Source organism: Neolamprologus multifasciatus, chromosome 2, assembly GCF_963576455.1.
Source record: "Neolamprologus multifasciatus chromosome 2, fNeoMul1.2, whole genome shotgun sequence".
NCBI classification, from domain to species: Eukaryota; Metazoa; Chordata; class Actinopteri; order Cichliformes; family Cichlidae; genus Neolamprologus; species Neolamprologus multifasciatus.
The window spans coordinates 28,978,356-29,115,848 of NC_140440.1; the positions used below are offsets into that span (position 1 = coordinate 28,978,356).

Here is a 137,493-nt window from a genome sequence, read left to right on the forward strand (position 1 = left end):
TCGAGACCAGCTTGTTGCCCTGCTGGGGCCCCTAGCTAACTCTCTCTCTGATTCTATGCGTAACCTGGGTGTCTATTTGGTTAGCTCCTCTCGATAAGCAAGTATCATCTGTAGTTAAATCTGTTTTTTTTTCAACTGCGCCAGCTTTCTAAAGCTAAGCATTATATACCACAAAGGGACCTGGAAAAACTTATCCACGCTTTTGTGAACTCCAGGTTAGATTATTGTAATTCTCTCTACTGTGGTCTCCAAGCCTTCTCTCTTCGAAGGCTGCAACTCGTTCAGAATGCTGCGGCTCGCCTTCTTACTGGCACTAGAAAATTTGACCCTATTACTCCGGCTCTTGTTGATCTACACTGGTTACCAATCAAATATCGCATTGAGTTTAAAATCTTGCTACTCACTTTTAAAATCCTGAATAACATTGCGCCCAGCTACCTCACTGACCTCCTCAATTTGTACACTCCTTGTCGTGCATTAAGATCATCAGGTCAATTACTCCTGGCCCAACCTAAGTTTAGACTGAAGACCAGAGGTGATCGTGCCTTCTGCTGCACCCAACCTTTGGAATAGCCTCCCAGCTTCTATTCCAGCCTCGGACTCTATCCAGTCCTTTAAATCAAGATTAAAAGCATATCTATTTGACTTGGCTTTCCCGACCAGTTAATACCCTTTTAAATCTTTTAATTTTTAAACTTTTAAATCTTTTATTAGATTTTATTAAATTTATTATTTTTTTATTAATTTTACTGCTGTTTTTGTCTTCTTAGCATATTTTGTATTTATCTAACTCTCCTGGTCTGTTAGTGCCTCTATCCTGTCTGTGCTTGTGCCCGATTTGTACCCTGTTATTGACTTATGTTGACTCTCCATATTACTGTGAAGCACTTTGGTGTGCCTTCGGGTTTTTAAATGTGCTATATAAATAAAATTGTATTGTATTGTATTGTATTGTATTAAATGCAGCTGCCCTGACTGCACCTTTAACAATTAATCTTAATGTTTTCATTAAAATGTCACTACAGTCAACTAAGAAAGGAAGACTTGCGCTCCCTCCTGACTTCACTTACTCATAATCTGTCAGGATTTTGAAGGGTTTAGTTGTGTTGTTTCAGAGTACGTTAAACAGATCCCAGGGGTTAAAGAAATTAAAAAGCGGAGCTACAACAGGTCTGAAGGCTGTCGTGTTTTGTTTTTCTCTGCTGTAGGAGAACAGAGGAAATCTGCTCACCACCCTAGGTGCATGTTGTTTTGTTTTCTTCCTCTGGGCCAGTACAGTTCTTCAGAACCTGGATGCTGTACACGCACTGCCCCAGCTGAATGGATGATCTGGGGCTGTTCATTCATTATCCATGCTCTCTCTAGCTCAGAGAACAAATTCTTTGGGGAACACCTGGATTGGTGTCTTGGAATATCAATACGGACTACAAATTACTCAACGTTAACTTTGAAAAGTGCCTTCCAGCAAAGTTTGCATCTCTTAGATCCCCTGCTGCTTATAGTACATTAAAGATGGATGTTGCCAACATGATATCATTGCATTGATTTATGCAATACAGTGAATCTTTGATGATACAAGACAACCTCTCCATTTTCCACATGTAAACACAGAAACCGAGTCTCTGCAAACATCTACCCAGGAGGATGTTCTCAATGACCTTGTCATGTATTCTGAATTACAACCCAAAATGCAGACTCTAAAAAAAACTGGCAGCCACCAGTGTTATCCCCCAGCCTCCTAGTTGTTACACCTATGGTGTGAATTTTAAAATCCTAGGTCGCCTTGTTCTCTAGTTGTTACATACACAAAATTTTAAGAAAACTTGACCCCTGACCTTGGTGTCAAGGTCAACAGAATTTGAACTCACCTCAGATTTTTAGTACATGCACTTATGGTATAACTTTAAAAAATTCTAGCTGCCTTCCTTCTTGAGTTGTCGTATTCGCAAGATTTTCAGAAATGCAAAAGTAGTAGGAAAACATGAGGAACACAAGATAAAAGATACACAAATAGTCTGACAAAGGGCGGTGGCAGGCCTATATATACACAACGATACAATGATGGCTAGACTTTTGACCAATCAACGGTCTCCTTCACTGTAGACTTGTAGGCTAATCACATCTAATAAAAACTGCAAAAAACAAGACACTAGAAATAAATGACAATCAAAATAAAACTTGACAAGAAAGAGGATGACAAAGGGAAGGCAAGACTAATAAATCAAAATATGAAGAATCCAATAACAATAACTGTAAATATACTGACTAAAACTAGAATCTAAAATATCAAGAAACTGATAATACTAGAATAAATACTGGTATACACAGAACATCAAGTAAACTAGATGTAAATCAGAAAACTACAAACAGTAACCTAACTGAGGAAGCGGTACAAGGAAACAATCCTGAAACCAAAAACCTTCCTATATTTGCATAAACCATGACCAACTTAAAATCCTGTTTACATATCTACAAAAAACCAAAATGCATGGAAAAGGCTGCATTTGACAAAATACTCTTGCAGGTGTGGACAGGGTCTAAAACAGCCTTGCATAAGACGCTATAATCATGTTTATTTCCAATCTGAAATATGACCATTTTAGCACGAGAGTCTATGGGTACTGACTTTTGCAGCCTGCCCCAAGTGGTCATTCAAAGAATTACAGTTGTTGGCACTCAAGCATTGGCTTCATTTGTTTTACAGTCAAATCTCTCTTAAATTAAAAAGCTGTTCATTCATGAAGCTAAAGCCAAGATGAACTCTTTTTACCATAAAGAGTAGAAGCGGCTCTAACATTTATAAAACTTGGTATTTAGCCGGCACCTAAAGTATTCCTTAGGTAGATCTCTTCGTGAAAACCGGTGATGCAAAAAACCCAAAGCAAATTCCAAACTGGAAATACACTTAAACATTTATTTTTATATTTTAAAGAAAGGTATAAAAAATTGTGACCAAATCATGCAGAAAGTAACTCCCAACAGAATTCATACAGAAACACAAACTCAACATTGGGGTACACACAGCTTTGATGTTGTACAATGAGTTTCACAGTTTGTTGACTCTATTTGAGTTTATTAGACTTTCCTATTTGTTGTATCACTGCCAAAGCCTCGTGGCAACAAGTTCCAGTTTAAAGTCCTTTGGGAGGACACAGTAACCTTTGTGCTTTATAGAATTATTATTTTCTCATTAACTTCAGTGTCAACAATGCTGAAAGCTGTATAATGAGAAGCTTTTAATCAAGTGTGTCGGAGGGATGGTTTGTGTTTGCTCATTCTTGTAGAAGCAAAATTGATTGAAAAGCTGTAAGATGGCATTTAGCTTCACTGGGAATCACCTAAATTGCCAGGAAAAAGGTCACACAACAAAAATAGCCTTTACTGATAGGTAAAATCAATTATATTAAGGCAACATTGAGACAGACAAGTAGACTGTGTGAGTCAGTGTATAATTGTGGATTTAGCTACAGGTCTTTGGTTTAAAAAAAAAAAAGCATAGTACAAATAAGTAAAGAAGACAAGAAATGAAAATAATACATTTCAAAAATGGCTGTTTCTTTCTTTGGGTGCATCACTGGGCTTCACTTCCTCTGCTCTGGAGCTCTGCCGAAACAAACACACATAATGTAAATACAGGGATTTTTCTTAATGGTAAAAATGACCTGAAATGTGCTCAAATAAAACATATCAGCGGGTTTTGAGCTCCTGCTTGGAATAATTCAAGAGACTCATGCTGGAGATAAATTTTCAGTGCTACTTCTGTTAAAGAAAAGATCTGAGATCTTCTGAAAAATATATTTGTGAATTCCTACTAAGAGGTAGTATACAGCTGACATTACTCATGCCTGGACATTAAACATGAAGCCAAACAGCAGCCAGTGAACCTACCTTGACATTAAAATTGGAAATAGTTTAAACCATATAAAGAATTAAGTGTTTTCCTAACCTCGGGACAAACCTTGGCAACAGCTTGACACAGATAAGTAAATAGGTGTATTTCTGTTCTTTTTAACTGATGCACTTATTCTTGAATCTAAACCCAGTTAACTTAAACAGGTTGGGCTATTACTCTACCTTGGACTTGAATAACAGGTTGATGACACCCTTTGAGCGTCTGTCTGCTGTTCGGTCAGAGGTTGCACACACCGACATGCTCTTACTGTCCCTCTTGGCTCTGGAGGACTCCACCTCCTCAGCCCCTCCTGCCACTGACAAGGACAGGCCTAGAGAGAAAGAGGGAGAGGGAAAAAAACAAATGTAGTGTTTGTGTCCTTGTGATTACAATTTTACAGCAGATCTTGCACTGTAGCCAGGTGATTCTTTGTGACTAATTGGGCTCCCGCAGCTGTTCTGCCGATGACCTGTGTGCCCTAGCAACACTGGGGGCCTGTGAGTGCTGTATCTTCAGTGAGGCAGTGCAGCTTGTAGTTGTGTATTAACACCGCAGTGAGTGCTGTCTCAGCTGATTCAGTGAAGGCAGGAGGCCAGCGAAGCATCAGTAAATTGTGGCCTGATTCACCATAGTGCAAGGATGTGTAAATACAACAATCAGATATAAACCAGATGCAACTATTACATACTTCTGAGAAAACATTCAAACTGATTTGCTGCCTTATATCAGAGTGTGTCTTAGGGCAAGTTGTTACTGTGCATTCCCCAGCATTCACTTTTTCTATTGCACACCACAGCATGCCAAGGTATTTCTCCTATCATGACCTTGCTTGTGCTCTTTTTTTTCTTTGAGTCAGCTTTCCAGAGCAGGAAAAATGCAGCACTTCCTCTTAGGTCATGATTTTTTGACTTTGTGGGCTTTATGCCCCTCAGTCACAGTAATTCCATAACACCAGGTGGGTTTGTGTGTCACCTGTGATGGCAGGCAGCGATCTCGAGTTGGCATTGGTCAGCGCCACATTTACTTCATTTGGCTCAGACAAGTTGGTGTCACTGCGGAACTCCTGTTTCTTGGACAGCTAGAGGGAGACAAAGATCACAGAAAACTCAGACTACACTTCACAGAAACAGAGCATTTTATTACTTAATCATGTCTTTACATGCAACCTTCCCCTCTTTTCTGTCTTTGTACCTTTTTCTCACATTTTCCCCACATTGCTATCCATCATCACTAATTCTCACCCGTTTGCATTCCAGTGTACTGGTCCGTTCTCTTTCCTCTGTGATGAAGATCATGCTGCTCCGTTTCTTTTTCTTCTTACTCTTCCTCATTTTGACCTCTGCATCACCCACTGTCATCACACTCCCCTCCTCACCTATACTAACACTGCCACTTGAGCGTGGCAGGGTGGCAGAGCTCCAGGAGATTGGAGACTCAGGAGGATTGTCCCTGGGAGGAGGCAGGAAGATTTACATTAGACATTCAAAGGAAATCCAAGCTTGTTATCATATTTGTGTGACGCTTTTTCCGTAAGAGTTCATGTATACAGTTTAAAATGAGTGTTATCGTGGGGTTCTCGTGACACAGTAGGGGTTCGAAAATGTGCATGTTACCTGTCTGCATGTGTCTTGGTTGGCGTCCCACACTCGGATCCCTGCAGTGACGAAATCGAGATGACGGACTGACGAAATGATCGCAGCATGGAGCGTGGACGAGTAGACTTTCTCTCATCCAAGTCCGGCTGGAAAGAGAGAAAGACAAATGTGAACAATATGTAGATTAGCTGAAAAACATATCGTAGAAAAAGTGACATCTCTAAAAACAAAAAGAACAAGAAAAAAGTCAAACTGAGTCTAATCACTTTTAAAATGGTGTATAATCACTCTACTCCAGCTTTGTTTAATTTCTCCTGAAAGGCAGTGCCAATTACAAGTTAATGACCACGTTTGCCCCCGTTAAAACCATCCAAACCCTGTTCTGGTTGCAGAGAAATTTAAAAGGTACAAATCCCACATCAACACTCTTCTCACAGCGTTTTCTGAGTACTTTGATCTTTAAATTCGCTTGGGTCAGCTAATTTGCAGCTTAATTAGCTCTACACTGCTCTACCACAGCAGCTCCATGTCCAGCTTTGCAGAAAAAAAGATATTCTGGATTACGGAAGCATCATATTTTAGTAGAAAAGTTAAGATTTTCCTACATTTTTCTTTCAGCTTACCAACTCTCTCACTCCGTACTCCTTCTCCACTTTCTTTTTCAGCTGTTTGAAACACTCCTCCATGCGCTCATGGAAAGGACGCAAGTCCTCTGTCACTCTCTTCCCATGGAGGGAGATTCCTCCACCTAATAATGGGATCTGGAAATAAAAATGTCATGGTGTCAGCAGAAAAACACACACATATAAAAATAATGACTATATATGTTGTGTACATGTATTTGAGAATATGTATTAAGTACCTGCCATGCGATGAGGTCCTTGAGGCGAACCAGCTTCTCTCTGTCCTCCTGGTGCTGCTGGGTGTACTCTTCAGTAAAGAAGGCCTGATACAGAGGAAATATTATATAACACTCATTTAAAAAGTGATAAAAATCGATTACTATTTCACCAGCTAGCAAAAATGGTAATTTACTACCATCCTATGTGGAATATTATAATACTGAATGGTGTGTGTGGAGGCACTTAAATGATAGTCAGATAAGTACATTTCATTTAATGTCATTTGGACTGCAGAAACTGACTTTGATTATATTCAGTGAGCCTCAGGAGGTGATAAAGAGTTTCTTCTTAATGGATTTAAGTTCATCATGAGAGACGAGTCTTGCATGAGAGCACTCTCTTAAGCTCTGACATCTGTTAAAGGACTTACTTTGTTACGGTGAATCTCCGTCCTTTTTCGCAACCCCTATTTGGCTGTACATGGTATGTGTTACAATAGATGGCAATAGAAATATATATATATATATATATATATATATATAGCAATATAACAGCTTTATGCAGTGGTTCTCAAACTTTTTCTCTCTCAATCTGATTTAATGAAAAACAATGTGTATCTAAAAGCACATAATTGCTACATTTCAAATATTTAAAGACATCACAAAATTCACAGAAAACCAATTTTCTTTCAACATCCTAAGCTAAGCATTGAAGTTGCATTACAGCGAGGTTTTCTAAAAGAACTAAAAGCAATAAAAAACCTTTACTTAATATTTAATAAGAAACATCTGTAGAGATCAAACTCTTTTCCAGGCGAAGTCTTTAAAGACTGCTTTGTGTCAGAGTCATAAAAGAAAAAGAAGACTCAAACAAACATGTGGTTCGCTTTTGCCACACTTTGAACACATATCCATTTCCTTTTGTCTGCCACAAAATATCAAAATCTGGCTTTATCTTCACAGTAAATGTGACTGTGCTTATTACTTTCAGTTGGCTTTTGATGATAGCTAATTGTGACTTCAAAATATTGAACACAAAAGTATTTACTGAACTTAAATTTTGTATTAAAATAATAATAATAATTATGCAGGAATGATTCTCTCTTTTTTTTTTAAAACAAACACATGCACCTCATCCAGTTTTCCAAGGTTTCCTGCAGGTTCTAGTTTCTCATTTTAGAAATCCCGGTTTAAGCTAAAGTACTTTGTTTCCCCAAAAGGTTACCACAGCAGATGGATCTGTATGTTTGGCACATGTTTTTATGCTGGATGTCCTTCCTGATGAAACCTTCCAATGTAGCCAGGGTTGGGATCAGGTCTAAGACCACACTAGCTTGTGACCTCCTGAGGCTGGGATCTTCTGTGTGTAAGGTGAAGGTGTTAACCACTACACACAATTTGTAGATGCAACTCTTTTTTGCCAGCTGGTGAGCCTCTGCCCCTCCTACTTCTGAGAAACTCACTAATAAACTCTTTTTAAGCTCAGTCATGTTACTGGCTTGTTGAAAATTAACCTAATTAGTTACAAGATAATCCTCCATCTGTTTCAGGGTCTGTTTCTGTTTACTCTTCCAGCCTTTTGTTCCCACCGCTCCAAAGTTTTGAGATGTGTTATTACTATTAAGTTCAAAATGAGTTAATTTTTAAAAATTAAATGACAAAAGGTCTTAATAGAGTTTTCAGAATCACGGCTTTCTGTTGTTGTTGTTGTTTTTTATGTTATACAGCGTCCCAACCTTTTTGGAACTGGGTTTGTAATATTAGTGATGATTTTTGAGAATTTACCTTTTCATATTTTGCAAAGCCACCCATGACAGCTGGGTCAACAATGCCGTTGAGCAGCATGGAGAGAGGGTTGATAGGAAGGCTCCAGTCAGACTGGTATTGGTTAATCATCGTTAAAATCTTCTCATTTGTTGACTCCATGGTCTCTATGGCATTCTCCAAAGGAGACAAGGTAGTCTGGAAAGGGAGGCAGAGACACAGAAAGAGTAGAAGAAAAAGGAATGAAGGTGGATGGATGGATGGATGGATGGATGGATGGAGAGTTTTCAGATTGGATGTGGGAGACGTATAATAAAACTTTTAAAAATTAAACACAAAAAAACCCCTGTAATCAGTGGTGTTGAAGTGTGAAACGCATTGCACTGGAGATAATAACTTACAGCAAACACACAAGTCAAACATGGAGAACAAACATGGCCCTGTAGACTTACATGCTTCATGTCAGTTGCCTCAAACCAGCGCAGGATCCCAGGCAGCTTATAGACAGTGGTAAAGGTTGTGCGCTCAATCCACATGGACTAAAAAAAAACCCCAAAAAAAGTATAAAAACAGAGAAGCTGTCAGATAAGTCTGTACCACTTGTGAATGCTCTGATATCATATCTTGCATTGAAGCCTGAAATCTTAACAGACGCTTGCTGCACAATCTCATTTATTCTAATCTAATCATACACCACAGTAATACCGGAATCTGATGCTGCATCTCAAGAGCTCATCTGAAACCTTTAAACACAAGCCTCAGCATATGAAAAATCCTGCCTTTGAATAAAATCCTATTATTTTATATATTAGAAACTCACAGTTTCAGACTGATAACAGTTCTAGTACAAAAGTCCTTGAAACGCTTTCATGGTCCCTGTGGTCACACATTTCATTTTAAAGACATAACTCACAGCAAACTCATTGTTTGGGTCCACGGGTCCTTTCCTCACAGGTCTGGAATAGTGAAAGCGCTGCACATAGTTGGACTTATAGAAGCTGAAGAGGAAAGAAATGAGTCAAACAACAACAGACAAAATCATGCAAAATGAGGCACAATATACATTAGGTGTACATATTTAAAACCTCCAGTTCATTTTTAAGCACTAGCTTGAATGGCACTAACTTGATGATCTGGTCAGGAACGGGTTTGTTCTTCAGGCGAGGAGGGATTTCGAGGACTGGCTGCACTGTGAAACACTGGATATCTGTTTCAGAAGCTCAGAAATACACATAAGAGATAGATTCTCAGTATCTCTATGAGTGTACAAACTCATAGTGGAGGGATGTGTTCATACAGAAGTGCATCAAAAGGAACAGGACAAGTAAACTAAAATGAAATTTTAGTTTGATACACAGAGATCTGATGGTTGGTTAAGATGTACTGTGGTTCTGGGTTAAAAGGTCCCTGGATATTTAGTACTTTCAAATGTGTTCAGTGACCCAAATACTTAATAATCCCGAAGGTGCTGCATGTGAATATTTTATGACTTCTATGCTAGTGTGCTGGTGAACACTGAAGACCATGCAGAATATTAAAATTTTCTTCGTTCAATATGCATCTACATATGACTGTAAATGAATAAGTGTGTAATGCTGCTTGAAGGATACACTGAAGTGGAGAGTTCTTGATATCGTCCCCTGGCATGGTGGTTGTGTTGAGACGCACAGCGCTGGGGAACTGGCTCATCAGCTGGTTCTGGAAGTCCTCTCTGCGCTCATACTCCTTACCACGGTGGATAAACACCTTGTTCTGAAGCCAGGGGAAATAAACCAGTGTTAATACTGATAATAAAGATTAAGACCCAGCTTATCTTCACAGGAAAGTTCTTTGCCTATTTAAACGTCCTTAAGTAGGGCAGAGTCCACCTAGGAATGGCAGACACTGAAATTCTCTCAAAGACTCAAAAGTTGTACCTGATCACCTTTGACTGCCCTCTTATAAGCTGAGTACTGACTTTGTCTTACTCGTTACCACAGCAGATTGACACACATAATCATAGCAGAAGCAATAATCATTGCAAAATTATATTTCTGCAGCTTGTTGCAATCAACACATCCAAAATGTTTCCGGAGGGTATCGTATGTCCCACTCTGCTAGATACCTGCTGGTGCGTTTAAAAACAAACAAACTGTAAACAGCTAAGCTTAACTGCCAATAACGTTTTTTAATGGAAGACAGTTAGGATTTTGTAAATGGTGTGAATTCCTTAATATCTACTTTATGAGTGTTTCTGGTAACAATTTGAAGTATTCTCTAACTGAACTGTGACACAGCAAAATACAAACCCTGAGGAATGGAGGGTAGCCCTGTCCATAGTAGCCCACTGCAAAGTAGTCTGGTTTAGGCCTCAAGATCTTCATAATATTTTCATAGAACTTGGCTTGTTTTTCCTGTAGAGAGACAGAAGGAAACAGAGGATGTGTCCAAGGGAGACTTTCAGATGTGCACTTTGGGCAGTTTAATCAGCTCATGCCAATGACAAAGCTACGCTCAGCAGAATGCCGGGCCTGCGAGGGTGATAGATGTAGTGAAAAAAAAGCACACCCCACCCAAGGGCAATGTCTGTCATTTATATAACCACATAAATTCAGCATTAGCTGAGAGAGCTTCTGCTGCAGTCATATAAAGAGAGGGAGAGATTTTTCCATTGTTGGGAAATGTGTGATTCTCTTCGAGGAGTGGAAGGAGTTATTTGAGCGAAGGGGAGATAGAGGAGAAGGTGGTGCTAAACCAAAAGTTAGTATATGGGAGAATCACTTCTTCTGTCGTGCAGAGGCAAGAGATGAAAGAAGCGGAAGTGTGATTGAGACGACAAAGTGAGGGCCAGGAGGACTTTGAAGTAGCTGAAGACTGCTGATGAAGAATCATAATTTTGGGGTCATATATTTATGACATGCCATAAGCTCAAAAAAAAGCTTGATTTAAAGGAGTATTTGACATGCTGAGTAAGCTTTAAAAATAGCTGTTAATGTTTGAGGGTGCAGATGATGTAATAATATATTCAGAGGCAGTGTTGGGGAGTAACGGAATACATGTAGCGCCGTTAAGTATTTAAAACACAAATTATGAGTAACTGTATTCCGTTACAGTTACCGTTTAAAAAGGTGGTATTTAGAATACAGCTACTTTGCTGAAATAAAGGGATTACACTGCGGTATTTTCCTGTTTCATATGTTCGGCTATGCCCTCTCTATTTTTGGTTACTGGATGACAGTACATATTTATGATATTATAGGATGGCACTCCCTTAATCAAAGACGTGATAAATAGCCTGAATTCTCTTTCTTTTTTTCAAACACCACCTTAAACCCCCCAAACATCTAATACATCTATAAAAAGGAAAGGGGAAAAAACATGCAATCATGAATGCTACACAGAAGACACGAACCCCTGTGATTGTAATGTATTACCAGTCTCTTGCTGAGCAGCTCGTAGTCAAAGATCTCATTTTCGTACTGCTCTGCAAGTTCCTTACACAGAGTGATGGCCTCTTCCCACATCTAAGCACACAAAGGAAAGAAACAGAAGTGTCCTTCATTACACCATCTGCTAATAAATCGGGCACAGCTGTCGTGGTGGGAATTCATATCATGAAAATGTCTGTGTCCAAGTCTCTGCGGAGTGGAAGGAAGTCTCTATCTCAGCTTCAGAGAACATGAGACACTCGGGGAGAATACAAAATGAATGTGACACTAACATACAGCACAGTGATCATGTGTGGTTGAAGGATATCTGTTTTGATATCTCTGATATCCTCGAGTGAAGCAAATGAGAAAAAGAAGACAAAAACGAACAACAACACACGGATTTTCATTAATGCAACTGAGCGCTAATTAGCGCTCAATTAATCACTCAATATCGGCACAGCTAAGCAAATTTTGACATCGTCTGAAACAATACCGACCTTGCCCTTGTCAAAGTAGTCAATGATTGTGTCGTAGAGAGTTTCTTTGAGCTGTCGCTGCGTTTGGGAGCCGTGAAACTCAAACTGACTGCACATGTCATCTGACCACTGCAACAGAGACAGAGAGGAAGTAAAGAGATATGGAAGAAAAGACAAAGATAAAAACAAAATGAGATATTTCCGAAGGGAGGCCCAACTTGATATTGCTGAAACAAAAGAAAAACTTTGCCTTCAGGACTACTCTAATTTCTGCTGTGCCATTTATCACAGAGGAACAAAGGGAGAAGAAGTACTTAAAGCTTACAGTTTCATTGTTGTAATAAATCAATATTAGTCCTAAGCGGAGCATGTGCAAAAACAGCAGCAGAGTGCCCATTTATTATATAAATGAGACAACTGTTTATCTTCTATTACATAAATTACACAGAATTAAATTTAGAAAAAAAACACAAAACAGTACATCATGATTTTTAAAACTGTCTAATCTGCTTAGGATAGCAAAGATTATAGCATGCTGTGTGTTCCAGCCTGTTGTTTCCAGTAGTGTGACCGGAATGACAGGACTGACGCTGCAGATAAATGGAGATTATAAAAATTGTTAAATAGAGTTCAACTGCTTTGATGTAATGAGAGACACAGAGGAGATGACGAGCAGGAGATGCTCAAATTCATGTGTCTTATAAAAGAGTTGAAGCGACATAAGAGGTCAAACAGACTCAGACTCATACATGCACATCCTCACACACACACACACACACACACACACACACACTGGGCAAGTGCACGGCATCAATCACCATAGCGATGTAGCTGCAGTAGACGACGCAATGCCATAAACTAAACTCGCCGCTTCATCATTTGGAGGCCGGCGACGTAGCAACTGTTTATCAGCTACTGCAAAACTGTCTCAGTTGTGGCAAGTGATTAAGAAGAACAAGACACCGGGGCCAGCATTAAGCAACGATATGTGTCTTTATATGCGTGCATGTGACTGTTTGCCCCACCTTGAGCAGACGAGAGTGGAGCAGCAGTGTGTACGCCGCCTCTGTGTAGTTTTCACACTCCAGGTGAAGGTCCCTCAACTTGTAAAGGTACCTGAGCACACACAAGTACAAGAAAAAGGAAAAAAAAAAGGCGGCACACTCTTCAAACAAGAGAATTAAACCTTATTCCACTAGATGCCACTGTTGGGCAACCTGAAGACCTGCAAAGGAAGCATTAGCCCCTCTTTCTCTCTCTTTTCTCTCACTCTCTCACCCACAAACACACTGGTAGATACCCTGAAATATGTACTAAGCTTAGCAAAAGGTCATTTAACACTCGCACGCACACACACACACACACACACAAAAGAGCACAATTTACCATATGTCTTATAATGGTCTGACAGATGCTTGTAGGCCTATAACGTGTTATAGGCCTGACAAGGAGAAAAATGGGATTACTTCTTGTCACCTGGAGGACTGGCTTTTACTGCTACTGCTTTTAGTTTTGATCTGTTTTGTTGTATCTATATCTTGCATCTGTCAAGACAAACCTTCTCCACATGGCCAGAGGCTGGACTTTGCTGCTAAAGCACTGATGACAAAGCAGGAAAAGAAATGTTTTCTGGATGCTTTTAAATGAACAGTCCCATATCTGCTTGCAAAGTAAGGTGTTGGCTCACAGGACAACTGCTTATTTTGTCTGCCTAAATGTTGACAGTCTCACTTTCCTTGTTTTTTTTATTCTTTTTTTATGTCACACCTGCTATTTCCTTCCTCACACTTTCAGATATAACAATTTTCTGGTTGGAAATGTATCTGGCTGTAAGTTGTTTATGACAGTCCAGTCATTGGATGTGAAATCAAACAGAAAAGGGAACAAAAAAACAGAAAAGGTTCAGTCCCAACTCATTTGCAACTTACATTAATTACTCAATCTGTTTGACTATTATTTTAGAGTCGTGTGTTCATCTCATTTGTTCTCTGGCATCCTGTTTTTCACTTTCTCTAGCTTCACTTTACCTGCACGTTTCAAAACTGAAAGGGTTTTGATGAGCCAAATTTAGCAGGAGGCATCTTGTTTATTCTTCTATACTCGTAAGTAAGTTTCATCTTGTTGTTTGCACCTGGAATAGAACAATATAAGAGGTGTCCTATTTCCATAATACAGGTTATGGAAGGTTATGAGTGTATAACAGTATCTTCATGCTGTGGTAGAATTGTCTAGCTGTCTCACATTCTTATGAGACAGCTACACAAAGAAAAAGAAATTATAGAAAGCTACAAGCTTCAGTGACTAGTATGTAGCACATATGGCGAATAGCACTACGTGTATGTATAGCAGAATGAAACCTGGCGAAGGAAGCAGATTCAGTTTTCAACGTACTGCATTTAGAGAAAAAGACATTATCATATGCACCAGGGATGCAAACCAAAACAGCGAGGTGAGTCCAGTGCAGTTTATTTTCATATTTTCTTTCATAGGATTCTGAAATGATGACAGAGTTTAAATCTGACGCTTGATCATGTGCTTCATCATTGTGGCTGATTTGGGTTGTACGCAGCAGCACAAAGGGAATTTTAATTAGTTTTGGGTTTCATTATCCATTGTTATGTAAGCGCACCATTACATTGTGACTAATTATATAACAATATATAAAATGTCTATTTGCATTAAAATATATTTGTTGGCTGACACCAATAAACCAGCCAGCTAAATGTTACTGTATTATCCACAGAGCTGACAAGGCAGTTGATCAACCACTGACTTTCACTCACATTCACACATACAGATAACTAATTTGTCTAAAAGCCATACTCAGAAGTGCACTGCGGGACCTGACTACTTCCTCTCCTCCTCTCTTTCCTGTCTGTCCCGCTCATTCTCTCGCTCTCTTACAAATGGTTCTCTCTCTCCCTGTCTCTCCACCTCTCCCTCCCTCACACTCATCATGTCTCTCTCTCCCTCCAGTCAGGCCGAGCTGATCCTGTGGATTTTGACATTAATTCAGTGGAACTCATATAATCCCTTGTCAGATTATAGAGCCCCCCCCCACACACACACACAAACGCATGCACAGACATGCACAGCATGCGTACAACACAGACATGCACCATTTAAGTCAAATCCAGCAAGTAAATACCTGATATACATCGCTTCACGATTGATGTCCTTGTAAAAGTTCTGCAAAGACAGAAGGAGGGGTTGGTTAGTGTCGTTTCTGTGTGTATGTATGCCTATGTTCGCATGCATATGCATATATAACTGATAGAGGTTTTGAAACTCTATGCTATTAATTCTACGTTTATATTATACTATATTATACACCCTAACATGCTGTATCACACTATACTATCCAATAATATGTATACTATACTGTACACTACACTACAACACAACACTATACCACATCATACCACATTACACTCCTATTTTATACTATACTACAGTACTATACTATAATACTGATTGCTTGTGCTTTAATGTGGGAGCGTGTGTGTTTTCAAGTGTGCTAGATAAACTGCACAAACTCCCAGTTTAATTAAGTTTAATGATATCTACAGCGAACAGAGGAGTGGAACGAACTGATGTAACCTCACCTCCCATCACTAGCACAGGCCAATACACACAACAGCACAGACAGACACATAATCACAAATGTGACAAATTATAGTCAATTTTTCCACAGTATACCATCAAACCATTTTATATTGTCATGGGTAAGATTTATTATTTATTGGACAATGAATTTTAAATTTAGGGAGCTAACATGTTTATATAGGGTGCCCATCAAGAAGACAAGTAAAGATTTGCAGCAGTCCACCTGTCTTTTAAATCTATAGCAACACAACTTTCAGTAGAACTACAGCATCACTTTCCATCTTTTATAGAGAACAATACAGCAACTGAGAGTTGTTTAAAAAAATCTACACATATGTATGCCTAGTATATTGTAGATATAGTGCACAGTATGTGTACTGAGTTAATATCTGTAACAACGAAAAAGAAAAATGAAACCAAAATGATATAGTGCAAACCTTTTGAGAGTACTTCTTATTATGTTTAAATAAGTTTGTTTTGTTTTGATAGTTCATCTACATGAAGGAGCAGAATAAATATGCGTGTGACTGTGCCTGTGTGTATAATTCCTTAGTAAAGTTAGCCTGGGGGGTACGGATAGGGGAGTGCACTAGTGCCTGCTTGTGGGCAGAGGGGATTTTTTTCAGTTGGCCAAATGAATGAAACAGAATAGCTAATGGGCAACTGCCACAGGCTACAAACTAAACACTCCTGCCATGTACCAGCAGCCTCCACCTTGGGGATGGGGGATAAAGCGTTATTATACATTATTATTCAAACACAGACGCATCCATCTGTCGAATTATGATTTTTTAAATGTTTGCATCTTGGAAATGAAAGGAAAAGAAAGAGTTTTGCTGAGGTATCATACGATTTAATCTGGCGTGGAGAAGATCATATGGTGGGTAGATGGCATCCATTACTAAACCTAAGAATACCGTGGGGGAGAATCTGATTAGGAGATCACATAAGAGAAAGGACGTGGAACAGACAGGAGCTGATGCAACCCAATGCAAAATGTAGGAGACCAGACAAGGAGATGAATCTTCGCCTTTAGATCAATCAGCACCCAAATTAAATGGGGGAAAAAGAAATAGAAAGGCCTTGGCACATAAGACAAGAAATAAAATCTGTGTTTCATAATAAACTCTTCATGAGATTGGCTGCTTTGGATTCTATATAAAACAAAGTTTCACAATATATTAGTCTTTCAATTACTAACGGATTTATTGGTGTTGATGTGCGTACATCTAAGATCAGCAACTCTTTGCTATAAGACACTACACCAACAAGGCACTGTATATTACAAGAATCACAAGGTAAGTAGCAATAAATGCTAATCCATGATGACACAAACATATCGTACTTAGACACTAGAAAGCTAATGATGATGACGCTAACAAGACTTTCAAGCGCTGATTTCAAAGGTGGTTCTTACCAGAAGATTGACTGTGCAGCTCATGCGGTTGTTGCGGCTGTCATCGCTCATCACGGTGCGGTAGTCAAGGAGACGAATGAGGAGCCCCTTCACCAAGGAGACAAAGTGCTGCACCTGTGGCCTCAGCGTGGGTTTCTCAGCAGCACAGTCCAGCAATCTGGCAGACATGCTTCCACAAGTTAATCATCAGAGACCTCTGAGAGGGTTTTACCTTGTTATTCAGGGTTATTCAGTTTGTCTATTAATGCACTGGCAGAAGAACAGAGCCAAGTGTGAAATGCTGCTCATGAGAGTTAGCAGGAAATCGATTGTGTATAGTAAAAAAAACGTACAATACTTACATGCTCTCCAGTAGCTGCATGTAGCGTTCATCTCCTCCACCACCCTCCACCTCATGGTCCAACTTCAGAATGATCTCATTCTCAAACTGCCGAAGATTTTATTATTATTTTTTAAAGTAACTATTATAGACAGACAGATAACAAATTACAAAGCTCTGGAGCGTCATCGTATGCTCATGTCACATCTTTTGTTCTTTTTATCAATTGTTTTTCAGGCTTTCTCTTTCAGAGTAAACATCAAACAACTTTGCATCACTATCTACTGAGTCATCAGATTCCCTCTCCCTGCCTACCTAATGAGTGATCTTTGTTTGTCCTTTTGTATTTAAAACAAAGAATAAGTGTTTGCTTGGGTAACACCTCACAATAGTGCTATGTGCATACAGTCCAAGTAACAGGGCAAAATATTTTCGGTATCAGAACAAAAGGACATTTATCACTCAGAGCTTGATTAATAGCATAAAGAACAGCACTGAAAATGGGGAAAGCAAAGCGTGGGACAAAAGGTAGATGAAGAAGCAAAAGACGGGAGCAACAGAAGTGGAAATCAATTATGCATGCAAGCATAATTAAGGTGTCTCTTTTACTTTTATCTGCTGCATTACAGGAAATCAATGCGGGAGCACAATGTGTATGTGCCACAGTTATAGATTTTCTATTTGATTTGTTTTCCTTGTCTCTTCTTTTAATTTTAGCATGTATTCACAGATACAAATGCATCAAAGTCTGCAATATATAAGATTTATTTAAGTATTTTTTGTATCACGATTACTTTTTAAATGGCTCGACTGTCTTAAGTTTAGTATGTATACCAATTGCTTGTGTTCCTATATGTGTGTACCTTGCTGAAGTTTCCAAAACGTGCATGTTCACAGGTGATCATGTCAAAGAAGATGGGAATAGTGGCCCTTCTCAGCTCTTCCTCAGGGATCAAAGTCATCTCCAGGATGGGACCCACCATGCCGGGGATGAAACAGATTTTATGACTGCCTGAAAAAACACACACATAGAAATAAACACACGTATATGCAGACACAGCATTTTTCACTCACCCCTGGGTAACACTACAGGTCTCTGTCTGGCAAATACAAGAAGTATTTTTCTTCTACAGTAAGAGCTTTAGCTCTGTGCAGGATATAACCCTACTCTTCTGTACACACCACAGAAAACTGTGATATTTTTAGTGCACTGATATATTCAGATTGGTGTCTGTCAGTGTGAAACACTGCTGACTCATGAACCTTTCTATCCACAGTTTATGAAGAAGAAAAACTACACATTACAGTACAGTTCTTACCTAGTTTATACCAGATGTCACGGATTGCAAAGCCAATAAGCCTTCTCATATCTCCATATCTGGAATTCAGAGTGTGGGACAATAAGGAAGGAAAAATACACAGAAAGAGAAAAAAGAAGACATTAGAATGTTAGTTTGGAAGCAGTGTCCTAATCAATACTGTTATTACTGAGTGGAAAAGATAATGCTCACCTACTCTTACTCAACTTGATCTAAATTAAATGCCTATCTACAGGTAACACACACTTTTAATAGGTATTGAAGTATATACAGCAAACGAAGAATCCTAAATAGACCACAAATCAGTGGGGAGAGTAGGTGTGGTAAATTGGGAAATTAAATAGCTCTTCTCTCACTTGGCCAGAATCTTGTTCCTCTTGGTTGGTGAGAAATGCTGAAGCTGCAGGGACTCCTGGGTAATAAACGCAACTGCCAAGTGGAAGTAGTTATTCCACAACTAGTCAGTGAGGAAGAGTGAGGAAGGGAGGGGATGCAGAGAAAGATAGTGTTAAAGGGGATTCAGACACAATAAGAAGGATGGCATCAATATGAGACAAAGCTCGGAAATATTGCACATAAAAATACAGTTACCTGGACTTCAAAGTCATCGTTATTAAGGAACTTTTCTTTCATAGTGTCAGCATATGTATTGATGGCTCTTAGAAACACCCTAATGAACAGATATAAATAAAAAAAAATAAAAAAGACATGTCAATGAAGTAAACTTTGCTGTGGCTGTGTTTGATCAAGCTGAATGTTAAAAAAGGAGAATACGAGTAAAAGAAGAATAAAAAGATGGGATTCTTTAAAAAACCACAATGCAGCTTTTTTCTTGTTTATCAAAGAATTCAGCTCTAGAGCTTAAAGCCACAGCTTTAAACTGTTATTCCAGACAAAAAAAATGCAATATCGCATTCAATTCAAATCTTCTGTCACAGTGATAGATCATGATCGCAAGTTAACAAAGTGTGCAGGTGTATTGGCGCGATATGGCCTTATGGCTTTCTAAAGTTAAGTAGCAAAACTACTCTCAGGCTCCCTCTGCTTCAACACTGTCTATCTATCACCATTATACAGAGCCAAATGCCATTCCTTCTCATTCCCCCTCCTTCTTTCATTTTCTTTTAAGTAGGCTTTTCTTTCTATATCTGCACATCTTCATTCTAACCCCAGTCTGCAGACTCCTTATCAAACTGCCTTTTCCTGTACCTCATTTTCAATTTTTCCTATTTGCCTTTTCGTCTGACACAGCTTTAGCCTCCCTTTAGCTTACATCACAAAAAACACTGATAGCTTTCACTCCATCGGCTCACACACAGTCATATTTGCCACATCAGCCGTTTTCATCATCGCAGCCTTGATCCCAGCTTTCCTATCGCTAACTTATCCCTGTGTGGGTTCACGTGGATGAACCAGTTGACTGTTGATGTCGACTTTTTAAATGCATAAGCCATAGCTCATGGGCAAACACATGTAGAACCATGCAAGAGAAGACTTTCAAACTGGTTCTGTGCATGTGTGTGTACATATCTGCAATATGTTACCTGTTCTGTACCATGATCATGGCCATCCAGTCAGACGGATACACATGTTTCCCAATCAAGTCCTTGAAAAGGAGGAAGGACTCCATTAGGAAGTCCTGCAGTAGAAGAAGACAAGAAGAACAAGAGACAAATGAGAATATAGAACTGTTCTACACAGCAATATGCAAAGTCTTGAGCCACCCTTCATTTATACTTTGATAGGAAAAGGAGACATTTTGCTGCACAAAAATGACAGATATAGCAAAAATGATACAAATTAAAAGTTATATGTCCAAACAGGTACTTAATTTCTTTTTTTATTACTTGTCAGAAGGTTCAATAAACACTCCAGTTTTAAAAAAATCCAGTTTTCTGCCATCTGCGGATATGTGTGTGAGGCACTTACCACTAGATCAGTAGTTCCACTGAAGGTTTCGATGTATGTAGAATAGTGTCGATCATCCATCTGACTTAGAATAGCTGTCATGCAGGCAACAACCCTCGACTACAGAGGTAAAGTGTGTAAAAAGAAAAAGAAAGAAAGAGATAACCCATTACTCTTAGCCTGAGAGCTATACATCTTAAGCTGAAAACTGAATCATCCATCCATACATCCATCTATTTTCTAAACCACTTATCCATTTCAGCTTTTGCTTGGGGGCTGGAGACTATTCCAGTTTCATAAGGTGAGGGGTGTGTTATTGTACACCCAGAACAGGTCAGCAATCTATTGCAGGGTGCTTCTGAGTCACTTAAGGTTATCCATACTGCACCAAGACTGAGGCATAGCTAAACAGAAATTAAACTGTGTGCATCAACAGCTCGTTATTACCATGCAATTTTCAGATTATCATAATCACTATAACCAAACCCAATCGTTGCCAGGAAGGCTGGCAGTGTCTGTAGTTTTTAAATTACATTCTATAGTTTACGCCGTGGCACCCTGCCACAAGGTGAGATTAAAAAGAAATACCTTCCGAATGACTCGATCACTGCAAATAACAAATACAGAACTAAACCGCTCAGACTTTGTGATAACAACAAATGATAAAAGGTGCAATGAACTTCAGTAAAAATTCATTTTAACATAGTTCAACTGATTTACTTGTTGAAAAGATAAAGAGACAAAAACCTTTCAAACATCAACAAACGCAAGAAGAAGAAAAAAGCAGTTCAGACAAAAGTTCAGTGATGTGGTCAACCTTAATATCACCAGGTGCTTTATAGTGTGATAACATGTGATGTTGTCTAAAAATCGTTAAGCAAAAACGAAATAGAGTTTGAATGTTTCATGTTTGTGAGGGTTTTTTTTTTAAAATAAACTCATCAGTTCATGCACTTAACTTGAAATATGGCCCAAGCTGAGTACACATAGACACACGCTGAGTTTAGTATTAGCAAGCATCAGCGAGAGAAGATAGAAAGAGTCCTGAGACAGAGCAGGTGGAAGAAGGAGCTGCGACTTCTGTGAGAAAGACAGACATGAAAGATGAGGCAAGGCATGAAAAAGAAAAAAAAGTTTTACCCAAGTTAGCTTTAAATCTGTGTGAAAAGTACTGAGGAAAAACTCTCTCGAGCTGGATTAGAGCAGAAAATTCATGGAAAATTTAGAGCAGATCTTTCCACATCCAGAGGCTGAGAGGGGGAAGGCACTGAGAATGGTAATGGTCAATGAAGGTGAAGAAAACAGAGAAAAAAAATACAGAAACTGATCTGCATCAACTTGAAGAAAACATGAATAATTACTGGCATGAAAGAAAATGTGAATTTATTTTAAGGTCTGTGCATATTATATATGTTCCTAAAAAGTGTTGAAATCTTTGCTGATTAAGTCAAATTTTGTCAATCTACACTCTTCCTCCTTCATGTTCTCCACCAGCTGGACTACTGTTGCATTTTCAATCATTTTTCTTCTAGATTCATCGACTCTTTTTGCCAGGTTCAATTTTACTTCTTCAAGTTGTCTGTAAATAAATCCTCACTCCACATAATCATCACACCACTGAGCCTCAAAAGGGCCAGAACATTTTTAAACACTGGTAAACACTAATATGTTTTACCTTATATGCCCTTGGTTTGTTACACTACATATAGTTTTTGTTATGATCCTCTATTCTTCTGCTGCTACACTGAGTTCAGTAAACATTCAGAACAGGTATTTCTGCCACCGGGATTTGTGAGAAATTATCCTTCGGAGTTGGTGGCAGAAAAGGAGACACGAGACAGAGATTAAGGATGATGGATGAGTAATTGAAGATGAAAGATGAATGCCATCTAATGCGATGACAGCTTTAATTTGATCAAAAGTGGCAGGGTTTGTGTTTGTGCTTGCCTGCATTCTAATAAGCAACGATACTTTTTTAGTCATGTATGCAAACAAAACTTAAAACTTCATTAAAACTTCATTAAAACATAGCTGCGAGCAGCAACGAAGGGGGCAAGCGGTTCAGCAGGGCACAGTCACCATGGCAACTTAATGTGATCGTGTTAGAAACGTGACTTTAAGCACTCATAGGAAACAGACAGTCTTCACAATGGGGTCCCGAGTCTGTGCATTATGTTTGGATGTAATAGCTCTGAGCATTGCTGAGATATGACCTCACTACCACATTTGTAAGCTTGCTGCCGATTTCAGTTGACTGTGACCGATTATAATAATCAAAAAAATATGTCAACTTTGTCTCCAAAAGTTGATTCTGTTTATCTGGACGTAGCGTTTTCACAACCACTGACCAAAACCCACTGATCAATTGATTTTGGTCAGTGGTTGTTGATCAATGGTCATGAGAATTTGCATAATTATGATTAAGGAACTGACCTCACAGCCCATTGTTCCTTCAGTGGGCTGGTTTCAGTCATTATGCAAATGTACTGTTTATAAGATTGGGGAAACCTGCAGTCAGCTGAGACTGAAGAAGTCACTTGGATGAGTGACGAAACGTTTCTCCCAGAAAACGCTACGTCCAGATGAACAGAATCAACTTTTGGAGATTTATTTTCCTGGATGATTGAGAATGCATCAAGACATATGTCAACTTTGGTTATCATGGGTTTAGGGCTTATCAGTGACAACTTTGTGGAAAACGTCAAAAACATTTTCATAAAAATCAAAACATCTCAACACAAGCCACAAAGTTCAGCATTACTTCATTTGTTAAAAAGTCATCCACATGTTTTAAACTTTGCAACTTTAAACCAGTGGCGGTGCAGGCGTGGTCAAGCCTCAAACACAACGTGAGGGATGTTTTTTTATTAAGCTGGTTGTTTTTCAGCTCCTGATAGCAGCAATGCTGGTGACAGATGTGTAAGAAATGCAAGGACAAAAACGCCGAAGCTGCCAAATGATCAAACCATTCTTCCATTGTGTTAGTCTGTTATGTGCTGCAAAACTGGATCACCTGTCAAACCGACTACATGATAATCTTATGCTATTTCAGATGATGCAGTACTCCTTTTTATTTACTTGCAACATTGTTCCTTAAACAGTAAAATACAACACAGCTGTGCTAGAACACGTACATTTCAATTTCAAAGTAGAGAAACCAAAAATAAATGAATAAAAATCTGCAGTTTTGTGTGACACTTTGCAAGTGAATTATTCTTGAATATATAGGATTGCTTTTTATACACAACTTAATTACAGTAAATCAATATCATCTTTTATATTATCTGTTAATGCTTATACATGACGACACAAAGTTGTGTAAAAAAGCAGTACACATAGTTTGTGGTCCCATAAGGAGGTGCAGCATTTATTCATCACAGCACTTGATAAAAGGCTTCTGTGGGTTACACATGTGTTTCCTCACTCTCAGCCCTTTTAAAAGCTCTCTCTCTCCTCAAGATGCAATTAAGGACTTGAAAGATCGTTCATTGTGACAAAGGAGAAACAATTCAGGGTCTTGGGAGGGGAGAGGACTTGAGGATGCATAAGTTAGCATAATTAAAAGCACCCTCGGAATCCAGGGACTGTCCCTGAACGCTGTGCCACATTTCTAAACTTTTAACATGCAGTCCTTGGGGTTGCCAACTACTCTAAAGGCAGGAGGAGAAGAAGAAGAAAGGAATGAATGATGAAATAAAAAGCATACATATAACGGGTGCCTACAGAGCTTAGTCGCTAATAAATATCTTACTGAGAATGTATGTTCTTGAATGTGTGTGTGTGTGTGCGTGTGTGTGGTTTTGTGTGTTAGTGCTCAGGGTATAACTACCCCCATCCTCCACCCAACCGTCTGCACTATAGTGACACCAGAGACCCCATCACCATACTTCCTTCTTTAATCTCGCTTCCCTTCTTTCACATTTCTCTTTCCTCTTATGTCTCCCTCTTAAAAGTGCTGGGAGATCAGTTTAGTGTGACACCTAAGTACAGAGTAAGTGCTGGAAGAAACACTTAAATGAGGGAACAATGATTAGTTTGTGCTTAAATAACAACTTATCTGTCACTAAAATTAACTCCTGTCATTGAAAGTAAACCTCAGTATGAGAAAACACTGTTATTGACAGCAGTGGCAAGTCTTTAAATTATGCATATATACTAATATATGTAATTTAGCAGGAAACTCTCCCCAATGGTGGTAAAAACCAACAGACAGGATCAAGAAGCACAATTAACTCTATTTTTTTTCACCCCTCGCTCTTCCTTTTTTGCCTCCTTAGAGTGCACTGCCTGATCAGTAATAGGATTAGGAACACACACACACACACACACACACACACACACACACACACACACACACACACACACACACACACACACACACACACACACACACACACACACACACACACACACTTACTCAGGAAAAGTACTCAACAGCTCATACATTTTTGGTTTAGTGTTCACTGTGCTGGTGTATATGTGGATGTTACTGTTTTGAAGTGTAGGTCACGTGTCATATTGCCCTACTTCACTCTAATTGGTGTTCTCTGAGGGGCAGTGCTCTCAATCTCCTTTAACGCCATCTAAACACGACACAAATGCTCAAAGGGCCAAATATCTAGCCATCAAATGCTCCTGCGTCCTCACGCATGAATGTGTTTCATCAACACATTGTTGCATGCAAAGACGCACGGAAGGTATATTTTTGTTGTGTATAATAATAAAACTGCAGACAATCACACTGTGTATGACAGAGAGAGAGCTCAGGGCTTGTTGAGGCAAAGGCCTTACACAACAGCTAAAAGATTACTGGCAAAACAGGGCACAGACTTTGCCAAGGTCTGAGATTTCACTCCCTTCCTCCTCCATCCTTTGCTTTCCTATAATATGTCTATCCATTCTCTCATTCTGGCCACTGCTGTTGGTAACAAATTCACAGCTGTAATTTCCGAGTTGCTTCCAAATGACAGTTACCTGACAAAGCAGTTTGTATTCTGATAACTTTCACTGCATATCATCTGCTGGCTGATAATGTGTTGCTGTCATTACTGTGGTGACAGCGTCAAACGAAATGTTTTTACTGATAGTGATAGCAGCGATAGATCTCAGTCAGCATTCATCCACTCAACAACAGCTGATATTAGGCCGTCTAAAACAAGAAGATAAGATTTACACTCTCAAATTACTAGTTTGAAATAGTAATTGAACCCAGATGTTACACCTGCTTACAGCTTATAGTTACTAAAATTCAAACTGAAATTCTATTGTTTCTTGAGCCATAATTAGCAGAAAAAAGTGTGAATCATGAAATTTTCGTGTGGAATTCCAGCCACCAAATGACAGAATTCCTGGTTGGTCCATTGTAAAGCCAAAATATAAACAGAATACAAGCAGGATTTAATGGATATATGTTTTATGTTATTATTATTTGTAACTAATTTATGCTTGCAGAGATGTATGGAGATGTCTGTTTCGCGTCCATGATTGCTAACCAAACTAGTCTAATACACCAAAAAAGAGGGAACTTTTTTTCTGAGACAATTTTTTTCTTAAACATAGCAAAAAATTTTGAATATCAGGATTTCTCCACAACATTCACATTTACAAATGTAATCCAGGCTTGTATCTTAGGTCTATTTGTACAAGTCTCTTCTCTGAGCCTAAATTCCTGCTACTTTCATTTTACAGATCAGCAAGATCCATATGAGTGCCCCCAAAGCAGGAGAGATATGTGCATTTATGGACATCCCATAACTTTATCACTACAAATGACAAATTACTTCTGACATGGAGACAGAACTGTTACACTGGAAGGAAAATTACACAGTATACTTTTCTACCCTTCAGCTGGTAGACTGGCACTTGTGTTGGAAATTTGCCATATAGAGAAGCTAGCATCTCAGATTATAGTGTCAACCCTGTGATTAAGGCAAGAATACCGAGTAAGACACAGCTGCCAAGGTGTTATCATTTGGTGCTGTTGCTAATTTGACGTTATTGCCTACAAAACACCATAATTGCGAAATCTCAAAATGCATTAGCATGACATTTGAATGTCCTTAAAGTTATATTTTATGTGGTAGATGGCAGATGACAAAATCATAAACTAGTAATCTAAGGCCAGCTGTCCTCTCTCAGAAGACAGCTGGCAAAAAGAAAGACAGATTGTTCAATAGACTGAGGCAATGCATTTAGCAGCAAACTTTATTTTGAAAAAAAAAAAAAGTTAAAATATTCTTCCAGTTTCTGTTGGACTGCTTTACCTTACCTAAAGCCTTAGAATCAAACAGAATAATGAAAATAGGAACACAGGAAACAATAACTAAAAAAGTATGGAAATAACCATGAAATTGTAAACTGACTCAATTAAGCCTTCATCACAGCAACCCTAGTGAGCACACTGTTGTATCTATATCTTTAGATCAGCACTATCTAGTAACAATATTATTATATTAGTAACCCCTGCCATCTGCCCCTTTCAATATTCTCAATGATAGTGGTAGCTGTAAGTTGGCAATCCCAAATTAATTGCTCATATTTTTTTGAGCCTGGGCTTTTCTGTCTTATAAATGTTACATAGACTCTATGACAGTGAGTTTGAATTTTGTTTAAAGTTCATTATGCCCACGAGATGCCCAGCGGGATAAACAGTGGAACGACGATGGATGCAATTAAATATAATTAACATATCATTAATTTTAAATTAAGACAGAGAATTAAAGCATTAACTGTGACAGTCCCAATTTAAATGCTTAAGGTTTTAGGGTTTAATCTTTACACGAGTAGCTGTTTCTGACATTGACAGAACTGCCAATCAATAGTGTGGAACAGGGAATCAAGTAGTGCACTAAGTACACACTGATCTACCTCCATGTTTTCACCTTTAACAGTGCAAATAACCAAAATATATACATATAGACACTAGCCTAGACTAGTGGATGACTATCCACTGGAAGTCATCTGAAGTTTCAATTTAAAACACAGGACACACAATAAGAACAATCCATTCAAATGACTCCACATCAGGTCCAACGATGCCTTGCACAGCAGTCTATATCCCGTTTGTGCTCTCCTCACCAGTCTCCCTCTTTACCCTTCTCTGTGGTTCCTTTTGTGACATCCCCCTAAATGGGAAGTCATTATGTTGCTCTCAAGTGTGATTTTTCATCATCCTTTTTTTAAAAAATAGAACATCTAAAAAAACACATTCTCACTGGACGATTGCAGCACTCCTTACTGTACTCCCTCACAGCGACATGCTCAACACTGACCTCCTTGTTACACACAAATACATGCAGACACGCTTTTTCCAACACCTGTGGGCTGAGGTGAAATGTAGAGAGGTGGTGGGTGGGGAGACTGTTAGAGGTGGTTGGGGAAGAGGGGGGGGGGTGGTGACAAAAGAGATGGATTGTGTGCAGCAGTAATTAGAGCTGTTGTGTTTAAGGATGGATTGGTTGCATGTTTGTCTGACTCAGAGCAACAGAGAGAGGTAGCATGGGTGTCTATCTGTGTGCATTACACAGCGTATGCAAACCTGCACGCCTGTTGACTGTTCAGAAAACAGATCAATGTGTCCTCAGCCCATTTCCTACTCATGTAAAAAGAGACAGAATCAGTTAACGCAAGTAGGGAAGAGTGAGAGGAGGGGAGGTCAAGGGAAAATGAATGAAGAGCAGAAAAAAAATGCAGTGAAATAAAACATTTACAGGCTTAAAAAGAGGACAGGTTTTTGTTTTCTCAAGCTCACACACCATACACTCTCATACCCCTTCTCATCTTCCTCTCCCAAATTAAATTACCACGACCTCTAAGCTCTGGCACAACTACCTCATGATTTATGGCCCTCGCGTGTTTCCGTGCACACATGTAATATTTTTTAAAAGCCTTCATATGTTGAACTGCGGTGACTGCTGCTTATGCAATGTGCATAATTACATTTATATTTGTCACACTCACACTCACATACACACACCATTTACCTCATCACACCAGAGGTCAATTGAAACACAACACAAGGTGAGTCAACCACTTTGCAGTGGTGCATACATCGCCAGTTATTTTCAGACGGGGGAGGGTCAGGAGGGACATTTATATGGACACTGCATCAAACAGACGCTCAGGGAACACACAAACTCGCAGCGTTTTAAAGAAATATTCAAAACATTTCACTGACAATCACTGCTTAGAATGGAGAATCAAGCTCGACATTGCATTGTGTTATTGTACAAGCATTACATTTGTAAATTCCCTGCAGCTTTATTTCTTAACTGCTAACAGCCTAACAAATGTTTATCCTAATGAAACCGTACAAGATCAATCCCTAAACCTGAATTCTAAATCTGAAAGCTGCCAGTAAAAGATGTGAAAAATGGTAAAACATTCTTGTCTTCCTTGATGCACGACAAAAGAAGAAATTAATTTATACACACACACATGCACACACACGCACACACACAATTCCTGGAAGGCTCAAAAGACAAAGCATTCATCATTAAGCATAATTTAAACCCGATGTCATATGGTGTTTAATCTCACTTTCTTTTCATTTTATCTAATTGCCTTATTTGCCACAAGAAAGAAAGCAGTGTCATTCTCAGCTCATATGAATGGGAGCAGGGGAAGAAAGACAATAAGCTTAAAGGAGGATGAGTGGTGGGACAGCCAAATACAGAGCATGAGGGGAGTATGAAAAATGAGGATGAAAGAACACTAAAGAATGGCATGAAGAGGAGAAAGTGGGGCAAAGAAGAGAGAGGACAGTGACCAAACACTGTAGCTTAAATAGAAGAGTGAGGTTAAACTACAAGGAGAAAACGAAAGATAATCAAAACAGAGAGAAAGAGAAAGCGAGTTAGCAAGGCAATGCTAGACTTTATTCTCACAGAAAAGCAAAGATATAAATAAAGTGAGTGGTAGAAGCACGAGTGTGTGCGTCTGTGTGTTCACGCATGTGTGTTTGTTTGTGTCCTGGCTCGACTCCTGGGAGCACACTGCCAAAGTTTCACTGGGTCTACTACTGTGCCAGGGTCAATGTAGGCACATAGACAAACATAGACACAAAATTCAGGGCATGGCATCAGATTTGTCACCAATATATATAAAAAAAGCGAGTCATGACACTGGATGACTTAACAGATGAGTGAGAATATTTGAGAAGCACATGAGAGCTAAAGAGAAGCAGGTAGAAATATTGATCAGGGAAAGAGGGAGAGAGAGGAGTGTATGTGTGTGTGTGTGTGTGTGTGTGAAAAAGAGAGGGAGAGAGAGCGAGAGAGAGAGAGAGGGAGGGAGGATCACTGGGCTCCGCGAGCATACGAGGATCAGCAGCAACAGAATGAGACGGAGAGAGAGATAGAGTGGTAAAGAATCGGAGGAGAGCTCTACTGAGCACTAAAGGACTACCACACACGAGTGATACACACACACAACAAGGGCAGGACAGAAGCATGCGGACCAAAGGGGATGATAAGAAAAGGTAAGTGACTAAGAAAGCAAGAGCAAAGACATTTGTTAAAAAATAACACTGAGTGTATATGTAGTTAAGTGTGTGTGTGTGTGTGTGCGTGTGTATAGGGGAGTGATAGCATAAAAGCCTAACATGTTTTCTTCTCGCGCTGTTATGGCCATCTGAGGAATGTTTCTGGTCTGATAGCCCAAGGCAAATACTTTATTTTTCAAAGATGCTCATTCAAGATTTAAGACTTGAAGGTTTTGAATGAAGGTAACTGGTTTTATGGAAGGAGGCACCAGAGAGCTAACTGGAGTGCAGGAAAAAAAATCCATAGGTTAAATCTCTGGGCTACATAGATAAACATACAAACAAACAATCCAAAAACACACAAATTTTGGCTTGGTGGATGTCTCATTCCTTACAGAGTAAGTCCTCTGCTAAAAGTGTATTTATATATCAGACGGTCTATCTGTTTTATGGAAACCTTATAAGTGTATTTTTGCAAAAAAGGAAGAAAAAAGTAGTATGATCACTGCATTAGTATCGAAAGCAGATACGCTGTGTGTGTGTGTGTGTGTGGCAGGTGAGTAATCCCATCCATCTGTCACAGTAGGATTTGATTCACATGAATACGTCTGTGTGTGCTTAAGTGAGTGTGTTTCATAATGCAATATTAATTACAAGTTTTCCTTTAACAACGATTCCGAACATTCCTGTGTGTTTATGGGAATACGTGTGTCTTCGCTGCCCGACTAATATTAAAAGCCTCTGAACCAATCATCGGGACAGCTAGTGTAGCTTTAATGTGGGATTATAAAGCAATAACCCTTCTCTTTATACACTAATGCTGACCTCATGCATCTGTGTTTGTGTGTATGTGCGCGTTTGTATTAAAACGATCAAATGTGTATACAGACATTTCAAACTGAGACAGTGGGGATTTATGTGACCTGTGTGCAAAATTTATATAACCTCATAAGTTAGAACATAAATCAGGATCACAATCTGTGCTTATCTGTGTGTCTGTGCGTGTGTGTATGTGTTACACTATCACACAGTCCAGTCTTTCACTTGCACAAACACATCAACAAGTTGAAAAATGAAAAGAAAAATAATGTTGTTTCTAGTCCTACAGCGACATGTCTACAGGGCTACAGCAAAATAACCGCACTTGTTGAATAAATTTATTACATTTATATTACTCGCTTTTACTGCTGTGTGGGATGTTTAGCCAAAAACAGTTAATTGTACTCTGTTGTGAGTCATTATTGTTGCTGTAGAAGGGAATCTGTTTTCAGTTTGACTTTCTTGACTGCTTGCGCAATATTTGAACTCCTCCTCCCTCTATGTATGCTGTGTTTCCTCTGCCATAAGCTACTGTACGACCCTGAACAAGAGTCATTCCAGCTAACAAGGTGTTCTGTTCATCAAATGGTGCTCCTTTCTTTCTTTCTTTCCTTCGATAACTGCAGCCAAACAGCTCAATTTGAACTTCATCTGTCTTTGGTACTTCCTTCCAAATTGAGACTGACTTATTCAGATGTTATTTTGCACACTTACGATGCTGAATTTGTGGTGAGATTGAAGGACGTTTTCCCTGTTTTGCCTTCTCTACATGGATATTGTTTGTGCATCATTACTGCACATTGAAACAGTGCATTTCTACTGCGGCACCTTCCTGTAGGCCTTTTGTTGCTATGTGTTGGTTTTGCTTTTCCTTTTTGTCCAGCATGTACAGATTTATAAAATAAAAAAGTTTTCTTGATTTTTACAAATTTTGCATTTTCATTACCGCTATTGCAGAAAGTGGAATTTTCAAGCTGGTAGTTTGTTTTTGTTTTTTTTAGAAAAGAGTTTTTGTCAATATTCAGACAAGTGTTACTATTCTAACATCATTACTCACTGACATTGGAAAGCACTTGTTTAACCTAAGTTAAACACCTTAAGTAAAACTTATCTTTAAAAAAAGGCCCTATTCACCTAAATGAAATAATAAATAGGTCAAAGACAAGCTGGGACTCTTTTGGGTCTTTTATGAAGGGCCAAAAGCCACCGCTTAAAGGAAAGGGGTGCATTGGGTTTCTAAACAGCATTCAAACTCATGAGTAAAAGTAAAATGTAATTTTTCAGATCACCAGTCAGTTCCTTAAACAAGCCCACTGTTACCATGAAATTAGAAATAGAGGATCAATGAATCAAGAATGAATCAAGCTCTGAACTCCCAATGATGATTCTTTCTATTGAGTCAATTAAAGTCTAATGAACCGCTGATGCTATGAAACCTTAAAAGCACAAAGATGACCAAGCACACATGACAGAGCAGCATCTTATCAGTTCGTTTAAAGTTAATAAGCAGATAAAACCCCCTGAAAACCACATCCCTATTTGAAGAAAACCCAATTTTTATCTCTGTTTTCTGCAGTGGTTGCACTCAGTTCTTCTCACTTTAACATAATATGCAATATTTTCAGGAGTGTCCAAATTTTAGCATGCCACTTTACAAAGAGCCTGTCGTGGTTATTAGGAATGCACCAGAATGTTGCTAAGGCTTTTCTCTGCTCTTGTTCTGGGAAAAATAATAATGAATAGCGGATGTGTGAAGGCAGGAATTTGATTCAGGACTAATGAAATCTTTCTCAAAGATTCTTGAATATTTTCAACAATGTGCTTTATGAATTCATATTCTTTATTTACATATAAACATGTTTTCTTTGCATATGTCTAGGCCTGATTTGTTTGTAACACTCCTGAGTTGGACTTCATTTATTTGGTAATAACTTCTAACTTGTGTAGACTTATACAGAAAGTAATTTATGTGTCTAGTAGTAAATGCACAAATACAGGTTCACATATTGGAAACAACTTTAGTACAGGAATTACATCTAAAATTATACACTGGGAAAACTTAATCAGTAGGTAGCTTTAAACTACATTGACTTTTATCACATTCAGTGTCTGCAGGCTCACAAATAATGGAGAGAAAGAAATGAGAAATAAAAAAAGGAAGAAGAAATAAAAAGAAAGAAATAAAGAAATAAAGGTTCAGTCAGTCGACAGGAAGAGGAATCCAAAGAAGTATGTACTGGCATGCACACATGAAGTTATATGTGTGTGTGTCTGTGCATCTGTCAGTGCATCCACACGTGCATGTCAGTGACACTTTAGCCGCTCTGCTAACCAGACACGCTGTGAACAAGTGATGAGAAACAGATGAGATGCGGTGAAAGACAAAAGGACACAAAAGTCAGAATGGTGGGAAGATGGATGTGTGAAAGGGAGCGAGGGCAGCAGGGGCAACAAGATGAAGAGATGAGAGGAGGAGGAATAGATTAGGGGTTAATGATGGAGATATTGGATGGGATGTGCAGGCAGGATGAGTGATATCGAAGAGAAGAGAACAATGAGATGATAAAAAGAGTACAAAGACAAAAGGTGGTAATCAGGATGACGACAGGTGACCAAGGGGAAAAGAAAGGTGACTGGAGAAAAATATGCTAAGAGAGGGAAGAGAGTACACAGTAAAAGCAAAAATGTAAACCTCTGACGATATCACACCCTATTAGCTACACTGATAAGATTTTTATGTAGTAGTGCATCTGTGGCATCTCCTCTAACTCAAACACTTTGTTTTCCCCTCTTAGCTGACTCGGTCTAGTTTTCCACTCTATCGTGTTTATCTCCTATTATTAAGTATTTGGTGCTAAATATCTCATAAATATGCCGTTTTCCTTTGGTTTCTCTGCCCCGCTGCTCAACCAGCAAACATTACTCCAGCAAACAACAAAACAAATGAATTAAATCGCCAGATGGATTTGTCAATAATGTGCTCTTGGCCTGTAATGTATTGCAGCCCTTTTCTTATTATAGGTTCCTAACAGGTTATAAATACGCTTACAGCATTAAAACCGAATTGACTTTTTTTTCCTCTGGGGTCTTTCTGACTGGAGAAGAACATTGCTTTGAATTATTTCCTATTTGTTGCCACATACACGAGGAGTAGGGGCTGAAAGGGCTACAAGTTTTTAATAAAATCCATTGTTATGAGATCAGTTTTGTTTTTCCCACTTTGTGTCGTCGTGCCGTGCCTTTTGATTGAGGTTGCACCACGACCGAAGGTAGACATGTTTAAACATCGATACGAACCCTTTCTTTCCTCTACTGGAGGGAGTCCCTGAGAAGGAAAAAAAAAAGACTGTACTGACTTACAGTGTCTGTTTACAGTGTTCATGCACTGAACAGACTAAAACCCTTCAGATTTACTTTCAATTAGTGACATTGTTTGCCTTATCTGAGTTTCTTCTTAGACAGACGTATGGAGAAGTCTGCCTCTCAGTTCTCTGTTTAATTTATTTTCTGCTTCTGCTTAATTTATGCATCTCTGATTCCAAACATGCAGAAACAAAAACACACACACACACAAACGCAAAGTGCATATACACAGAGTTTGTCCGACGTAAATTTTTCATGAACATTCAGTACACAGGGCGCCGCAGAGCGTTTTCCATTTTCCTGTTGTTTGTGAAATGGTTGGGATTTGAGTGTGTCTATAAAAACCCCAATTAAGTCCTCTGTTGCATCTTTTTTGTGTTGCTTGGAGAGCAACAGTGACCACAGTTTGCACTGCATACCTTTAAGAGGAACCTGAGTATCTCAGTTACTCTCTCATTAATATTACGCACAATCTTCCCAAAACAATTCTTCACTTAGACCCTTACTTGCTGGCTTAGTGAAATGTTTGGCTTTTTGTGTATGAACATTAGCCTTTTGTGACTTCCCTCTTTCCAGTTGAGATGCTAATTTATGGGCACTGTTCCTAAAAAATACAGCTGCTCTCAATAAAAATGCAGAATGACAACGGCTGCAGAACCAGCTGTGTATATGTCCTTTTTTATTTTGATGATTAATACCGGATTAATTTTTCTACGAGTTACCGGAAGAAGTGTTATACTGGGACACTTAACAAAGGTGAAATCACTAATTAAAAATGCAAACGAACACAAAGAGACACAGTATGTATATTAGCATATTGAATTTGAGGCTGACTTCACATTTTGAAAACTACAGACAAACAACATAGAATTACACGCATATATAAACAGAAAATATATAGGGTACATATAGGGTACTGTGCATCAAACGGTATTGTCACAAAGTCCTGCAACAGACACCCCCCACAGAGCACTGATCTCAGCATCATCGAGTCAGCCTGGGATTAAACGAGGAGACAGAACACAGTAAGACAGCCCAAATCCACAGATGAACTGTGGCAAATTCTCTAGGATGCTTGGAACACGCTAACTGCTTTGAAAAATGTGAACCAATGAGAACTGGTGTGGTTTCAGAGACAAGGGGGCTCATACTAAATATTGATTGTTTTTTTCCCCATCTCCTGCATTTTGAAGAAAGTTAACTGAAAAAAAAGAATATTGTGGCAAAGTAATAAAAGCCATGCAAGATACTGACCAAACTTATATTTTTATATTACAATTCTTTGAGGGGAGCTTAGTATCTTGTCCGCTTATTGTAGCAAAGAGTCAGAGAGATGGTCTTACAAGGTGCTCAAATATTTAAATGGCAGGTGTGGCAATCTCCCGCAGTTATCCCATACAAAATGCCTCCGCACAGTGTTTTATTTAATTTATACATGTCTAAAAAGTATCTTCCTATCCAATATAACAGTTGTAAGAAATAGACAGAAAATATTTCTCATAAAGGTCTCTGATAGAATAAAACTTGCAGGAGGCAGAAAAAGAAGAAGAAAGAAGATGCAGCTCTCACCTCACTGTTCTAAGTCCCTCCCACCAGACATAGGGCGTCCACACTAAATAGCAGGTGTTTCACATGGAATAGAAATAGGATAATGCTGACTTTTAAGCTTCATGTGACATTTAGAACCCACTCTTCCAGCTGAAAGTTTTGCGCTTAACCCACTGCGGAGCTACATCTTACAATGTTGCTCTTTGTTCGACTTTATACTACGCCGGTTCTTGTCTGAACAGATCTGTGATCAACCAACGTCTCTCTCTGAGGAGTAGACTTGTTAAAATCCTGAAAACATAGCTAACAGAAAGTGAAGGAGTCTGTTTCCTCTCAGACACTTTGAATTACAATATGCTGAAAGGTTATTATAGATTTTTCTTCCAGTGGCACCAAAAACACATTTCCTACCATTTAAGTTTCAAAGACATGTTAAATCAGAGGTGTAAGATTAGAAAGGTTTGGCAATATATAACAGAGAAATGTTTTTGTTGCCTTGAACCCAAACAACGGTGGCTGGAGGGAAAAAAGCCTAATGAACTGCACAAAATGCACTGTGTGCCCCGTCTCAAAGGGCCAATAAAGTGCTGCGTTTGTTCTGTTCTGGTGGTGAGTGGGTGAGAGATAGTAACTGAAAGGGGTGGTGTGATTACAGAGCAGTAAAGCAACTCTCAGTCTCCCTAAAAATGCTTGCACACACACACACACACACACACACACACACACACACACACACACACACACACACACGGGGCCCGTCAATCGGCAGTTGAAAAATGAGACTCACCTTGAAACGACAGGGGACTCGATTCGCTGGAGCATTCAGCGCTCTGTTACCACTGCAAAGGCGTGGGTGCGCACTCATTCCCAGACACATGTAAAAAACATGCAGGGCATCGCTGAGTCTGCCTGTGTCGTAGACAATTCTTTAAAAGCTCAAACCCACCGACTGGCAAATTAAACTCATTGCATGTATAAACAGATTTCATAAAAGGCTGCACCCTGTCAAGAAACTCCCTGTGGTGTTGAAAGGCTTGTATGGTCTGTGTGTGTGATGACAGATGCTCAAGCACACTTGCGGTGTTCATTGATTACTGGCAAGCAATGTGTGTGGCATCCCAGATCTTTTTTCTTCCTTTCCTTTAATGTTTGTCTCTTCACACATCCTCCTCCTTCTCCCCCAGTCTTCTGTTTTTACTTTTATCTTTTAAAAAAGTCATTCAGATTATGAAAGGAGAAACTGATTGGAGATTTAAAGCGACTATAGAAAATTAGGCCTTCACATCTCTTCCGCTGACCCACACATACAAATGCTCACGCGAGTCCTTCATCTTGTCCACAGTTCTGCTAATACATCTGTTCTCTCGCTGTCATCCCCTGGCCACCTGTCAGCCCTGCCTGTGCCGGCTTCTACCCTGTTATCCTCTTCAGTTGCCTCCCCTTTATCCTGCAGCTGACAATGTTTCCTCCCTTTCTCCTCCCCGTTTATTTTGCACAGCCAGAGGTGAAATGTTGGTGAGAGACTACGTTTATATATAAAGAACAAGGAGGAGGTGAGAGAAGCACAGAGAAAATCAAAGGTTGCATGACAGAGATGGAAGGGAGGGTGCTGAGTGGGAAAGTGTGACAACAAACACAGCAAGTGATGAAAGAGGGATGCGAGGTTAGTGCTATCCTTTAAGATTTAAAAGAGGGGGAAGTGATTGAGAAAAAGAGAAGGGAAGAGAGTCTGAGATAGACAGACAGAGTGTGAGCTGGATTTCTGAGGATATGGTGTCACTTTCTGCCTGACATCATGCAGGTCAGGGGTGAAGAGTCAGACTTCAAAAAGGAACACACACAAAATGATGAAAGTAAGAAAGAAAGAAAAAACTTGCAGCAGGTGCTCTGCTGTCTGATGAGGCTGCTGATAGAAAAGGCAAGTCAGCTGCAGTGGAATTACCTTTAGTTCACTCCCAACACAAGCTGCTTGACAGCTCTTATACACAGTCAAACACAAATGGGGACATATGCACGCACATATGCATCCTTTCTCTCTTTTTTTGCACACACAAACACCAGCTAGCTCTCTCCTTCTTGCTTTCCCTCTCCATCTGTTTCTCACCACAGAAATGCCATCGTCATCTGCAATTTGTTTGTGCAAACAACGAATCTCAGTCCTTTTCTCATTCACCCAGTCGCTGGGCCCTGCATTGTGTATAAAAAGGGACGCATGAAATATAAGTTAAAGCTTCAGTCGTCCAATCCAGGACAGTGATTACCACAGTTAGCACAGTAAACAATAATAAGCAGTCTGGGCTGTCAATAATGCGAGACCCCTCCCTGGCAATGTCACACTCCACAAGCGAAACACACTGTCAAGATATTTATATAAGTAGGAGCAATATGTCACTGAAACAGAAATCCTTTGATCTTTAATGCCTTATGCAGAAACCTTACATTTCAAAGCACCACTGTCACTGAAGCTCTCAAGCAATGCAGTGCACTGTGTGACACTTATTGTTTTCTATGTCTAGAAAGTTTCAGACGCAGGATGCAGGCTGAACAGTCTAAATTTAAACTGTTCCTTGTTCAGCACTTCAGCTCATGGGCAAGCCCACCAGCATCAGTATAAATATTTAATTTTTTTTTTAAATGAAAACTGGAAAGAGTCTGACAACCTTAATTACACTTGCTGTCAGGGAAAAAGGGGGGAAAAGGCTAAGATGTCAATTTTTATTCTCCTTGTGCAGTCAAAACAGCATGGGGTATTAGGCTTAGGTCATGACAGGGCATTGCTATGAGTGAATGGGTACAAGCCTCTCATTCTGAATACATATGAAATATTAGAGTAGCAGTCAGGCTCACCGCAGTTAGGATGTGTTACCTATCCACTGGTGAGCACATAATTTTATTTGCTACAGTGCCAGAGCCGACAAGCTGTTTTAAAACTTCTCAAAACCCTGAGAAAGAACAATAATGAAACAATAGAAGATTTTTTTGTTTGTAATCTCATGGGTTCTTACACTATTAGGTGAACATGGCTATAGCTGATTTATTTCTCTCTCCCTCTTTCTCTCTCTCTATATATATCTTTTAGTTTTTCCACACTTGACCGTATACAGCAAGCATCTGTGTGACATGTTGCACCAGCTGGTGTAAACTAAGCCATTCATCTTCCCTGTGTGTGTTTGATTATGTGTGTGTGTCTGTGTGTATGTATGCAGCCAGCTTTTGCACCCCACACTGGCTGAATAGAGTGACAACGTTGTTTGTGAAGATAGAAGATAGAAGAAAAAATGAAGACACAAAGATTTCAGCCTAGATACACACACAAGCCTAATTTCATGGACAAATTACCTCGCACCAGCTGCAGACCAGCTTTGTGTGCGGCAGTGAGGGATCAAAGGTGGACGGTGACTGACTTTTTAAACACAGGCGGACAAAAAGAAATTTTCTACAATATATGAGCTGGATCTGCAACAAGTTTAAAATGTATTGTTGCTTGAGTTCTGTGCAGACAGCAAATGCACTGCACTGCCAGTTATCCTCAAGAGCCAAACTGTGTGTAATTACATTAGCTCAAATTAGCATAGCTCCATTAGCTAAAATGAAATATACCAGACAAATGTGACTGCATCCACTTTTCCATGCTCTCAAATATAGTACTAGTTGGGTAAGTTATCTAAATAGCGCTCTTTTTTCCTTCCTTATCTGTCTTTTTCTTTTTGATGTACCCTGCCCATATTTCCTGCAATAGCCCAAAATCCCGATATGGAAAAAAACAGTAAATATAATAGAATTCTGGCCCAGTTTCATCAGCTAATCACAGTGACACAGTGCACCACTGAATTACACTGAGTCAGTGATCTGAAATGATTAAGGCTAAATGGCCAATTTTGCTTCTCACCCAATCAATGCAAAAATTTTAGACTAAGCAAAATAACACAAAACAAAGATAAGACCTTAACATAATTTAGTCATGGATTAACATTAAATTTCCTGCCTTTAAAAAAATCAAGTAAAAAAAAACATTTAAAATAGACCGAAGGGCACAATGCCTGTATAGATTACTAGACACAAAAGAAACATTAAACATGGAACAATGCTATAGAGTTGATCACAAAATTATTAAATTATCTTAACTCATTTGAAACATTTCCAAACTGCTTTTACAACAAATGATATCAAATGATTAGTTATAAGTCTACAAACTATTATGGAATGTAAAGAAAGAAAAATTAATTTTAAAAGTGATCCAAGCTCCTTAGATCATTTAATAAAAGAATTAAGCAGCATTTTTAAATTGACAGGATCTATAGCTCCTGTGATTTGTATGCAACTCCCAACTCTATAGAGAAACATGCAATTGCCCATAACCTACCCTGAACATATTCTATAGTCTTTTCATTCTCCTTGATGGGATTTAACATTTTGCCACTGTTACTCTCACCCACCTGCTAGGGTAATAAGAACTTGATAGACCTATATTGATCTGGTCAGTGTGTGCTCTCAGTCGAGGTCGAAGCTTTTACACGGTGCTTTACGTGCCTAATGTCTATGTCTTCTTGCCAGTGTGACTATTTCTTGCCAGTTTCTCTTGTTTCTACCTTTGTTTCTATCATTCATTGCCTTTATTTCTTTTCTCTCTCCAGAACAAACCAGCAATGCCCAGAAAAGCAATCCAACTCATCATCTGCGGGCCTCTGGTTGGAAACTGAGAAAAGCTTTGACAGTTTCATCCAATCGGAAGTAGCTCAAGTAATAAGATCATTAATGGAAGAAAGTTAAGAGTCTACAGCTTTATTGGATATTGAATTCCTGTCTCCAGCTCCCTAAAAACTCTTTCACATAAATTAATTTGGGCAAACAAGAGCTGGAAACATCTTGGATTGCGCTTAGATCTAATCTTGCTGGCGGCTGATGTGGCTGCTTGCCTCCATCCCTTTCAGCTCCTCAGGGGGCTGAGCAAGCCTCCAGAGGAGTATGGGCAGGAGGGTGGCTGACCCAACAAATCCAGTCCCTGCACTGGGAGTTCCCCTGGCGGGGGGGCGATGGGGCCCACTTTGCAGTGTCGGGGTGCAGACATCTCCCAGACTTCGGACTCTCCCCTCCATCAAACGCCACAGCAGCCAACCAACCAACACGCCTCGGCTCCTCACCATGGCAACAGACAAAACAACAACAACAGCAGAGGCAGGGGGAGTTATCAGAAGTGACAGCAACAGTCTGCCGGTGTCAAAAGAGACATCTCAAAACGAGATCAACAGCCTGACACAGGACGACATGGGGTCACAGGGATCAGGCAGTGGAGTTTACTGCCAGATCAAAAACATACGGACAAACCCAAAGGACACAAGAGGTAAAAGGACAGCTCGGTACACAAATGGCAGTGTGGTAGCCTCTGATGTGGTGGGAGGGGTTTGCAGTGAAGCCACAGAAGGTAAGGAGCCTGCCCAAGAGAGGAGAAGGGTGCAGTCTCTACGAGGGGAGGGTCATCGCACGGTGTTAAAAACAGTAAGCGTTTGTACAACTGTGCACGCCACCCCACCTCGGCCCTGCAGAGTAATGACGACTTCTCCGCCTCGCCTTTGTGGGACATGTGGGAGGAGACGATCTCAGATTTCGCCGTGCACCGGTGCATGTCGCAGGAGGGCAGTTAATCAAATAACAGCTAGCCAGACTTTACCTAATCCGCCACGGAAACCGCCTGTGGCTCCCAATCAGTCAAGAAAAGACTCTGCTGCTATGAACTCCCAGTCTTGCACCAAAAAAACAGACACAGCCAACACGCAGCAACACACATCAGTAAAGACTACTCAACTATTACAGCTGTCGCACACTATACCAAAAGCGCACAGTTCACACTCAAACCACGCAACACACACTCAGAACAAAGCCAAAGATTCACAGCAGCACATGAGGCCACACTCTGCAGAATTTACCTCTTACAAGGACTCCTCCACGCAGACAACAGATACACAAAGTAACACAGATAGGACCACAGCTGACATGCATACACAACAAACACACACGCCAACTTTAGAGGTGATAAAGTCACACTCAAATGACGAACGCAGTCAAGTTGTGGCTCAAGGCCAACGCACTGATGAAGAGTCACATCCGAACACAGTAGCCCGTATTGCTTTGAAGTCTCCAGCTCCTTCCTGTCACAGTAACTCAAAATCTAGCACCACCCCACCTCTTCCACCAAAAAATTGTCCTCTATCCACTCAGTCCAAACCAGCCACATCTGTAGCGCAAAACGAAACCCAGGAGACCACAAATGTACCGAAACGATCCTTAGAACGGATCAAACTCAAGGACTACACAAATCAGAAGAGCAAATCATTCGATGACCACACTCTGCCTTGTAAGACTCATATGAAAGCACAATGCAATGGGGCACCGGGAGGACTTCTGGACGGACATGCAGTACAAGCACCACGTGGATTGGAGAAGCAGCTGCAGAGTGTGGAGGAGAACCTGCTGTCCAATCAGGAGAAGATAAAGGTGCTTCTCAACGTGATTCAAGACTTGGAGAAGAGCAAAGCCTTCACTGAAGGGTGAGAGAAGGGACTTAGGAAGGAAAATAACTTGAAGAGAGAAGGGGAAATAGGGGAATGGAAGAAGGTAAGAAGGAAAGGAAGAGGATAATCTGAGAATAAAGTGTGAAATGAAGAAACATAGATGTCAAGACGGAATGAAAAAGGGAGTGATAAAAAGAGACAACACATGTAAAAGGAGTGGTAGAGGTATTCACTGCGTGAGCAAATGTTTAAGCAAGAGGGAGGTGATAAAGATGAGAAAGAGGGGTAGAAGAGAGGGTGTACTATGAGTGACAGAGATTAATAACAGAGTATTTTTACGTTTTTACAGCTGGCAGGCTTTCAAGACAGTATATTAGATTTTTAAATGCCACCGGTGTGGAGATCCAATGTGTGTACACATGTTTGGAGAGAGTTGATACCTACCAGCAGGAGGTCAGCGTTGGCTTTCTTGCATTTCCTTTGAGTTTGAGAGCATGTAGCCCCAAACAGACACTACTTCTAAGCAAACAGAACTAATCAGTTACTCTTTCTCTCCCCTGCTAAATCTTTGATTCTTAATTTCCTCCTCCCTGGCCACATGTTCTTCCTCTTCCCTCCACACATAACAGCTGGTCTTTCAAAAATCCCCCTCTTCTCCGCTGCTTCTTAACCCGCTTTTAGTAATTTATCCCTCTCTTCACCCTCAGCCTCACACCTTTCTTTTTGTGCATTTTTAATTAATACCTTCCCACTCCGTATCTTTCGCTACAGACTTCATCGTAAAGTATGAATCATATCTTCAACTAACAACTGTGAATCACTCCTGTGCCTTCTCATCTTCCCCCCTTCTCCTCTCCCAACAACCTGTCCATCACTCTTCCCTGCTGTCAGATCTTTGCTGTCACACTGTTTTGTTTTGCTTCCTATTCTTCACCTCTTCACCACCCGCTTCCATTTCACCATTAAGTTAAAGTCTGCACCTTTTTTCCCCACCCATAACCATTACCTCTCAACTATCCTAAAACTGATGATTCTCCATCATCATCTAAACTCCCTGTGTACATGGTTTATTCTCTCCCATCCCTCCTTATTTTTGTCCAGCGTTAACAGAGGTCTCTGGCTGCAGTCTAATCCCTATCAGATTACCTAGCAATTAATCTTTAAGCTGCACAATAAGACACATAAAATCAGTATTCCAGCTGTCTTACCCCATCTTTGTTGCTGTATAATATGCATTCATGCTTCTGTTGTGTGTAAAGGCTTTTTTGGGAGGATGCCCATGTATCATGCTAAGAGTGAGAGAAAAACAGACTGAAAGTCAGACAGAAGAGAGGGTGAAAGATAGCTATTGAAAGATAGGAAGACATTAAAAGAATGAACATTAAGAGAAGCAGCAAGTAATAGAGGGACTGCATGAATCTGGTGCTGTGCCAGAAATGAAAGAACTCTAAGTGGGCTGCTGTGATAAAAGTGTCGGCTGAGCTAAAAGGTTGTCGCTGTGCTCAGCTCCTTGTCTCGTTTCTCTCCTGAAGCAAAAACTTGTCTTCTCATGCTGTTGTTGTCGTCTTTGATAAAGACCGGTGGGGGAGAAAATTGATGCCAGTTACACAGTCTCACTCCATGTAATTAAAATGTCAATTTTATTGACATAAATCAGTTACTCTTTTCTCTAAATGGTTCAACTGAAGGCCAGCGAAAAATACCTTGGCAAAATAAAGTATTTTAATTAGGAGGCAGGCAGTACAAGCCTAACAGATATTTTTAAATTCCAGCGTATTTTCTAACATGTAAGCAGTGTCCTTGGCTCTGTAGTCTCTTTAGTCTTGTTCAGTCTTGATGCAGTTGGCATGTGTGCTCTGCTGTTCTAACTAGCCGTCTAAAATTAAAGACAATAAGCTCACTTTCACTATGCCTCTAATTTAAGGTAATAATATCTGTGCCATGTGACGTGTGGCTCAAAACCTGATGTACCAAGACAGTTGCTGCAATTTTTTTCTTCCTGCATAGAATAGTAAACAGGCAGGTACTCAACCATTGGGGCAATCCTGGTAATGTCCTGAATAGTGTTACTGGGGCACATTGTATGCACTAAACATCACAACTATTTTGTGCCCTTAGACAACACGTTGACAGCATGTCTGTTGTTGCTGCACTGGGTACGTGTCCATGGAGAGGGAAATAACAATTCTGACACCAGCGTGACACCGCCACGAAAAGCCCAGCTTGCTGTTTGTGCAAAATATTCTTTCACTATTACAAAAATGAATATTGTTGAAGCTTGGCAGGATTTCTTTCCTTTTTTTGTTGAAGTAGCTTATCTAAAAATCATATATGCTAATGATTAAAGCAATCGTAAATATATCAGAGTGGTTTTCTTAAGCGGATTATAACAAACAACGCATGCACTGTATGCCTACATAGAATTTTGTTTAGATCATTACCTATCAAAACACTACAGCAAAAATTAAAAACCAGACGTGTAACTGCCATCAGCATTCACGGCTCTGTTCAGTCAAACTGCTTTCATGTGTGTAAATGTTTTACATTTGTTGTTTCTGCAGTCGCAGCTCATACAGAACTGGTCAGGACATAAACAACTGCCCCACCTGCCAAAAGACAGCCTGCATCATCTACAGGTAACCTAATAAAGATAATGAGCTTACTGTATTATATAACACACCAATGACAACTAATTCTTACCTGGAGCTTTAGAAATAGCCATGAAACTTCTGTAAAACTGCATGCCTCTCATAGGATGCAATTTCCCATTGTTATTTCTTCAGCCTTTCCAGGTTTTTATCACTTATTCAGCTTTTTTTGTTTCATTACCCTTTCTTCCTGACACCCTGCTGTCGCTGCCCTTTTCTTCCACTCTGATTATTGTACCACTCATACAATACACTATTATAAGGAAAAAGAGACTAAGAGTGATTGCTCTTATAAATATTAAAATTAATACTTGTTGTACTTTGCAGATTAGTAAAAGATGCTCTACCAAGGGAGGATATTTACACATAAAAGAGTGTTCTGTGCAAACAAGGATATTAATTCAACATCTAAATGATCAGTCCAGTTATCTCATGCTTGACTGACCTAAATAACTAACTGCATTCTTAGATCCTCAGCAACTTACAGAACTGCACTGCCTCTTATTACATACTGTAGTTTAATCCTCCTGTTAGCTCCGCATATTCCTTCTCTCTTCACAAATGTTCACATAAACATTTCCATTACATGCCACTAAAATCTCTGTCATTTCTTCTTTTTTTTAAACAAACTCCTGTCTACATCTGTGCCTCATTCTGTCTGTCAATCGCCAAAGCTCTAATCACCTCAGTGTGCCCCACTTTCACCCTCTACTCTTTCTCTGCACTGCTCACATAAGCTGGAAATGTAGGTTGCATGTAGCTTCATGGATAAAACTAAAAGAAAAGAAGTATTTACAGACCAAAGCTAGGCTTGAAGTTAATTCTGCTTGTTTACAATCACATACAAATCTCCCTCGCAGGCCTCGAGGGGATAAAGACAAGTTTTGCGGGGTCTTTACCTCTTCAGTTCTCTTTAACTCTCAAAGCTACTTGCCTCAAAGCAGCCCCACCTCTGCATCTCGCTCCTGTTTTAACTTTCCATTTCTCTGTCAGTTAATCTCTTCTTTGCATCCAGTTTTCTGTTTCCCCTCATCTCATTTTTTGTTCCCTTGATCCTAATTAACACAGCAAAATCCTTATCCCAGTAAGTAGCAATGAGCACCAAGGGAGAAAGCTGCCACATGGCAACATGCTCATCCATATCCACACATATATACACATAGATTTCCACCACTACTTTACATAGTGAGACAAATACACTTATAGGCAAGCTCCTTTGTTCACACAGTAAAGAATCATCTTCCACGTTGTGGAATATCTTAAATGGGGACTGCTTTTAAGAGAAAACAAGGCATTTGACTTTAGCCTTGCAAAACACTGACAGTAATTATACAACAGCCTGGTTAACTACTGCAAACGCTTTAATGACAAGACAACCTGCATTATGCAACAATTCACTTAAGCAGAAAAACATAAACACTTCCAAAAATGATTTTGAACTGTTTGACTAAATAAGCACTTACAGAAGCATTTCCACGCAGACTGTGAAAACTTGATGGAAGACAAGCAGAACAACTGAACGTGCTAAACCTAGATATTAGCGGTTTATGAAATTAGCAGAAAATTAGTGTTTACAGAACAAAACATACTATTATCTTCTTGTACTACAAATAAACCCCCTCAGTAGTCTAGTAGCATACATTGCACAAAGAAACGTGTCATTACATAGTCATACAATGTCTAACATTAGCCGGACATGGAAGTCTTCAAAATGTGAGGCTTATTATAATATTTTGGGGAGATACTTTACATGACCTGGAACAATCCTGGTCTCTGGTGTATGCACTTCTCACATCATTATACTCCACCTTTCTCTCTTCTCAGCTTCTAAGATTTTCTCTCCTGCTCTACTTTCTTATTGTCTTAATTGCACACATGCAAATACAAACAGGATAATTAATCCAGCACAAAGGGAAATCAGCTTTTATTTGATTCATGTGCGTACACATTTCAAAAAAAAAAAGAAAAAAGAATATGTTTCATGCGCTTTGAAATATGTTAATGACTTGGACTGAAAGGCAGATTCTCCAGCCTAGTCATATTTCTTCTTGTGTCAGTATGAGTTTGTTTCAAAAACAGGGGTGGGAAAAAAGAAAATCAGCATCTTTATTGTGACATACACACAGAGAAGTCACAACTACACGAGCTCTGTTTGTTTGATTGGACAATAATGGCCTTATCAAAACCCCAGAGGACTCTGGATAAAGAGGAGTGGAGATGGCATAAGAGACACCCAGGCAGGGGATGAATTACGTGTGGGACTAAAACATTCATCCTAATGATCTGTGGTGAAAAAAAGAGCTTTTGACGTGGGCTGACTGCCTGAAGATGTTTTGCCATCGTCTGTTTTAATTAATCTTTACAATGAGAGACAAGAGGAAGAGGAACTTCTGACAGCTCCTCTGTTTTTCCTCCCAAAGCTTAAACAGCTGAAACAAGCAGAGCAAAACACATATGCGCACCTAGAAACTAAAAGTATTCTAATATACACACAAGTCTCAAATTTAAACTGATGTATTAAGCAAAAAAAACCCCAAACTTTAGCTCTGATCTCCACATGTTACACCTCATTTTAAAAACATAATAAAGGTTTTGGGTTTAGCTGTGCCTCCAGGGATGAAAGACGCCGTAGCACACAGTCATACATGCACGTAAAAAGATGCTGAAGGTGACAGCTTACACAACGAATTAAGAATAGCAGCTTTCCCAGCTGTGCAGTAATCCCACAAAAAATAGTGAGGGAGTGAAGTAGGTATGGGTAGAGAGAGGTAGAGAGCTATACTGAGGTTTTGAGACAAGGGGACGTATAGAGAGACCTGACATGGAAAAAGCTTTAGTTTCTAAAACAAGACAGACTGTACAGTAAGTGGATGTGGGGCAGGTGCCATCCTTGATTTTTCTTTATATGTATGCTGTGTGGCTTTGTTTGTGTATATGTGTCTCGGTAGATCTTCTTTATCAATTATTCATGCAGCCATCTCCATTCCTCTGTGCCCACCCAAGCTTTTACTTTCTCCTATATTCACTCATTCCATCTCTCCCTCCATCACTGCGCACTTTCTCGGATAGCCGAGACCTTGCTGCCCTCCCCTCTTCATATCTCTAGTGGCACTCATCTTGTCCTTCTTTACTTCCCTGTCTTTTTTTGTTTCCTTTTTTTAACTATGCAGTGACCTCTCTGCCCTGTTTTATTAAAGGTTGCCTTTTTTTCATTTAGCCATCCTTCGATCTCCCCGAAGATTCTGTCTCTTTCCTTTCTTCTTTCATAAGTCTCTGCATGTTTCTCTTTTACTCTCACTCAGCCGTGGGCTTTTGAGGAAGATATATGGAGATGGCAGGGGAGCACGTCTGTGTTTGTATATTATATGTTTTTGAGAGTGTGTGTGTGTGTGTGTGTGTGTGTGTGTGTGTGTGTGTGTGTGTGTGTGTGTGTGTGTGCGCGCGCGCATGTGTGTGTGTGTCTGTTTGCTGGCATACAAAAAGAGGGAAGGACTGGTAGTTGTCTCCGATCTGCCTGCCTCATCATGTGCCTCATTAACTCCAGATGCCAGACCCTATGTAGCTCCACCCATATAATCCAGCTCAGCACACACACACAGTTACCAAATGGAGGGAGAAACTCAGAGTCTGCTACACGATGACCTGCAGCGATGGGCACTTCAGAGAGATGGTGAGGGAAAAAGAGCACAAGCGAGATGAGGGGTGGAGGGGGAATGGGAGCATAGAAAAAGTAAGCCACGAGGGTCTGCTTTGAACATAGAAGAGTAAAAAAGTTCCTCCATTGCTCCTTCTTTTAGCTCCTCCATTGTGCAAATGCTCTTCTTCTTTCCTACTCTCTTTTTCGTTCTCCTCCCACTCGTCTCATCTCACCAGCCTGTGATCTACTGGTGCATGAGTGCAAAAGAATACTATAGATGTGAAAAGAGTACTGAGCTGAGACCTGTGTGAAAGAGTGTGTGGGCTGACGGTGCGTACCCCAAAATTAAGAGCATATGAGTTTAAACCTCCATAAAAACTGCATTATGGACAGTATTTAAGGTGTTGTCAGCATTTCTTGATGTCACTAGGTCACCTTAGCTTAGCTGTCTCTAAACCCCTCTCTTTCTAATCTCTCTTTCTGCCCAGTAGACTTCCTCTTGTTTTACACAGCTGTTCACCATCTCCCTTTAACCCCTACATTTACGGTATTCTCTTTTTGTGAGAAAGGAACTGAATTAAAAAAAAACAAACATCTGGCTTGGTTCACATTAGCTCAGTCTCTAAATCATGCTTATAATATTTCTCTCTCATCTTTGTCTCCTTCCTCTTCAACTGCCTTCTCTATTTCTCTCTCTCCTCCAGTGTGGAGCATGATTTTAGACAGCAGGAGGGACGTTTCCAGGGGGTTATAGAGGCCCTAGAGGGGGAATATGATGTGCCTGCACCAACTCTGACCAAGTCGACGCCAGCCCCGACATCCTCCAGTCGCCCCAGTACCAAGGCACGGGTCAAGAAACTACGCAAGAAGTGTTTCTGGTGGCTCTAAGCTCTAAGAGTTGGAAAAGCCACAACTGGCCTTCTGGGCAGCAGGTGCAGGAGCGGATTATATTTCAGGGGATCCAAGATGTTGCGGAGTAAAGCATGTGGGTGTGCACTGAGCTTAAGTTTAAATTCCGAAGGTGATCTTTTCTGAGCAGAAAACATGGCCTGTGAATGGCAAATTTTCCACAGTAACCAATCATGAGCCCTGTACACCGGTGACAAGGTAGAAAAAAAAAGGAAATGTGATAAAGAGGGAGAAGAGGACAAAAGAGGCTGTTAAACTTTCTTGACTGCTTGGGAGGAAGAAGGTGAAATCTGCAGAAACCAGTATTTGCTGGCTAATTTGAGATTACGTTTTGCCTGACAGTGAGGACAGTGTTTTTCAATAACAAATCTGCTGCAGACAGATGAAGCATTGTCACTCTGGATAACAGACAGCATACAGTTTGTCACTTGGCTGAGTGGCTATTTCAACAGATGGACAGATGTACGAGCTGGGAATGAATCGTTATAACAGTTTTGGATAAATTACAGCAATAAGCAGGGGAATGTAAATGAATGTGAAAAACAAAGGAATATAAAAATTAATTTGAATGCTATGTTTTTGGATGGCTGGACAGACATAATTTGAATGTAGCAACAACTGAAGCACTTGAAGGATATCATGGGAAAACAAGCTGATGAACTGTCTGGACACACAGCTTGCTCACTGAGTCATCAGGATTTCGCAGAGAAAGTACAGATTGTATTAAGAATACATTAAGAGACAATGTGATACACAGCTGATTGAAGACTGACAGCCTTTGTCAGATAATTAAAATTTCTGTCAACCCTGAGTGACAGAGTAACCAATTCTCTCCTTTATTATCATCCAAAATGGAAGTGTTTTGCTGCAGTCTCAATTGTGTTTCAAGGATCTTTACACATGTGTGCATTCGAATGCATGCACTTAGTGGCATTGACAAGCGGGCATCAGTTTACACATACAGCATACTCACAGAACTACAAACAACTGATTCCTCTCTCACACAGTAAACACTTAATACATTTGTGAACCAGTGCAAACTAAGAACAGACCTGTCAATCCATTTTAATGACTGGCCTTTTTAAATGTTGAGTATCAATATACAATGTATACAGTAGGCACCAATGAATTATTGTTTTTCAAAATTTACCATTGCACAAATTGTGCAGGTGAGTGCTGTGTTGGTACAACACAATGCGAAGCTTTAGAGTGAGAACAGGAAGATAACCAGAAAAATTAATAAAAAAAACTGAAAAGGCTCAATCTCTTTCTTAATACCAACAGCACACTTCAACTTAGTCATGTAAAATATATCAGACAATCATTTAAATATCTATATAGGTGTTCTGTAGCATTCAGGCCACACTTGCCCTCCTAATCAACAAATATTAGTGCTAAAAACTTTAATTTTAGGTTAACAAAATATACAAAATGAGTCACTAAGGGTGAAGAGTTTTTGAAGATTTTTTTCTCAAAGGGAAACAATATATTTGTAAAAGCATAGCACAACTGGTAGATAAACAGAAACTTTTGCAAACAGCATTCATCTGGACATTAATTTTGTACACACAGACACACAGAGAGCATTCACACACTGCTTTGTTCACAGCAGTTTAGAGCTTAACAACTGATCTCACAAGGGCGTCCTTCAACTGCTTATGGCTGTACAGTTGCCACCAAATACAATCCTGGATCATATTACACTTAGTAATTAGCCAGTTTATGCGCAAAATGCCGTGTCCCTGCATTTTCTTAAGCTTTCCCATGACAGTGTGTGAGCCCTCACGATCCCTCTTGTATGTGCAATAAAATTGTGTATTTTAAACAAAATACTCTGCTGTCAACATATTTTGTGTTTCAAAAACAAACTGAATACCATAGCGGAGTAAATTAAGGTGCTTTCTTGCAAATCCTTTTTGATAAACATGGTATCAGCAGGGAAAATATGAGAAGGACACAAGACAGAAGGAGTCCCCCATATGTTCTACTTGTAAAGTACTTACAATCAGAGCGTGCTCTCGACCCATGGTGATGACTGTCTGGTTGATGACCCGTAGCAGAGATACCACAATGTCTTGGATATGTTGGAAGGTGTCCCCCTGATAGAAAGTCAGAGTATAGGTGTATGGTGGAGGGGAAAGAGAAGCACAGAGAGAGGGATATGGAGAAAAACACAGAGATACACAGGAGATTGTTAGATTTTCTCAGATCAAAACAAAAAAAAAAAAGAAAAAAAAAGAGATACACAGACAGATGCCGAGCAGCTCCTGCCCTTTTCAAACATTATTCACTCAGGCATAACTTTAGTACTACTTGTGGGGATACCCCAGAACTTCTTCTCTACAAAACTTAAGATTACTTGAGCATTTTATCTGTGTAGGTGTTCTGCCCTTGAATTAACTATGCTCAGCGTGAAAACAGCTAGAATTGCAGAGTACAAATCATGGCTATGGTTCTGAATGCACGGCGGACCAAACACTTAAAGAAAGAGAAAAAAAGATTTCTGAATATAAAAGTTTAAAGTCTTTTAACTTTTCTGAAATGCCTCACCAGGACATTTACTTAATCATCCTCAGTGAAGATGAATGAACTGCAAAAGGATTTTTGACACGTGAATGTAGACTTTTTCAGTGCAGACCTACTTTCCTATTCCTATATTTCCATTCCCTTTGAAGCCACTCCCCTGCCATGTTTCTTTTTCTTTTATCCTTCCAGAATTAAACAAAGGGGATAAAATGTTTTTAAGAGTCAATCTCTGTGCCCAGACCTGTTCAGGTCAGATGACTGTTTAAACCTTAGAGAAAGTCTGCAGGTTTAAATAACGAAAAGCTCAAAGCCTAAATAATAAACTGACTCGATTGAAAGTGTCACAGTAATGTCAGCTCTCCTTTAATTGGTCTTGTTCCTACTTTATTCGGTGGACTAACTGCAGCTGGACTTGCAGGGTCATTTCTGAGCTTGAAAAATAATATTACTTAACTTAAACACAGCCTTACAGTGAAAATTTTCCATCTATACATATTATCATAAAAGCACTTCAGATAGCACAAATTATTCAACTCTCAGTGTACATTTTACTTTATATACACTTCATGAAATATATACATTCTGGAGGGTGATTTTTAATGATGAGTGCAACCGCTACAGCTAAAAAAAAAAATGAAGTAGCAAAAACTGCAGTGCAACTCGAGGCTTTCTCCAAAAGGGAGTCAATCCCCATAGACTCTCAGTCAAACTTTGCAGCATTAAAAAGAATATTTACAGCGTGAAAAAAACATTTAAAAAAATCAGTTTGGGCCTCTGTGGATATTTCCTCCTTCACACCAACTCCGAGTGGGGTCATTTTTTAAAAACTCATCCACCTGGATAATTGAGTTAGGGGCGCGGTTGTGTTGATTGACAGACGTTCCTGACACATGCAGCTGGAGTCGAATGGCATTTGCTAACTCTCATTCACTAGTTCACGTGTGTGTGTGTGTGTGTGTGTATGCGTGTATAGCTTGCTGTGCTTTCCAGATTCTCCCATAAGCTTGCTTTAATGAGTGAAACGATGCCCATCTATTACTGTGTACAGAAAAAACCTTCAGACTGCAAGTTAAGAGAAATGCAATCCAAACAGGAAAAAGGCATCTCTTGAAAGCATATATTTATATGTAAAATATCTAATCTCATTATGGATCCAGTGCATGTGCACAGGGAAAAAAGAAAAACAGGGACACAAACAAGCACACTCTGCCACAGTAAAGGCGGTCAATGGACGCTGACTCAGACTTGCCTGGGGGTAGTAACTCACCAATGAAGCATCGGCTACATTCAGACACACCTTAGTACTAATACTGCAGGGTGCATCTGTGTGTGTGTGTTTTTAAGCCCTTGTTAGTCCCAGTGTGTGTGTGTGCGTCAGTTTGTTTGTGTATGTGTGTGTTTATTTTGTGTGTATATTCCTGTATGAGGCGTTCAGCAAAGCATGAAAAGAAGAGGGAGGGTACAAAAATAACAGAGGAAGGTAAAAAAATTAAATAAGTCAGGTTCAAAGTTTTATCAGTGCAGCTGTGTGCATGTGCAATGGTCTGATGGCAGCAGGGTCTGATGAGAATCAGGTAGATATGATTGTATCACATGAAATGCGTTGACTCACAGCCAGAGGACATAGACAAAATAAACAACTGTCTAAATGTGTGCATGTCATCTTGCATACTATTTCCATCTACCTCACACATACTCATATAGTAAAGCTGAGGCGCAGCTGTGGATCCTAAATAAGCTTAAATCTTTTTAGCTCACTGTAGGTATTTTGGTCCCCTGGAAAGGGTTTCTCAGAACAGGAAGCTGATAGATGAGAGTCACAAATGCTCCTTTCTTCTTCTAAAGTTTCATTTCTGTTTATCTCCAACTGTAGCCAGTTGGTTTATCTTCTCCCCGAGCAACTAGATATAAACTGAAAACACTGATTTGCCGTTATAGAACAGAAAAAAAGCAACATTATTATATACAAAAGTTACTTGTGAATACATTCAATGCAAACTCTTCTAGAGATATGAGCATATGTCTATCGTGACATCTTCTCTTCTAGCTCCACTCCTCAACCTGTATTTCTCCCCCTCTCTTTGGTTCGAAGACATCTGTTGTGTGACAATTTAATCAGGTACCACCCAGAGCGAGGAAGACAGAAGGGTGAAAAACAAAGGAGACAAGGAGCAGAAAAGTAGAGAGAAGGAGGCAAAACCCATCTCCTATCACCTCTTCCTCCTCTACTTCTGTTGTTTTTCTTAGATCTTGCACCTGTTTTCTGTCTCCTATGACTATTTTTTCATTGTAAAACACGGTTGCCACATTATCTATGAAATCACTGTGTGTTTAGTTGTTAATCCTCTGTTTTCATATTGTTTGTTCAGCCTCTCAGCATGCCCATAAACAGTGCTCAGCCTCAAACAATTACGTCATTCTATAGCAAACTTTTTTGTCCTTGTGTAGTTTGATGGAAAAAACGCTATGAGGCTGTGCGTCACTGGCTTTGTGATCCAGACAAGACCGCATTTCAACTTGTCATGTCCTTTCAACACTCTGTCACCACCTGCATTTGTTTTCATATCTCAACCACCGCAAATTCATCTCATCAAATTCACTCCACTCCACTTCATTCATTAACTCGCTCTCTTCTCTCACTATCTGTCTTCCACTGGCACATGCTTCATTAGCGCATCCAAATAAATAGAGCCAAAAAAGGCATACCTTCACTTCAAAGACTCAGCATGCTGTCAGCAACTTGCAGAAGCAATTAAAAGGCCTTGAGCTAGATGCTGGTGATCTATTTGTTTTACATTTATGTATGTGTGTGTGCGTCTGCGTGTTTATACAGTATTAGGTGTTGAACTAAAGAGCTAACTGCATTTTGTTTCAACATACAAACATGCAGCAACATGTGCGAACCAAAATCAAATAAATTCTAATTAGTCAAGGCTATAGCAGGGCGATATGACCAAAAATATTTATCACGATATACATTTGAAAATTTGCGATAACGATATAACTGACGATATAATTGACACTAGACAAAATACTTTACAACCCCATCAATGTATTTTCACTTAAACAAGCAGCTTTTTTATGTGCATTAAAGCTATATAAAAACGTAACAGTTTAACCAAAAGGCATTTCCAGTGGAAATTGGCCGACATATCCTCAGCATAACCATGTATAATATCCACAAAACTTAAAAAGAGGTTATACACACACAATACGGTAATATTATGTTGAAGCGCAGTACGTATCACTCCGCGAGGCGCCTGCCTACAATAGCCGTAATGCTCCGACAATCCATCAAGCGCTGCGGCTTCGTAGCTTAGCAAAGTCGTACTAAAACATTTGACAGATTTTCGAGCACCGTGTACCACATAAAATCGTTTCGAGGTCAGTAAACACAACCAGAATTCATACATAAGGCACACGGGATTATAAGGGGCACTGTCGATTTTTAGAAAAATCAAAGGATAGATTTTAAGTGTGCCGTATTTTCCAAACAAAACGGTAATAACGACGGCCCGCTAGCATGCTCTACCAAAAATAGTGCTTTGTTGTGTATCTGACGGACGAAAGCCAAACCAGTTCCACACCACTCAAGTTGCAGCATTTTTACAAACCAATTCTGGTTCATCTGTTTCATTTAACGATACGCTTTCGCTCTTCTCATTCTGCATATTCTATCGCGATATGTCATTTTCCTATCGTTGCCCAAAATTACACCGGTATTACCGTGAATGGTATGATATAGCCCAGCCCTAGTCAAGGCTAGCTTCATTGCATGAGAGGATGACTGGAGACAAAACAGCTTACGGTTTTTCTGTAGATTCAACTGGGATGAAACAGAGCTCCGGCCTAGTTTCAATTCATCCAATTAGATCCAGTAAAAAGAGACAAAGGAAATTTTGTCTAATTTGTGGACTGGATCATTTTTACACTCACATTTCTGCAAAGATGATGGAGGTAAGATAGACGAATTTTCCGACAAAATGATACCCCGTAGGTTCAGTGTCTCATCAGATTCTGCTGAACGGTCTGCTTGGCCTAAAACAATCTTTACTATAAATGAAGATTGCACATTTCTACTTGACCTTTCACCTTTTGATATATGTTTATTGTCTCTACATAAACTCTGGAGTTATTGATGGTTCCAAAGATTAGGTCAAGTCACTTGAGTGAAATGAGGATCTGATTTTTGTTTCCCACTGACATTTGATTGTATCTGTGGGAAACTGGGACTGCTGTTATGAAGGGTAATTATTGCTACAGCATATTCGCTACAATTACACAGAAATCATCAAAATGAAAGAAACAAGAAAACAGGGAAGCGAGTGGCAACCTAGAGAGATTGGACAGAAAAAGCTCTGTAATGGCTTGTGGCTGTGGGACTTGGCTGTATACGAAGTCACACAGAACAACAAGTGTGGGAAAAGACCAGCTGCATAAAGATTAAATGAACTGTACCCTTAATCCTCTCTACAAGTGAGAGATGAGATCAGCGTTTTATATAAATGGTTGCGTTGTGTCTCACCACATTGTTCCTGCTGAGGACCTCGAGGATGTTGTTGAGGAGCTCCAAACTGTTTTTCCTCTCGTCGTGTGGGCCGTCAGCCATTGTGACCAGTGCCCCACTCAGCTCCCGCAACATCAGGGGTAACAACACATCACGGCATTCTGTAGGAACAAAAGGCAAAGAGGATACGTTTCATAAGTAAGAGCACAACACTAAACACAGTGGCCAAAGACAGATAGTTTAAAGCAACAGAAAACATTAAGGAAAATCAGCATAATGCAGGATATGGCAGGAAGACTGTTTAAAATTTAGTCCTTTGGGGTTTTAAACTGTTTACATTTATATATATCAAAAGACAGACCATAAAAATTTACTTCAGTGTTATTCCTTTCTGAAAAACCAATCAAACACCTGTGGAGACTGCTGCAGCCACACACCAATGAGTAATGATGCCACTGGACCGTGGAGAAGAAATTCAAACCTCACACCAGACTGAACAGTGGAGTGATATCAATCAAGTGTCGATTTACAGTTCAATGCACTGCTTTGTTGGATACACAGTCAACACATCAATCACCGAACTATTATTTTCTCTTTCCCATTTTTCTGACGAATCCAAATCTTTGATTCCAAATACAATGGAATGAATTAAACACATTAAATTTACCAACATTTGAGCAGCAAGAGCGTTAAAACAGTCACTAGTCTTATAACAGTATGCACTCACATCTGTGCCTAATCATACATCTCTCGCAGCTCTTCTCTGGCAGTTGTCCAAAGTCATTTTGGGATTTATAGGGAACTACGAAAGTAGCAATGCATTGCAGTGGAAAGTGAAGTAAAAAGAAATGTGAATAAATAAAACAAGCTTTTACTACACTTAACAAAGCAGTAAACAACACATTTTCCTGAAATCTATTAGTCTAAGATTATTCAAGGATACAATTTTTCAGTAAACTTGGTGGGTTTTTGTCCTGCTAGAAAATACAAGTTTTCTGCCTTTTGATGTTTTAATGGTGAGGCCAATGGCAGGACCAAGAATGCTGTAACAGATAAATACAAGTACTGACTATTAAAGGATCAAACCAGTTATTTCCCATGAGCAACCAGCCACATTTTTCTATCAGGATTACACAGAAACTAAAAGACCAACATTCTTGAAACCTGACAGAAAGAAAGAAGAAAGGCCAAAGTGAGAAGACATGAAATTCTAGTGTGGATTTGGACCATGTTCTTTACAGACTGCTGCACAGCCTCTTTTAGACTAATAGAAGACAGACTTTAAAATGTAATTCCTGCTTTTCAATAAATTTGCAAAGATTTTACTGAATTAAATAGTAAGGTGATTCACCTTAAATTTCATTGCTATGCCTTGGAAATCTTGCTTTTACTACACACAGGTATGCAGATAAGAACCTTGTATGGAAATATATGGTCTACATTCAACTTCTTTTAAGCTCTCAGAGCTGCTATTGTGGAGTGCCTAGAGACCAACGGTAGCATTAAGCCTTTGTATTGTCAAGGGGGAAGCAACAGGAAAATGAACTTAATTTGGGATTTTCTCACTGTGAGACATGTTGCTGACCCTTGGCATTTAGTACCTAAATGAAGAAGTTCTGTAGCCTGAGCTTTACTTCACCATATGAATGACAGACCTAAAATTATTTAGAGGTCATGAGGCAAGTTTACCTGAAATAATTTGAAAAAGCAAAAAAAAAACAACAACCCAACTTTTATTATGCAAAAGCTATGAGGAGGAAGTAATGAGTCTCAAGTTCCTAAGTTGAATATGATAGTGTACCAAAGTGAACTGAAACCAATGATCCCTTCACAGGTATGAAAAAAGAACCATTTCCATTAATAATGAAATCCATCCATTTTATTACCTGCTTATTCTGCATAGGGTCACGAGGGGGGCTGATCTTATCTCAGCTGACAAAGGGCAAAAAGCAAGAGTTAAGGTGATAATGAAATGCCTGTCCATAATAGAAGCTGGACCCACACAGGTCATCAGCAGAAATGACTGGAAAGGTTCCTCTAAGGAGGGCATCCTTCAGGAATTCACCTCTAATACTTTTTGAAGCCAGTAAAAGTTAGGCAAACCACCTTGTAGTCAGAGTTAAATAAATGTTTAACCATTAATTGCCGGTATTTAAGAAAACTGCCACCCTACAGGAATCTAACATTAACTGATCCTATCTATTTTTCTGCTTAAATACTTTGACCTCACCCTTTCTTGTCTTTTCTGCATCCATCTTTTTGCCCCCCACCACCTCCACTCCATCCCTCTCTTTGTAGCTGCAGGTAGACAGAGCCCATTAAAAGCTCATTTGGGCTGATGCTCGTTAGTTCCATTAATAACTGAGCTAAGCCTTATAGGCCTGCTGAGTGGATCCTCATCCCAACACTCACTTTATCACACAAACATGAAGAGAGGAAGGGGAATCAAAAAGGGAAAATGCATGCATCACCGAATGCCCTCAATGACTCAAAGATGGAGGGAGGAGACTCCAGCCAAGAGTATTGTTGCTGTGCATCACTATATTCAAATGTGCCAAAACATTTAATATTTAAATCAGTGAATATGTAAAAATATCTGAACAAATAGATTTAATTTTTGAATCTGAAAGGAGATCTGCAGCTGTGTAAAGCATTTAATGAATAAATGAATAACATTTGCACAAATAATTTCCAGTGTGTGAGTGCATTAAGACAATCTGCATATAGGTTTGGAGATGCAGAGCAGAGTTTTGCAGTTACAAATCAGTCTGTTTGTGGCTAAAAGAGTTCAGAAAAAGCTTGTGTCACAAAAAATGAAACAGGATGGCCTAACGGCTTGTGTTGGCTTTTAGAAAGGTGGAGGATGGTGGTTTAGATTCTGTGAGCATTGCGTTTTAGCAACCCTGCTAAATCTGTTTAATCCATCAAAGCAGAAACTCATCATCTTTGTCCTTTCAGACAGCGAAAACAATGAGTTGTGTTTTATAGCAGAAAGGTTGTGTGATCTGGCTTGGGAATTAATCCATCTGCCTTCTGGCTTGGATCTAACATTAAACCAGTGGACCTGTGCACTTTACTCCCTGGTGAAATAACCCCAAAGCCACCTGCTGCTTTATTGATCTAACAAATGAACCAAGTTGATATTTTGGGTGAAACATGTTCTCAGGAGAGAACGTGAAATGGCGAGAAGATGAGGTGGGAGGCGTTCATAGAGTAACCTGTGTTGCATTACATCATATGCTTTTTGTTTTACTTTGACATGTCCCATTATGGAAACACAACCAACACAGCAAGTTTTGAGGCGTAAGCCAACCCTGACCCAGTGCTGTGAAGGACAAAGGAAGTGACTAACTCGATTTAGTGCACACTGAGTAGTTTTGTATAGTATGCTGGCTTTTTATTTGTACATTATATATTTTTCTATTTTTATTTTTCTAATATATCTGTAATTTATTCTGTTCTAAATAATTAATTAACCTTGCCCTTGTGCTGCAGTAATTTACCCAGAATTTGAGCAGTGCGTAACTAATAAAGTCTATCTCTGTTTAAATAACATACTTGTAGCCAAAAAAAAGATGGTGCAGTGATTAATACTGTCACACAGGAAAAAGGTTCTGGGTTCAAATCTTGGAGTTTGCATGCTCTCCCTGTGGTTTGTCTGGGTGGTCTGGTTTCCTCTCAGAGTCCAAAGACATGCAATGCAAGCTCGGTTAACTGTTGATTCCAAGTTAACAGTCTTGGATGTGATGTGATGTAGATAAAGTGGTAAGTGTTGTTTTTAGTGTAGAGTGCTTGGATTGTATCTATTATTATAGGATATACTGTACAATATAAAGTGCCTAGAGACGACTGTTGTTGTGTTTTGGCGCTATATAAATAAAATTGAATTGTATTGAATTGAACTGAGTGGCCAATAAGAACATAAAAGCACTGCACAGTCAATTTTCAGTGTAGTTTAAAGCAAATACAAAAGCTGGAAAAAAGGAGTAAAAGACAGAGTCAGGCTGAAAAGCTTCACAAATTTGAAAAAGTTAGACTGAAAATCACTATTCTTAAGTTCAGTTCAGTCTATAACTACTACTACTACTAAGCACTTGTGAACATCTTAAGTTCTGTATATAACACTTTATATTCAGCCAAGTATTTTAAAATTTACTCCAAGCTGAAAAGAAATATAGCCTTTTGAAATAAGATGGTTCTTTTTGATACACCCTGAACAAAATCTGCAAAACCTATGCTGAGCTTGTGTATGTAGAGCCATTTCAGTCAGCAGCTATGTCCCATCTTAAAATTCATAAAACTGATAAATAAGAGTACCATAATAGCTTGCTCTTCTGTGGCATCCTTTGATAGATCTGTGAGTGACAATTGTCTGTTTTTATTTTACTTTCTTTTCAAATCACGTATAGAACTTTTTAATGCAAGCATATAAATGAAGTACACGCTGCCTTAGTTATGGTCCTTCAGACTGTGTGCCTGATGGTCTTCAATCAGCGATGCAGAGCAGTGCCTTTAACTTTGCAGGTATTTCTTTTTTACCTTGCTTGGCCTGGAATAACATCAGGAATGTTAATATCTGCTGCCTCTGTCTGAACGGCAGCTCTCTCAGAGACTTCTTTGAACTACATTTTGGTCCTTGGGGCCTCCAGTCTTGTAAGAACATCAGTGACCATGGGGTGCAGCTCCAGGTCTAGGCCATCCTTTAACAGGGCATTTAAAATAATGGCTATTTACTGTTAAAAAAAGACACTTTGTCTAGGTTTCTGACCTTACACTCTGACCCTGAAGGAAAACGTTTGTCTTGATACCTACAAAACCTTCCTTTTATGCAAATGAGGCTCAGATTGGTGGTACAATCAAACATCATGGACCATTCCTGTCTTCCTTCTAAGTTTTATTTAAGCTACTTGATATTTTTAATGGATAAAGTTTCCAAAACCCCAAAGGCCTCAAGAGTCTATGACTATGACTTTTCCTTTTTTGTCATTTGTCTTCTATTATCATTGGTCTTAGAGTACTTTTCTACCATAATACAGTTTCTAATGCAAAGTGTCTTAATTCAGTTTATTCCACTTCAAACTGTAGCTCTGTCACTACTGTTTGTAATCAATTAATTATAAACCAATCATCCAGTCTGTCTTGTTGCCAGCTCTGTATTTCATTTAATCAATAGAAATACAGTACTGTGCAATTCTGAGCCTTTAGGGACTGTAAGTACATTGTTACATCTTTGTAGCTATCACAATGCGTTTAACTGCTCCCAAATCCATTTTGCTGTATGACAACAACTCTAAACATATTGTCGAAGCTGATGGGAACTGTCGTCAAACACACAAGAAGGACAATGGGTTCCGTAACAGATGCTATGCCTCATCTCAGCAACATGTAGTCAGTCTTGGATTACGCAATACAAAAGCATATAAGACAACTCAAACCCACAGAACAACAGCGGTGGGTTTTCTTGAAACAAACTACTTGCTACCTAAAAAACTGTGTCCAACTTGGGAAAACTGGTGGAAGTAAATAAAAAAAATATGTTAGGAATGAGGAAGAAAAGGCAAAAGAGAAAGAGAGAGAAAAAAACGTTGATTTCGTACTGAATCAGCGAGACTACAATGACTAAAACTAACATTGGTAAATGCAACAATGCTTGCACTTTAAAAACACACCTGTTATTTTACATTCAAGTGTCCTGTATGATTTAGTCGCATGTTGTAGCCTACAGTCCAACAACGCAATAAATCAATTCAGCCATGCTGTGAAAGAGAACTTTGCCAACAGGCACTGACAAACAAATGGAAATCAGGGTATTGCGGCAAACACAGAGATGAATTTTAACCTTTTTCTAGCTTATTCATTCCTGTTTCCTGTATGATTTCCTGCATGTTGTAAGTTGTAGCCTACAGTGCAACAATGCAATAAATCAGTTCCACCATGCTGTGGACGAGAGTCTCGCCAGCAGACACTGACAAACAAATGGAAATCAGGGTCTTGCAGCAAACATTGACATGAATTTTAACCTTTTTTTAGCCATCACACAAACCCATACACACAGGTGCTGCAGCACGACACGCAACATATTCCAAGCACACACCAGCACAGCTTCAAGTACTCATCTATATTCAATTCAATATTTCTATTTATTCTAGCTGTAATCTCAGGCTTTGATTATTTAATACCAATGGATGCCTGTGTGCCCAAGTGTGAATTGTCCTTTGTATGTATGGTTTGGTCCTTCACCACTATTGATGTGTAAGCGCTTGAATGTCTTTGTGCCTGTGTGAAAGGGTGGTTATGTGTTCGCATTACCAAGTTCGTGAGAGCATACAAGCACCAGTGCTGGCATGCCACCACACGGAAAGCAGCTTTGATGGCTCAGCAGCCAGCTCATCCTTTCTCTTTTCCATTTTTCTCATTTGACAGTCAAACACAATAAACTATCGCACATGATAATGAGATGCCGTATAAGTTTCCAAGAGGCATGTAAATCAGAATTTCCCTTCTCCTACTCTCGATCCTCTTTTTCTTTCCTCCTCTGGTTGTTGTACTGTGCTTGCAGGAAGATAGAGCGATAGAAAAGACGATAATGAGGTTTGGGGGCCCAACGACAAGTAAATCTTGCGAGCTGATAGGGGGCTGGGACGCGGCCAACTGTGTTCTCGCTTGGTGATGACTAAATGTCTCTCTCGTGTCACTATGGGTGTTTCCTCTCATCCACTCTCCCTCCATCCTTCATTTGTATTCCACCCCCCTTCATCACTTTTCTTCTACTCCGTCTTTAAACCCCATTTTGAATTTACAGCTGTACATTTTCGTTGAGCGTATTTACGCTGTGCCTGCCTGTCCACACTTCCCTGTTTTTAATTACTGCCTCAATACACTGCGTTAGTAAAATATATTTGACGTGCATGATTTAAAAAAGCTTTAAAAAAAATCTATCTCAAAATGGTTTAGTAGGACAGAATTTAAAAAAAAGAGGTGCTTAAGATTGCCTTGACTGTGTGAATGACTGCTCTCCCAAAATTACAGGCCAATAAGTTACAGATGATGAAGCACACTAGTGAGTGATGGTGATACACAGTGGTGAAGATGCCTGCAACTACAATTTTTTACTGTGATTTGTGCTATAAGGTTGATATAAATTGCCCCAGAAAAAATGCTGTCAGAAAAACCAAAGTGCACAATCTCTCAGTAAAAGGGGTTTTCTGGAATATAATGACTATTCTTCAGGGTTTTCTCCAATTATACAGAACATATACACATAAAGATATCCCACTATAGCAAAAAAGCCTTATTACACCAAGTATATGTTGGTATTTGCTGATTTGTCCAAAAAGAAATGGGCATTTTTGTCATGTTTACCTGAAAAACAAAAACTGGCACCAAGTACAAGGGTGCCATATACTAGATATTATCAGTTAATGCTTTGCGTGCTGTTTTGGGTTGCTGCTTTTATTTATTTATCCCTCTATTTCACACAGTCTGTTATTTTTCTTGTTCTTTCCACCTGTCTTAGTCACCCTCTATGAGTCACAGACTAATTGCCACCACTCAACTCTGCCTTCCTCCTCTGTTCCATGTTCGATGTGACTACAAAATTGACTGACCAATTACTCTCTTGGTAGCATTAGTTGCCACACCATTTTGATCAATTTAACCAAAACAGATCAATGTAGATGAATGCCTTGTGGTCAACCACCTCACTGCTTTGACTGATGGGCAGATTTATTCCCAGTGCCCTCTAATCAGAGAGTAATACATCACAAAGCTGCTGGCTCGAGCTAAGCCTATATCTGATCTTGGTTTTTAAATCCTGCTTTGTATTTGTTCAGATTATATTATAGTTTATCCAATTTACTCTAACGTTGCAATTCTTTGTCATAGTATCTTCAATGGCATCCACTTCTGCAGTTATCACTGATGCTATACAATAGCCCACAACTTCAATAGGGATCATTCAGCCTTAAATACTCCCAGAAACCTTCGAAATTTGGAAGGTTAGCAGTAAAGTGGAAACCCAATGATTTACAATACAATACTGCTCTGTCAGGTTCTCATCTGTAGTTAACAGTAACGCATGCTCACACAATGAATTATTAGTGTTCACAGAGTGTGTCCCTCTCCTGCCCTTGTATGCATTCAGTTTCCACTGAGATTATCCCACAGACATAAGCATCAGAATATAAATGAGGCAGAGGGAGCCCTTGAGACAGAGGCATTTCCCAAAATGATTGAACTCCTTTCATTTTGCTCCATTAAATGTCATCCATCCCTTTTTTCCATGAGTCTCATTCACAAATTACCAACCGACAGCAGCTACCTCTTTCCCTGTCATTAACCTTTTGAACCATCGACCCAAGGCTCTACAATGACCACAGCTATTCTGGGTCAGCGTGTATAACAACAGTCAAAAATGGCTTGGCAGATGGCTCCTGCTCTCAAAAAGCCCAACACACATATTTATCCACACGCAGGCCACTCCTTCAGTTTACAAATCCAGTTTACATTGCTAATTCTCTACAGGCTTGACCGTCAGTCTTCACTGCTTGGTTGCGGGCATTATCGCATTGCATTTAAAGTAAGCCGTGACACGAGACTTAATGTGATGTAGCAAAAGCTAATTTAATGTAACGCAGCATAAAATAATGCGTTAGAGCATGATACAGGAGAAGAGAAGAGAAGAGAAGAGAAGAGAAGAGAAGAGAAGAGAAATGCTGCAAACAAACACTTCATCTCATAAGAAGCAGAACTGAGAACAGTGCTTAGAGACAGCCTGAGGGGACGGCAATATGACTATTATGTTTACTAATATATCTATGTAACTACAGATAAAGCATATGGAATCATTGGGGATTACTGGACCACCAAGCAAACGGTTTAAAAAAAAAAAAAATCAGTGCACTCACACACCTTAAGCTGCTGTAAGCCTGTGAAATTTAAACATTTAAGCTCAAACAGCTGTTTTGATAATGAAAGAAACACAGCTTTTTCTGGTGCATTCAAACACCGGCTCACTTGCAGGTTAATCCTGTTACGTATATCTTATATAATCTTTTCACTACTGCTTTTAAATAAGACAGAGTTGTAGCCAGATCCTTCTTGGTCCCCTGACAACTTTGTCACTCAAACCGCTCTTAGAAACCAGAAGTATGAAACCACATTCAGTTATAACTGAGGCCTAATGTGACCTGTCCTTAATGCTGATTGACAGAGAGTGTAGGAACAACTGAGATCACTCAGCACTGATTAAACCCTGACGATAATAACTGTACAGTACATCAGTCTTCCATATTCATCAAGCTCTGACATGCATCCGTTAAGTAATCACAGCGGGAGAAATATAGACACGGGTGTGAACATTGCCAACAATACTGTATAATGCATGGCAGTATAATACAAGCAATTTATGTAATGAGATCCCTGCCATTTGTAGAGATTGATACATTAAAATTAAAGAATGTATCATTTTAGGCACCATAGCACAGACAGCTTTCTGATTTTTTGCACTATGGGTTATTTTTACACCCAGCTGTAACTGTTCTTCGCAGATGGCCATTACATTCAAATATATGGGCTTAATTTAATCTGTTTAATATATACTACAATATGAATGACATAACTTGTTTCAAGCTGTGCAGACAGAAGATGGAGAAAGCTGGAGAAATGAAGGTTTGGCTGACAAAAAACATGAAGGTTAGTGGATGGAATAAAGGACTTTGACCAGCTTTGGGAAATGAGTGGGCAAACAAAATGACAGACTCATCCCCCTGTCCCTCTGCTCTTTGCTCTCCCTGATCTCTCATTGTTTTTTTTTCCTTTATCAGTGCTGATGCTCTCAATCTGTCACAGCGATTGCCTCATGGCATAATAATTTGACTAAATTGAGCCATAATGCGCCTTGTAAATTTAATTTTGTCTCAAAACCAGATTAACCCATATGACAGGATGCACATGTCTATCTATGCGCGTCTGCCAGCACGGATATGTGCGCATTGTGCATGTTTGTGTGTGGATACACTATGTGCTTGCCAAGACCCTTAATCCCAGGAGCGTATGCTGAATAAATCAGAGGAGTATTTCTGAGTGGGAGAAAAAAAAAATCCCGATCCCTTCAAACACTGCCCATAGATTCAAAGAGTTAAGCACACATGGACAGACAACATCAGCAAGTTGAACACAATCGCACAACTAGATCTACACTAGGGCTGGGTATCGTCACTGATTTCTAGAATCGATTCAATTCCGATTCACAAGATCCAGAATCGATTCGATCCACGATTCGATTTAATTCGATTCGATTCGATTCACTTCGATTTGAATATGGGAAATTTTGACAGTCAGAAATATTATAATTCAGATCAGTACATTTACATATTTTTGTATCATAAAAAGGAAGCTGACACACGCAAGACTTTATCAAAGGTGTGAGCATCACAGCAGATGCCTTTGTGTCAAAGTAGCTGAAGATAAAACACAGAAACACATGAAGGTGATTTTTCCTGGCCTGGGATTTTATAAAAATATTCTGCAGTACATCAAAAACGAAAGAAAACCATTAATCAACATATGAACATTACCTCTGAAGTTACAGCGGTTTTATTAGAGACACGGCTAAGCATTTTGCATTTTGCATAATTTTAAAAAGTTTACATTTGTTCAGCATTGAACGGCAGAAATTAGGTTTTCTTTTCGGAAGTATATAAAACGGAAAGAAAAAAAAAGTCGGCCGATAGCGCTGTAAACAAAGGTAGACTTGTGCATAACAAGCAAGCGAATAATGCAGAAAACCATACAGAGAGAGAGAGAGCTGTGCATCATGGTAGAAGCAAAACAGTAAAAGTAAGAGTGAATACATGACGATGTTTATGTGAAGTGTAGTTTGGATCTTCTTTTGCTGCTGGTTCGGTCAATATTGTTTGGAGAGACATCAAACTAACAGCTTTACAATCAGCGCATAAAGGGCGTGAACACAAAGCGCGGACCCGCCGACAGATCAGAATCAGCAGGCTGTCGGCTTTCAGCCCCGACTGTGAGAAATTCGACATCTGATTCTGATCTGCGGGCTGCGCTGTGTGTTTAAGTCTTTGTGCAGAATCCGTGTTCCTGCTCTCATTTACTATTTTAGCTGTTTGGTGGTTGTTGAAGTTTTGTGAGATTTCACCTGAGATTCTGGCATTTCGGGCAAAATAAATTTATATTAAAAAATCGATTCAGGATTTTAATGAATCGATTTTACGTAATCCAAGCCAGAATCGATTTTAATCGATAAATCGATTATAAAAACCCACCCCTAATCTACACACAAGTATGCGTGTTCATTTACAACCAGGACTGGAGAAAAATTAATACATGTGACCATCTGACTGGTCTTCATCATAAATAATGCACTCTGCTGGATGCTTTATTTCTGCATTTAGCATAATAAGTGCAGAATACAAATAGTGCAGATCAATTGTTTCTCTGTTATAACAATGAATCTTCATAATAAATCTTCTACTTGTGTAAAGCTTGTGTTTTTTCCATGAAGTGCTCCCACGTTTGTAAGAAGAATCCATTTGTGGGTTGAACAGCAGAGTAGAGTATGTGGGTTGTGCCCATGATAAACTTGCCAAATCTTCCTTGCCAATGCCAAACAGCTTATTCTGTGACCAGCACAAGCGCATTGGCTGACTTGCGACAGATGAAGAATGGGATACCATCCCACTGCAGTGTGCACTGGTGACCAGCATGATGGAGAGGTGCCAGGCTGTTGTTGCCATCTATGCTTCTTCCAAGGGCTATTGGGGTCCCCCGTTTGTTAAATTAATAAACTGTTATATTTTCAATATTGTTTCTTCAGACTTCAATCATCCGACTGAATAAACAACACCAAACCAGAGTCCTGTCTGGTGGGTCTGCTGCTCAACCCACAAAATGCATTTTTTTTTACCAGTGTGGGACCATTTAAGGGAAAATAAACAACAGTATAAGGCTTATTACCAAGAAACATTTTACAGCAAATAAATCATTGACCAAACACAAATTTCCTTTCTTTTTGTGCTAAATTTAAAGAATACTTGCATTCCAGATTTTATGTTTTATAGTCAAATAAGGACTAACAATACAATATATAGTAAAAAATAATAATAATAATAAAAAAATAAATAAACCTCATCAGACTGGTCATTTCCACTAAGTGTCAAACATGAACAAGAACTGATCTCCTGTCACATTCATACACTCACACACCCACCATCCTTTCCCATCATCTGACCACTCTTACACTGAAGTGGTGTCAGCAGTGTGACATTTTTCCCTGGAGAGTGAGGTAGGTAGGTTTGCTCAGACAGTTGGGATTATTAAATATGTATTGCAGCACAGTGATAGGACACCACAGGCCATTAGGTATTATAAATATATAATTCAGCTCAGCTACATATTTCAGCGTCCTGGATAAATGGCACACTAGCATACAAGCCTCCTTATTAGCATCTCAATGCTAAAATGCATCTCAATTAGACTGAGTGTCAGGTCTCATTTGGTGAGGCAGGGATCGAGATGGAAAGGGCCAGTGTATAAATGACATAATAAATGAAAGCGTTGTGCCAAAATATGGAGGAAAAGAAAGCAGCAGAGGAAAAAGTGACCAACAGTTTGCAGATTTGCTGATAGATTGATTGCGAGCTGGGCTTAAACTTTAATCATTTCTGGACTGTTTAATAGCAACGCAAGTGAAGTTACTGGTCTCACTAACTCTTTTTTCATTTTTATACTCTCCTAAACCCATTTTTTTCTCCTCTTGACACTACCATTCAACGGTGCGCTTAACTCTTTTTTTTCAACAAGCCATATCTCCTCCCTATTCCTCTGTCATCCATCTTTACCATTCTTTAGCTATCCTTCTCTGCCTGACCATCCTTTAGCAATAATCATGTCACCCTCTATCCTTTCTTTCTAGTCAGCTTGTTAAATGCTCCTCTTTCAGCCCTGCTCCTTGAAAAATCTCTTCCTCGACCTTTCCTTTTAACTAGCCTCTCCACTACCTCTGCCTAAGTGCATCTCAACGTCGTCCAGCTAAACAGACATTTGCAGTTTAGAAAACATGGCAGTAATTAGAGAACTTTGTATGGCACAATTGATAGTATTTTGTCCCTCAAAAACTTAGCTCTTTTTCTCTGTATCACATTTTCTGTTTTCCTCCCCATCATGCCCCTACACTGCCTTTGCTTTCACTTTGATCGCTTGTGTGACTCTGAGCATGTTGACAGCAAGCCAGAGGGCCAAACCTGTCACATCATCCCCTGTGGAATCAATCATCTAACCCAGGATCAATACCAAAGAACCATATCCTCAACTGAATACCGACTCAGCTGACAGCAACGGACTATTCAAAAACAACATTCAAAGCAGTCCACACAACCACTTAGCATACACCACTGCACAAACACAGATTCGCAAACACACTCACACTCAGACACAGTCTCAGCTACTCTGAAACCAATGCATACAAATATATTTGCAGGTTGTGTATGAGAATGCTTCAGAGATGCTTCACAGGGAGCAATGTTCGTGATTCAAATACGTCTTTCCCAGCATGTCATCTAGCTTTTCTCAGTGTCACTAAGACTGATATCAGTTTCAAACTCACTCACTCACTGTCTGCCTCCAATTAATCAGTTTTTACTGCAGAGGTTTGATTATGGACCCATTTATTGAGTCTATATTATACAGCAGCACAACATAGGATCACTCTATCCATCATCGAGCAGACCTCTGTAGGGGAATTTACCACTTATCAGCCCACTACAAGCGAATTAGACAGACATAATAGGGCTGAGCAGAGGCAGGGGGTTGAATGAGGCTGGTGCACAGTATGCGATCATCGATGTGTGGTGCACTTTAAAGGAACAATACTGATAAAATGATGTGTCCCCGGTAGGCATTTAAAATCTGGTGAAAATCATTTACGAATAGAGAAGGACTTGGGTAAAAAGTGACACATTAATGACAGTGACACTGCAGAGTTCTGCAAGGGCTTCCAGTTTTATCAGCTACAAACATACAATATCACTTTTCCTTTAGCAGACAGCTGACATCGTCCGTGACATTAATATGTCTAGGACTCATCTTTCTCTCTATTCAGCACCAACACCTAGTGAGCTGTGAACAGTCAACTCATTTCAGTTTGCACTATAGCTTTTGGACATGGGATGTTCATTGGAATGTCAAAACCCAAATCTCCTCACATCGCACACCAGCCTCAAGACATTTTAATCTCTGTGAGACTTACTTGAAGTGACCTTTGCCATCAGTGTATAAATACAAAAATCGGTGCCACTTGTGCTGATTGTAATAAGATGGTATCTGACTCGTGTCCATTGCGCTGATTGCAATGTTAGTGTAGGTGAGCTTAGCAGGACTAAAATCATATGTTATAATATCAGCATCAAACAGCTACGTCGTTTCTTTGATCTCAACAGAAAATAGGCCCCACAGAGAAGACTACCTGACAAGCTAAACACAAAAATAAATCCTGACTAAGGCAACTGACAATTTTAAGTTAGGCTTATTCTTTCATTTTGAAATCTATTGACAAAGAAATTCACAAGAGAATCGGGCAACTATGAAAAATTCATTAAACTGTCAGTTTGATGTAACTAAAAGATGGCTTCATCAGAACATGTGTCTTTATTGCAGTAAACCGAATAAATGCTCACAAACCCATTATGTCCTTTACCGTTTGGCTAATGCTTTTAATCTAAGTGCTTTACTGGATTGTCCCAGAGGAGATGGAACATTACCCTTTCTGTATTACTGTGCTCAAACCTTTAGTGCAAAGAGCACCCTCACTGGCCATAAAGTACAGTAGAAGCAGTCCGGTACAGTTGCTGAGCTAGATTTACTTACTGTATAATAGACCTTTTAACTTGATCACTACTGTTAAGTAAGAAGCAACGAATGCTTTATAGGATTTTGAAGGATTTCACTCAGAATGTATATGTGTATTTGGGATTCGCTCTTTACACAGCATGAAGTCTGCTGTTTGTTTGTAACTCAGTGCTGAAAACTGTTAATGGAAAAAATGATGCACCTTGTCTCTGGAAGAGCTGGCTGCTGACAATTTCAGTCATAGAGGCCACCTTCTGTTTCTGGAGTTTCTCAGGAGGAATGCAGGAGTAAAAGTCATGCAGCAACTGACTGCGGGGAGAAAATGACACAGAGGAAAATGAATAATCATAAAAGATTATCACATGGGGAACAGCAACTGGACACACGAAATATTCAGAAATGATATTTTTCCACATTTTATACATCTCACCAAGCATTACTAATTCACACAATGTAACTGCTTCAAAGATCAAAAGCGAAACCATCCCTGGTTTAGACACATCACCTTTAACATATAAAATATGCAACCACTAGAAGCAGCAGTTGTATCACAGGGAAGAGCAGTGTATGCCGCATGGAAAACAAATGAGCTAAAGTCTGCACACATCTTAATGAAGACATGGGTTTGACTTATCCTCTGCCCCAAATTCAATTTTGGAATAATTAAATGGGCTGGTTGCAAGCCCTGACGCCACTTAGAAAGATTGAACGCTCAGAACATGGCAAACCCTCGGTCTCAATTTTTTGTCTGTATCTCACTTTGTCTCTGTCTCCTTGAATTATGCCACACAGGCTGCTGCAGCACTTTCAATAATGGCATAAAAGAAGAAAATGCAAACCTTCTGCTCCCAAACTAAACATAACACAAACGTCCGTGTGACTTTTGATGTCCCCCACGCTGGCACAGGAGCAGGCTCGAGTATAGAGGATCATTGAAGTCCACTAATCATCTGGGCTGAATCTAATTAAAATCCAAAATGTCACTACATACTCTGTGGACATGCTGCAGATACCCTGAGTGACCAAACACATCCTTAGCAGACAATGTCTTCACTAGTACCACTGCACAGATCACACTACAGGTGAGTTTACAAGGTGTAGAAATGTAACTATACAGGACACGATACAAAGCTTTGATGTCCACCTCGAGCAGCGTAATTGTAATTCACATGGCCTGCTTGTGGAAACTCTGCTCGAGGCGATCCTGATCAAGAATGCAAAGGGGACTTTACTTTCAAGTTCAGATGGCTGCGATATATTTGTGGATATGTGTGTAAAGAAGTGCACAAGACAGAATATAAAGGGTGAGTGAAGAGGTTTGGGATTGGGAGATAAAAAAAGGAAATGAATGACAAAAGACAGAATATGATAATATATGCCCTGACTTTTAACTCTGCCTCAACACTCATCTTTGTGTGTGAGGCAGGTGTTTAAGGTAGCACCTCTGTGACACTGTGTTGACATCGAGCCACTAGAGGGACTGAACTGGCAAATGCAGACAGTCCACGAGCTCAGACACAGACACACAAAACCCCACAGGTCACAGAAAGGTGAAAAGACAATATATGAGGATGGGAAGGTTTAAAAACGGAATGTGGCAAGACAAGAAAACATACTAACTGGTGAAGTATGCACACTGAATGTATGTTTCAGTTGGGTCAAGGAAAGGTTATGCCAGTCTTTCTAAGTCATTTTGTTCTTCAGGACTGAGAATAAAAGAGAAGGGGTTCAAATGGCTTTTGTTTGATGGTTCTGGTAAAATTGTCATTTCACTCAGGGGCACATAGAGGAGAAGCAGAGTGTGTTGGAGTGTTTGTCCTTGTGTCCACGTCAGTGTGATGGGATTTTTATCACCTGATAAAGGAGGTAAGGTTTAACCACGATGGAATATGGGAGGAAATAGAAGAATAAGGGTCACTGAATAAAGCCAAGTGGAAAACTTGAGGTGAAAACGCTCATATATTCTCTCTGTAGGTGTGAACGAATAAGACCAAAGATAAACTGCTAGTGTGTGCATGTCTCTCTGTTTGTGAGTTTAAGGATAAGCTTACCTGAGAAGCTTGGCATCAAATACTTTCTCCACATCTTGCAGGACTGTTGGCAGGTACTTCAGAGCAGCAACCTAACAACACACACATGCACACACACAACACGCAACAAGTAAATAGTGTTAAATTACTGTCTTGAAACCCTGTGCAAGGTGACTTTGCCATCAAACAGGCATTCTCCACATGTATTTAAAGGGGGTGTTTCATTTTTCACTGGGCTCTTGTCTTTCTACCTAACTTTTACTGATGTTTTCTGTTTGTATGTCTGTGTACGTGTAGGCACAGAGAATAAGAGGAAAACACTAAGCAGCAGAATACTGATGCAGTCAAAAACAGACTTTGAGAAGTGGGAGCGTGAGGCGAAGGTGAGACATAGTGAGACAGGACATCTAGCAAAACAGAAGAAGCGGAAAAAGGGTTTGGGTAAAGATGAAAAGTATATAAAAACAATGTAATGAGGTGCACTAGGTTGTGAAGCGTGGCTGCAGGGTGAGTGTATGTGATTACCCTGAGCAACAGTGTGGTGGTGTAGTCTGTTCTCATCAGATTGTTGATTGACTCAAAAAGCCTCCTCAGCGACTCCTCAAACTCTTCCTGCTCCTTCCCCTCGTACAACCTAGAAGCGCAGAAAAACGTGAAAAGAGAAGACGGGAGACAGTGTCAGTAATTACAGAGGAATATTAATAGTGAACAGGCTATAAAAGAAAAGTTACGGATTAAAACAGCAGAAAATAAACAAGTGTAGTAAGTAATCAATGAGAGTGAGAAAGGGCAAAAAGGGCAAAAAAAGACACAATGAGTCTCATTTATAATTGATACATATGCATACTGATACATATATCAGTTTGTACTATAAATGATTAATTCGACAAACAGAGACTGATGGATAATTATTTCAAGGTTTTATTCACAATATTTTATGTTATTCTATTTTCTTTCTCTTTGCAAACCAATAGATCCTCTTGCATAAGCAGCTGAGACACGCACTTCTAGAAGTAATATGATCACAAGAGGTCAGGTCATGTGTAGCTCATTCATAGGTCATTCATAAGGATGCGTGCCATAGTCAGACACTTCAAAGAGGAATGTTGTCCTCTACTAAATAATGCCTGCTGTACTTGAATGATTTTTCTGTAAATGGACTGGAGTACTTTTCTACTCTGAATGAGCACTCAAAGCCTCATTCACCCAGTCACACACACATACACTATCTAAACCTAATCACCTTATCCAACATTCACACACACTGTTTACACACACTCTTCAGTAAATGCATAAGGGAAAGTCAGGGGTCAGTATGATGGCCAGAAGCAAAATGGAAGAACTGGGAATCAGACCTTCAACCTTCTAAACAGCAGACAACCCGCTTTACCTCCTGAGCCAAAGCCAAACTAATTTAGTGGGTTAAAAAAAGTCCACATCTCCTCAAATCCTAAATCTACTGTTATTGCAGCTCCACAACAACCTTAGTCCTTAAGTAGCCAATTTTATACCGCTGATAAGTTTTACTGGCTTTCCTAAAAACAACCAGTGTTTCTCTTCACAGTTTAAACTGATTCCAGACTTGTAATGAAATGTTTGTTAAGTTATCTTCATCTTTTCCGTGCTGCCATTCTTTATATGAAATCAAAGTCACTTAGCACAGAGTGACACTGCATCTGAATTTTTGTGATTTTCCAGAAATGGGGTATCAACTAAACTGGCTACAGTTCCTCGTATCTTCTTTCTGTAACAGGAGTGCACTTAAAACCCTAAGTCAATGTTTTCTTTAGCATACGAAGCTGTAAAACCCACGGAAAACTGCCTAGGTAATTACACAGCAAAGCAATATCTTTGATTTAATGTCCTATATTCAATTATAGTAATGGAGAAAAAACAATGCAGCATTACACTAACAAAATGAAGCCAGTTTTTGCAACTGAACACTGATAAGCACTGACTGTTGTAACTACAGCATCTTGTAACAAGAAAAGGCTGGCTGACTGTGTTGCTTCTAACATCCCCTCAGGTCTACGGGCTTGCGCATTAGCAAACTTTATTGCCATCCATCTCTCCACCCATTTCCTTCCTCCTTCTCCTCACTGTGTTTGAGCGATTCAATTGCACTGTGCAGTTTTTAATTACAATGGAAGTTATGAGTGCTGGGGGGAAGGATTAGCATGTGGCACACAGCAAATTTAGCATGTGGAGGGATGGATTAGGCAGTAACACACAGAGGTATTATCACTGGGCTCTTTGCAGAGTACAGTTATGATTACACACGCATTGTCCTGCTAATCCACCAGCCCTGTCTGTGCGTGAGTGTTTCTGTGTGTGTCTGTGCACACCTGCGTGGGTGTTATCTACAGTTGATGTATTAGTGCTGCTATGCCAAGACTGGATTGTGCACTCAAACCACAAATATGCACTTCTCCTGCATTTTACACAATAGATGATCACTTTACTCTTAACGTAAATTTTATTTGCTCACGAAGCATACACTAACACAAAATTATGTAAACTTAAAAAAGGAGTGACCGGCAGAGATTAAAGTCTGATTAAAAGAGGGGCTGAAGAGCAACTCAGCTGCAGATACTGTAGTTGTAAAAATAATGTCTTCAAGGCACCAGTAAACATGACATATGAATTTCTAGTCATAAATATCTCCCTGTTCTGATTCATAATTTTAATGGGCTTCCCTGGAGTCGAAGTGCTCAATGCTGCAATATTTTGACTGAAATGAGAATAAGCAAAACCTCTAAGATGCATCATCAATGAGCGTAACTGTGAAAAATCCTCTGATTATTGTTTGGTCTGTAACGCTTGAAATTCTGATCGATGGAACAGAGTCCCAAGGTACGCATCAATGTGACCCTGAATTTTAGTTGGGAACTATTTTTCCTGTAATTAGTCTTTTACTGTCAAAGTACTATCCCTTTTCGCCTGCTTTTATATTAAATAATAAGATGTGTTAACAATAAGATAACAAAATTCAAAAGCTCAGACACAGACTTGTTTCACAGCAACCATTTTCAGGTGAACTGCTAAGTAAACACAGGTGTTACTAATGACATTAAAGTTCTATTTAAATTAGATGCAGAGGATTAATGTGATTAGTAACACCTGTGTTTACCTTCTTTGTAATATAAAAATGGCTGCTGTGAAACAATTCTATTGTCATAACTAGAAAACACTGAGCTCATAATAAAATGATTATCTAATAATTTTTTATCACATTAATAAGAATAAGTCTTCATATTAGAAAACATTTTTCATGTGATATAATTACATGCAGTTTACTTGAGGTGAACAAAATAAAGGGGACTGTGAGAGCGATTAACTAGACACCAGAGAAATTAAAAGCTTGAAGCTTGAAGGACAAAAAGAAGCAAAATTTAGAATTGCTTGCCTTACATATTTCTGAAGTACACATTACACATTCATAATAGATTTTGAACACGAAGCTGGTTTGACAATCTAATAAATCTTGCCCCTGCCACCTATTTAACTATTAATGACTGCTAGTCTTCATGGTGACGGTGATGAAGCCCTACAGATGCATCTACAGCACAGTGGCTCCCCTGAATATGTGATTTTCTCTCTGCGTGACAAGGCCTTAGAGTAGAGGAGAAATCTGATGTGAAAACTTTAGATGCAGAGGAAGCTGAAACTGTCAGCAGCAGGTAGTTGGGAGACAAAGAGACAGAAAAGGAGAAAGAGAAGCCGAGAAGAAGAGTGAGACTTATCGCTTTAGAAACACCCAGGGGATGCTGGTGACTGAAGCTCAGTCAGTCTAGGACCAGTGATGAGATAATGTCATGCACACACAAAAGCATCTACTTAGAAGAATGCTTAAATGTCTGCTTAAAATGTCTGTGTGAACACACATGCACATACATAAACACAAAGAAAAGCACAAAAAGACAAACCTGCAGAAAAATCTGAACTCACTGACAGAGAAATCTGCCATTTTCTAATTCTATCATTCTGAGACAGTGGATCTTGCCATTTGTTATAATAGCATTTTGTAACACCTTGCTAAATAGGCATATGTATCTCCATTTTTATTTGTAGACTGTATATTAAAATGGGCATAGTTTCAGTGACCGCCAGTGCTGACCCTCAGCTTCCTAGTACACACACCAATGGTATCCAAAATCCTATGTCGTCTCGTTTTCAAGTTATCACGTTCACAAGATTTTCAGAAAACCTGACCTCTGACCTTGACTTTGAGGTCAATGTCATTGTTGTGACATTATTGTGACTCTCAGTGACCTCTGACCTTGAAGTCGTGGTTACTAAGATTCAAACTTATCCAAGATTTACTAGTTCCACTTAATATCAAGGTCTCATTGTTGCCTCATTCTCAAGCTCTCACATTCACAAACTTAGATTTCCATCTTCTAAAAACATGGGCATCCAGATCAGAATGGGCAGGGTATACCAATAATACCAATATAATTTCATGAGAATGCTGGAACAAACAAAATCTGACCTTAAAAGTTTGATGGAGTTGCCCTTGTCCCCAACTGGCAGAGTAAACTCAGTATAATAAATTTATTACCCAAATTTATATATCTCTTCCCATTTCCAGTTTCTCATCAAATAACAATCAAAAGCCCCTGATGCCCTTTAGAAGATTAAAAAGACAGACTGTCACTGACCAGGTGGCACACACACACACACGCACACACACACACACACACACGCACACACACATCCCCTCAAAACTAATTTCTATAAACATTCATACAGAATTCTACAGGGTTGTGTCCTATGTACCTACATCCAATGGCATCAACACATCATCAACAGTCATTCAAGTCACCCACAGGCAGGGAACATCATGTTTCTGGATCATCTGTCTGATCTCTCAGCAACAACTTTTTCACTAGTTATAAATGGTGTTTACACTCGTCATATGGTGCAGCCCTGGGCTCAGCACAGTGGGTGTCTCTCTTGCTGGAACCTTTCTGGCCATGTTGGCTGCCCATTCAGCAGTCCTGCCCTGACATTAGCTAGATCATTTGGTTGCTACACTTCATCATCAATGCTTATTAGCGCCTTTAGTGCTGTAATCAGCAGGCGTTTCTCACAGAGCTGTCAAAAACAATTACTTTGGCAATGCAGAGTCACTGGGTTCTGTGTGTGTTCAAGAATCTCTATTTGCATTGTCGAGGATCCAAAAACAAAACAGAAAAATTAAAGTACTCACTGCGAGTAGAGCATGCGTGAACGAACAATAAACTTGAAGATATACTCGAGGGCTTTGAGGGTTCGGAGTATGGGCTCACACTGTTCTCCTCGACTGGACACATCTAGATACCTCTTCAACACCGACATCAGCTTTCTGGGGAAGAAAGATACGGGGAGGAATCAGGAAGGAGGTGCAGGATAGGGAGAAAGGAGACAATCAAAATCATTCAGACAAAATTGTCATTCCTTTTCTGATGTTGCACAGGTTGGAAAGTTAATCACCAACTCCATTTTTCACTTCCATAGAGCAGAAAGACGGAGTGCAATAGAGTGAGAGCAAAAGAACCAGAGAGAAAAACTGTCAGAGAGGTGGCTGTGGAAAAATAGCAAAATAGTATTTCACACCTGAACAGATGTACCTTTCACACAGCTCACAGACATTTTTATTTGCCCTCAGATGCATGGTGAAGAAATCCTTCTCCAACACATGCACACCCTGCAGGCGTCTTTAGACACACACATAAATATTCTGCTGTGCCAACGCAGTTGGAGAGAGGTTTGGGTAGCACAAAGTTCAGTCTAAGTTTACAACCTACCAGAATCTTCCTCTTTAACCTTCCTGTGTCGCAATATTATACAACACTAGAACATTTGTACAGTAGCTATATAGCCTTTTGGTTTTGTGATAGCTCAATTTCCATGAAGTGGCAACAGCGGATCGCTCGCTAAGAATGATCACTTTAAAACTACACAATCCTCTTAAACAATAAAAGTCATTTTAAAACTTGACTCCAATCTGGCCTCACTGCCATTAGAGTGGACTTGAAAATATTTCCAATGTAATTACTAGTCAGTGATCCCTAGTATTGTTTTGGTGCAGTAGCTTAAAGGCAAGTACAGGAGGATTTATTCCATCTGAGAGCAGTTTAAAATATGGTGAGAGCAAGTTAGACAGTTTTACATAATAGCCTCTGGGCTGACAGGCGATAAGCTGCAGTGACCCTCTTAGAGGGTGAATACCAACATACTAACGGGAGAGGGGTGGAGTTATGATAGAGCACATATGAAACGATGAAATTAGAGGTGAGGGAAATAACCATCTTGTCCACCAAGGTGAACCCAGTGTACAGGCACCAGGGAAATACAAGTATAGCCATCCCTGTCTACTGCCTCAGAAATCCAGAGTGGAAATCAGCCTTCCATCCCTTATCAAGGGGAAACTGATTTCAGAGCCTCAGCTAGGGGACCCTGTTTCTCAACCTCACAGACTAATATGGGCTCCTTCCCCTCCATACAGGTGATGTTCCATGACCCTATAGCCAGATTTGTCAAGCAGGGATTGGACGATCAGAGGGATCTCCAGGGCCTCTGCCCAGAAACACTAAGGACGTTTTCTTTGTCTGAAGTGGAAATGCTGATAATTAGTCTATTTTCATCTATTATGAGTGTACAGTTTTTGTGTTTGTGTACTGCAAAATAAACTCAATGAATACACCATGTAAAAGACCACTTCATTATAACGTGATATTTTGCCGGCCATGTGGGACATGCTGCAATGTGATATTCTCATCAGTCCTACGTGTCGCTGCCTCATTTACAGCATCTTTTCAATAAGAGTGGCATTTCCTATTTTATTCTTAAATGCGTGACATTTTACAGTGATTATGTGAAATATAAACTCATTTATCTCAGATTAATGTGATTACATAAGGGGTTTTCATCACCACATTTATTTCTATTGTCATTATACAAGTAAACAAAAACCCACACCATCGGCCTCTGGCTGCATCCTGTCACTCAGCACCGTTCAGACAAAAGCTCACATTTCCTGGAGAAGCCTGTCTCTATTTACTGAGCTCTTGTTGTCATGTGTCACTGTGTGCTGTTGAGACCAGGGATCTGACTAACCAAGAGTGAAGTTATTAATCACTGCACCATGCGGTTTAGAATCAATTCACAGAATCATTCAGCAACTTCCTTTGCTGCTCCAGTAAATGGGATGTGCTGTTAAAAGGTGTATCTTACTCTTTCTGGAGTGACATGACAGTAAGAGGAAATAATGGAAAGATAATGGAAATAACCTACTTGTAAGCCAGCGTAGCACTGAAATGTTGCTTGATATAGGCCTCCAGCACTGTGTTGAAGTGCTGGAATTTTCTGTCAGCGATGAGCCCGATGATGTGTATCTGCCAGACATAGTAAGAGAAGAGAGACTATGAGAGTTTGTTAAACGCTTACAAAGCAGTAAAACATTTAAAAGGCAGATGAGAATTTTTGTATGATCATCTGACAGTCGTGTTTATTTGGGAAAAGATGGACGGGTAGATACAAAGATGTCAAGACCCGTTGAATGCAGAGATAGCCTGTCAAGATATCTGCTACATGTGTTGACAACGCAAGCATGCAAAGTCAGACTCACAAAAACCACACACTCACCAAGGCATCAAACACAAGAATGTCATAGTCATCAGTCTGAGAGTGTTCCATCATAATGTTGAACAAGGCATCCAGAGTGTCCTGCAGAAACTACATACACATGTACAGGAAAAAAGAGAGAGAAGCAGTCAAAGTACACACACGCTAGTCTACACACTTATTAAATGGCACACTTGTATTCACACCACTGACCTTGACCACCTCCTCTCCATCAATGATTTTTAGCTTCTCCAAGTTTTCTTTGAGGAGCTCAGGTCGAGTCCTCCACTTGAGCAGACCCAAAAGCCCCACTACAGAGACGAGAAAACAAAGGATTTTTGATGTTCAGGTGGAAGTTGAGGTTACTCAACTATAATGTAAATGCCATCTCAATGAACAGCATAATTAAAAAAGAGAGAGATTCTCCTTGGTATTGCGCAGAATTCAGTTCTAATTTCATGTGAAATATAGTAAGCTGACTTTTTCTGCGCTGCATTAAAATTAGAGTTGAAACAATAAATGATTTAATTAGTTACACTAATTAACTGACAGCATTGAAGTTCTGCAATTTGCTGTTTTCCCTGTTTTAAACCACCGTAAATGTAATCAACCGGGTTTTAAATATACAATAATAAATATAAAGTTTATGCTTCCTGGGCAATATACGTTTAATTCTAGAGTCTCAAGTTCATCTCCATCTGCCAATAAAGTGGAGATTTGTCAAGTAATGATTGTTATATGGACAGTGTCCACCCCTCTGGGACTTTCAAATCCACAGTCTGTGTCATTAATTCTGCTTCAGTTTGACATGGGGCAGATTTCCATGTCTCTGTAGTGCTGCCCACGTAAGGCTCACTGCTTTCCCTGTCCGGTAATTTCTGACTCACCGGGCCAAGCCGCACATCTGGTGGGTGGCCCTGAACAACATTGTGTGCATGCAAGCTTAAAAGCCTTTGTGTGTGTAAGTGTGTGCATGTGTGTGTCTGTGTGCACGTGGTACAGGTGATTAATACAGCAGGATAATGTTCATTATAGTGATGGACTGGCTTCCTCAGTAACAGCTGTTGAACTCCACCTGTCTCTGATGCACCTTACTGTCTGGGGTGTACGTGCTTTTTGCATTAGATGTAGATGTGCATTTCACTGCGTGTGTGTGTGTGTGTGTGTGTCTGGCCTGTGGTGCTGCCTGAGTGTGTAGGACAAAATGATGACATTCCCTGCAAATAAAATCCATGTATATACACAGCCTGCCCTCCATCCCTTGCTTATTATTCCATGACCACAAAACATATAGTCTAATTAAGATTCTGTTGACTCACCATTAATTGGTTAGAGGTTGTCTTTCCTCTAATTTGACCTCACCTCAACTTTTAACCCTAAACCTAAAAATAACACAGTCTTAGCACGTTAGTAAAATGTTGATTGCATTTCACCACAAGTTTGTTGTTTTCTAGGGAAACATTTGAATCCAGCTCAATACATGAGGCCACATCCGACCAGTATTTCTTACAGACTTGTAAGGAGTGGATTTGTCCTCTACTAATTTCACAGCCAACCGATGATTCATTGTCTTTGCCTGGCCTTATTAGTCTGTTGAAAGAAGTTGTTAATTAATGGGGGTTTTTTCGGGGGATGTGTCAGGCTTGATTTCAAGCACCCTCCTCCACATAAAGGTCTGCTTTTGACCTTTTGTCATCTATTGTGTTTTCATGACTGTTTCTGTGTAAAAATCGTTTGCCCTGCCAAGCCTCTAGCGTGCTAACGTCGCCACAATATCAGGCTTGCACGTACCGTTTTGGGTGAGTTTAGTGGAGCAGACCAGGGTGGAGATGGTGAAGCTGTCTCTAGAGCTCACAGACAGGCCTCCTCCTCCCCCAGACACGCTGCTTGAGCTGCGGCTCAGTGTGGACATCTTGTGGGGGTCACTGTGATGGTTGCGGGTTGAGGGCAAAGACAAGTAGGAGTTCACGTCTTCCATGCGCTTGCTGTCACCCTAAAAGCACAAAGTCATTTTTAACAAAATGCTGTGGATACCATTAGTGCGACAAAATTGTTAAAGATGGCATAGATGTATAGAAATTGTCTCAGCTTACAAGACGTCGTGATGTAAATGAAAAACTGATTGATTTGATACATTTGTAAGATTTGTAAAGAGTAATCCTATGTTATGCCTAAGCCTTATTTACTTCTGCCTTAATTTTTGTGAACTCATAGTTTTGGATACAGCTGTGTCAGACAAGTTAGAAAGATAGAAGCTTTGACAAAAACAGAACACCGTTAATTTGTCACATCAATATCAACGGTTCTTCTAGGTCGATTGCTTCAGGGTGGCAGGTAGTGGGTAGTGGTAGCAGTGGGACAGCTCTGGTACGGCAGAGGTGAGGGCATCAGTGAATGTCATATTTTCAACTCAGCACCCTCAACTCTGTCCTCATTAATGCCACATCAGTAAATAATGAGTGAGTGGCTGGAAAAATTGGAAAGTAAGAGAGTGAAGCCATGAGCGGCGCAGAGATCGAGAGGAATGCAGGGATAACGAGAGATAATCGAGAAAGAGGGCACAGAGGGACCATCCATTTGGCCTTTGAGTGAATCACGAGTAATTAATCTTCATTGGGTTTGGCATTTAATCAATATGGGGATTCAATCTTAGCTTGGGCTCATTTGGCAGGAAATCTATTTGGCTTCACTCAACCTGTCTGGGTGGCCATAACCTCTTATCTATACTCGCTACATGTTTAGGTCAGTTTTGATGATTGTTGCATTTAAACATACATTGTTAGACGTTTCCCCGGTGCAATCATCTTTCAAACTTATTTGTAGATTATCTACCATACAGTATTTTCGACAAGTAGCTGTGCACATTTTCACCACTTTCGTTCGACCTTCATATTGTAAACATAAATTAATCATGAAAGGATCATTCTTTGTTTGTTATTATGTGTTCGTAGGTCTATATGCGCTATTCTCTAAACTGGAAAACGAGGATGATGGTATTTCCTTTTGAGAGGATACTGAGTCCATTCATTAGTTCGTCTTTCTTTATCCAAAAGTTCTGCCGCTGGTTCTGACCTTGAAGACCACAAGTTCATGCAGTCCATCCTGCAGAACAGTCCCATCATCCTTCATTAGACGCACAAAAGCCATAGCGAAGTTCTTCTCACTCTTATCCTTGGCTGCAAATGAAGGAGAACGATAAGTAAACAAAACTAGAAATGGCCAGGGGAAAAACACATCAGGGAAATAGAGAAGGGGCGGAAGGAGTTCACACGCCACACAAATGCACACGCAGAAGAAAGAAAAAGTGCTCATTTGTTTAATCAAGTATGTGTAATGATGCCTTGGCTCATTTTCCAAATAGGTTAGACTCATTCTGTCCTTTCAGTGTCACATTATACTCAGGGGATCAGAGAGGAGGAGTTAAGAGTGATGATCTAATGAAGAATGCAGACAAGTAGAGAGAGACAGAGGGTGATACTTACACTCCTGGGAAGAGCGATGTCTGAACATAAAGCGTAAATGAATTCTGTGCATTTCTTCCAGGGGGACTGCCACCTGGAGGATATCTCACATTATTGTAGAATATAATAAAACTGATATCCCAAAGACATACTGACAGTATCATGTGATTTCTTGCCTTGAACATTAGAAATCACGAATGCAAATGCATTATATCAAGACAACGGAACGAAGAGACTAGTAGATAAGGAAATAAAACACACACACACACACCTTAAACGTCTCCATCCAGCGGGGCTGTTTGACTTGGTAGTAGATGACAGATCTGTACTCACTGACTGCCTTATCCCCTGCTCCCAGACAGATGGAGTTCTAGGAAAAAGAGAGGTAAAGAAAAATACGCCTCACAGTGACTGTGAAGAATTTATGTTTGTGTGTGCATCCATGTATGCCTAAGATGGATTTGCCTTCTGGGATAAATCCGTATCCATTTGCCCTGACTATGAGAGGGTGAGTAAGTGTTTCATCAGTGCTGTGCTTGCTCAATGACCTACACCACCTCAATCACTTAATACACAACATATACTTTTGCACCCGCACACTTTATCTATACCCTAGACACACACAAACCAATCACAGTTCATAGAAATCCCTCTCCTCTTTGAATCCATTGATATGCTCTGTCCCTGTTATTTCACATTTCCTCACCTGTATGACTTTGCCCTCCTCATCACAGACCCACATGATGACCTCCACGTTTTTCTGGGTTGTCTTGTTGTACTTGTCGAAGTCTCCGCCCTGTAAGGTGAGGTAGATGTCATTGCGAACATCTCCAGGCATAATGATCTCTGGGAAGCCAAGCTTCCGGGCTACCACGGTGCTGCGGTCCACAAGGTGAGGGTATTCCTTCCGAATCTGCACAATGTCCCCCACCAGAGCCTTCATGGTGACCCACAGCCCTATGGATAAGAGAATGAAGAAGACTGTGTATTAGAGATGGAGGAAGAGAATGTACTACTGAAAGGAAAAAAAAAAAAGATGCGATACTGACTTTATATACGTTTTTTCCTTATACATATTATTCATAGGGCACCACATAAAGCGTGATGCAGAGTTGTGGCTGTGTTGGTTAAAAGAAGCTAGGAAGAGGCTTTTCAAGCTTATATCTGGTCACATTTCTAGTTAAAGCCATGAGATTTATATTTTGTGTAGAGCTGCCATGGGTATGCTTTGTTGGGAACCCTGAAGCACATATGAAATCTTCCTATTCTGGCTTTGGAAATCTTAACGCCGGTAAATCTGAGCAGGTCTCAGGTGACCAGCTCCGTCCTCAGTTGCCTCACTTCTTTCGCTGGCTCCATTCTCTACTGCAAGACCGGGCCCAGGCTCAAACCCAAACCCAGCTCCAAGCCCAGCTTTGTGGCAGCTGTGGCTAGAAGATCAGTGGATTCGCCAGCTTCTCCAGTCTGCATGCTGAAGTATGTTTGATCAAGACACTGAACCCAGAGTTGCCTCTGATGCATCAGAGTGTGAAAGTGGTATAGGTAAAAAGTTCTATGAATGTATGTGAATGAGCACTGTAGCAAAAAGTGGTTTGAGCACACAGTTAGAGTAAGGGTACGCACTATATACCAGTCAGTTTATGGTATCATAAAACTTTTTATGCTTATTCTTCAAGCATGCATGCGTTTCTGTAAAATGCAACAGACCAGAAAGAGAAAGATGCACAGATAAGATTTGACCTGCAGGACCCTCTATCATATAAAACAACCTGTGTAAAAACAGTGTATTTTAATGGGCACGAGCATAAACTGAATATTTTAAAGAACTTTGCAAGACCAAACCTTAGCAAATTTAAGAGTGTTTACATGTAAATACAGGCACCACTCAAGTCTTCTTTAAACGAGGGATGGCAAAACGAGTGTTCATTTATTTCTCTGTGGGAATGTAAATTCAAATGGAAGCCAAATAAATGAAAATAACTTCAAGGACCTGTAGTATTAAAACTGAATTTAAAAAAAACTTTAAGATGTTTTCAGGACCAACAGAAACCCTGAAACATGAGGCCTGAGGGCTGAACTTAATGGATGCTTTATTTTATGTAAAAGGTTACTGTTTATTTATGGGAAACATAATATTAAAATGAACTGAGGATGTGCTGGCATTGTAGACAAGACTGCAATAAATGCTGGAAAATTGCTGTGTCCCATTTAGGAAATGGGAGCAAAGGAGGAAAAGAAAAGATGGAGGTATTATTATTATCGACAGAATTTACTTCTCTCAGAGGGTTTCAGAGAAATTAGGTGAAAAAGCAAAGAAAAGGAATTGGGAATCAAAAGGGAAAAAAAGAGGTGAGCTATTTTAGGGAAATACATAGGTGGTTAGACTAGACTGTGTTACAAACCTACATTTTCAAGGCTAACCACAGACCTACAGGGAAAACACTCAATGTGTTTTGTGTGTGTGTGTGTGCCTGGACAGTAGCAAAAGCAGCTAAAAGTGAGAGGAAGGAGAGATTAGGGGTGAGTAATGTTAAGAGCAGGCATCTGGTGGCCTCAAGTGTTCCTTCCATATCTGCTTGTTCAAGTGCTTCTTTCATTTTCCAGGTTATGCCCAGGGCCTTCAGGAGCGAGAGGAGGATAAAAGCTGAGCGATATGATAGTGCAGTCGGATATGCGGGGTTACTCTATGTGGAACAAGACAGTGTCACCCATAGGGGTTGTCAAAGTCAGCCATAAACATGAGGTAGTGAGCAGCAAGACTGGAGTCTGGTCAGGGAGAAATGGAGGTTAAGTAATATGAAAACACCAGCTCAAGGGTGGGTGCCATACATCAGGATAATGTCCTTCATTCTCCACCCTAGTGCAGAGAAAAGAGGCGAGGATGCAATGAAGAACTGCCATTTTATCTAACCACAAATGACTGGAGCATATACAGTCCAGTGGGAACCTTCAGTGCGTGCAGGACTTTTGCAAGAGCTGCCACATAACTAGGAACAAAGAACAAAGCCTGGGATTGCAAAACTGTACCTTGGCCACCACTGTCTCCTCGTGATGTTGTCACTTTGTTCAGTAAGGTGTGGAGAAAGTCATTTTCTGCAACTACCCTGGAGTCAAACATACAAACACAAAGAAAACATTCATATGCAGAAAATTACAGTACTGTTTTCTTAATTTTATAGGTAATAGATTTTCAGGTTTTTAATTGCTAAGAAAAGGTCAGAGAGAGGTGGAGTGGGAAAAAAAAAGAAACAAGAAACAGGACATACGGGAAAAAGGGGATGAAATACTGCTTCTCTTCATCGCATTCAATCTTCCCTTTGATGATATCACTGATGTCCATCACTGCCAAGAAGAGAAAACAAATGTGTCTGTGATCACAGAATCAAACAAGTACTAGGTTGTAATCCGTACTGAGGTTTCACATTAGCAAAACACCACATTAGAAAGACTGGCCTCCTCATTGCTCGTTGTGAAGTTACATGAGGATATAAGAAGTGAGATTCCAAGAAGCCAAAAGTGTAAAAAAAAAAAAAAGGGCTTTACAGTCACCATCAACATTTTAGCTTTGTACAAAGGATAGCTCCCAGGTGTAAATATGTTCAATAATACCTGCAACAGCACAAGCAGAAGCTGAGCGGTAAAGCAAAACAATGTTGACCTTTAGAGCAGCGGTCCCCAACCCCCGGGCCTCAGACCGGTACCGGTCCGTGAGTCGTTTGGTACCGGGCCGCGAGAGTTGAGCTCAGGTCTGAAATGTATGGTTTTCAGGGTTTTTATTGGTTTTCAGCGTTATTTTGTTATTGTTTTTATCGTTAACTCGGTTTTCCTGGGTCTTTTCACGCGTGTTATGAATAAATCTTCTTTTTTTCGGTACCGGTACTAGTTTTATTTTGTTGTATTTATCCGCGACACCTTCAAGGCCAGTCCGTGAAAATATTGTCGGGCATAAACCGGTCCGTGGCGCAAAAAAGGTTGGGGACATCTGCTTTAGATGATTGAAGCACCTAACAAAAGTCATTATTGATGGTAAAACTGGTGGAATTTGGTACTGAAATGAGATGGGTTAGCCTTTTCTCCTGTGAATCGGATGAAAGCTTCTGTTGACCCTCAACATTAATCAAAAAGACACGCTCTGTTACCTCGAGGGCACCAGTATGCTCACAAAGCATTTACAAAGCTACTTTAAAAAAAGGGTTTTAACCCTGCACTTTTTAAATTCACAGATTTGCAGTCTTCTTCACTGCCTTCAAATTATGCAATAGTGTGTTTCCTGTTCACTATATCCGATGATTAGTGTTCAATATATCTGTTCATTAGTGCAAATGTGTGTCATAATTTGAAGTCACGTATATGTAACAAAACTGTAAAATAAACATTGCTTATCGCTGAACTAGCAAACACTGACAATGAAGATTGCCAATGTACTTTTTCCACTCCTTGATCACGAGGGCTAGAAATTTAGTAGCACGTTGGAAAAAAAACACCTCTGCATTGTCTCTTCATGACTTACCTGCAACCCCAAAAGGCCTCCTCAGGCCCTGAGTAAACTTCTTGTTGTTTGCTTCTTTCAGGTCCATCCTGCCTACTCTTACAATCTGACAGATCAAATAAATCTTCTCTCTGCTCAGGTCTTTGTTTCCCAAGTCCTGTTGAACAAAGACAAAAACAATTGTGTATGAAATAAATTCAGAATCAGGAATAAAGAAACAAACAAAAAAAAAATGCTATGTAATCTTCTGAAAAGAAATAGGTCACCTATTTCATCGCTCCACAGTTAAGAACAGTGTGACATTGCCCTCGTGTGGTCACTTACTGTAAAGACAACCTTCAGGTTGTTGAGCATGTCAATCTCTTTAGGAAAACCTTTGCTGCCCCAGCGTACTAAGTAGTTCTCACTGTACAAAGAAGGGTAAAGAGTTACAAATAAATACACAAATAAATAAACATTTTTAAATTAATTTTACATTTTAGCAAGCAAGCAACCACATAAAGATTATCTCATCATTCATAATGAAACTGTGCACTGCAGCCTGACGGATGCACATGATTCACAATGAAAACAGTTTCAGTGAAACTTAAGCTCAAATCTTTGATCCCCTTGCAAACAGCTGTAACTACTAAATCTACCCTGTGTAGCTACATAAACATGTAAGAGACACTTTAAGGTAGGAGAATAGAAAAGCGGACCCCAAGAAAACCTGTGGGTGCAGTAATGTTAAAAAAAAAATTAGAAAAACCTCATATCTTTCTAAAATATTGAACCCTACTGTTCTTCACTTTTTTCAGGGAGATGTGGCTAAACATACCTCCACGAAAAAAAAATGGTTATCAAAGAAAATAGTAAATTATTTAAGCACATAAGCACAGATGAGACAGAAGTGAATCAGAGATCACAGCCAATGCAAGAAAATACAAAAGAGTAGCTGTGGATATATATATGTATATATATGTTATAAGAGTAAGATGACAGACTTGGGTCTATCTTAATACTTTCAGCTTCTGTGGCTGAGACATAGATATAGCCAGTATGACAGTGAGTGACAGGGCTTAACGTCAGCACTGTCAGGCACCACACAGTGCTGCCACTCAGTATGTGCGGCCCTATAATTTGTACTTTCTGTATATTTATTTTTGGCATGCTGTTGTTCACATTTAACAGGGCTTAGCAATAGAAGAGAAACAATGGAGAGGTATACAGACACAAGAAGAAATAGAAAAAAGGTTTTGCATATATGTTTTATACAGCAGAGCAATTGAGGTAAGGTTAAAAGACAACAACAACAACAACAACAACAACAACGACATCTAAACAAACAAGGGATGTAATTTTTTAGCTGGAACTATGATGTTAATTTCCAAAGAAGAATCAATTACATAAGAAAAAAAAATCACCTTATCTTTCAGTCTGTATGTTTGTGATTTAACACAAAATAAAAAGTCACTTCCTTTCAGTGACACTGAAAAATATATAAGACCCCCAATAACTTTACTTCACAATGTGAAGCCAAAACTTCCTGAGCATCTAATCCACCTGACAGGAACAGATGTCTGAAACACCTTTAGCGAATAGGGTAAGGAAAGAGAAGTGACACCTGATGATGGTTTGCTTATTGGGATCATAGAGGGACATGAAGAGCTCTGAGTCCTCTCCAATGCGACAGACAAAGTTCCTCACAAAGACGTAGAGGCTGTGGGTGGGGGAGGACTGGATCCGTGCTGAGATCCCGCTGTGGTCTGTCTGGATGTTGGACTGCGTGAGAGGAAATTAATTTTAGGAAATAACTACTGATGATGATTTAACAGAATAAAATTCCAATCAAAAGTGTTCATTTTGGCAAGGGTCTGATAAATGTGTTTGGCTGTTCTAATGTTTTATAATTAGTGGTTACTTATTTTAAAATGCACCAGCTGCAGATTGTGGGTTTGTGCGGGAAATGGAAATCACTGAGTAAGAAAATCATCAGAAATCCATTCTGTCAATGAACTGAGTCAAGGCTGAAATGAAAAATTGGCTGGATGGAGTTGAAGTGAAGTTAAGCCAATTTGTAAGGAAGTGAATTCTTAATTAGTCCAAGCTAGCACACATGACTGGGAAGTAAAATGTATTCTTTAAGGACTTTTTCATAAGGGTTAAGTTTTATTTTACTAATTTATTATTATTTTTAAGTAATAAAGTTGTTTTTCTACTCGTGTTTAGTTCAGGGTAACTTTTACGTGTACTTGTATTACCCCAATAATGGGGTAGAAGTTACTCCAGAATAAAAACTCCCTGGTTGTTGCTTCCAAGCTAAAAAAAACAACACTGTTGTGACTGTGACATCACATTCACCCTTGGAAAACATTTTCTATATGGCCCTCTCCTTCCTACAGTTTGTTATATACCTGCTCCTCTTTGATGCGTTCATTGATCTTGGCTGTGGCCTCCTCATGGGCCCGAAATAGACTGATGACATTGGCTCGCTCCGGGTCCAAGATGTTCCCGTCGTCATCTCGAACAACCTGGTCCAATTCAAGGATCCTGGTGTGGAGAGTAATAGAGGGAAGATTGATACAAGGGGAACAAGGATGAGGGAAGAGCAACACAGGAACACAGCAAGGGGTATGGACTGGGAGGCAAAGGAATAGTGATCGTAAGACAAAGTTATCAGGAAAAGAACAGAAAGATGTTCAAAGGAGATCAAACTAACATGAATTATACAGTCAGTCTGACAAAAATCTGGTTGGTTGATTAAGCTTTAAACAATGAGAAAGTATAAACATGTTTAAATATTAATGCAGGCATACTTGTTGCCATAGTCAATCTTGGAAGTAACTTTCTGCTTTAGCTCCTTGAATTCATCACTAGGCAGGGTGCCAGACAGGAGCTGAGAACGCCACTCCATCAGTTCCCACATCAGCCTCTGGACCTGTTTGACACGTGCCTCTTTATTGGCCTGGAGAGGTAAATAAATGATGTTAGATTCAGGCGCACAAACACACACACACACACACACACACACACACACGAATACAAAAAGTGGCTCACTGTTTAATTCATACCACAAATAGCTGCTTCCATATGCTTCCCCACTCCCTCAACGTAGTGGTCACCTCCTTCACCAAGGGCATCTCTGCAGACAACACCACTTCCTCATCTCTGTCATAGCACAAGTAATGGAAAACAGAACAAATTAAAAAAAAAACTTTTACAGACAGTTAAAGATGCCTTATTTTTGGTACTGTTATTATTATTTTTTTTACATACCCTCGTTTTTCAATTATGACTTCCTTAACTTGAACAAAACTGACTGGAAACATTCCCTGGAATACATGTAGAGGAGATGAATGAGGAAACGATAAGTGGTGATAGCTTGGAATATTCTTTTCCACAAGAAAGAATAAGAAAAGTAAAACTCTCACATGAATAAATCTGGCTGACCGCTTAAATGTGCTTTAAAGTTTTCTGTTAATGTAAATTTTCACTGATATTATGCTTGTGTAGGCTCTTACCTGTTGCGCTTTGTTCCTAGACAAGAAGCCTCTGTACCAACCTGAAAGACAAAGTGGCATCTTACTATCAAGACAGGAAATCAGGATAGCGTAGACTCTCTAATTGGAACAACATCACCACCTTAAGGGAGTCCAGCTCCATAATTTTGTGGAGATGGAGCTGGACTCCCGTAAAATAGTATCAGAGAGGACCCACTCCATGACGTGCTGGCCAGTCACAAGAGGATGTTCTGTGAGAGACTGAGATTTCCCACATGCACCACGGAACGACACAGGAAATCATTCCTACCCGTGGCCATCTCCCTGTACAAGTCCTCCATCTAATGCACAGTACACAGTGCAATAATTACACCGTTTTGTACATGCTCTACAGTGAAAATAACAAATAACAAGTTTTGCAGTTTAGAGTAAAATATATATATATATATATATATATATATTTATATATTTCACCTCTGCAATATTCTGGATATTTATAATTGAGCTATTTGTACATATTGGAGCTATTTCTTATATTTTGTCAAATTTGTGATATATTGTATTATTTAATTTAGTTCTTAATTTAGTCTGTTACTGTTATTGTCTTGGATGAACTGTAACCACATAATTTCCCTAAGGATTAATAGAGTACTCGGATTCTGGAAGTTACAGCAATGTAATAGTTATACTCACTGGTCACTTTGTTAAGTACACCAGTACAATTGCTTGTTACCGCAAATATTTAATCAGCCAATCACATATCAGCAACTCAATGCCTTTACATGTTCAAGACAACCTTAAGAAGTTCAAACAGAGTTTCAGACTGGGGGAGGAAAGGCGACTGAAGGGACTCTGAATGAGGCACTGTTGTTACAGCCAGGCTCGCTGGTCTGCCAGCTAAGAACTAAGGCAATAATGTGGTTGAGCACGCCAAAATTGGATGGTAGAAAACTGGAAAAAACATTGCCCAGTCTGATTAGTCTTGATTTCTGATGCAATATTCAAATAGTAGGGTCTGACTTTGGTGTAAACAACATGTAAGCATGGAACCATCCGGCCTTGTATAAACAGTTCAGACAGGTGGTGGTGTAATGGTGTTGGCGGTATCGTGTTGGCACAGTTTGGACTCCTAAGTACCAGTTTAGCATTTTTTATCTGAATATTGCTCCCGACCATGCTCATCCTTTTATAGCCAGAGTGTACCCATCTTCTGATGGCCTCTAATGGCTGTTTCTGTGTGACAAAGCCCAAATCATCTGGCTAATTCCATAGACACCAAATCTCCATCCAGCCTTTGAGATTTGCATCAAGAAGATTCACTCTGCACCAACTGTGTTATGCTATCATGTGAACATGGACTAAACTTTCTGACGAATGTTTCCAGCACCTTGTTGCATTTCTGCCAGGAAGAATTAAGGCAATGCTGAAGGCTAAACGGGGCTTAAACCCAGTACAAAGGTGTACCTAAAAAGTATCAGTTGAGCGTACATATAATTGTATTTTAAATGTATTTATCATGTTTATACTCCATAAAACATGAGATACAGATAAACGTCCAACTCTCAAAAATGTAACATTTACAAAAACACGAACAAAATATGCTTACTAACATGCAGTTTTTCAATAACAAATAATTTCAAAGGTTTAAACATCTTTGTATAAAGTATCTGAACCACACTGACAAACCGGATAACCGACTTATTTAACAACATTTTACCTTCGCAAACCTCTTGGATGTGGACAGTTTCGCCCACCTCCAGGGAAAGGTGCTTCTCATTTTGGCCAACAAAGTTCCACTTTACTAAAAAAGAAGAAAAAAATAAGTGAATAAAATAAATATATACATAAATATATTGAATATATAAATAAGGTTATTGTTACAATGGAAAAATAAACTTGAAAACAAACGCTAGGTATGCAATGGCAAGCCTCGGTTAGAAGATTAGGAAGATTTTAGTACACACGGTAAGCTAGCTTGATTCGTGACGTCACACGTTATAAGGTTTAAAAAAAAAAAGGCTAACCAGTAAAAAAAAAAACAAGTAGCAGTAAAACACAATAGTAAGTAGTAAGTAGCTTAAGGTAAATATACATAGGTAGTCCAAATAAGTTGGTGTATCCAAATGCTGGCCAGCTGCAAACGGTGGCACACACGAGTAGGCAGGCAACGGAACAGGTTAAGGAGCAACGCCTTTCTTCAGTGGGCCTCAGGTTGGGTTTATGCGATAGTAAACAGCATTTCTTTAGGTTTTGGGCTGTTGATAATCCGGAGATCTGGAGCAATTTAAAGACGTTAGTAGGCTCTTTTTTTCTGCTTTCTGTCTTTTCTTTAATGACTGTATCAGTCAAAATGATCGGATTTAGGAAACAGTGAAAGCAGTTGTGAGTAGCGACATGGGTTGCAGCCAAAGACCAGTTGCACGGCAGAGGAAAAGTGTGCAGAGCACCGACAGCTACAGAGTCTATCATTCCTCTTTGTGCAACAGTTCAGAGGTTTGCTCTCCTCCATTTGAGCTTAAAGATGGTTTGCCCTCAAGAAGAACTGCTGCTACAAAATGCCTGCTAATGAAATTCTGACTGTGCAAAAAAAACAAGCAAAAAAAGTCAGACTATTTCTAGACCGATACTTAAACTGATAGAAAAGGAAAAGGAAGCTTATTTGTGCGCACTTCGTGAGACTAAATTGTCAACATTTTTTTTTGCATCAGACTTTTCTACTGTATTCAAACTTGAGACTTCCTTCTTCCCCCACTTCCTGTGTTGTAGTCTTACACAGACCAGGAAGATATTTATACTAGATACAATAAACAATATTTTCTTTGAGTAAGTATATTAGAAAGTGCTTTAAAATGACTTTTTAACCCACACCCACCATCAGCATCAGTCTCGTGCTATAAGTAGATGAACTACTCAGGTGAAAGAACCCTACATGGTCTATCTTTTTGCAAGTAGGTTAAATGATAAATCAATGCAGTGGCTGCAACAGACCAGTGAACCTCAGTTAATAAAGTCTGTATTAGGAGGCAGAAATCTGTGTCTTTTCCAAGTGTGTGACTGCACTGCATATCTAATGGCAACACACACTGATTAGCTCCGCCATATTAAACCCACATACATAACAGATAAACTGCACACTGCACTTGCCCAATCTAGGATTTGCTCCTAGCCAAAACCAGGCTTTCACTTTCATAAATGAAAATTTTTAAGGACTGTTTATCTTTTAGCTTCCGTATTTATGTGCTGCATGCTATGCAATTTGTAGAGATTGCCTACTTGCAGCTGCTTATTTCTCCATTTTTGCTTATGATTTTATCCCTCACAAACCACTGCAGAACCACTTCAGTGCAAATAAACTATAATTAGCGTAGTTGCACTGAAGTTAAATGATGAATAAGATTTCAGGATCTCAGTTCTTTGGAGGGATTAAAGCTGATGTCTACCTCCTAAAGCTCTTTGAGGCCTTTGGCACCTGCCTACATCCGCCAAGCAGGAAGTGATGGGAATCTATTTTTCTCATTTCTATTCATTCACTGTATAGGCTAGCATCATACCATAACAGAAAGGCACTATAAAAACTGGATGTGCCTGCACATACTCACACAAAGATACATACAAACAAGCACATGTTGACTTACCTACACCATACCGCTCTCTTGTGGTTTTCATCCAAGGAGCCATGATTGTGTGTAATCCTTTACCTACTTTATACTTTTGTCTTTAGAAATCTCCTAGTTTGTCCGTCCACCTTAACTTCTCATTTCTGCATTTTGTTAACGTTAAATGAAAGCAATAAGCCCATCCCCCTTTGCCTCTCTTCCCCTTCTGTCTCTTCTCTCTTCCTGCCTTCAGGCGGTTAAGAGGAAGTGGGTGAGTACAACAAGGTGGAGTCCTACAGCACCCGCAGGCTTTTGCAGCATGCGATGTCTCTTATTTTCCTCATTTAGACTCGGCGTGCCGTCATTATTCAAAGTAAAGCGTCAGTTACACATGATGACAGTTACAGAAGTGTTAGAGTCGAGAGGTCGAGTCTGAGTGTCCAACCGGGCCTATATGTGCACATTTTTTTTGGCTTTTTTTTAAAAGATCTTTTCATGTTTTCATATCTGAAAAATGCAGGTTGTCTGCTTTCTCACAGTAGCATCTAGCTGTTGAACCGTTGATGACTTAAACCATTATTCAGCCATCTTGCACATAACATACTCTGACTTTTCCCTTTGTGGATCACCATTTGAGCTTGTGAAATCAAATGTTGTAGAAGGCAAAGCATCAGAGAATATGATGCTTCAGAGAATATCTGTGTTCTATTACAGATAATTTGAGCTCCCCCCCTCCTCCTCGATCTACAACCAGAAAGGTAAAAGTGGAGAAAATGCTATAACAATCCGAATGGCTAGGCAAGCACTACAATACTAATGCTAATCTTTAACAATTTTATGTTGCATAGGGACGATGTGTTAAAAGCTTCCTGGGTTTTTTCTTGCATGAGACATCAAACCACACTCTGTTATTTTATATGAATTTTGCTGCTCATTAATATTGATCTGAAAAGACTAAAAAATTTCTGTAATAACCCAGAGGCCACGTCATCAAGCCCTGCCTGGCTAGCTCTCCATACCTCATTAATGGTTAATTTAATATGCATGTGAATACAGTGAAAAGGAGCTAATGATCACATTCCAGCAGCATGAAGCAAAAATTATACTGACTTTGGCAGTCACTAAAAAACTTTGTAATGTTTGCAGTGTTAGCTGAAAGACACATAAAAGACTGCATGTACATCAACCGCAGCGATTTTGTCTCTTTAATCGGGAACATTCCTGCAGCTCTATATACTTTCTAAACTGAAACTGCACTATTACCTCAGCGAGAGATGTGAAGTGACGCAGATGTTAACTGGGTCCTGAATTGCTTGTTTTAAGAATCTTATATAAAATTAATATTCCAGTTGTGGACTGAAAAAAACACTCCTTAAATAAACTGTATTTACCCTGTACCTCCCACAGATTATGTTGCCTTGGTAACCATTAGCTTTCCATTCCTGACAGCATCCTTTACACAGCAAATGGCAACAAGCATCCATAATTGATGAGACCTTTTTTAATATTATCGATCGCCCTCTTGACATTAATTATAACCTACACTCTTAGAATAGTAAATAGTAACTTTTCAGAAACCAGTGGGAAGTAATTAATATCCAAATGATCCATTTATAAACCAATAATCATCCTCCAGTCTTTATGAACTTCATCACCAGTATGACACTCCCAAAGCAATCAACCCCCCCCCCCTTTTTTTTTTTTTAAAGTACCCTGTAAACTCAAAACTTCAAACCATTTTCAACTGGTTGATGTTATCCTTACAGCTTTTCTTCTGTTATAGTCCCTATTAGGGGAAATATGGATGACTCAGGGATTAGTTTCATCTGGACATCTTCACAAGACAAAGGACCAATCAAAATACTCTATGTGAGTATTACTTTTCGGACAGCCAATGTAGAGCTCACAATATAAAAGGCAGATTGGCAGGTTGCGTCTCAACCAATAAGGCTATGGCTGTCAGGTTTTGACAGCCTCAACCAAAGATGCTGTCAAAACCTTACAGACACATCAAAAACTGATCTATCATCAGCATATCACTGTTATTGTGGGTGATGTGTTTTACTTTTGTTATGATGGTGATTTTAGAGGCTTACTCATGCCACACATTGAAAATTAACCATGTCTGAAATGATCCTTGAAAATGAAATAGTATTCTTTACTAAAGTGAGGACATAAAGGGATTTTGGGTACTTCACAAGTGATAGCAAATGTGTATAATCCATACTGTAAATGAAAGGTAGCGTTACTCTTGCTTTGTCCATTGGGGCGTTGTGTTGAGAAGCTTCAAGTGTAACGTTTTTGCCCTTACCAACTTGGTAATTTGAAACTTAATGAAACTGAATGTGGCAAGAATTGAACTAACCAAGAAATCACCCGGTACTCATAGGCTGCTTGTCAATATATCATCCTGTTTGACTCTAGTGGGGACCAGGATTTACCAAATTAATGTTTTTTGCAGTGTGACTTTAACATACTTATCACATGTCCCTTTATAGGCCACCCATTTTTTTAAGTTTTTGATTTTTACATTTCAAATTATGGTCATTTAAGTCACCGTATACCTCTGTAAAAGTGTTCACAGAGGTTTATAGACCACGTCACCTAACCTTAAGTCATAAGAGTCACCTGCCGGTAACCTTAGAAAACAATGCGGGTTTGAGGCACTTCTGCATTTGCTTCACTTCTCAGGACCTGAAGTATACATTTTATATAGTCTGTGTTATAATGTAGGTGAGATCATTTGTACCACTCCTTGTGACTCTCAAGTAACATCATTTGAAGTTGCAAATCAGGACATCATTACAAAACACAATCACAAGTAAATCTAAATTCCTGGTAGCGGTTCATCATAATAACATGACAGAGTTTCACAGCAAGGCGTTCATGCATATTTACCACAGCTCCTCAGCTGTTAAACATATAGATAAATTGGGTGCATTGGAGTAGCCAGCTAAGTTAACATTTGCAGTATATCAAAAACTGTTATTTATAAGAATAAAAGTGATAGAAAGAAATCACATGAAAAAAAACTGTATTGATGGGTCAAAAAGAAAATCCAGAAGAGGGGGCTAGAGCTCCTAAATGGTTTGTTTGTTTGGTTTTTTCAAATATTTCTTTATATCTTATCAGTAAGAAGTATTTGCTTCCTCTTGCTCCTTTTTGAACGGGAAATGGTCAGCTTTTTGGTTTTTGGTTTTCCTTGTGAGTAGAAAGGCTTCCAGCTATTTTGTGTTTATTTGTTTTTGTATGTATTAACACTTGTTACTTACATGTTCGAAATAAAGATTTGGCTGATTGATTGGCTGATCAGTATATATTGTTTTCTGAACATAGTGTTGACATAGACTAGACACTACACACGCTGGTCACTTTATTAGTTATACCTTGCTAGTAGTTTTGGCTTTGTCATGGCTCTATAGATTCAACAATGTGCTGGAAATTTTGATCCATATTGACACGATAGCATCACGCAGTTACTGCAGACCTTTTTCCATGAGGAAAATCTGCATGATGCAAATCTCAAAGCTGCCCTATTGGACTGATCTAATGACTATGGAGGCCATTTGAGTACAGTGAACTCTTTGTTAATATTACTCTTAGTTAATATATGATGGCATGCAGATACTTGCTCAGTAGTAGGAAAATAAAGACATCCCACAGGTTGTTATTCACTTTCAAAACATGCCTATTTTCTTCTCATCCTTGTGATGCGTTCAAGGTGCACATGTGATGATGTTTCATCACTAAAGAAGACAATGAGCATAAAAAGTAATTGTTTTTAAAGTAGGAGGTTTCAAATGTGATTTCAAATTCTTTCCAAGTAGCTCAACAAATCCAAATCAAATGCACACAAACGTTTCTTTGTAGTTTGACATAAAGTGTGTCAGCTAGCTAAAGGTATTTCCTTGGGTGAGCAAACAAACAATGTGCAAGCCTGAGAGATGGAGAAAGAATGAGTACAGAAGAGGAAGATGAGAGACTATTTTCAAAGGTAAGCAGTGCTCAGCAAGTGCCATTTACAGCACATGACCCTTAGTCTAATTTGTTGGGTCATGTGACTCATGGGTGGAAAATATGAATTCTTGCCAGCTGGCTGTCATCAGGGGCTGTTTGTGACTCAGTGTATATGAAGAGCCAACCTTGTTTCTTTCTCTGTCCTCACATGGTAAGGAGGCTCTCTGACTTACGCACTTCAGCTCCTATAGTCACCCAGCGAAGCATATATTGCAGCACTAATTTACTCCTCTTTTTGTTTCCATCTCCTGTAAATAAAATAGGTAATGCATATCCTACTTGTATAGAATCTCTCTTTTGTCGCACGCTAGAGTCCCTTATAACAAAGTGGGTGCAAATACCAACTACTAAGGTAAAGTTGCAGGCAGGTTTGGAGGGAGATCACCACCTGTTGGTGGTTGCTTTTGGAGGTGTTTCTATTTGGCCTGGGTCTGTTAGTGGAGTAATGGTAAATTTGGCGTGTTCTGTAGAATGCCCTTGTGTGAGGCAGTTGTTGGTTGGACTGCATGGTTGACTTGCTGTCTGGTTATTTTGGGATGGTATCGATAGTAGAGGAGTTTCTCTAGATTAACTTTCCCTGCAGGGATAAGCAACTCGGTCTACTTGTGGGCTAGTTGGCTTGCTGTTTTATGTTATTTTGTGCAGAGCCTGATTAAGACCTTAATCAGGTTAAGACCTCACTTTCCTGTCTATGTGAACAACAGCATAGTTGGAACTTAAATGACGCAAGTGGGTTTTGTGTTTTAAGTATATGTCATGGGATGAAGACTAGGGTTGAGAGGCAGTTAGCTGGGTGGGGGGATGTTTCAGCTTGCCATTATTGAGTGGTGTGTCCTGTTTTGTACTGTGGTAGCAAACAGCTAGTAGCAAAGTCAGTGCTAGTAGCTTTTTTTCAGGTTGAAATGATGGCTACAGTAGCAGAGTCTGTGGATTATCTAAGTGAGGCGATTTTGAATAAATGTAAAAGAGATCAGTGTTGAAGATTGTTGTACGTTTTAATCTTTATAGACAGGCTTTTAAGGATGCTTTACTGACTGCTTTAACAGCTGAGTTGGTGTAACAAAACTATTAGTTGAAACAGTCTAGTGTTTCAAAGCATGATGATATGGTTACTGAAGAAGGTGTAATGGGGTCGCCAGTGCAAGCTTGAGTAAGTTCTACTTTAAGTTTTGGTGACTTGACTTTTGAACAGAGAAGTAGCTCAGTCTAGCACTGGCTTTAGTCCAAATGACTTGGGTTTTGGTCACAATGTTTGAGGAGTACCAGTCTTGGTAGCCGGGGATCAGTCCGCCAGGGCCTCCGCTCCTGGCTGCCGCCCGGCACACGATGCACCCATCCTCTTCGGCGCCTCCTGCGGGTGGTGGGCCTGGGGGAGGATGGGCCCATGTCCCCTTTTCGGGCTGTGCCCGGCCGGGCCCCATGGACTAAGACCTGGCCACCAGACGCTCGTCCTCGGGCACCCTCCCCGGGCCTGGCTCCAGGGATGGGCCCACTCCGGGTCGGGGATGAGTTCCTGCCCCAAGTGGAGGAGTTCAAGTATCTCGGGGTCTTGTTCGCGAGTGATGGGAGAAGGGAGCCGGAGATCGACAGACAGATTGGTGCTGCGGCCGCAGTGATGCGGACGCTGCACCTGTCCGTCGTGGTGAAGAGAGAGCTGAGTGTAAAAGCGAAGCTCTCAATATACCGGTCGATCTACGTCCCTACCCTCACCTATGGCCACGAGCTGTGGGTAGTGACCGAAAGAACGAGATCACGGATACAAGCGGCGGAAATGAGCTTCCTCCGAAGGGTGGCTGGCTTCTCCCTTAGAGATAGGGTGAGAAGTTCAGCCATCCGGGAGGGGCTCAGTGTAGAGCCGCTGCTCCTCCACATCGAAAGGAGCCAGCTGAGGTGGTTTGGGCATCTGACAAGGATGCCTCCTGGGCGCCTCCTGGGGTTGGTGTTCCGGGCATGCCCCACCGGGAGGAGGCCCCAGGGCAAACCCAGGACACGCTGGAGAGATTATATCTCTCGGCTGGCCTGGCAATGCCTTGGTGTTCCTCCGGATAAGCTAGAGGAGGTGGCTGGGGAGAGGGAGGTCTGGGCTTCTCTGCTTAGGCTGCTGCCCCTGCGACCCGGCCCCGGATAAAGCGGAAGAAGATGGATGGATGGATGTTTGAGGAGTGTTACAGCAGGGCAGGGGTCTTCTGGTCCTACTGGATTTAAAAACTAGTCTACATATCTGCCCAGATAGCAAGATGACATTGAATTGATGTTGATTTTTCATCCGATCCGTCGTTATGGTCAGGGTTGAAATGCCACTGTTGTAACAACATTGAAATACTGTGGTAAACCGACGGTCTTACTATAGGGACGTTGAAATGATGTTGATTTACCGTTGGTTTTTTGTCATTGATATTTGATCTATTTGTAGTCGACCAGGTCACAACAACAACGTTGAGAAAACGTCTATTTATAATTGACCATCATTCGGCGCCGGTCACCATCAAAAAGCCATCGATTTGTAGTTGAGCATTAAATTGCATTGCAACTGAGCGGGTATAAAGTACTGGAGAAAGTAGATTTATTGTTTTTTTGTTATCAATGACCTTGGTCTAGTTCATCAGCTCTAAAAAAAATCGTGTCGACGTGCAATTTATGTATAGTTGACCGGGAAATTAAAGCAGCGATCACTTGGACTATTCCGCAGCACCCTTCTCACAGTGGTACATCCCTCCAGGTAACCATTGTCTTGTACAGTAGAGCGGGACATTAGATTTACTCTCAGCAGAATTGACCGGAGAAGGCATCAGTTCATGCACTGCACTGGCCTGCACCACGATTAGTATAAGGTAAGAATGAATGAATTTTCTTCTATTCGTTATTTCCACTGTTGCATTTGAATAACAGTAAAAAAACTCGTTAATGTACAGTTTTGGACAAAATGGGAGCCCAAAATTGTGTCTACTTTCATCTTACAATCCGGCAACAAATAAATTGCACTGCGAACAAAGTCTATCAACAAAGAAAACATTTTTGTTTCATACTTTTCCGTTATATTCCCTTACAAAGCTAGCTTTAACGCTTCGAGGGTTCCTTTGTTCTTGCCGTCGCCTCGGCGCTTGACCCAGACTTTCGCTCTGTACTTGCTTTTTAGCATAGTACTACAAACAATTGTAAATCTGTGATATATGATTGATAAATGTAAAGGTAACTGTATAAATGTGTTCAATGACTGTGTTACTTTTAATGATTGGAGCGCACCCGCTTCAATTCGCACTCAATTCAAACTTTACGTTGCACGCTCACCTACCTTGCGTTTGCACCTTTTGTCCAAACGTAAACTGCGTTTTCGTTAACTGAAAACAGAGATTTTTAAAGACGCCTGCTAGGGTGGATATTTTCGAAAACTCAGTTTTAGCATTTACGTGTGGATGAGGAAAACAGAGTTGCCTATATACATTTTAAGCTATTATTTATTATTTAGTTCAGTCAATAGATCAAGTTTTGTAGTGACTATGAAATATATTGTAATTATCTGTTTCCTGTTTATCCTAGACAGGGCAAAAAAAGACTCCAAATTAAAAAAAAAGATAAAAATGAAAGAGGTGCATTGTGCAGTTCAGCACTGGTGGTACAGAAATAGTCCCTAGTTCATGGATAAATGGGGAGAAATTGTCATGGCCTCCATATCCTCCGCGAGACACATTCAGGATCAATGCCGCAGTAAAGAGGAGAGTTCATCCTGGTGCAACATGGCTCACCTATGCCCCAGTCCGGCTTCTCATAAGCCATGGTGGGTATCATCTGGATTGGTGTTGTATAAATGTAACAATAACAAGTTTTTCGTGTCCTAATTTCTGTCTGGCCATACATTGTGTTTGTACTTCCAGACACATTTCATGAAGCAGAACGCAGTCTCCAGAGATATCTACGTGAACACTGTGACGTCTGATACGTCTGACCTTCATTCTGAAGCAGAAACACAGACCAGTCATAAAAGAATGGTAAAAGGAGCCGTCCTCAAAAAAGAAAAATTCCACCTGCTAATGTGGAGGAGTTGTCACTGCTATTGGATACTTTGCTGGAACACAGTAAAGCTGTGGGTTGCGGGATGACCCATAATGTTTTATCTAGGGGTCTAGATTTAGGCCTGTAGTGCACTGCTATGTAAATAATTTGCATTTACTGAATATGTACTGACTGAGTACCACTGTTCAAAAGTTGAATAAAGAAACAAACAAATTTTTGCCTCTTTTTTTTTTTTTAAATTAAAACCACTTTATAGAACATCACATCAGTTACAATGTAGAATCCATGACATTTATAGTTTACAAATGACAAAATGTTTACACAAAATCATGACAGTGTTTACATGATATCACCCACTTCTAACATTACTTTATTTACTGTATCTTTTGAAAAAATACCGCTATTTATACAGCACAAGACTTAAGAATATTTAACAGGAGCAAGTTTCATTTTCCCTGGTTTTACTACCACACTGTTCACCAAACACAGCAAACCTTCACCATCTTATCCAGAAGGGTCACCTCGTCACCCTCACATGGAAGAAGTAATGTGATTGGCATGGTGGTATGTTTGAAGCAGGTCCCTTGTGTAGCGCTGGGACCCAGTCACGATGTGTTTCATCCATTTTATTGGCTGGTTTGCGTGCAATAATGCCAAATAATTAGCAACTCTATAAATAGAAGGTAGTTCTGCAAAATCACTCAGTAGGATGTTTGTTCTAATTTGTTATGACCTCAGAGTGCATCGAAAATAAAACTAATAGGCTATAAAGAGTGATATGAACATATTTAGAACTTACCGGAATGAAAATGTCTGGAGCACCAACAGATATTTGGAGATAAGATAAGATAACTCTTTATTGTCATTGCACAGTCATACATAGTACAGTAGTACAATGAAATTGGAAAACTGTCCTACGTCGGCACTACATATAACACAACACGACACGATATGACACATCACAACGCAACACAAACAACACAACACAGTATAATAACTTAGTATGGATGGAAGAGAACTGGATATCAGCTCATCTCGCAGCTGCTATCCAGGCTAGACGCCTTCGTTTGGTAACATCCGATACACGAGCTGCCTCATGTTGCTTCCAGGTTGGGAAAGAATGAAAAGATAAACCATTTTTCTCTTTTGGCTCTCGGAGGAGGCGGACGCACTTTTTCTCCTCTCCTCTCCCTTATCTTCCCTGCTTATGTCCTTGTCTAGTCTCGTGTTTTTTGTATTACTTTCCCTGGAACACTCTCTCACAGTCTGTTTCTAAAACCTAAAGAGAATTATGGATTTGATCAACTGGTCTCTGAATGCTATTGACACCCTTTTCTCAACGAGAAGTCTGGGCTCGGGAGAGCGCGAGTGCCCTGGAGGGACTTTCCCTGCCGGATACACGATGGACGGGTAGCAAGAATGGAGGGTCGTGTGCCTGGCGGGACTGTCGATCGAGGACGCTGAAGATATCTACCTATTTGGAACCATGATAACAGGGTTCTTGCTGATCGGAGCTGGCTTGGCCCTGACTTATCGGAGAATTAAGAGAGCAGAACCAGCTGTTCAAACCCCCCCAAGGCTGCCCGCTGGGATTGAAACGATGGGACGAGGTGCGACTTCTCAGAATGGGCTCATTGAAAGCAGCATGGTTAAGAACTTGGAGACGCTTACAGCTGCCGTGGATACTCAGAATAACACCTCTGAACGTATATTGGGTTACATCAAGGAGAGGCCTGCTCAAAATAACACCTTTGAGCGAAAGTTGGATTACATTGTAGAACAGCTCACTGCAGTTGTGAGTTCTCAGAATCGGCTCTCTGAGCAAAAGACTGACAACACCACGGAACGGAGGTTTGATACCATCATGGGGAAGCTCGCGGTTCTCCAACGGGAGATTGAGAGACCAGTGTCGGAGTGTTAAAGAACAGCTTTGAAATTCTCATGAGTTGTTGCAAAAGAAAAATTACCATCATAATCTGGCTAGCCCTTCGGTGCCACCTGTGGGCTCAAGGCTGGAGCCGAACAAAAACTCCCTGATAACGACTGTGTTGAGTCTGTTCCTTCCCAATACATGCAAGGCCACTTGGGTTGGCTGAAAGACTGTTTACTTAGGGCGAAAACGAAGGACACTGTCTCAGCTGAACTATGGACACGCACACACATACATATACTGATACTGATAAGCACTCACTGATGCATCACCCTCTCTACCCCGGATCCAACGCCACCTCCAACGCTTACCTCCCCTCTGATGTGGACATCGGGTCAGCTGGAGGCGCAGTCGAATATTGCAGCGGTCCCAGATCAGATGTACACACTGGAACACTTTCCCATGTTGCTTGTCTGTGTTTATTGTGCTATGGTGTGTTGATATCTGTGCATTCCTGTATTATCCTTTTGTGTTACACATTTCAATGTTTTTTTTCCTCCCTACCTAGCCTGACCTGTCTCCCCAATGTGATGTTTGTGTATTGTATGTACGGTCGGCAAGGTCTGTCATCTCAGTTGTGGGCAAAAGACCTGCAACTGACAAATAAAGGCTATCTCATCATCTCATCTCATCATCTCATTTTCAAGCTTATTCTCTCACCGGTCGTGCAATCGAACATTGCAGCCGACCACACAGCAAATACGAACTGTGGCTGTTGTGTGGGCCTTCGCTCCCTTTTCGCTTGCGCTTTGTTTTGACCCCGAAAATGGCGGATCAGGCCAAAATCCTTTCTACGCCCACCCCCGTGACATCACGCTCCAAAGCCCTATAGGGAGCGCCTATTGGAGCACGTTTCACACACGGTTGCTGTACGTATACAGCCGGTGTTAAAGCTCACAGCCCGACACACACCAACACAACAGCATTGATAGCACAGACATCAAGGCGGCGAGGCGTGATTGCGGGTGCCGCTCAGGTGTGTCCGCCTCCCCTGCAGCGGCGGTACAGGCCCCACCACACACATTAACCAGGTAAAATATTTTGTAAATATCTATTTTTCATCTTTTAGCAGCATAGTGCTTTTTTCCAATTATTTTTTAAAAGTCAGGTCAAGGCTCCAAAAGCACAAACGCAATATAAGGGTGGCGGCTCACAACAGTTTTTGTTTGCTATATGGATCATTTTAGTTCAGCTGGGTGTCTTTCCTTTTGTTATATTTCTTTAAGAGTTCAAAATGTGTTAATTACATAAATAAAATGTAATTTTCTCTGTAGCACTTCATGGTTTTAAGCAACACACCTTAGTTGTTCACACAAAGCATAAAAGTAAAAAACAATATATACAGTGTTATCTTCATTTTAGATGTCAAAAAGTATTTGCGGCTCCCAGTGTTTTCTTTTGCGTGGAAACCGGGTCCAAATGGCTCTTTGGGTGCTAAAGGTTGCTGACCCCTGGCCTAGGGGATCAAGTGTTGACCCTTTGCCTCTTGTTAATTCGCCTTTACAAGGAAATGTGTGCTCCTACTATTTTCACCAGTTTGTAGAACTGAACTACATCATTTCTACTCCAGGGAACTGCTTAGATCCAGTTGGGAGTAGTTGGAGAGGTCTTAGAGAATTCTAAAGGTTTCGAACAGGGTTGTCTTAAGTGTCTTTGAATAATCTTGATTTTAATGTTAGGACATATAGAATAGCATAGCCCATCCTTTCTAGAATAATCTAGAAAGGATGGGCTATGCTCAATTATTACACTGCGTTGTTGTTCGATGTCCCCACCCACTTTGACACCACATGCTAGAGAAATTGCATCCTTTATCACACCAGCTGAATTATTTTCAGTTACAGTTATGCCATTTGGGTTGAGAAATGCTCCTGCCACATTACAGTGCCAGACGAACTGCATCGTTTCTGGTTTGGAAGGGTGTGCTGTATTGATATGATGTAGTTTTATATAGCAACACCTGTCAAGATCATCTTAGGTGCATCCAGGCTTTATTCGATCATCTAGTTAAGGCAAATGTTAGAATGAGTCTTGCCAAATGTGAGTTTTCTAAGGCCACCTATTTGGTTAAGGTGGTTGAACAAGAGAATGCACATCCCTTCAGAGCCAAAGTGGAGGCTCTTGAGTTCCTTCCTACCACTACTAAGAGACAATGTCAGTGATTTCTTGGAATGGAGTTTTACCATGAGTTTTTAAAAAATTCTCTTCTGTGGTTCCTCTAACTAATGTAACTCCCAAAGTTAAGTTCTAGTGGTCAGATCACTGTCAAAAAGCCTTTGAGGACATCAAGGCTCTTCTTGCTTCTGCTTCAGTACTTGCAGGGTCATCTTATCACAGTTTCATGAAACTGTAACTTATTAAGTAATTATGTTCTCCCCGTTCCACTGCTACACCAAATCAGCTTGAGTAGTCCGGCCATTCTTGTCCGATGTCAACATGGCATTTAAATCCAGAAAACTGCAGCTCACTGGATATTTTCTCTATTTTGGGTCATTATCTGTAAACCCTATAAACCATAGTGTTGGTTGTGTGGTAAATTCCTAGTACATCTGCAGATCTGTTGTTTCACCTCATCTGGATAGTCTGATATTTCAGAAACCAGCAGCCATCCGAAGTTCAGTGTCACTTTAATCACCTTTCTTTCTCATTCTCGTGCTCTGAACTTCAGTAGGTCATCCTGACCATGTCTAAATCCCTAAAATTGCTGCTACATGATTAGATATTTGCAACAGCGAGGAATTGCACAGGTGCACCAAATAAAGTAACCAATGAGAGTATGGGGTTTCATTGCCAACTACCTTTCGCATACTTTCTACAAACTTAAATAGTTTATTTTCTTATTTTATTTCTCTAACTTGCTGTAAAAGCACTGGAGCTAAAAGGCCCAATAAGCGGCATCCATCCACAGTCTTATTTTTAATATGCATCACAAACAGAACCATTGGCAGTCCTAACTCAGAACTGACTCCAAGTTAGGAATGCCAGTCAGGCACTGACATAGAAGGTCCTCTAGAAATCTTGTTGTTATGGAAACATGGTTTGAGACTGAGACATGCTATCGATATAACACTGAAACAAAGGTGAAATATTAGGAATTGGGACCTAGAAATGACTGACAACATTTGTGTACACAAAAAAGGGCAATGAGAGAAAAATAGATATACAAAGTGAGAAGCAGAGAGAGAAAATGGATGACAAAAGATGTCTTATCTCATAGTTTTGTAGTGGAAATAAACTGGAACTCAAGGAGGAGGAAAATAAGGTAGGCCTTAAAGGTGCACAGCATGGAATAAAAAAAAAGACCCAACAGAAATTAGCTGATGTACAGCCGAAGGAATAAAAAGAAGCAGCTGGCAGAGGGTGCCTCTCTAACAAGAAGAGAAAGCACAAAAGAGTAATTTGCTTTTGAAATTATTTTATGGACACTGCCATTCTCTTGTCACATCTTATAAATTGTATGTGCCATATGCCAGAACAAAGAAGATGCTCCTCAACACTTTGATACAGACTGGCCGATATTACCTGAATAAATTAGGCAACCTGTTGTATTCAGCCTTAATGGAATTAGTATGAGCCGACAACAATAGGAGACGCACAGAGAGCAAGGGGAAAAGAGAGAGAGAGAGGAATGGAGCTGTGCGAGGACTTGCTACTCCCTTCCTCTTTCTCTCTTCTCTTTCCCACACACACTTACACACTCGTTACACACAGAAAGGCACACACTTCATGAGCAAGACTGTGGTTCGCTCTGGGAGCAGAGCAGTGTAACGAGGGCAGTCATCACAGACGAAGAGAAGAAGCGCTGAGGTGAGTGATAGTTTCCTAATTTATACTTGCTGTTTAATATGTCTTCAAATTTAAACGAGCTAGGTGTGAAAACACGGCGAATGCTGTAGCCAGGCAGCATAATCAAGCTTGAGTTAATATTTGATCTGCACTGTGTTATTTGAGTGCTTTTCAGCAGCCAAGCAAGAATGCTGATTAATAAAAATAAAAAAGTTAAATTCATTTAAGATTGGTCAAATAGGTGATGAAACCGTATTTAATTGACAGCACAGTCAGTACAAATTCCATTTAAGTCTCTTTTTATGTTCTGATATCAGATTTTCTTTATAGTTTATTGCATTTAAATGCAAAGATGAGGAGAAAAAAATGTATAGAAGCAGTACGTATGTGGGCAGTGACGTGGTGTATGAATAGAATAGACAATTTCTATAGAATGAATAGAAATTGTCAGATGTCAGAGGTTTGCTGCTGTGTAGAATTCAGCTGGGCCACTTCTGAGCCTGATGTGAACATGTGAACTACGCACAAAGACAAATATACAAAGAGGTCGTGTAATCAGTTCTGAATATGAGGAAGTGAGATTATTCTTTGTGTGATCATTTCTCTTTTACACTTTGAAGGTCTGTGTTTTAACTTTACCCTTCCCATTTTATATATAAAAACAGTGTGAATTTCTATTATAAAACCTTAAAGGCGGGGCTAAAAAGGCAAGTAGATCAGCACAGAGGGTGGCAGAGTAGCTATGACTTTTTTTGGCTACTTAAATTACAACAAGACATAACAAATATGTCTGCGTTACATAGTAGCATGTACTTGTTAGCATGTACATTCCTATGCATTGTCCTATTGTCCTATTATCCATAAAGTCTTCCTGGAGTTGCTGATAAACAAAATATAAGTATTTTATCCCTTAAACTGTGGGAGTATTGGGAAATAAAATCGAATTAAAATCAAATTAATTAAATTCCTGATTCTATTTTTTCAAATTAGTGATTTCCAGAAGGTTACATTTGGTATTTATAGGCATTTAATATTGGCTATATCTAATAATGTTATTTTGTTGTAAATCACTTTGTATATAAGAGATTACTGAGACAATCTGGCTTTTAACTATTGCACTGGTTTCATTGATTTTTATGGAGTTAAGGAAGGACTAGCTATGCTCTTTCAGCCATTGTGCAGTCACATCTAATGATACCCACCATTGCTGTTTCTTTGAGAAACATGCAATATCATACATTTAAAGCAAGATATACAAACTCTGACATAAGCTGGCCTATATAAAATTGAAATGTGCAGTTATTCAAATAAAGGTCGCCACATACATAGCTCAAACTGGATGTTACACCTAAGTGAGCAAAGAATGAGAAACGGTTACAAGAATAGCAAGAGGATGTGGTTTAGTGTCATGACATGGTCACCGCATCTTATTTGCTGTTCAGCAGTTCAGAAGTTCCCTTTCAAATGTGCTGCTGGTAACTGTATGAACTGTATCAGCTGTATCCCAGCTGATAACAGTTGTGTGCAGATTTGGTCTGTGTGTGTCTAACCCACATTACACAACATTATTTCTGTAAAGGACTCTATATGGCTGCAATGATAACATGTGATCTGGTAAGGTCAAGCATGACATATGACATAATGAGTGCAATCAATCACCTCCATGTGACCCAAACTTGCATTTGTGTGTGTGTGTGTGTGTGTGTGTGTGTGCGTGCATGTGCGTGTACCACAGCAAAGCATGCTGTTAGTGTCTATGCATATTTTATGCGTCTGATCCCCCTGTCTGTCTGCAGTCATGTCTGTCGCAGTGTGTTTCATTTCCATGCTTCATCAGGATTCCACAGCTTTCCTTCACTGGTTAGAATACACAACAGCTAGCCTACCAAGCACCCCAGACTAAAGGACAGAAACAAAGGCAAGCAGGAAGACAAATGTGAACACATACACACAGACAAACATGCACGCACATTCACAACAAAACAGACAGCCACAGATTGCTTTGCAAAAATCAGAGGAAGTCAGTGAGCCAAGTATTTGATAACCAATTAAACTGTATTAAGATGAATTAAAGATTTGTATTCCTGATTGTATTATGTTTCTCTAATGGACGATGTATGCACATCATCCACAAGTTACTTTCAACATCAGTAGTCCTCTTTAGCACTAGACAAATGTTTATTGATCTGATGATAGTTGAAAAAAAAAATTACGTTTTCAGAATCGCACCAGCTGCCGTACAGTCTAATCTTCTTTTTGCCGTTGAATAATTTAACCACTTAGCTGCTGTCCAATCATAATCAAATAAATATGTTACTCAAAAATGCATGAATTCACGGCAAAACAAGAGATTTGATTCAGCGCACAATCTCAGGCCATTGCCATACTTCCTGAAACATAAATGAATGTATAGCTGAGTTATTTCTTGGAACCATGACTAGTCGGTAGCAATCAGTCTGAAAAGGCAATCTCACCCCTTGCAATTCAGCAGGGGGTGAAATTACCTTTTGGAGTCAGTTGAGAGGGTAGATTAATCTAAGCATATTCAAAAGACATTACATTGCATTTATCACAATAGATGTGATTACTTTGATTACCTATTGGGATGATGAGGAGCATCCATTTATTATTGGTTTATTTCTAAAAAGACGCATCTGGCGAGCAAAAAAAAAAAAAAAAAAAAAAGAGGTCAGAGGATGAACACTTGGTATTTGGAGAATATCACAATTTAGGCAGAGAGTCCCAGCAGAGAGATAAATAACTCCATTGCTCATCCCAGAGCTTAGACCATGTCTGGTAAAGAGCCACTGTTCTAAGTACTTTTCTGCCTGCCTTTCATCCTTATACCCAAATTGGACTCTTTTCACAAGACCGCTTGCTGAGTAAAGAAAGATCTGGGTGAGACCGGATGAAGCCTCTTCAGCTCATTTATATCTCCCTACATTGAGAAGACAAAGACAGGAAAATATTGCTGCAATTAACAGTTAATCACTTTATATTTCATCTCTCTTAAGTCCTCAAAATACTGGGCGTCACCTTATTAAAGACAGGATGAACTCTTAAAGTGCTGTTTTCATATCCATAAACCCATGTGACCCTTTTCCTCAACACCTGAAAACATTTTTTTACACTGTTGTTTTTCAAGAAACTGAGGAGGATAGTGCAGCCTTTTATATCCCGTGGAAAACAAAATACTCAGCAGTCATTAGAATCCATTACGGTCCTCAAAATCCATTACCAAGACACATGTTTTGGGTCATGTTAGTGTGTCAGTGCAGACCTACATGTGCATGCATGAATGTGTGTTATTATATAGTGCATACAGCTGCAGTAGCACTCACCACTGCTTTCCATTAGGGACAACTAATGAGTGGTTTGTGAAAGAAAACAGATGGTCAGTAATAAAGTGTCTAAATGAGGGATTTTTAAAAAAAACTTTTTTATTTTTTTCATTTTTACACATCATCACATTTTGTTTCCCAGCATTAAGGTGAATGACATTGACTGACTTTATTTTTTACTATCTACACAGACTATTGGTGACATAATACCGATGAAAGACTTTTGCATCTTGTGCTAAATAAATTATGTGTTTACTATAAGTGACTGGTCAAGGCTGTATAATAATATAATAAATTAAAACATAAATGTTTATACAAAGATAAACACAGGAAGCAAGCATAGTTAAGTTCTCACACATGCACTGTGACATGGGAAGTTGAACTAATGCACTGAGCTCAGAGCAAGTAAGAATAGCACACGCATACATAGCGTATATATACATTTTCTGTATGGTATGCCCAAGGTTGTGATAAAGTTGCCATTGTTTAAAAAAAAATGACTGTAAGGCCTGTGTTGAAAGCAAGCCAAATCTATTTGTAGCTCTCTGCAAGAAAATGTGCATGAGAGACAAAGTGAGTGGCACATTTTGATGTTGTAAACAGGTGAAATTTGGGGTCTGTCTGTTGTTCTGTGAGACATAAAGGCTCGTGCATTTAGGAAATGGACTTCATGCGTTAGTGGCTCTGTTATCGGTGTTTGCTCTGGATCAGGGGTAGGCAACTCCAGGCCTCGAGTGCCGGTATCCTGCAGGTTTTAGATCTCACCCTGGGTCAACACACCTGAATCAAATTATAAGTTCATTACCAGGCCTCTGGAGAACTTCAAGACATGTCGAGGAGGTAATTTAGCCATTTAAATCAGCTGTGTTGGATCAAGGACATCTAAAACCTGCAGGACACTGGCACTCGAGGCCTGGAGTTGCCTACCCCTGCTTTGGATGTAGCTCAGTGCTGAGTAAGTCATAGAAATGTGCAGATTAGAAGAGTTCAAAGATTACAGATTTGGTGCTGGTTTCTGTGGAACCAAATTTAATTAAAACATTTCTTTTCATTATGTCGTGTAATTTTCTTTCTTCCTATCTTGATTTGAAGCCATTGGCTCAGAGTCTCAGCATCTTTATCTAGCGTGATAAGCAAGTGGCACTGAACCAAGTCTGGCAAATCTCCCATTATCCATTACAGTGTTAGAAAACAGAGAGGCAAACATTACCCACCACCTACTGACGCAACCACATTTAATAGACACACATTGCCCACACACAATCTCTCTTACCTATCTAGTAGTGGTTTTCCACATTCCACCAGGCACACATTAAAAGCGTAAGCCGACATGTCATTGGTGTTCTCAGAGTACAAATACCGCTCTGTAAATCTGTAAACAAGGTCTATGTGGAAAAGTCTGGATGTAAAGCTTTGAATAATTTGTCATTCAAGGTTGTTATTTGTTAATGGAAAACTACATACAGTACTGTGCAAAAGTCTGAAGCCCCCCCCCTTTCATTTCTTTCGAATTTGCTTCCAAGGAGACAGATTTTCTTGTAATTTTGGAGAAGTGGTTTTGAACAGTTGTTTTCCAAGCTTTCTGAAGGTCATTCGAAATTTCTTCTTTGACAATTTGTTGTTGATTCGCTCATCTCAGTCCAGTCCCTGTCCATTTTCAGAGGAAAGCTTTTATGTTGTTTTGTTTATTTGACCCCATAACACTGACCGATGAATTATTTAAGCATAAAAAGGCACCTAACTCAAGGGATGAACCAAAGTTGGGTCTATTCATAACAGACTACTTAGCAATGAGGAGAACCAATTTTAAACTAAATTGTATCTTTAGGTATTTTGTTATTAGCAGCCTGGTACAAAAGCACATCATTTTTTTTTCAGTGTTCTTTAGATTAATCTATGACAAAAGGCAAGTTAGACCCCCCAAAATAGTATTTTTACGTCATTCCCGAAGATGTGTTAGCTGGTGGTATATTGTTGCATGGTGTGCAGTGTGACCTTTAAAAACTGGAGAAAACTTGAGATGTGGAGAACAAAACAAGAATGGCTTTAAAACTACCTTAGCAGATGAACAGTATGTGAAGTCATGTCTTTTTTAAAAAAAATGCAGAAAATACTGCAAAAGACCTGATACAGAATCTGTGAGATGCATCTTGTCCTTCAGTTGATTCATCTACTGTTTGCTGAATCCTCATCAGAATGGGCCTCAGTGCGAAGGTGACTGTGAAGATGCCATTCTATTTCTTGATATATATTTTTAAAGGGGGTCCTGTGTTCCTATGTTCAATGTTTTTAGTTTTACTCTCCCCTTGTGACGTTGTTATGTTCATGTGTGTCAACTGTTTCCCCATGTGTTTCCATTTCCCTCATTATCCTCCCGTGTATTTAGTCCGTGTGTCTTCAGTCATTCCTTGTCAGGTCGTCTGTTGTTCACGCTATGTTCTTTACACCAGGTTTCTAGGTTTCATGTCCAGGTTTTTTCATATTGTTGGCTTAGATTCCCCAGTTTAGGTTTGTGTTATTTTTGTTTCAGTTTGCCTTGCCTTTTGTTTGTACCTTTTACCAGCCTTATTAAACGTCTCGCTTTTTGTTAACATTCAAGTTTTGTTCCCTGTTCCTTGGAGTCTGCGTTTTGGGTCCTTCTCGTCAATTCATACAGTCTGCCCTCGCCAGACTGTGACAGAACAACCTGACCATGTTGGACCCAGCAGACATTTACTTCAGTGACTTTGTTGAATTTAAAATTTGTGCCTCGCAACTTCGAGGACTCTGGATTATTTCCTGCGCAGGGAAGCAGGAGGAAGAGAAGGACTCCATTCGGGCCCAACTAGCTCGGATAGCAATGGCCAACCCAGGATTTATGGACTACTTGCTGGTAGACTCTAAGAACTTTGTTTTGGCCACAATTGAGAAAGCCCCGGAGGTGAGCACAAGTGACACCATCGTCTCAGAACAGGACAATGTTTTAAGGGACTCCCTAGTTTCTGTATCTGTCCCTAGTGAACTATCTAAGGATGTGTATGATGTGACTGGTGAGAACGTTACAGATAACAAGGTGCCATCCACCATATTTAAACTGGCTAAGCTACTTGGACTTACTGACTGTTTTATCTGAGCCTGCATCCATGACTCCTGTCCCTGCTCCCAGGCCAGCTGAGGTTGTGCTAGCCCCTGCACCCATATCAGCTCCTCAGGTGAGAATGGCAGCTGCCCAGCCGTTGCCGGTGCCTGTCCCGGCTTCCAGGGTGAGGGGGGTTGTGAACCAGTCCACCCCTGCACCCCCAGGGTGAAGTCAGCCAGGATACAGCCCGTCTCTGCACCCGTACCTACTCTCCGGGTGGGAGCAACTAGTGTCCAGCAGGTGCCTGCACCCTTTCCTGTTTCCGCTGGAGGCTCTAGTGAGCCCGTCCAGCCTTTTTCCTTATGTTTAGGAAGCTCAGGAGAATTGGATCTGTACCCGCTGGCTCTGTGCCTGTCTCTTCAGCTGGGGGGCCCGAGGAGCCCGTCCAGCCTCATGCCACGTCAGCTGGGGGGCCCGAGGAGCCCGTCCAGCCTCATGCCTCGTCAGCTGGGAGGCCCGAGGAGCCCGACCAGCCTCATGCCACGTCAGCTGGGGGGCCCGAGGAGCCTTTTATTTGTACCTTTTACCAGCCTCATTAAACGGCTCGCTTTTTATTAACATTCAAGTTTTGTTCCCTGTTCCTTGGAGTCTGCGTTTTGGGTCCTTCTCATCAATTCATACAGTCTGCCCTCGCCAGACTGTGACAGGCAAAGACAGGAAAGCTGGGAATAAGATGGAGAGGACACAGTGAATAACCTTTGGGCACATTTAAATCAGGCCACTGCATTAGACTTGCATATGTGGGTCACATGCTAGTAAGGCCAATAAGCTGCCAGTGGCCATGAGGAAACATGAAAGGAAACAGGTAGAAATGTGTGACACTGAGGAAAAATGTACTGAAAATCAGTTGCTGTAGGTCTTACAAATAGTTATCTGAAAAATGTCTAATTAGCATTTTTCAGCATGATAATGATCCCCTCCATGCTACAAATGCAATAAAAGGATACCTGGATAGAAAAACACATAATGGGATACTGACCTGCCCAACCTGGACCTCAAATCAAAGCAGTGTGGGATCATCTTGCCAGAAAATGGAACAAAAGGCAGGAAACATGAGAATATGAATGTCAACCAAGAAGCCTGGAGACCTATTCCTGAAGACTACTTGAAGAAATTACAAGAGAGTTCAGGCTGTGCTGAAGAATAACCACTCTGTTTTTGAGTTATACTTGTAGGAGCCATAATTAAATGTATTGAATTTTTTGATTATCACTGGGTTTTCATTTGTTTGGTTGCTATGGTGATGTGTAATGGGAGTCACGTGGGTGCTAGCGGTGACATTAAGAGGGCATTGTCAGTCTGTCATTCACTGGTTTTGATTTTGACAGAGAGGAGGGCTGGGTAGCCTTAGTTTTTGTTGACCGCTGCACAACATGTTTCGCCTTGTTACATTAGAGCCTGTGGCATTGTAAGAGTCCAAATCGCGAGATGACATTACTCTGTAAATACTTTAATAAACAAGCAAACAATTCCACCTCTCGCATTATTGCGTAAAGTTGACAGCGCGTCAGGCAAATAGGCAGGCTCCATCCCCGGCCTCTAGCGACTGTGGAAGTCACTACATCTTTAGTCAACAAAAAACGGCATTCTGGAGAAGCAAGCCGCAAGCAGGATCAAAGAAATCAATCAAGGAACCTGAAAGACGCCAAGTAAGTGCAGCGCATCTGAATAAGTGAGCCAGCAGCACCGACACACCTGACGCAATTCTGAGGAGCGCAGGTAAGAATACCTGTGCATGTCTGGTTGTGGAAAAGGAAGCCACTTTGCATTAGCGCTGAGATGTTTCAAGAGGAGACACTGAATGGAATGAATGTTGGTTAAATGTGCAACGTTTTTGGCTGCACTCTTGGATTGATGTCTGCGCTGCGACTTATTAATTATGCTGCTTGGATGACGTTCAAATGGACAATTAAAGTTACGTTGAAAGGATTTTATGGTCAAAGTCTATTGTGGCTTCCAGTGGATATGTTTTAATGGATGATCACTGAAGATTAAATTAAAAAAAAAAATTGAACAAACAAACGGGGAAAATCATGAGTCAAACAGGTGGTGATGATTGTTCCTCTAATGATTTGGGGGGAAAGAGAGAAAGAAAAATGACTGGAAAGGCATTGTTGAATAAAATCGAAAAATTACAAAATGAATGCAAAAGATATGTCAATAAAATGAAAGGACTAATACAAAAAATGAAAGAGCTAATGCAACACAATGAAAATCTTTCTCAAATTAAGCAGTATGTGGTGGATTTAAAGGCACTGTGTGGAAAGGCTTCAAGCTCAAAACAAGCAAACAATTCCACCTCTCGCATTATTGCATAAAGTTGACAGCGCGTCAGGCAAATAGGCAGGCTCCATCCCCGGCCTCTAGCGACTGTGGAAGTCGCTACAATACTTGTCACCTTATACAGTACTTATACCATATTTCTATTCAAGTTTGCATGTTTCAATAAATCAGTGCACTCATCACCCATTTTCCCAGCAAAATATAGAGAAATGATGGGTGGTTTAAGACTTTTGCACTGTGCTGTGTATTACCATTGTGGCACAAAGTCACTTTAGAAAGTATTCAGGTCCCTGCCATGTTTGTTTTAGAAGGCCGGCGTAACCACAGCATTCGAAAAAGAAGTTCCACTTCCTCTGTGATAGAAACACTGAGCCTTCCTGATGTTCCTGCAGTAGCGAACAACCTGTACTGTAGAGAAATAAATCACATCTTTAGCAACAGCCTTTTACCTTTTGTCACCATCTATAGACTCAGACTCAGGTTGAGATAGATTGTAAAAGATATAACTTAGAGGGAAAGCCAATGCAGAAATGCATTACACTTGGATTCTTCTAATCATCCAGCTGAGAATACAACTGGTATAGAAAGCTAGACCTCAGCAAAGCCTGTGCATTGTCACACAGTGCCCAGACATTTACCTGGTGTTGTATCATGTTCACAATAAATGTTTGAGCCCTTGTTGTCCCAGTTGTCCCAGTGCCTTTCAGAGTAGAATTCTAACCTGTGAGTGGATCTTTCCTCCAAAAGTTAACAAACTCCTCCAACAGATGTCCAAGGGCTATTTGACCCAAGCAGGGAAAAATATGCATAGCTGGCAAGTTTTGGCATTTCAGGTAATCCTAAAACTCACTGACAGCCATTTCTAAAAGCAAATAATTTTCCAAACTTTTCCTTTTCCTTTCTGAATATGAACCTCGTTCCTTGTTCTGCTCACAAGACAGTGAAAGACTTCACTTCTATCCATTTTTAATTAAAAAAAAGATTTTTTTTCATGGTTTTCTGCTTTAAAATTTAGTTTGATTTAGTAATAACAGTTTTCAGAAGTGCTCCTAAACCCTTGCGGTGATTTCCACCTCAATATTGTGTATTATGGATGAAGTGGCACCTGAAGGCCTGAACATCACAGCCATTTAGTCATGGTCTTTGCCACTAGCATTCAGAGGTTGCTCAATTTTCTCTCTCTCTTTTTTTTTTTTTTGTGAAAATTCCTCCCTCGAAGGAAGGGAGCATATTATTGGTTCTGTTTGTCTGTCTGTATGTCTGTTTGTTGGCAGTCTATTGACCACAATATATAATTTTCAAATTTTGTGTGATGGTGAATTTAAATGACATCTCGAGCTGATTTAATTTTGATAAAATTTGGATCAAGTTGGTCATGGGCACAGCAAATGTGAAAACCAGTGAAAACTTCATATTAGCAAAAAAAAAAAGAAAGAAAGTATGGATTGTCTTCAAATTTCACAGCAATATACTAGGAGAAATGAGTACCTAGGTTGGCTAAGCATTTTACCTTGACCATCATTTTTAGCACCCGAGGTCAATGTTGTCCTTGAAAAAACATTTGAGAAAACATATTGAGTAACATATCATATAAAAGGGCAAAAAGAGAGTTGTACAACACACTTTTTATTTTTCACTATGATGCCCTATCACGACACAATGATACCATAAGAGACTGATGTCATCATATTGTAATAAAAACATTAAACTTTAGCAATTGCCCTTCGTGGAGGAGTTGTACTTTCTGAGTGCTCTTGTTGTTATTATTATATATTATGTTAATATCTTGCTATTGATAGAAAATTTGCTCACATATTGTGAGTTCTAGTTCTCTTTTTATATCCAGCCATATCAACAATTAGGCTGTGTATGAGACGCCCTTGATTTAAATATTTACCGATAACTGAATTTTTCAGATTGACTGTTTGTTTGAAAACAGGTTTGTAAAATGGAAGCACATAAGAATACAGAGTGGCATACATGTAAAATATGATGATGCATGTAATGAATTAATTATGTGCAAGCTCACAATGAAATAATTAGCATCATGCATTATACATTTAAAACATTAGGTGTCAGACATGCATGCAACCATCTAAAGCTGCACAAAAGTGAGTGCCATTGCTGGTGCTGTAGCATCTGTAGCACTAATTTCAACCTTAAACAACATTTCAACAGGTTAATATGTGTCATTTTAAAGACACACTACTGAAGTTTTCAAAGAAGAAACAACAAACTCTCTGGCAAACAAAATCTGAATTTACAAGCAATTAAATGCTCCTTCACATGACCTCCTCAGTTCAAACAGGACAGGATCTTATCAGTGTAACCCAGTTTGTCCTAATATGACATCTACCATTTGTTTGACAAGCTGCCTTTGCTTTAATATTGCAGGCATTAAAGGGTTATTACAGTAGTAGTATAATAGCAGTTACATAACATAAATTACAGTTACAACCAATTTATAAGAAAGCCGCATCTTTTTGACGTGTGAGTGTAGAAGTGTGTATCTGTGACTGTACGGCATAATGGCTTATTAATTGTACTTTTTGTCTTTTCCCACTAGGTGTCACTATAACCATACGAAATGATGCTGAAGACAGAAAGATGAACCATGAACCACTGTTAATCAGCCTTGCAGACATAAAGCCGTTCAACAACCAACCAACAGCCAGTCGGATTATTATTTTCTTTTACTGTCATTAGTATGTATGGAAAATCTGTTCTTATCAGTCCATATGATACTTTTTAGGTTTTCAACAACAGGAAACAATCAGTTACTACCTACATTGGAAATACAGGGAGAGCTGGAGATAAAGGAATTACATGTGGGTGGCCAAGATTTTAAGTGGCACTTAATCAATGAGAGCCCTTGAAGCAACCATCCTTCATCTGATTAAAATCTGACACAAAAACAGGACAATGGTTCACATAAAGCAGTGGTCATGATGTCGTCTGATTGACTCCAGTGAAGCAACAGCAATAATGTTGTCCAAAGTAATGCTGGCCTTCATCTTGATCCTTCTCATCCTCCTGACTGTCGCTGGTAATGTACTTGTGTGCCTGGCTGTCTGTGCCTCTCGACGTCTCCGCTGCCTCACTAACTGTTTCATTGTGTCGCTGGCTGTGACAGACCTGCTGCTCGGCCTCTTAGTCCTCCCTTTCTCTGCTCTCCTACAGCTAAATGAAGAGTGGCCACTTGGCGCAGTCTTCTGCAACTTCTATATCTCCATGGATGTTATGTTGTGCACTGCCTCCATCCTCACCCTCCTGGCAATCAGTGTCGATCGCTACCTGGCAGTGACCATGCCTCTGAGATATGCATCACTGGTGTTACCGTGGAGAGTTGCTGTAGCCATGGCGAGTGTCTGGACTGTGTCTCTGGCCGTGTCTTTCTTGCCCATCCAAATGGGATGGAACACCGTTAATGGGACAGTCCAGAACCACGGGCCTTGGGCTTCGGAGGGGAAATGTCGTTTTGAACTGAACAGACCGTATGTGCTTACTGACTCTCTTCTCACCTTCTACCTGCCTCTGGTGGCTATGTGCTGGACCTACCTCAGAATACTTCGCATTGCACGTGCACAGGCCAAGCGCATTGTCAGTGAACGCCCCACTTGCATCACCAGCTACAACTGCAGGACCAATTCTTCCACTACCACCACTGTGATTTCCAGCATTACAGTTGTGGCACTGCGGGAGCACAAAGCCACAGTGACACTGGCAGCAGTGATTGGGGCTTTTGTGGTGTGCTGGTTACCTTATTTCATCCTATTCACAGTGCTGGGCCTACAGGAGCATCCAGACCCTGGCACAGTGCCAGAATATTCCATTGTGCTGTGGCTAGGCTATGCCAACTCAGCCCTAAATCCAATCCTCTACGGAGCCCTCAACAGGGACTTCAGGTCAGCCTATACCCATCTACTGAGATGCCGATGCCCTATGTACAGCAGGTGGAAGAGCCAGCAGATATCCCCTTCTGTATCAGCAGGTAAAGCTGGTCAAAGTAAGTAAAAGTAACATTTGTACTTTTATAGCTGTTTTCCAAATTAATATCACAAACTACTACAAGATACTAAAAGCACTTGTAAAAGTGGAAAGTGAATCTAGTGTTTCTATTAGCCCATGCATAAATTTATCAGGGGCACAAACAAAGATTCCTATTTTCTCCTCATTATGTTAGAGGAAAAAGTTGGCCGTCAGCCATCCAACACCTGTACAAGATCTGTAACGTAGAAACATATGGGGCTTAAAAAGAATATACAGCTTAATGACATCTGTGCAGCAGTGGTAAGAAATATCCTTAAAAATGCATGCATCACCATGTTCTGAAGAGGGAGCTGATATAACAGAAATGCTAAAGGCCCCTAAAATCAAACCTTGTGGCACACCATGGATAAGAGAACTGGAAGAAGACCAAAGGATCCTCCAAACAGATATGAAAAGAACCACTACAAAGTAGAACCTGATACACCCACCCAGTATCCCAGTCTATAGAGCATAATGTGAGGTTCAGCAGTATCAAAGGCAGAGGTTAGGCTCAGTGGGTGAGCAATGAACAACAATTTTGAGATTGGTCTTAAAAGTGCTAAGAAGAGAAAGATTAAGCTTTAAATTTTTTTTTTTTTTTTTTTTTTTTTTAAATATGTGACTAAATAAGCAGGGACTCGATCGGCCATCACTGAAGTTCGCTTACAGTAGGCAGATAGGAACCAATACTAGTAAATGAAACATTTTTGAGTTGCAGGTAAAATATCAAGAGAACAGGAGGATGATGTCAATAACTCAATTAATTTCAACAGATAAAGAAAAGAAACAGGTAAAAATCTTCCTAAAATAACAGGCTCAGCTGGGGCAGGAACAGACAGTGAAGATGTCGAATTATTATTATTTCTCACATTTCTGTTTTTTGTTGTATTTTTTTTTCCTGCAGAGAAAGTATGAACATTTTCATAATTGATTTTTGAAATATTTGTGACAGCAGGTGGAGCAGGAGTAACAATATCACAGTGTCAAATAAAACCCTAGGACTACCTTTGGTCTTTGAAACTAGGTTTGAAAAGCAAGCAGCCTTCGTATTTCTTACTGAAGTTTTAAAGATTTTCAAAGATTATTTAAATGAAAGCAATGAATGGGTAAACAAGTTCAACTTTTTTGACGAGAACCATAAATAATTTATCCAAGGAGAGTTTGAAGAAGGCGCTACTCTAATTTTTAACAGGACATACTTTATCTAAACTGATAAGACAATGACTATTAAAAACATATATTAAAGGATTAACATTGTTATAAGGGGATAAGAATAAATTGAAAGCATAAAAAAATATCAGCAGAAAAACAATTTGAAATTTGAGACCTAACCTGAGTGGGGAGAAAGGCACAAATATTTTTTAAAAAGAATACAGTGATGATCATAAATAAAAATGTTCCTAAAACAAATCCAAACAACATTTAAACTCAAAGTGCAAACAAGCTCCAGTCTGTGTCCTCTGGTATGTGTGGGGCCATAAGCATGCTGGTAACTCGTGATGCTGATAAAAGCTCTGGCAAAGAAGTCAGAGTTGTCATTAATGTGTATGTTAAAATCCCCAGTTGTAACCAATCTGGAAAACTTCATGGAGCATGGTACACCACAGCACAATAAAAAGGACCCTTCTTCATGACTTTAATCAGCTGCTTCAAAAAATATCCAACATTTGCTGAACAACATTAGAACCATTTCCAGACTGCAGCGAGACCTCCTCCTCATTCGCTGTTGGCTAATGAGGGTGTAATCACCCGGGCAAACTCTGATGAGGGACAAATATTTGAGTCACACTGCCAGGTTTAAGTAAGGAATAAAAAAATCTGTTTCTTGGAGAGTACAAAATCAATAAAGCTGAGTTAGCTGGCATGGTGGTGAAAAGGTTAGCACTTACAGCAAGAAGGTTTCTGGTGTCTGGTTTCTGTGTGGACTTTGCATCTTCCCTTTACCTGAGTGCGTTTCCTTCAGGTATTTCAACTTAACCACAGTTCAAATACATGCATTTTAGGTTAATCTGTTTTTCTAATTTGGCCGTGACAGAAAGAATAAATAAAAAATGGCCACGGATGTGAGATAGATAATGTGTTTAAAGCGACAGAATAAAACCTTGTATGAATATATTAAATGTGGCTTGTAGCCTAAAGTCAGTAAGACTACAAATGCACTATACACATACGTACCAGTCCATTTTTTGGTTTCTGACTGTTTTGTATAAGACAGCAAACATTATAGTGTCAATACATTTTACAGTATATCCTTAACCCCAGTTTTCATCTTACCTTGAATTTCCTCAGCCAGAGACCAGCTTACAGAGGTAACGCTGCTGTGCGGCCACACCCCTGCCACCTGCAGAGCAGGTCTAACACATCAAAACGTCATGCTTCAAGAAATGAACAGCAGGACAGCCACAACATCTATCCAATTTGCAAATGGCACTGCTACCACAGATGTCAGTGGTGATGGAAGGTAAATTATTATTCAGGCTATTGTTACATTATGCTTCATGAACATGAATACAGAATGCTGCAGATGAGTTTGTGTCAGCACTGGTGTTATTGCCTGCACAGTCATGACTCAAACTTCATCATATATAAATCGAGTACTTTAAAAAAAAAAAATCATACTTTGCATCCAGACTGGAGTGACAATGCTGCAGCACCAACATTCAGATGAATGTGATGCTATGCAAAAAGAAAACCTGGCTCTGTATGATACCCTGCTTTCAGTATGTCATTGCACTAAATCATATAATGTGTTTCTGTCATACTCTGAAAAATAAAATCTTCTCACTCACACAAATGCACATATATGTCTTTCTCCATTCTTTTCAGTGAACCCAGGTTGTGTTGAGCTTGTGCTGGCAAGGTGGATGGTGTGCTTACAAAACAACCCAGAACAGGAATCCATCAGGTCGATGACAAAAGGGCAACAAACAAACAAAAGATAGACAAAGATGTACAACCCCCTCTATTTGGAAGCATCCAGTATCACAGTAGAAACATCCATAGTACATCATGTAAGTAGAAATACATTCTGACATCCCTATAGCCCCCACAAACCAGTCCAGCTGAGAACAAACGAGCTGTAATACACACATCTTAGCTGTGTCATCCACAGCACATCGGGCCATATTGCCATATGCTTATTAGGCTGAGAAATTTGCTTCCAGAATAAAGGAGTTACATTATCCAGTTTCACACCCTGTTATCATTTCTTTTTATGCATTTTGCGACTATCATTGACTTAATTGTTCATTTTATGTGCATGTGCTCAAAATCTGACTCAGTTACAACAACAAAGAACAAAATCTGCACCCATATTGCCGACAAGAGCACAGAGCTCTGTAGCAACAAGCACACACACACACACACACACACACACACACACACACACACACACACACACACACACACACACACACACACACACAGGAGTGTGCGCAGACACACAGTCCATCAAATCTACATTAAAGCACATAATTATTCGAACATGTTTGCCATCCAGTAATTACTGGATGGCAAACTTTACTTACTTTAACCAGATACCACAAGTTCTCTTTTAGTTTATTACATAATTTTATTGTTGTGATTTTGGGTCAGCTGTCTGATCTGTACATTAATACTGCAGTATTCTTTTTGTGCATACAGCTATTTCCTCCACGGGACCCGTCCTACCTCCTGAAACTTTTATGTGTAGCCCCGTATGTATGTATACATTACCAATGGTGAGTGAATAGACGAGCAAACCTTTGCTCCTTTTCATTTCGGTCTTTATGAATACAAAGATAAGGATCTCTGCAACTCTACGCCTCATCGGTAAGAATCAACTGCACACGCACAGCCAGCTCAATCCACCCAGGACCAAACAAACGATGCTGCTTCTACTCGGACGGAACTAAAACTGAACTTGTTTAACACAATTAGTTGACTGCAGCCAACTGTCACTCAGGGCAACATATGGCCCTAACATGCTCTTAAGCAGACTAACTGTGGATAGTAATGAAGCACAGCAGGACCCAGTGAAGACCAGCCAATTAACTTGTTGTTCATCAATTTCATGAAGGCCTGGATATTTTATATTCTGACTCAAGAGTGCACTCCAGTGGGAATACAAAATACCACGTCTTCAGAATGGGGGAAAAAAAGGAAGAATTGGTGTTAAATTAAAAATGTTCAATAGAATGAGATAACGGAAGGGAGAAGGTGACAAATAGACTCTCGTTACACTTATTTATGTGTTGATAAATATGTGACCTTTCAATGTGTAGCATGTGAAATAATGTTATGTGTAGATTTTAAAGAATGGAGCCCCCTCCATATATTGTTTTACCGTTTATCATTTTGTGGTACAGAGCTGGTAAGTGTAAGCATCGAATCATACTGTAAATGTAACTATGGACTGAATAAATGGCATGCACTGTTCCTCAAAAAGCAAACATACCAATAAAGAGCAGCTCAAATAAAAAAAATATGATACACACCACCGTTTTTGGAGACAATACAGGCCGTTAAGCATGAACAGATCTTATCTTGTGGGATGATGCAGAAAACGTGCGTGTATGGTAAGGAACACAAGCACATTGGAAACAATTCATCACAGCTGTCAGCAAACATCGCTTCAAACTGTTGCCACATTAACACTTAACCTTCTCCATTCTTCAAGCTATTTCCTTTGAGGAATGACTCAGAAGTGTATACTAATATATATACATGCATGTTAGGTTGTAGCTGGAAACGACTGATTTTACAATCCAGTTCGCCACATGGAAACACTTATTTGGTTTATAGCTAGGAGAGTCATTTCTTCAATTCAACTCTAGAGAAATAACGGATTAGTTTTGATTGTTTCAAGTCTGTCTTACTCAATGCTGAACAGATCTCATACGTATTTCATTCTTCATTCTTCAAGCAAGGCATTGCTTTCACGCGTGACTATGTAAAATATGAAGATCAGAAAGAGCCTTTGTTCAGCTGCAGACATTTATGCCAAACATAACTTAAGGAATTTATAGCAAATGTAAGCTCGGAAATACTAGACTCGGATGTTTTTCAGGAAAGGCTCTCTCCTCTTCGACGGGGCTTTTTGACAAGCAACAAGATTTTAAGAACAACTTAAAATCGTTTGAAAGGGGAGTTCTGACAGCAAGATGGCATTTGGAGTCAGTCGAGTAAAAGTGCAAATTACTAAGTGTTGATATGTTCTTATATAAAATTGATGGGATATCATTGATCAGCTGCCAGCTGCGCTGACAATGTCTCAATAAAAAGTGATACTGGTACAGAACATGACATATCTAGCTCAGGCTAAACACCTGACCTGAGAGCAATTAAGTGCTTTGTCTCAAGCTGTCAGGCTAACATTGTGCATCTTCTCATATGCAGTAAACAACAAACCCACAGAAAAAACTTTTGATTGAGATCCAAGTTTAACTGGTCACATACTTCCATATTTACAGTTATGTTTTTTAAAAAAAAGGAGGTAATTATAAGCCTTTACATATCAGGACAAACATTTTTTTTTAAAGTTAATGTAGCTTCAGATGAACAACACATGACAAATTACATGGTGTAATTATGTATTTAAGAAAACCTACACCAAAATGCAGAAGCAGAAGTTCACCTTTACTGCTTCTACTGGAATTTGGAGGTTAACCAGCAACCAGGTGGTGATACTCAAAAGGATTTGATTAAGTGAGACCCTCTATAAAAGCAGACATGTTAACAGTTTGCTGGTTCTCGAGCATTCAGGTGTGTGTTAACACAATGCTGGTTATCAATCTGGAAAGGATTATATAGAAATCTCCCAAAAATGTAAAGTCCATAACTGTAGAATGAGAGAGGATATTCACAAGTGAAAAATCATTCAAAACAGCTGTCAGTCTTCCCAGGCGTGGACGTCCCAGCAAATTCACGCCCGTGTCAGACCGTGCAATGCTCAGAGAAAATGCAAAAAACACAAGAACTACATTTCAGACTCTACACATTTGGCATATTATATGTTACATTTCATGACAGCATCATTAGAAAAATATAGTTGTATTTTTTTTTTTTAGAAGAGTTGCCAAGAGAAAGCTCATTTTCTCTAAAAGTAGAAGGATCTGATAAGTTGGCATAGCTGCATCTGAGGAAACCACAACACTTCAGGAACAATTTCCTTCTGACACATGAAGCCAAGGTGAAGATATTTGGCCATAATTACAATGCCACATTTGGTCAAAACCAAACATCCCTTCAGCACAAACACCTCGTACTAACTGTCAAGCACAGCGGTGAAGGGGTGGTGATTTGGACATGTTTGGCAGCCACAGGACCTGAACACCTTGCAGTCACCGAGTCAACCATGAAATCCTGTGTGTATGAAAGCAGTCAAATGTGAGGTCACCTCTCTGACAGCAAACACTATTGAATCACAGTGTAATTAGTTTTTCACAGATTGCTGTTGCATTTTGGCTTCGTTTTTGCAAAATAACTAATGACAGTGTAATATGTCATGTGTTGTTGTTCATCTGAATCTGTTATTATCTAATTTTAGGCCCCGGAAAAGAACAGATTTTGTTTATGATTTTCTAATACATAATACCTTAGAATTGAAAGAGGTTGTGCTTTCATTTCACCACAACTGTATTTGTTGCATAATGTTGTTTTTTTTTTTTTTAGAGCTGCAGGTTAGAGAGGCTTGTTAAGCAGAGCAGATGTGACCTTACCTGTGGCCATCTTTTACCTGACAGTTTGCAGCTTTAAACACACGTTACTATCAGATCTATATTATCAGCGTGGCTCTGCAAAATAAATGAATACAAAACTAAATAAAGAAGAAGAAGAAATTTTATATTGAGAAAGAAACTTTACATTGTGAGAAAGAAAAAGAATTACGTAGGGCTTCCACAGTTCAAAACACTAAAGTTGGTTAATATCAGAGAGAAAATTGATTCTGTTTTTTTCTTCTCCCTCTAGAGTCCCTCTATTCCTACATAAAAATCATGTGTCCCTTGGTAATTCTGGTCACTTGCTGCTCTTCTCCATCGCTGTGACCACTGACAGCTCAAACCACATGAAAACCATTCATCATGGCTCCTTTAACATTAGATTAATGTGGTGAAAACGGAACACATAAACTCTCTTTCTGTCACTCTAACACACACGCACACACAGACAAAAATACAGTACACACACTCAACTAGCCCTATATAAGCTATCAATCATAGATATTGTCATTATTCAAGTCTGTCATCGACAAGCCCCTTTCCTTCTCCCTCTCCCTCAGTCTGTCTTTCTCGCACTCCCCTTTTCTTTCTCTCTGTTCTCCTATCTTGCACACACACATACACACACACAGACAGAGGAGAAGAGAGAGAATCATGAATCATAAATCTTATGAATGCCATCTAAAGACTGCTCAGCGCTATGAGAAAGAGAGATGATTGATAGACGTGAGTGAGTGTGGCGAAAGGAAAGAAGACGGACAGAAGGTTGCAACCGGCAACACCGAGGTCAGAGACTGCAGTTCAGGGGTCAGATGTATCAGAGCAGGCGCAATATGGCTGAGAAGGAAGGAGAAAATGGGAGGATGAGGAAAAGGAAGGGAGGGAGTAAATGGTTGAAGGGGAAGAGAGGGAGAGAGATAGAGAGAAGAGGGAGGGAGGACGAGAGTATGGGGGATGCTGCCACAGTGAGGCTAAAGCCATAACTCATCTTTTATTAAAAATAATGAAAAAAACTTAATGAGTTAATAATATCTGGAGAAAGAGATAGGGAGTGAGAGAGAGATGGAGGAAGGGACAGGAGGACAGAGAAAAGGAAGGAAAAGAAGAAAGGAAATGAGGAGGGAGCTCAGATGGAAAAGAGAACGGGGTCAGTGCGAGTCTCTTTTCACTCTCTGGTCATTTATTCCACTTTTCAAAGTTCACTCAAGATTCATTATACGAACAGGGACAATCACGGGGACCCCTCTCATTCTGCAGACCTAAATCCCAAAGCCTGCTTGGTAATTAAAGGCACTTAACAACCAATTAACAGTGATGAGCTAAATTAGCAGGGTATTGTCTCCTTTGACTAGGCTACTGCATTATCAGTGTATTGAAAGAGCGATGAACAAACCTCAGTGGCCCGCGTTTGCATGTAGGCAAATGACGGATTAATTACTATTAAAACATCAGCATCTTAATGAGCTTGGAAACAATTAGAGAGGTCGTTAGTGTGTGGAGAACGGCTGAGAACAGAAGAAGGGCGGGCGTGCACAAACAGGAGAGAAATCTTCATTGGGAAGCAATACTGATTAAATGGACGTACGGTCGCACTCATCGCCCAATATCCACGGACTTATTAAATACATGACATCACCATTTGTCTTTTCTACCATCAAGCTACTTTTCTCCTGCCATTATCTTTCCCGCTTCTTCTCAGGCTTCCCCAACTCTGCCTTCGTTTCATCTCTCATAAAAAGCCTTTTTCTTGCTCTTCCATTGCTTTCTCCACTTTCTGCTTTTTAACTCCCATTTCTTCCTTCCCTCCTTCATGCTTGGGGGGCACAGTCCTGTGAAGGAATTTAATATGCAACTTTTATATGAGAAACCAATCGCATACGTCTGGGTCTATTGGGCTCGCAATCTATCGGCCCGGACGGCTAATGCAATAGAGGGAGCCTGGGCTATTTATCACACAGGGAGCTATCTTTTCCTCTCTCTCTCTCCCACTCTGCCCTCGCTCTCTCTGTCTTTATTCAAGCCCAGATTCCTGGCTGCCACTAAATCAGGCCAACTATGAGCTATGGCTGCCCAGAGGGCATCTCCTCTTTTATAGGAGGATTTGGATTTTGTATCTACTGGTTCCTCAGTGGTCGTTGAGACTGTGCAAACGGAAGCTATAAACATTCAACAAACAAAGGCAACAACTTAAATGTTCCTCCATCCCCGCTGTAATGATCGTGAACGTGCGAAGATATATGGAAGGAGGAGGATGCATAAGGCTGATGAATAAGATATCAAGGACATTTACAGTGATGCTGCAAAGATTTGTTGCCGTGCATGTCCTCAGACAAAGAGGGAGAAACGCATGCGAGGATTACGCATACACAGACATGTACGCATTCTGTGCTGTTAGGATAATGCGACATAATTCACACATTATTGCTGTTACTAGTCACACACAGCAGCGGCGCGACGTCAAAAGTTTCCTGCTGAAAAACAAAAGTGACAGTGTGCAGAGGACGCTGCCCACCTGCAGCAATTAAAATGCCTCCAAAAACCAAATTCATTTCAACAAATTAGCCACATTACTGGCCACTGTGTAATCGCTGATGGCAATTAATAAGAAATTAGTCACAATCAGCCCTATATTAACATCTCACCCAGGGGCCGCGGCTGGAAATTAATAACCGGAGATTCATCTCTCTTACTGTCTCTTTTGGCTCTCTCTCTCACACACACACACACACACATGCACACACACCTACGCCCACCTATATTGTTCATGAATCACCTCTAAGACTGATTTTTTCTATGCGGATTGTCTCATATGATCCACAATCTGCTCATGTCAGCTAGCCAGCTTCCTCTTTACCGGGGTGTGAAAACCCCCTGAAAGACACGAGTGTGAGCGTGTGCATGTGCATGTGTATTTTCTCAGCGGTACAGTCAACACATGCGCTCTTAACAGTTTGTGGACATACATTACATAGAGATACTATATGTCTGTGTGGTGTGCACTGTGTATGTGTGTGAGTCAGGTGCTACATAAAATGGGGTGGGGGCATGGTGTTTGTGTGTTGGGGGGCGAACTGAGCCCGCCTCTAGGGGTCCTCACACCAATCAGCACAGCGCACCAAGAATCAATTAACACCAGTGGGAGGGGGCAGAGGCTATGGCACCATGCACACTTAGATACACACACCTACGCATGGTGTCTGCACGCACTCTGCCCACACACATGGTACTGTCTGAGGAAATATCCATCAGATCACACGCTGCACAATGTGCCAGTGCGTGTGTGTCTTTGAGCGTGCGTGTCCCTATCCCAGTGTGCTCCGGTCTCTCATGGTGTGAGGTTGGGGAACAGATTGGGGGTCAGCAGGGGGGTCAGGCCAGGGTCACCCCCGTCTGAGCAGTGTGTGTGTGAGCGTGCATGTGTGTGTGTGTCAGTGTGGCCCGATCTGAGTGTGCGGACTGAAGCCTGACCACCACTTCCAGGGCTCACTGGCAGGCAGAAGTGAATAAGATTGATGGTGTTGATTCATACGACGAATTCATTGCTCCCTCTGAATCCATGGAGGATAAATACATCCACAGAAATTATGAAGCAAGGGACCAAAATGAGCATCTCACATTTCATATTCCTCTTTCTCTTTGTTTGTCCCCCTCTCTCTTTCCCTCTCCCTCTCTCTCCGGCGTGGGGACAGCTGCTGGCTACATGAAAACCATTCATCATTGCATCTTTACTATAAAATTATTGACAGAGAGGAGGCTGAGGAGCTATATTGGCCAGCTTTTACAAGGTTGGACAAAGAGAAAAGTCACCTGTGAAAACATAATGAGATCTACGAAGCAAAAAACAAAAGGCAAATGTTTGTGGGTTGCTGCAGATGTCTATAGCTAAAAAGTCGAGCGAAAGCTTTTTCCACCACATCAGACGAAACAGAGTGGGCAAATAAAGTGATCAAAGGTGTCTACCATTTGCCCATGAACGTTCCACTTCGAAACCCCACCTCTTTCCTCTTCCTCTCACTCTACACATTGCCATCTCCATCTGTTAGCCCATTGCACTCATGCATCCACTACCCCCCTCTCATTCGTTTCCTCTCCTCCTATGCTCCTCTCTGGCCTTCCTACCCTCGGGGAGGTAAGGTGATCTCCCTGTGCTGGTGTAAGTGACTGGTATTAGTCTCCTTCTCTGTCTGTCTGTTTGATCCCAGTACTAATGACTCCACGGGGACTGGGGTCTGATAATGGGAAATCAATATAGAGAATAGTGCTCCGGAGTGGCCTCACTTAGCTCTCGCTCTTTCACGCCTCACAGCAAAGTGCCTCTGTGTATCCTTGTGTGTGTGTGTGTGCGTGTGCGAGTGTGCAGAGGACTGCAGTAGTGTCAATATGTGCATGTGTGTTGAGGAAATCTGTATTTAAATATAGACCTATTTCCTAAAACAGACACATGCACAGAACATATAAAAGATTTCGTACTAGTGCTGCGTTTTTAATTCAAATGAAAGATTCCCTGGACTGCACAACTTCTGCGGCCTCTGCAATATTCTCATTTCACGTTGGATCAAAACTCAAATTTTTAGACTCATTCAGCAGGGAAACGCTGTATATATCTGAGTGTGTGTGTCTAATCGGTCACACTACGCCTAGGGCAAGACAGGTGGGGCTGGTGGCATGAGGCTGGTGTCCCCCCCACCCCACCCCCAGCCCCCACCCTGAGGGGCCAGAAGGCCCAGCAAAGCAGGGTGCTGGAGTAGCTGCCTCTGCCAGGTACCAGAGCTCTATGGCTGGTGGCAGCTGGTCCTCTGTCCCTCCCTCCTCTGCTCCCCTGCATGAGCGCCCCGCGGGCAGGCAACAGGAGGGGTGAGGAGGTCAAGAGGCATGAGAGAACGGGTGGAACAGCGGCGACATGCAGCATAATCGGCTTTTATGAAGTGGAGAGAACACAGACAGAGGGAGACGGGAAACACTGCACTGACACAATGCAGCTGACTACAAGCAGTAATGAATTAACACATTAGTGCCACGACCAGGGGCGTTCAAGAGCACTCAGCTGCTCTTAAGCACAAGCCCACCCTGGCACGCTCTCTCTCAGACATGCACACATAAATCAGTCATTATAGATAAAAAAAAAAAAAAACCCACACACTCACTTATTAATTGCATCAGTCATTTTGTCAATGGCAGATCCCTTTGAAAGCTATTGAGTGTGATGAGAGACTTAAAAGCAGGGAAACTTTTACTTAGCCTTCAGCTCACATCTAACAGGTCAACTTCCAAACGTACAGCTACATACACACGCACACACGCGCACACAAAGAAAAGAGTATACTTTGAGAATCCTCTTGTTCAAACTCAAGCCATGTGTCCAATTATCATCAGCCCTAAATGACCCCCGGACTAATGCCTTAACTCTTTCTCTCACATCTAAGTCTTAGCCATCCACCCATCCATCCTGGGTTTTTTTTTGCTCTTGTCCATCCCTAAAATCCATGTCTGTGCGGTTACTTACTTCCCTTTCTCACTCTTTTCCTCCCCCTCCGTCCGACTCTCCCTCCCTGACTTTTAACCAGCGTGAAGAGACAGCCATGCATTCAACCATCAGACAGGCTAACATGGTCTACACACACACACACACACGCAAAACCAAAGCACATTGTTTTTTGAGTTTAGCAAAAAATGCAACATTCACTGAAACAAATACCATCCCTATACACAAATAAATAAATAATAAACTTGTGTCTTATCTAAACACAGGAAGATCTACCACTGCGTTTTTATAATCAGCCCCTACAACATTTAAAAGGCAAAAGGTGTGCTGTCATCTGTCTTTTAGGGAAATGTAAAATAGATTCCCTCCAATAAAAAGAACCTTTTGGGATTATAACCTTCATATTTGGTCATTAAAACCCTTTAATATCTACCAGGCCATATAACTGACATTTACGGTGACATTTTACATGGTTTATCTGCTTTTTAAGTGTCTTTCAGATAAGAGTGTCCACACAGGAGCACAGAGCAGTGTTCCTGTGACAGCCCAGGGATGAGGATGGTCCTGTCTGTGTCCCTGATGGGGGATCCCATTGCTCTCTTCTCATCCAACAATCCCACTGAGCATGTCAATATGAAACACTATCTCCCCCCACACTGGGGCCATGCAATCCCCCCCACCCCCCACCCCCGTTACAGACAAGACGGGCTTATGCTGCATCTGTGAGGGGGGGACGCATGGCGTGGGTATGGAGAAAAGTGTAAATTAGACTAAATCAAGTCTCCCAACAGTAAAACACATTTTCACTATATTGCGCTCAATGTAAGCGTGATTTACTACACGACTTCTGGTGTATGTGCGCAGAGGAGAAAAAAAAAAGCGGGCCGTAAAGCTTTGTTTACCCAACTTTAGAAAAATCCACAGCCTTGTAAATGTTGTCAGATGGCCAATGCCAGTGTCTTTCAGCTTAATACCACCTATATTAAATAGTTTAAATATTTCATAAGGGCGGTTTTTAGAGCGAGGGAGGGGAAATCGTTAGCTGCGGTAAAGTTTCATTAACTGGTCCCCATTTCGCTGCGAGGCAAACTCATCTCCTCTTATTGTAATAAAACAATCTCTCTCTTTCTCTGGGTTCTGCTCTCCACTCATCTCCCTCTCTCTCTCCCTCTCGCCTCTCTCCTTCTCTTTTACATCATAATAATACACTACATCCCCTTTAAATGCACTATTACTTACCGCTGCCTTTTCATATTGTAACATCACGGGCACTTTAGCGACAATATAAAAGCGTGTCATTCATTATTCAGAAGCAGCCGGCCTCGTCCCCCTTTTAAAAAGTCAGGCGCGCTGCTGAAATTGATAACGGCGAAGAGACGCGCAATAAAAACGCAGCCCCCGGGTACCGAGCTGCAGCCCAGACCCCCGATTATGCAGATCAAGTGGTAATTTCTCAAACAAATCGCACTCTTTCACTCTTTTGTTGTCGTTTCTTTTTGGACTTTTGGAATCAGGGTGTCAGCTTTATATTGCCTGTGGAAAAAAACGAGGATTGATGTGCATCTTAATTGTACCGGCGGTAGGTTTTTCCGAAACAGTGCCTAAATATTTTGGTCTAAACGAGATCACCTTAAGGCTGCTTTTTAAATGGGTCCTCAGCATCTTTTTTTAAACATATATTTTTTTCTTGCTGTATCCACGACCCAATGAAAAAGTCCGGCACTTTTTTTTATCCAGCATTCACGCGATCAATGAATTTATAAACCTGGCAGAATGCAAGCTGGGGTTTCTCCTGGGCTGTTTTTGGACAACCCGTGTCATCGTGGAATCCCGGAAGGTCAGGGATAACGTGTCATAATCAATCATAATCACTGGATTACACCAGATTACTAACACCCAGCATCTGCAACGAGTGAGAGCGCCTTCTGCTCTGTGCGGACTGGTGGGACTACATTCACTCTGTGCTGGAGTCAGGATAAATACAATAATTATTCATTTTCTTGAAACAGCTATTCAGCAGTTACTGCCATGTAGGTGTGACTCATCCTATTAAAAAAAGTGTCCGTGCAATTAAAAGAAGCTGAATGTGTGTTGTGTTCTGTTCACAACTCCGTCATAAGGGAATAATCTTTGCAAATGTCATCAAGAGAAGAAACATAAAAATGTCTGAAATGATGACAGCTATAACAGACCAATTCTCCCCCATCAAAAGCCACCGGTGAGCTCACATATGGCAGGGCGAACCAGCCAACACTCTGTCCATATTGCCAAACAATCACCCCGGGCCTTGTCCCATCTCATATTGCTTCATAAGACTTTATTGTAAAGGGCGAGATATGGGTTCTTTAAAAAAACAAAACACACACACACACACACACACACACACACACACACACACACACACACACACACACACACATATATATATATATATATATATATATATATATATATATATATATATATGCTACTTTTTTGCATTTGATTTTGCATCACAAACTGGAATTTAACTATTTAAATGTATTTAATCCGAAGATTTTCTCAGGTCTTAAAGTGGACTACAAAATAAATATTGAGTCGTTTCTTAAATAATTATTGATGATTTAAAAACAGCAATAGACTGACGATAGTAGTAAAAATTGCGCACGGAAACACAAGAAAACAACAGAATCCATATCATGTTAATTAAAGTGTTTAAATAAATAAATTCGGCAATTAAAGCGCAGCAGTTCCAAACCAATCACGGATTAAATACATGAACAAAAGCCAACGA

At 40.1% G+C, this 137,493-nt stretch overlaps 3 protein-coding genes and 1 pseudogene across 5 annotated transcripts; 3 read left to right on the forward strand and 1 right to left on the reverse strand.

Annotated features, from left to right (window-relative positions):
- Positions 1-3,485: 3,485 nt before the first annotated feature.
- dock2 (dedicator of cytokinesis 2) lies at positions 3,486-96,255 on the reverse strand. 2 transcript variants are annotated; one of them, XM_085176050.1, is made up of 51 exons: positions 96,065-96,255; positions 94,147-94,230; positions 92,451-92,491; positions 92,206-92,261; positions 92,001-92,097; positions 91,746-91,894; positions 91,344-91,479; positions 90,554-90,711; positions 89,275-89,356; positions 88,972-89,107; positions 87,728-87,803; positions 87,489-87,565; positions 85,168-85,418; positions 84,733-84,831; positions 84,483-84,555; positions 84,073-84,176; positions 82,792-82,993; positions 81,214-81,311; positions 81,022-81,111; positions 80,671-80,771; positions 78,605-78,739; positions 73,918-74,026; positions 73,414-73,484; positions 71,565-71,671; positions 56,513-56,655; positions 51,465-51,560; positions 20,569-20,667; positions 20,184-20,278; positions 19,231-19,309; positions 18,996-19,096; positions 18,640-18,698; positions 18,184-18,332; positions 17,343-17,428; positions 17,002-17,158; positions 15,127-15,167; positions 13,004-13,094; positions 12,000-12,107; positions 11,506-11,595; positions 10,381-10,485; positions 9,703-9,844; positions 9,218-9,299; positions 9,006-9,090; positions 8,545-8,631; positions 8,114-8,290; positions 6,350-6,433; positions 6,111-6,248; positions 5,506-5,633; positions 5,134-5,341; positions 4,865-4,970; positions 4,075-4,223; positions 3,486-3,603 (listed from the first exon to the last, which is right to left on the reverse strand). In XM_085176050.1, exons 1-51 carry the CDS (start codon positions 96,105-96,107, stop codon positions 3,541-3,543), a joined length of 5,523 nt encoding a protein of 1,840 aa, XP_085032176.1. In that variant the 5' UTR covers positions 96,108-96,255; the 3' UTR covers positions 3,486-3,540. The 2 variants fall into 2 exon arrangements, with proteins under 2 accessions (XP_085032176.1, XP_085032186.1); XM_085176060.1 differs by lacking the exon at positions 96,065-96,255 and adding an exon at positions 94,522-96,038.
- Positions 29,874-51,291, forward strand: insyn2b (inhibitory synaptic factor family member 2B). Its single transcript, XM_085176075.1, has 4 exons — positions 29,874-30,025; positions 40,393-42,303; positions 44,829-44,903; positions 49,257-51,291. Exons 2-4 carry the CDS (start codon positions 40,724-40,726, stop codon positions 49,438-49,440), a joined length of 1,839 nt encoding a protein of 612 aa, XP_085032201.1. The 5' UTR covers positions 29,874-30,025; positions 40,393-40,723; the 3' UTR covers positions 49,441-51,291.
- Positions 96,256-105,077: 8,822 nt separating the features above from the next.
- On the forward strand, positions 105,078-106,029 carry LOC146524691 (uncharacterized; annotated as a pseudogene).
- Positions 106,030-109,029: 3,000 nt separating this feature from the next.
- hrh2a (histamine receptor H2a) lies at positions 109,030-129,291 on the forward strand. Of its 2 annotated transcripts, XR_014868848.1 has the most exons (5): positions 109,030-109,790; positions 121,078-122,517; positions 124,830-125,001; positions 125,367-125,551; positions 126,183-129,291. XR_014868848.1 is itself a non-coding variant. In XM_085131567.1 (4 exons), exons 2-4 carry the CDS (start codon positions 121,497-121,499, stop codon positions 125,383-125,385), a joined length of 1,212 nt encoding a protein of 403 aa, XP_084987693.1. In that variant the 5' UTR covers positions 109,030-109,790; positions 121,078-121,496; the 3' UTR covers positions 125,386-126,041. The 2 variants fall into 2 exon arrangements, 1 of the variants encoding a protein (XP_084987693.1); XM_085131567.1 differs by lacking the exon at positions 126,183-129,291 and having other exon boundaries at positions 125,367-126,041.
- The last annotated feature ends 8,202 nt before the right edge of the window (positions 129,292-137,493 follow it).

What these genes read in the sequence shown, in the direction of transcription:
- insyn2b (XM_085176075.1), top strand. Translation starts at nt 40,724, where the DNA reads ATGGGCAGGAGGGTGGCTGACCCAACAAATCCAGTCCCTGCACTGGGA. An exon ending in AGCAAAGCCTTCACTGAAGG is followed by an intron (nt 42,304 to 44,828) that starts GTGAGAGAAGGG and finishes TTGTTTCTGCAG; the next exon opens with TCGCAGCTCATACAGAACTG. An exon ending in ACAGCCTGCATCATCTACAG is followed by an intron (nt 44,904 to 49,256) that starts GTAACCTAATAA and finishes TCTCTCCTCCAG; the next exon opens with TGTGGAGCATGATTTTAGAC.
- dock2 (XM_085176050.1), bottom strand. Translation starts at nt 96,107, where the DNA reads ATGGCTCCTTGGATGAAAACCACAAGAGAGCGGTATGGTGTAG. An exon ending in AACGCATCAAAGAGGAGCAG is followed by an intron (nt 90,712 to 91,343) that starts GTATATAACAAA and finishes CCTCTCACGCAG; the next exon opens with TCCAACATCCAGACAGACCA. An exon ending in ATGAACTTGTGGTCTTCAAG is followed by an intron (nt 82,994 to 84,072) that starts GTCAGAACCAGC and finishes TTGTGCTTTTAG; the next exon opens with GGTGACAGCAAGCGCATGGA.
- hrh2a (XM_085131567.1), top strand. Translation starts at nt 121,497, where the DNA reads ATGTTGTCCAAAGTAATGCTGGCCTTCATCTTGATCCTTCTCATCCTC. An exon ending in AGCAGGTAAAGCTGGTCAAA is followed by an intron (nt 122,518 to 124,829) that starts GTAAGTAAAAGT and finishes GAATTTCCTCAG; the next exon opens with CCAGAGACCAGCTTACAGAG.